Raw genomic sequence first — 144,179 nt, 5'->3', positions numbered from 1 at the left:
AATTTGATTTCGATAGCTCAATATACTCGTTGTTTTACCCTTTTCTAACGGATGGTGCAAAGTGTAATGATACCTTGTGAACTACCATAGATAGTGCTACACACGTGTGCGGCACGAAACAAATCTACTTTGAATTTTTCGCGGGGGTGGAATTTTCCAGATGGGCAAGTTGAAGGCAGACAAACAAACACGATTGTCTAGACAGTATATAATAAATCATTTTTCATCGACTCGTTCGCCCGCCTGTTTCGCTCTCTTTCATTATCACTATTGAAAAGGCTAGAAATCGCGTCAAGTAACCGGGGCTGCGAGCCCAAACGAACTGCGCTGTTATCAAATCCTCCGTCGCTAACATACAAAAACCGTGGCGTGTGCTGCTGGCGTACTGTTTCTTTGTCTAGTTGCAGACGACGCGGTGTGGTGTGGGAAAAGTCAGAGGGCTCGGATAGGCCAGGAAACAACAGGGTGCTTTTCGCTGAACAGGACTGACTGGACCTATTGGGAAAAGGGAAGTATGATTGTTGCGCAATCAATTTACTTTCGAAGAGATCTTTGAAGAGACGAGAGATATCTACCAGAAGGGGACACCATAGTATGCAGGGTTTTCCAAGTAATTAATTAAGCCGATAATATGAAACGAAGTTCAAATTAGTTAGGACGTCGTTAAAAACAAGGTGCGGGCTATAGGAGTTGTCGACGTCTGGGTCATGGTTTTGTGCAGATGTGTCGGACCTTCGTGAGCATTTGTTCGTACGATCGTTAACGCAGTTTGTATTTCACGTGGACGTAAAGGGTATCACAGGAACAGATGGTGTACGCCATCGAGTCAGTAACGATGGCGCTACCCTGAACATCAATAGGTATTTGCAAATTCCGTTAAAAGTACGTTTCATTAAAATGCATATATATATATTCTTCCAGGTAGGTCTTCTTGAACAGATGGATAGCGCCATATTGCTGCGCTAGGGTGCTTTGTGTAATTGTATACTTCATATTTCGGTATGAGCATACAAAAAAAAAAAAACTCCAATATGCTGTTACTGTACAAAGCTGCTTTAGCTGATAATGGAAACAGAAATAGCCAAGTACTGTTATTTACATAGCGCATGAAGATAATTACGATGAGATGGTAGAGCTTTCGTAGATCAGCGTCTATTCAGCCACAATTTCTGAAGTCGAACAGCCAAACGAAGCTAGAGTGATCGCAATCTAGCTAACGTTTAATATATTAATCAATTTCACTTCGGTTTTGCGATCCACCCTTTGCCATTTTATCTCCGTATTACATAATAGCTATTCGTTGCAGAAATTCATAGCGTATGACTTTGCCATACATAAGTACGTCGTCTTTTCAAATGTCATTATCTGGGTAGCGATGATTTAGCGAGCGGCACAGCCTTCGAGGCTTAAGTTCACTTTGATTGTTTTAACCATCCGACAATAGCAAATCTGAATCGCTCGTACAATGCCCGGCAACTAAGCAAGACCCGTAACAAATAAGCTGCATGATCAGACGACGCGGGCCGTAGCCTCTTACTATATATATTTGGGGATAGACGTACGAACAAAGCTGTCTTTTTAATTTCCGTCGAATACAACGAATCAATCCTAAATCTTGACGGTCGTCAATAAAAAAAAAGACCCAGCTTTATATAATCGTTATCGTATTCAGTCTCTTCATATACCCGTCATCATTTTCAATATTGCCTACATTACCTTCAACGTTGCTTTGTTTTCGAAAGTAAAGACTGCTTTACTTGAGAATATTTCAGATTTACTCTACCGGCTTTATAAATATAGCATGTTGAGTACTGGGTTTATATTGTACTCTTGTTAACAGGAGGAAGTTATAGTCGTCAAGGCTTACAGTGAACTAACTTATAAAGTGTAGTAAACATACAAAAGATATTAGTTTTTAAAGTAAAAACTGATATTCATTAAGCTGATGAAAACGATGACTCAGCGGGAAGGATTATCTATCGATGTATAGAAGAAGTAACGATTCACAAAAGGACTATTAGGTTTAACTTAATTTTTTATAGGAATCAATTGAAAAAAATATGTATAACGTAATAAGATAAGAACCCAAAAACGCTTCCAAATCTGAAAACTCTCATGCTTGCTTTGTTACCCAAGCAACCATTGCTTAATTTCTTTTTACACATTTTGAACGAATGTCCAAGTTTCTACGTCGAACACTGCCAGTGGGCTTTACTTGCGACTGCTGACTCCCAATACGAAACGTATTTACGCACGGTCTCGAACCCAGATTACCTCAGTGTCTTCAAGTTTAAGGCGTAAAGACAGGCTACAAATGTTCAGGTAGTCCTGATATCTTAAAGCAATTTATTGTGCTCATGAGCTACTTTTTGAAGAACATGACTTTTTACTTGAAAAACATGACCACAATGGTCACTCACTATATTTTTAGAATCAAAGTACAAACAACTCGTGTGATGGGTGGATTATTGCTCAGATTCTCAAGAATACATGTTCGTTAGCACATGCCGTATTTGCTGCAAGACGAGAAACAACGCCAGGCATTAGGTCAGAAACTGAACTTTAAGTAGTTTGCACTGAAGTTTCTTTTGTTTGATGAAGTGTTTGAGCGTGTGAAATTGATACGCGATACTTGAATGCAAAAAGACCGGTATTGGATAGATCAGTTGAGGTGGGACAATCAAAATATACATTATAAGGGACAAGAAGCTGCGGCCGGAGCTTTGAGATACAAAGTTACTCTTTTTAATATGTACACCCCGTTTAGGATCGTTATTTAAGGTAATTTCAAGTAATTCCACTCAACTGCGTTCTAATTTAGTATTAGGTAGGACCTTATTTAGTACCATCCTTAAAACAACAATTAGGCCCTTTCTGGCACCTATTTCGTAGTGTAGCTGTAGCTTTCTATGAGATTTTTATACCCTTGGAAACCTATATGGACCTTTAACAGAGTGCCATCACCTTTTGCTTTTTTTTTTTGACTAAGGAGCATCTCTTTAACTAAAATCTCAATTAACGATCAAACTCGAGCCTGTATATTTATAGATTTACAGAACGCACTCCCATCGGCAGTGTTAATAGCAGTCCTTCAAAGCAGCACTCAACAAAATTTCGGAAAGTGGAAACGTGTAAGTTTATGCCAACCATGCTTTTTACAGAACAGAAGTTTACGTAGAACAATCATATTTTTCGCAATAAGTTAATTCTGGGCTCAGTTACTCCTGCCCTAGTTCATATTCGTGAGTTTTTTTCTGCTTCTTTTTCCGCACATTTTCTCTGCAATGATCTTTTTCTCTAATTGCCAATTATAATTTGTCGAAATAGATTGCAAATTGGTTCTACTCTCTCCTACATACGCGATGCAAATATTGATTGATAATGAAAGTATTGAAAGTGTAGAAAATTTCTCTAAGCTGAGCATATATTTAAATCTACTACGCTCGAAGGCCGACGAATTTACGGATGCCGGACTAGAACAGAAGCAGCGTCCGTGACAGAAGTTGCTGCTTTCTCCTATTAAGCCAAAAAACACAGTTGTATGTAATCGGCAGTAGCCAGATTCTTTTTTTTCTGTTAGCGGGCTGCAGTTCCTCATGCCGCCTGTCCGAGCATGAATTAGGTTGAGATGGGCGCTCAAAACCTACGCTTTACTTTTCGACCAACTGCCACCAACTGGACGAACCTTCGCTTTTTCTCTGCAATGGAGAGGGGTAAAAGGTCAGGATCGGAAAGGGGTTGGAGTATAACTACTTCGTCGTCTGGACGCGTCACGCCAACCAATTTGCTGCAGGCAGTTCTACCGTCCGTCGGTTGCTCGTTCGGCTCACGTCGGGTAGTAACACCAATAATTTCCAGCCGCAAAAGCAACAGCGACGGTAGCAGCAGCAGAAGCGAAGGCAATCCTTGATGCGTATATCGTTGTATACGTAAGCATATAGTTGTGTCCATGTTGGGCTCACTAAACATCGACCCTGCCACTGAGCTTCTCTTACAAAATGAGATTTGGCATTCACCAGTTTATCAGCGATGTAGGATGACCGTAGACGCTGAGAGTGCTGCTGATGCAGCTGCCTAGAGTTGTTGCAATGTTTCGATCGCCTACGACAACCAGCTACAGGAAGCAGCGACCAGCAGACCAGGGCAAGACGGAACAGAATAGACGCCTGCAAGAAGCAGACCTCACCAGAACAGGGAAGCTGAGGCGTAAGCGGCCACCCTAAGCGACTGGCAGTCGCGGAAACGGTATCCTAAAATCGAGACAACCTAAAGCCTGCCTCGACGACGGGTCTTGGGTGGAAAGGAGAACGGAGGAAACGATGCTCAGGCCGCACTAGAAGGAAGACTGAGCACAACAGACCCCTGCGAAACGTCGCTGCTGCCACCACTGTTCCTGGTTCTGCTCTTCGCTTCTGCTGCCTAATTGTTACAAATTACAAACAAGTGCAGCTACTTTCCCATATCCTCCACCCCAAAATGGGGAACTGCGGGTCGGGAGTCTCGTCTTCTTCATCCTTCGGTAAGCTTCAACTTTTCTTTGTCCTTCCCAGAAATAGGGCGTCTCCCCACGCGTATCTAGCTGGTCCAGCTGGTTTGCCTGAGGGCCGAAGTAAGCTTGGATGCTTCTTTCTTTTCTTATACGCTCCACGCACATCCAATTGTCCAAAGACACAATGTCCTTGGCTTCCGACTTACGAAATTACAGGATGAGAGAGAGGAAAGGGTGAATAAGGGCAAGCGGCAAAGCTCGGTGGGGTTCTATAAGGACGGTGAAAAAAGGCAATGGAAAGTCTCGGTAGAAGTTCCCGTGTCTCGTGCAACGGTGGATCTCGTAGCCAGTCCTGGGATACCCTTCCGCAAAACAGTTTCCTGGGAATACAGTCGTCCATGAAGAACGACAACAACGACCAGAACAACAGTGGCGAAGGCGTCGACGGCCTACTGTTTTGATCATTTCCCAGATCCACCCAAAGCTCTTGCCTCCTCATTTGTACCAGCTTACATCAGCTCCGAGTAGTCTGTCGGCTACTACTGCGAACGACCCTGTGGCCCCTGGCAACAGCTCCTACAGTGTATACAGTCGCTATCGCTGTCACTACTGCTGGTCATAGAAAAGCAGGCTCGGCGTGATACTACTTCGGTGCCGCCGTCCATCGCTTGAGCTTCAATTCTGTTATGACCATGGCTTTCCTGGCCTTCTCCAACCTCGCGCAAGCTACGGTATTTAGCCCCGTCACTTTTTAGTTCCTTTTTGTTCGAATCGCTTTTGCTTTTACACGAGTATCAAAAATCGAACAAGTAGACGCATTTCGTCTGCGCTATCGATGCAGAGGCTATGACGGAGCCTGCATATTTGCATTGCTACAACTACATAAAACCGACATAATTTCATTCTTGGTCTGCTTCTGCCCGCCTTCATTGCATTTATCATATGTATAGAACACTTACCAGACTGCGAACTCTGATCCCAAGCCCTACTTCGTTTCTCGTCCTTTTTTTATTCTATGCTTACTTCCTCTCTTGCATTTCCTCTTTCTTTCAGGCCTTCCTCTTTTTCCCTTCAAGCATGTTCATCCTAACTGTTAGCCTCTACACTGTAGCTGAGCAAATGTGTGTGTGATTACGTGGTTGTTTATGTAAGCGTATATGCATTCGCGCAGCTTCTGTGTGCATCTACGGCCTCGAACGGGAAAACCGAACTGCTAGAGGTAAGGCTAAGAACAACATTCGGATACGGATAGAAAAAAAAGTCACACTAGAAGTTTCACGATTTGTACGAGGCGTACTTATGATATAAGGCTTCCGAAAAGGTCACAACATTATCTGCTGTTACTGACTGGCTGCGCGCAGTAAGGGGATCCGAAAAGATACTTAGAAGGAAAGGGAAAAAGGGAGACAGAAAAAAGTCGGTCAGTGTATACAAAGTGCAGGTACAACGTAACTTTGAACTATAGTACCAGTATAGGCTCACCTGGTTTTCATCACTCTGAGACTTCTGATGGACTCTACCGATATGCTGACCAAAACCCCCCCCTAATTATCCCCAGGCATTCAAATGTGAGCAAATAAAAGGTAAAAGCCAATACTAATCGAGTTCAACCGAATGGAGCTGTCAAATGTTTGATTTTAAATATAATAGCTGTAAAACGTAATGAATGTAAGTTGAATGTAAGCTACACCTAATATATATAAGTAGATTTATCAATAAACTAGACAAGCACAATATCAAGTGCTCGCACGGATTCGCAGATTCTTTTCTGTCTCTCTCTCTCTATATATATGTATAAATGCTCATGGATGCACATTTGTACCTAGAGCCTGCGGATACGGATAGATTTAATTAAAGAGGGGAGTCAAATCATTTTGAGGGGTGCCTAAAGAGATAGGTACTGGCACCCATTACACCCATTTGCTTCAAGGTAAGCTTTGAAAGCAACTTGTGTGGGTTAAATATGAATTATATTATTGAAATCCCGCCGCTTAACAATGTTTTGCTAAATTGATAGCGTTGAGAAACCTTAGATCTGATTTCATGTGCATGAAAAAGTTTAGCAATCTAAAAATATAAGACTACCCCTTTGGATAAACAGATATTGTTCATTCACGGTAACATTCTAAATGTTACCTCTTATTCTAATACGAGCAAAATTATTGACGAAAGGATTTCAGTACAACGTGATATATTTCAACAAGGTTTAACAGTGCTGAAACCGACGCGAGGTTTTGTGAAGCAACGAAAGAGGAGCCGCCGGTGCAGATAGGATCTGTAACGAGCATCTCAAATACGCTGTCATCTTGGCACTTTGCTAGACGACACTATCTAATAAATGTTTACATACTGGTCCACTCCCAGTCAAATAGAGTAATTCACTGTGTTAGTTATCCCTGCAACCGTCGACGATCTATCGAAATGTCGGGACCTCCGCTTTTCCTCCAGCCAATTGACCTGGCTCAGGGAAACAACCTAAGCCCACTTTTATTTTCCATCTTGCTGAGGTCCTCTACGATTAAATGAGGGGGCTAAGAAATCATCTTATTTGCATACGACTTGGTAATATACGGGTCGAGCAGATTTCAAATTCAGCAAACTCTAGATGGGCTCCACGTAGCAGTCACAGATTTAGGACTAACCGCAAACCTGATTAAGAGGGAAGCGATAAAGTCTAAACGAAGAAAGAGAACTGCGGCTGATATTTTGTACCTCGTTAGGTCGCCTCTTGCCTATATAAACCAGCTTCCATACTCCGTGTTGCGATTGTTAGCGAAAGGTAAAAGTTTCACGACGCGTCTGCACCGAAAGATGCAGGAAGACACTGTTGGCCATACGAGTGATTTAATCGCCGAATCGTTCCCCCCGCAAGCGCTCTCAGTTTGTTTGATCCCAACGATCCGACCGCAGCGTATAGGATATGCACCATTTGAGAAGATTTACACCGGAGAATTTTAAACAATTAAATCGCATCACAAGCCTCTTTTATCAAAAATATTGGTGCTATGCATAGTGACCTGAAATGGCCTCGCCTATCGCCTAGCTAACTTGCCACTTCTATCTGAGTACCTAAATAGACACTTTGAGCTTTCAAGATGAACTTTGGCAATTAGAAGTAGAAATTCTTGAATTTTAATGGTGATTTCTCTGTCGTGGGTACGATAAGACACAGTGGGTGGTAAGGAACGAATCATCTAAACAGACATGTCATCATTCGCTTTGTCATGCATGGATTCTGCCATAAACACTGCACGAAGTCACGTTTACACGAATATGACGACTTTAGACGTAGGGCAAACTGTGATAGATATCACGTTGCTTGTTGTCTTTTGGTACCGTCTTCAGAAAACCTGGCAAAGTTCTTAAATTAGTTTTATAAACTTCGTAAAATTCGTGCAACATATATAACGCAAAGTGTTTTAAATAATATATACAATCTTTCTGATATTGGAATACATATATATATATATATATATATATATATATATATATATAACGTGTGTTTTTAAATATTATCAGCAAGCTAAGATTAAATATTGGTTGACCTATTCAAGACAAAAAAACAAACTTCATTTAACTAAATTCATTTGAGTTGTCACTGCCTACAGGTTACAGGAACAATTCAACAATCAAACGCTTCATGTCTCAGTGGACCTTCAGCATTATTTGAAACAATAAGAAGTGCCATATCGATCATGTCATACAAATTAAAAGAATACTGGAGTTCTATAACTTGCTTTCATCATACGATCGCTCACGGAAGATGACAAATCAGCAAATCGATTATTAACGCAATGAATTGTTCATTGAGCTACGTCATAAATCAGCTCTGCTGTTTGCTATAGCTCACCCAACAACCCTCCGCAATAATTATTGAGCCTTAGTGTCAAGGTCATTGCGTGGCCCTTTTCGTATGCTTGAACAAGGAAAATTTAGCACTTCCGTTAGCTACCACCATATCTATGTTGCTTGATTTGTAGAAGCTGCGTGAGCTTCACTTCAGTGACAATCTACGCTCTTTATCACTTCGCGCTTTTCTATTGCAATCCAGCCCTGTAGCTATCTGAAAGCAATGGGTGGTCCAAAGCTTATCTTCTCAGCTAATCAGCCTTCAGCTAGCATGCCAAAAAGCGTCGGAAATTCTTTGTCGTCCAGAACGCCTGTTGTGCGCCACCGAGCAAGGATCCTGGGGTAGTAAAATGGCACATTGAGTTAATGTGTTTCGCAAATGGAGGCACATATACAGGCGCGTTGAGAGAAAGAGCCAAGTGGCTTTTTTCCGTTGTCCCCAGGGGCGGGGGTATGGAGGGAAAGAAAGTTGAGGAAAAGATCTTCAAACGAAGCTGTGGAGTCCATCTCAATAGGAAAGAAACAGATGAAAACGATTTGAGAAACTTACGAGGCCGCATGTTTGTACTGGGCTTCTGGAACTTATGGATTATTGAGATGATAGCAATCTCGTCAATGTAATAATTGATTTTAATAATAACAGTCTGATGTCTCAGGCTGTTTTTTTCTGTTCGTTACTGGTACAATATGGAGGCCGAAAGCTAGGTTGATAGTTGAAACAGTGTTTACTTATTGAAATGGACATAGCTTAATACAACATTTTTCTTTTAATCAGCCATTTAGATACGAAAACTCTTGTTTCGAAGCATAAAAATATCTAGTTTTTTTTTTTTTCGAAACATTCTAAAATTAGATGTGCAGTTTATTTATTGGCGTTCAGTATAATCCTCTTTGCATATATCTTGCGCGTGCTCATGTCGTATTTTTAAAATAAAAGTACCATACCTATAATAATAATAATATATAATTAATGTAATATAGAAACTTTAATATAAATCACTGTACATTGTGACATGAAACTCAATTTCAAAAAGCGATAGAAAATATGGCAAAAATATTAAATATTATTTATTGTCTTTCTCGTTCATTGATAAGGCTTTTTTCTTAAGGTTAGATTTTAACAATGCCATTAATTCGCCTTATTAGGACTTAGTAAGTGCATCAGACCAAAAAGGATTTCTGTTTATTTTTTATAAAGTTTGGCGGCCTTAAAATATCACAAAAATATCATCAAGATATTATATAGTATTTTGTGTTTAATCGTACTGTAAGTATATAAGAAAAAGGCTCAGTACAATATCAATATATTATTAGCTTTTTTACTCTGATAATACTGAGATACTATCCACGCAAATGGCAGCAATACGAAAAGGGTTTGAAAATACTTTTTGATTTATTGCAAGTGCTAGATATGTGAGGATTTATATGTGTGAGCTATTGAAATTGAAAGGAATAACATATTTTTGGAGATGACTACAATAGAGTCATTGATTAACTTCTTTCTGAGAAACGTCTTTTTTGCCCAAAACATGCAGAATACGTTGTTTGCATTTGTAAAGTAAGATAAATTCTGCAAGCTGGCGCTGAACTCTTCTTCAACCAAAAAATGTCGTCAAAATCGACTTTTTGCCACCTTTAATCTAAAAACCTGTCATGAAAGGTCTAATCATTGATTGGTTGCTCATTGACTAAATTGTCTGTGTTGCAGCTTTAATGTATATTTATTTTGGCTACCCTCTTTACGTAAGCTTAGTAATGATCTTGAGACTGTTCAAGAAATTAATCTACGTGTGATGTCCGTAGATCCGGCGGGTCCAATGAAAGCAATCAACACGAACATTTCCTTTGATTCGTTTATTATACATAACTATTTGATTGCATTTACAGTTAGGTAACAGCGGACCAGGCATTCGATATTAACTGGTGCTTGATGTGCCGTACGAATCGAAGCCCACACGCCCAGGAGCTGCAGTGACCCGAAGAACAATCTTGGGTTGGTAAAGGCAGACAATACTGCCTGCTGGCGGGCCGAATTAGCCTCGCAGTAAACGAATGACAATGTTCCTGCTCAGCACACCGACCGAAAGCACTTAGTGTAGTGAACCTGGCGGGCGCAAATAAGTCTCAGTGTCCTTTCTTCCCTACGGGATGAGAGGAATCGGGGAATCCCCTAGAGTTTAGTTGTCAGGAAAGAACGAGCGCAAACGCGTGTGAAAAGAAGGAAGCGAACGTCGGCGGCGATGACGTCGACGACGACAGGGAAGAAGAGAAAAAGGAGGAGGCCGAGCAGAAACCTTCAAGTGAACAGCAACGCTAAACGCGCCCACTGGAGGCGTGCTCTTCGCTGAGGAACAAGGCAGGCAGAATCGAAGAAGAAGCTGCAGTCGACGTTGGGAAAGACTAAAGTAGAGGCGCTCCGTGTGTCGGAGACCAGGGTTACTGAGGCAGACTGGCTTCGTCCTATTTGCTTCTCTTCGTTGCGCCTTCACGTGCCTTTCTTTCTTGCTCCCTTTGTCTATCACTGCCTCCCTCGTCCGATCGACAAGGAACAGGATTCGAACACATCCGTCTGCAAGAGAGCCAGCGCGACCAACGTCCGCACGGCAGAAAGCGTCTGAGCAGTGGCGCCGAGGTACCAGCTAAAAAGGTAATGGGATACGGACCCCCTGAAGAAGCAGATATATTTCCCGTCATTGGGGTGCCGGTGGGATAGTTTTGCCGCTGCTAGTGAGAGCGAATGAGTAAGCAGCGGCAGAAGAAGTGGCCTAAAGGCGAAAGGACATGACGCAGCGGGAAGCAAGTTGTAATTTTGAATTATCGCCCAAGGACGATGCGTCATGTTCTTGTCCTCTTGCTCTCTAAGGCTCAACTTCATAGCGGTGGCTACCCACGTTGGCACTGCCACTCCCGGTATCGCCTTCATCGGGAAGAAGGCATACCGCTTCCGACCAAACCGCTGCGCCAACTAGGTTTGTGCCTCTGCTACTCTCGAGCCAGCTTTGCTTTCCGCGAGAGATAGCTTTAGCAGCCTATTCCTCGTCAGTCGGTTTCCCCTCCTTTATTCTTGAAAGAAAAACAGTTCATCTGTGACGACGTTTTAGGGTTGAATGGAGCGGAAAATATATATGATCTATCGAGGTAGAGTCAGGACGTCTGTGTGGTCTTTGGCCAAGCAGGACAGGCCTGTGGGCCCAAAGGAGCTGTAGAATGGGCCTGACTTGCTAGGTGCCGTCGGGCTTCTAGATGGCGACGTTCACCAGCAACCAAACTGTCGCCCAGCCAACGTGTCGGGCGCACGAGCAAAAAGTTTGACACGCCTGTACGTATCAAGGGAACCAGTGTCTTCCTTTAGAAATAAATTGTTTCTTGGTCTTAGATAATGTCGGGCTGCGCAGGCGACCAACATCGGTTAGCACAACGCCGAGCTTTCTTATACGAAATTTCTACAGTCAAAGAAATGTCTAGAAATTGTTTTACATACTTCCTCGACGTAATTGGCTAGAATTGATTTATTCACTCACACAGTCTAGATACATTGCAGTGGTAAACCGCTGGGGAATGATTATTAATATATCAATTATACTACACGATAGAGGGCCGTTGTGATTCCTTATGCGAAAAATAAATTTTTTTTTTATGACAAAAGCTGTATCAGATTATCAGTTACCTAAGAATGATGCGTGTGAAAGAAAAAAATATATGGATATGCAAGTACATATAAATTAGAAGGAGATAGTAACATTACTTAGTATAATATGTGACAAGAAAATAAGCGCGTTTCGTGAGGGTTTATTTAAAAAAGAAAGCTGACTTACACAGTACTCGAGTACATTACCCTATTGTGACTATATTTGGTCATCAGCGTGCTGCCAGACACTTATATCGGATCTGATTTGGGAAATATATTAGACCAGATCACAGTTCCTGATAGTCTACAATCCCTATGCGAAATTCACACAAAGTTGGCACAGTAGGAGCTCTCATGGTTATACCAAAAATTTTTTTCCAGTAATAGTTGCCTTCATGAGATGTTAAAATAGAATCGTCAGGAGCACTTATTCACAACATGCCTTGCAACAGGGCTAAACAAGCGTCAGGCGCATACTCAATATTACGGATACATTTACAAAAAATGGTACACGTTTAATGCAGTAGTTTACACCTCACATTAAGTAATTTACCTACTCACCTTTTGGATACCTTTACTCCGCAGTGCCTTTGAAATCAAAAGACAAGTGGAGTCTTGCAAAAGGATACAATGAATCTACCGGAGATCCTTGTAAGGAGGTGAGTTTAGTGATTAGAACTTCTATTGTCCTTGTACATCATATTTCCCAAATAACTGCACTGGTTACGAATGCAGCTGGAGATGCGTAACTTTTATTTACACTTCTAACCTTCGAATACGCTAAACGTGCATCAAGTCACTTCTGTTTGCGAGTTAGTCTTCATAATCGTCCATAGTCACCGGGGTGTTATTTCCTGTTTTTTACCTGTGGCCTTTAGGCGTTTCCTTCCAGAAGAAGAAAACCTTTCGTTGCGACTTTTTCTCATTGACGTAGTAACTAACGATCATTGCTTAATAAAGCCCTCTTATGTTTTACCTTATACCGCCTCTGCCCCACAGCTTCTAATCCTATCATATGCGGCTACTACGGCTTTTACGGCGATAGATCTGCGATAGATTTGTAGCAATGCGCGTTGGGATTGCTTGGATGTTTAGGCTCACTTGTAGGTTCCCGTTCGAGCGTGAAATCAGAAGTAATAAAAATTGGACAAGAAGCGCCACCAACAAGCACTTACGCTGCTGGAAAACGGTTAGAATAAGAACGGTGGCACGGAAGCAGGTGGATGACTCCCCAGCAGACGCACGACAGGAAGTAAGGAGCAGAACTCCTAAAGAGAAACCTTCTCATATTTCTCTTCCTACAGCAGTTAACGACAGAGAGTAGCCGCAGCCAGAGACGGCGAGTCAATCAGAAATAGAAGATGATCTCCGAAGTCAAGAAAAAATAGACTCAGGAAGCAAACGGCGGCACGGGTGCCTCCAAGGATAAGGAATCTGACGAGACTGGCTCCTCGAGATTCTAGAGGGCCGACGGGGAGGGGTTCGAGATGGGGGCAATGAGGATTGCTTCGTTCTCCTCTCAGTAGCTTGCTAGCCCAGTTTCGTCATCTAAATTGGGGATATATTGAAGCAGGAGCTTCGTTGGGAAGAATAGCATGAAAATTTTCTTGTTTCCTGCCGAGAATTTACTCCGCCGCCTGAACCACGGCAACAAAGGATACCGTAGTAACATCACCAAGATCTGAAAGAGAAAAAAGAAACGGGAAAGCAAATCTGATGCACAAAAGTCTCTGTCTCGATGAGTCTCTCCTTTTCTTTTTTGTCGATTTTTTTCTGCGCTACTTGACCTTCTGATAGGGTTGGTGGAACATATGGAAAGAGGACACAACGAAAGCAAGCGGCCAGATCATGCAAGCGTCAGGACACAAATCGAATACACACGAGAAGTTTGCAGCCGCATTGGTAAAATACAATCGTTCAGAAACAAGCGGATCACAGAGAATACCTAACATACCTAGGATACCTCAAGTTGCCCTATCGCCCTTACTTTCCGGAGGCAAAATTGTAGAAAATATCGTAGTCATGCTAAGTGGAATAATTAGATAAAGATATAAAGAAGTTGAGATCGAGATCTATCGCATACGGATATCGGCAATTAAACAAAAACGATTCCATTTATTAGTTAACCAGATACCTCACAGATGAGATGATCTAATTACACAGTCCAAGGATTATGGCATGTACAATACGATCACGTAAAATTCAATATGTAATGTTTTCATGTATGAAGTATCTTTACAGATTTGTAAAGGGCTAAATACGCCGGGTAGTGACTGAAATAAGGTTCTTTGGTACGGAAAACCTCAGAAAAAGGTTAAACTGTAATTACATAAGCTTGGTTCGGTAAGCGAGGTACTGGCCGTTCTCTGTCAGCTAATGTCAGCGCATACAACTTATAGTTATTACTCGTTCCTAACTATCCCATCCAACCATCAAGGCGCTTAGTTCCTCCATTTCTGTTGATGACCCCGCATAATTCTGTACCACAAATTGAAACAACAATATATGCAAATTACTGCTGAGTAAAAGTCAAGAAACAGCCAGCACGCCTTCTATACTGTTCATCTTTTTCTATATGTGCCATTAACGCGACTAGAGTTTGATAGAGTTTTGCTGCCTCGGATGGGGCTGCGGTAATAGCAATTCAGGTCAGATCCTAAATGGATTTCATGTACGACGTACACCCCAATGAACCTAACGAATAATGTAGGTTGACGTGAAACGACATAAATAAAGAGGTAATCAAACGCAACTAAACAGCATATGTATGACAAATTATATTATACCCATTAATCGTGCATGAATTGTATTTTAGAAGCGTACTGTTTAGCCAAGAAGTGTTGCTATATGTGGCTAAATACGTATGTAAAAAATTCCCAGAGACATACCTGCGTCATCGAACAGCAAGGCCGTTAGCCTGTCGAAGCACTTACATCTCGGATCCTGCAGCGCTAGTACGCACATTCGTCGTCAACTGGCCCGTGCACTCTTTGCACATCAGGGATGAGGGTCTTCATTGACGGAACAGTGAAAAAATCGCGAACAACAATGACACCACCATCAGTAGAATCATATAAATATAGAGAGTGCCATCCATTGTCCGTTGTATACAAACTGTAGCCATATTTGATCGGTCTCAGCAGCTTGGCCAGCTTCAGGCACGCAAAGCGAGCAAGTAGTCGTACCTGCAATTGCTTGTCGGTCCCTTCTTCGCTACGGGTCTGGTTGTCACCGTTACACCTTGGAAGCCCCTTTTTACTGCCAATTCTAGAGACATTAACATCGTTTTCTGATACCATAAATTAGCAGTAACCCGTTTAGTGGAACATTTCTTTGCAAGTACATATACGTGTGCCCGCGTGTTGCCAAATGTAGAAGCGGGCTTGTGTTCACGGCCGGCCGTTCCCCGACCTTCGCGCCAACGTAAGCATCGCATATTCTCTTTGTGGCTGCAGGACGGTGCTGTGTGTGTGGAATGGAGGCAAATATGAAACAACTACCGCCGCTTCCTTTTCCCCTGAAAGATAAACCCCTTCGAAACGCGTCTCAGCGGAATGGTTCGGATCTGCCTCGTGGCCCAGACGAGGTTCTCCCCACGTGGGGGATTCCAGCGGCTTCGGCGGCTCCTCCGGCAGCAATCCAAGCATGAGTCGCTGTTAGTATTCACTTGTGCTCTAGCAGTCGCTGTAGCTGGTGGGAGCTACAGCTACTGGCTGCTGCCATCGTGGCTGCAGCTGTCCATGGCGTAAACACGCCGACGCTGGTCCGGCCGGTAGGCAGACAGGCAGGAACGAGCGTGTTTCACAAAGGGCGTGTTATGCAAATATGCCGGTTAGGGGAGTCCTGAGAGCTGCGGTACCCCGCACTGATCCAGACTCATGAGGAGGTTGCTGTTATAGCAGCGGTGACGATGTACTGCCGGTTCCCGGATGAGTAGAAGCAGGACCAACAGAAAAGCCAGCACGACAGACGAGCAGGACCCCAATAACGAGGAGACAAAATGACTCATTGCCTCGGCGGCCGTTGTTGCATGTTCGCTTTATGGAATGAGGTCCGCCGCGGGGTCAGGGAAAATGGAAAGGCGTGGAGAATTTAGGGCATTGGATGTGTTAGGCTTTGCCAATCCAGTGGTCGTCGGCGGACTCGACGACCCTCGGTCGTTTAGTAGCGTCAGTAGGAGAACGAGGATGCTGGATATTATCCCTATGCCATATGCCGTATACTGCCGTGTAGCTACTGGCTGCCGTTTGCTGAATACATATAGTACGCGAGTGTGCAGCATCACTGTGGGTACAGAATTATGTACGTGTGCGTATAAAAGGAATACTGCTACGGTGTGCAGCTCTCTCGAATATTCGATCCAAATCTAGCTGATCAAGCTAGTATGCCTCTTGCTATTACCATTCTAAATGGGGATGCGGTCTTTTAAACGAACACACATAGGTACAGTACGATGTACATTGATACACGATGGTGTTTTTTAGTAGATAAATACGCACATATGTACACCTCTGATCAACGATTGATAGGGAAAATCAGATTGCGTTTCTTTCGTCAATTTTTTTAATTCGATATAGCCTTTGTCCACATTGATAGAGAGCTTACGCTTGCCAAGTGACTCCACAAAAGATGGAGCAAATGCGAATGTCGGTAAGCTATTACAGTTTACGCTAGTATTTATCAAAAGAAAAGTGATACCGAGAATACCGTTTGTTTGGACGGGCGCTGCAATCGGGTATGATAACGACTGTGTTCGTTTGCGATGCATTGCAATACTCTAATATGTATACAAATAAAGTATGCTATGGTTGATTGCCTATAAGTTAGGCTCGTACTTATTCTTCTATTGCTTAATGCTTGCATTTAGATTATACATGTCTGGTAATAGTCACTTTTGTGGAAAAGCGAAGTAGACGGGTACCTATCTGCTTCGTATCCTCTATATCAGTCAATAAATAGATTGGGTGCTCAGTCAAATTCGGTCGTCTCTGTACCGGTCTGAAATATATATGCATCTCCCTCGTTTTATGACTTTAATTGCATTGCAATGACCTACTCGTCGACTTCAATGATATTCTTCCAGCCGCACAAAAATGAATCTCCAAGGACGCTGCTCCATTTGTACGTTTTTCTGCCAAAGTATGATGTGGTGGCTCATGGGGCCACAGAACCTGCTCGTCAAGTTTCCATGGCCGAACTCTACATGAATATAAATATTTCGAAACAGCCGAAATATATATTTTGTATCTTTTAACGAACAAAATTGCATTTAACAACTTGAAGCGTACTTCTTTGTATCACCCATTACTGACTTGTATACCTAGGATGGATATACCACTAAAATGATACAGGTAATTTGGGCGATAACGGAACTCATCGATTGCAAGTTTCACCTATCCTAGAGTGCTCGTCTGCGTAATATCTTGTAAATTTTCTGTAATTTTTTTATAGCGCTATCCGCAATGATTGCGATCACCAGTGAGCTTTGAACTCGATCGGTACCTGTGCGCTATTACAGACCATGTACCACAACGCTAAAAGGTTCATACCAAATGTAACAATTATCTTTACCACTATCACGCTGTCCGATTCGCTGGCATTATGTAGGTCTAAACCGTCGACAACGCTCCACAGAAACTACCTTTCAAACAAAAAACGCTCTTGATCTTGTCGGATTCTTGCGGCCTTTTTCATTGCTGCCGCCTAGTAAGATACTGCTATTAACTCGGACGACCGTTGCGAAGTCTGTTGAAATCGTCTTCGAGACGTTAGACGAAGCCGCCAACGGGACGGCATGAAATGGGAGCAGGGTGGGCGGGCGGTAGTCTGTTCTCCATAACAGCACTGTTGCTTTTCTTTGTACTATAGCGTGTCGAGGCGGCTGCAGTCATCCTCGGTGAAGTGTTCTCGCTGAACGGACGACGTCGAGTGACTTCACCAGGGACAAAGGCGTACGGTTCGATCTAGCTTATTCTCTTGCTCCTATGCCGCCACAGGCTAGTATGCTATATCGAGGGAGGCTTTGATCTTCTCACTACGGAACCTAAAATAACGTCGAAGCTTAACATGGCCTACGAAGTCGTTGGCATCCTCCACTTTACAAGAAGAGGTCCTGATTGGGTGGGCCTGGTGAGTATGAGCGTCAAGGGTAGCGATGACAGAAAAGGAAACCAGCAAAGGAGACGAGAAGTCTCATAACTGCGCTATACGTTCTTCAAACACATTGTACGTCTCTGTCGTTTCATCGGCTTTCGACACTACGAAGATTCAGTGCCGTCTCAGGCGGCTCAAACTCAACTCTCGATGCACTGGCATGAGGCTCTTTTAAGTGGGAGTGGTAAAGAGTCCTATTATTTGCTACTGTGCCATCTTTTTTCGTTCATGCAGAGAAGCGCACATAAGCGGATATTCGCAATTTTTATGCAAACTATCCCCGTCTACAACTCCCACCCCATGGTCCAACTGGTCTGAAGCTATTTTCCTATGCAGCGTAAGTTGCATCACGGCTAATCATAGCGTGTGAAGTTATCTTTTTTGTGACAACGCCAGTGCGTACGTGCACTACATAACCGAGTGTCCGCGAATTGCATATATAACATATGCCGTTTCTGGAGAGCTTGTGTGTATACCTAAAGCGAAAACATGAGGAACAATAAAACAGATGTCGCTGAGATTTTCCAAGAACTATCCAAAAAATTTACTTCGATTGAATATTTAACTTTAAATCATTAAGCATAGTCGAGGACGACGAATGGAAGGTTCTTGAGGGTTTTTATTCGTTTGAGCAAAATGGCCATGTACCTTTGGGGTTTACAAACATAGTTCCGCAATGTCTCTTCATCGACGAGCCTTCTTGCTACTGCACATAGGCTAACGCATTCATTTCGTAACTGCAAGCAGTATATGTTAATTGAATTGAAAAAAAAAAAAGTAGTATTAACTATAGATTGCATCTGAACGTATGGTTTCGTGTTTGCATTACTAATATTATTATTAATATTTGTAATATAAACGCGGCCATTTTATGTAAGACGAACTCTCTTCGACATAGCGTGTCATGTTTATTTCCGGCCTTTCTTTTCGACCGATTTTTCTCAGCATGGTAGGATTAGGACAGAAGACTTCACTCAAAAAGCGAACAGCATCCAGTCGAGGCAATACGATCTACTTGTACATATGCTTTGAACCGCTGTGTCTGTCCTCTGCAGTACTACAATAGCCCCGGAGGCTATGCTGCTTTTCTGGCGTATTCAGTCTTAAAGAGGTACACAGTTTTGGCAGCGATTACCCTAGGATCCCACTCTGCTTCTATCGCAGCTGATGATTGTGCTCGCTGTTTCGATAGGGACACCAACTGGAATATATTGAAGCACCATTCTTCGATACAACAACAGCACCTAGCCTGCATCCTCACTCACAACCATTTTTAGCTCGATGTCGGCAATTTTGGGTGAACGAAAACACTGTAAATTCAATGTACCGATTGTATGAAAAGTTCCCCTATTGCACAGGTAAATAAAATTTAGATTTCCACTTCTGGGGTTGCCACCGAAAACATTTTCCGTCGACTATAGCGCCATAGTTGAAATTTTACGGATTAGAGAGGCACGCTTGTGGGAAACTGAGCTAGGAGGTACTACCCGTTCCAATATAGCCCAATCGAGGCCAATTCAACCTTGGGCTAAACCCATCGTACGGAACCGCCGACCGCATCCCGGACTGAATCCAGTTCTCAATTTATACTTGATTTGTGATTAAGGCACCAATCGGCTCAGTTACCGACTTCCTTAGACGGCATCACCCAGAAAATCAATGCGATATCGCCAACTGTATGAAGGAGCCTTATGATTTACCAGTGTTACATTCTCTCTAAGGCCATTTATGTTTACTTCTGGCAGTTTCTATCGTCATTTTTAAGACTGTTTCGCTTCGTTAGGTCAAAAGAGGTATTTGATCGGGGAACTAGGCCACTTTTCCTGTTCTAAAAAACTGACTACTCTATAAGATACTCCATTTGCTGCTTAAACAGCTCCCTTTTCAGCTGGCGTCTTTTAATCTTGGGCTCCGTTGGACATCGACTCACTCGTTTATCGTACATTCGATTTGATGCTCTAATGGGAGCCTTAATTGAATACTGCAACATTTTGATGTCAGATACAATTGTTGATCCGACTTCAGAAGTTGTTATTTTTTTTTCACATCTATTAATTACACTTTCATCCGCTCTCCTTCTCTGCCGTGAACGTTGGAGACAACATTCATTCAGATGTACAAAAGAAAAAGTGTTCAACGCTGATCGAGGAAGAACTCCCATCCTCATATATACGTGCGTGTACGTACTCAAGCAATACATACAAGCAGTACATACAGACAAGCGAATGACAATTTGCCAGGCGCATATAGAAGGCGCAATGGCCGTCCTTGGTAGCTCGGACCGCATAGTTTCGCATGCGTGTCGACCGAATAGAATTCACGACTGACTAGCAGTGGGAGGGTATCGACTATTTAGAAAGATTCTGAGGAGTGTCAACGCTAGCAACGATAACCTTTACAATGAAGCGACCTAGCTTCCCCGGCACATGTTGACAGAATATTTCATTTGGTTCTATTGCCGCCAGCCATCTTTTCTGCATGTAGCTTTGACTTTGTCGACAGGAAGCCCGATAACTAAATCCCGTGCTCAGCAACGAACGGTCAGGAAGCAGTTCCTGTCGCTGTTGTCGTCACTGACCCGCTGTTGTGCGGCTTCAATCCGGCTGTAACGGAATATCATGAACGGTGAACGAGCAAACGTGTAAAGTTTCCTATGTAAAAAGGATTAGGGTAGCCTTGTTGACGAGTAATGAGATAGGAACGTCTTGGGGGATATTTTTTCCTACTACAAATTTTAACTAAAATAGGGGAAAATATCTCGGCGTCATTTATCCAGACGTTTAGGACGAGCTTCCCAAATAACATAGGGCAAGAAATATAAGAGAAACCAACTCATATGTTTATACACGTGATTACGCAGCCTACGCGGTGCTGATACGGAAAAATGTCCATAACAGCATTTTCGTAATTTGTGTACATATCGCATATAATTTATACAAGTATTTGTTGTTGCTCAGTATATATATATATATATATATATATATATATATATATATATACAATATTTGATCTTAATATTATATAACCGCAGCATCCGAAAGAAAGTTATCTTGGTTCTCAGATAAGTTGGAATGGCGAGTTCTTGATTCAACAGGACTTGTGGGACTTAACCAAGCTTTGATGTTTCGATTAGCTTTATATGGCTTTTTATTATGTAGATATAAGATATACCTTACGGAACAAGCATGTTTTGAAAATACGAATGCGAATCCTTATAACTGGTTGCTCTTCCAAAAAGAAAAATAATGCTGTTTTCGTATACCGTCATAACACCATTTAAAGCTATCTAATAATGGCGTTCTAGCATGGTTTTCCCATATTCTGCGATGTATCAATAGTTTGCTCTTTTTTTTTTAGGCTTCGACATAAAGTTATACAAAATATACTATGATTCAAAGTTCGCCTATAAATCTAATTATAGACATTCTCAGACCGTGCCCACAGCAGTCTGTATTACTAGTTGTTTATGCCCGACCCAAAAATACATCAATAGATTACCCCAGATTGCATGTGACATCAAATATACGAACCTAATTAAAAAAGAATAGTCATATGTCAGACCTGCAATCAATCGTTTTCGAAGTTTCTAAACGGAAAATTTTAGTAAGGTGACTATTGCTTATATTTAGTAGATATTTCATAGGGAATCGACCTCACTTAGTGAAATGAGTAAGTTTCAAATAGACATGCATTGAATCATGTACTTCAGATCGTCAGAGTCTACAACTACTGCTAAAAAACAGACAGAATTTTCTAAATAGACTTTGCTGTAGAGTTTTCTTGAAGTTCTTCTAATGAAGCTACGCGACCGAAAGCTTGAAAGGGGAAGAAACTATCGGAGCTTCGAGTACCGGCGACTCCTTCAAAATCGAAAGCGCTTACAGCTTTCAAGATTTGTTTAATTCATTTACAAACATTGTCGCCCAAAAGAAAATAATTTCAATCGAAATTTTAGTAGCCCTCGGCGTAATGATATCCGCTTCTTACTAATCACAACAGAAGCACATGTGATTCTAATGAATAGAAGCTTCCCATAAGGTTCAACTTTATTCGGTTGCAATTCAACGTTTACGTTACGTACGTCGCAGAAATTATATCTGAACCTTTTTACTTTATCTATATCTTTACTGTTGCACATAAACTTTATGGAATAGATAGGAAATCTAAGGTTAGACCTATTCATAAAGAAGGGATTTTGTCCAAGGTAGAGTACTACAGGACAGTGACTCGATCGTATACTATACTCAATCATGTTCATTTGTGACGAGGTACTTGTTCGCTACAAATGGCTTTCCTATGTCCTCTTAGAGCACCATGTTGATTTTCACTCAACGCTCTCTCAAAGATATTGCTGAATGATGATCAACGTGTTTTAAGTAAAAGAGTATCCACAAGCCACATGGTTAGCCCAGATTCGGCCATTCATAACTAATCGAAAATCTTTCCAGTGAAACCCAGCAATAAGTTTACAGTTCCGCAATGTCTCACAGCACTGAGGCTCATTATATCTTGTATATCTATGTTTCAGACAAAGCAGATGACCCCTAATTCGATTATTTACGCGCAAGAAGAAGGACAACGAAGGGCTGGAAAGAGCAATAAACTTGGCCTAGAAATAGCGCGATCGAAAGGAGCCATGCTCGTAGCCTCATACTTCATGTGAATTTATGAAACGTATATCTATTAAGCGCAGGGTCGAACATAGAACTGTTCTAAGTCTAGCTCATTTTTTTTTTCAAAGCCCTACAATGCAGCCCAAGCGGGATGTTCGAAGTATATGATCTTATAAACCTCGGAGTAAATAATCAATTTCTGATTTAACCATGGCGGACAAAATCAAACGCATATGAGAACCAAACAATACGTTTCATTGCGATGTCGTGAGTGAATTTGTTAATAGGTGTAGTTTTTTTCGTGCCGTGGAAGAGGCGATCGTAGCGGCGCAACAGAAAATATCATAATAGGGGACGTTTTCGCGGTGTGAGGTACACCTTTCAAGGTAATAGCAATAGAACAAGTAATGTAAACTAACTGGTGATATCTTTACTCCTGAAAGAAGGTACATCGGAATTAAATGGAGTTCATCAAAAACACGTAAACTGAATGCTAGTTGTTATTGTTGTTTATCCCTAAAATAGATTTTTTTTTCAAAGTGTAAACATAAAAGTACGAACATGTAGTTTGTTTTATAGAATAAGAATAACGGTGTGCGTTTTTGCTGTTACTTCTCTATTACGAACGTCTAGGATAACCCAATATTTGATTTGCCCCGGTGAAGAAATGTAGAAGGTACCTTTTTGCCCGCACCACCTGCATATATTCTCAAGGACCCGATACACGCTAGTGACAGAGAGAAGGACAGCATCTTAGCGTACAAGGTGGGAAGCATCTGACATCTCAGATGTAATTATGCTATGAGTCGGCTAGGAGTCCGAGTTGTCTACCCATAAATATTAATCGGTAAGTAATACAGTTCAAATTCTCACTGCATCGGGAACATTCGTATTAATGGGGACAGTGACTACTCATTGTGTTGCTTATGCAATCTACTCAAATACTCCGAGTTTGCCCGTCTCTTAACCTGTTTCTTCATCCAGAAGATAGAGGGCGCTGAGCATCGACTATCATAACTACCCTCCGTTTGTTTCAGACGTTTTAGGCGCCCCTCGAATCCGCCCTGATGTTTGGAACTGTAATGATCAAAGTTTCGAATAGGGGCGCTTTTTGTGTTAGAGTTAAGCCAATAATTAATTAAACGAATTTAATTATACATCTATATTCAATTGTTAACACACGTAATAATAACTTCATTTTGAACGTAGTATTTAGGTACATACATCGTCTTCTTTCACCTCAAATGTTGACCCTATGGATACAACGGACAACATTGACTGTGGTATCCATTCCATTTTATGCCGGTTTACAAATGGCATGATTTTATTAACCAATACTATTTTCTAATTTCTAGAAAGGTGAGCTATGGAGGCAAGCTCCCTTAACTCAATGCTCGAACATGTCGTGGCATTATTTATTTAGTTCTGTGACATAACAGGCAAAATCGCATTATACATGTAGTTGATGCCGGATTTAAGATCGGTACTATCTTGAAAAACTTCTTATCACACTATAGGGCATTGACAACCAGGTTCATAGTCTCGCGATACAACTAAGCTAACTTTTTGACTTTAACTTCACAAACAACAGCTATGTTTTTAAGTAACAACTTACTTGTTAAGGTATCTAAAATGTATTAACATATAGTAATTTTTCGTCAATAAAGCTCTGTAAAACGAATTAAAAAGTATTATTAACAATACATTGAAGGAAATATATCGTTTGTTTAAGTTCATATGATCACAGTAATCCGTGAACGCCCCGAGCAGTCCAAAATCCTTTGTTGAATTTCCCGAGCAAGAAGTTTTGAATTACGTTAGGGTATATGCAGTCCCGTCATCCACAGAGGTTGTTTGTGGCTTTATGAAATAAAGCCTGATGCGAGTTTATCTGAGCTTGGGACTGGTTTAAGTGCGATGCTGGTAGTAACTTTTGTCTATGGTAGCTATATGCTTAGCCAGTGCGTCGGTTTCTACCAATTCATAACTCTACCACTAAATGCTCGCCCACGCACGTACTTGTATGTGTGGATAGCTGCCTTACGAGAGGCTGAGTGGGAAACGGGGCAACGGAAGGAACGCTTTGCGTCTTCGTAAATAATTTTCAACTCCAGTCGAAGAAAACACGCAGCATACGAAGCGCTCCAGCAGAGGCAAAGGACAATGGCTTTCAGACTGGCACCTTCCTTGTTGCAAAGACAGCACGAATCGAACCAGGCGTCCCTTAGGGATGGAAAAAGGAAAAGCTCTTTTCGAACGACCTTGCAAGCAGTAGCAGTGCCTAGGGCAGCAACGGCGGCTGCCGAAGCGAGGGAGCATTGCTTGCTTGCCGAGCTCCACTGTCATTGCCTCCCTGTTCCCTTGCGGGGGCATTTCAATGCCGTTACGCGGCCTGGAAGACGCAGCAGGGAGAAGATGAAAAAGCAGTGCAAGAAAAACGATGTGAGGGAATCGAACGACGGATGGCGTCCGTCACTTTTTAAAGCGCAAAGAAGAACCAGCCGGACCGTCTAACAAAAAGAACCTATGCACTGTCGAGCCACGCCAGCGAAGTCTCAGCAGATCTCTAACATAGGAAGAATTTAACCTTTGTTAGGTGAAGCCAAAAAGCAAAGGTTCTCAACACTGATCACTAAATAAAACTAGTCTCTACAGCTGTGTCTAATAGAGGTTACACAACGCACCATATATATGTATATGATCGGAAAGAACCTAAAATAGTATGCGGTGAAATAACGAAGATAGCAGTATACAAAGTTTTCCTACATAAAAAGTATCTATGGTGGTTATTAACGAATACATTTGTTTGTATTGGACTGGTGCAGTGCACCAATACATATAGCCTTGAAAGTATGCTTAATAGGAATGGTAAGTGAAATAATCATTTGTTTATTCATTGGGGGGGGGGGGGGTACACGCAGACGCAAATCCAATTAGGTCAGTTAAAAATACTTTTTTTTTTACAAATGGACTTTCGCAACGCCCTTGCAATAGCTATTGAAAATTTGACGAAACCTCTGCTCTATTTGACAGCGTCCTAGCGTACTAAAAGAGAAATGTAAATATTCTCTAATATTTGTTCCGTTGATATTACTTTCACATTTTACATTTTTGTTAAATGTACTACTTTCATACAAACCGCAATGTGCTTAATATCCTGCTTCAGGGTCTAATCAATGGAAGTTTTCACTGCTAACGCATTAATGATTGACTGATTTTGTCCTAATGTGTTACATTCTAGAACCACTGCAAAGATATCACTGATGTTGCAGACACCGCAAACGGTCACCATAAGCACGTAAAAAAACAACAGGTAAACTGTTCTTTAGTACTCATAAACGATTACAATACTGTTATATAATGAAAAAATCCACAGTGAAAAACATGCTTGACTAACAACGGAAGCATACGTTTGATCCATTCAAATACACCAATTAGCGGAAATTGAATTGCCTACCTTGTAAAATAAATTAACAGTACCAAAAGCTACAGTAAGCGGGATCTATACTACACTAATGACAATGTACGATCGTGTACCCTTACAGGACGATATTTTCTAATCCTCATCCGGTACGATGGCATGTGGCATCAACAAAATTGGGCCTTTTCGGCCTGCTCGCAAGCGCACTTACCTTTAACTCGCCATCCTCGAGTGCTATAGAATACCACACGAACCCATTCCTCAACCGCTTCACGCTGATGTTCTCCTTTTGACAAGTGTCGCAATTAGCGACAGCTAGTAATGGCCAATGACTTGCTCCACTGCATATATATACCATATATCCCATGGCGAGTAGAACAAGGCTATCATCTGTCTACCAGCTCCCATTCCGCTACGCAGTATTTCCTCGTACCCGTCTCTCTTTTGCAGATTCCGAGAGACTTCAGAATCGCGCCTTGATAGCCCGGCGGCGATGAGCTGTCTATGATTAGCGTTCCGTCACAAGCTTAACTCAGATCTGATTGATAGCCATTGTTTTCCAACAAGTCGTAGGTCTATTGCAGAGATAAAATAACAGGTAAAAAAAGCCACGAGCCTTATTCGGCTTATCCGACTGCGCTCGTACCGGAAGAGGGAGTTGCTCTTGGGCAAGCAAATAATATTGCTTTCTATGAGTCCATTCAACACAGGTGAAATGGCCTATTGGAAAAACATAGATGAGCATACAGGGTGACTTGCGCGAGCCGCTGATCTATGGTTAGTGAATTGAATCGGCAGAGCGCGGCTTGCAAGCAAATGGTTACGATACACAGTTGTTACAAGCTTACCAAACAGTAAGGTCTTCTTATAGTAAATGCAACTAAAAGAACTTAAAGAAACAGGCTTTTCAATAAGGTCTCATCGCACATTTTAAGTATGTACTTAACGTGTGTTTACATTAGGAACTAGCAATATGTGCCTAACATGTGCTCGCTTAAAGACACTGTTATACACGCAAAATAGCCTACATAGAACGTGACGTCCAAGCAGTTTAATTAAAGTCTGTTCACTATTATCATGATTTAACGATCCATATATCTATGCACCTTGCAAAAACACTCTTCATCGGTTTATATAGCGTTGTTTCATCAGCAGGCTTCGCCTGGTAGTCCTATTTGCAACAGGTTAAAATAAAAAGTTAAGAGATATACCTAAATAAAGACAACCCGCCCCAGCCTTGCTTAGAAGATGTTTTCATGGTCAGATTAATAACTTCGCACGTAGAAATAGTTTTTCTACCACTCGGCATAAACAACGCTTTCGCATGCCTTTTTTAGAACTAACACAGGTCGCCATAGGTTCCGCCATTGGATTCGTGCAATGTTTTGGTAACCGACTGGAACAGGGCAGGCCTAGATCATACTAAAAGCCAAAAAGAATGGAACGAATACAGAACATCGAAACGACGTGTAGAAAGCCAAGCATATTGGCCATAATTTCGTTATTACCCTATTTATCCCCTTAGGACCCTGACAGACGTGTGATTTTTCTGCATTTAAATTCACAAAACGGATTTACGTTGCACAAAAATGTGTGTTTGCAAAGAGGTTCGTATTTGAATTTTGCAGATGTTATTAGCTTCCACAAGACGAATATTCGTGTTTTTCCAAATGTTCAAATGGCAAGGGTTTGGCTATAGATGTTACATAAACGCAATGGTGAGTGTTGTTAGTGAAAGTTAATAAAAGGTCTTTAGCCAGACTCGAGCTTGTCATATCTTTGCAATCAAAATCTCTCCCCCAGTAGTGTTTCCTTGCCTATACTATATATAGTTTTTGGCACTTTCAAGGAAAAAAATGCTCAATGGTCGTATATACCACCAACTAGTATACAATGTGGCAGCTACTTTGTTCAAATTTCGAAAAAAACCGCGCATATCTACCCAGTATCTGGCATATATCTTGGTACTCCTAACCAAATTGTCATCATTCTTAGTTACAACATCTTGTTTGAGACGTATCGTCAGTAAAAACAGGTGCGCATTTGAAACCGGCATAATATGCTGAGCATATATGTTACGATCTATGTATGATTCTGTTGATAACCAGTGGTGCGATATTTGGCTTCAAAGTTCGGTCAGGGTACTGCCTTCGAGCGGCACAGGCGCGAAAGGTGCTCGGACGATAACGGTGTAGTGGGTGGATCAGGCAAAAGCTCTAGAGTCTGCTGGGTGGAGCTTTGAGATTTATTTGATTTTAAGCGCGACGCTGCCGAGAGCCTTTTCGCTTACCAGCCGGCTGTCCGTCGTCCGCCGCACTGAAGTCGGTGCAACCATGAACACAGTTCTGAGTTTTTTGCAAGTTCTCTTTTGGTAAGTTTCTCCCATACACCCAGTAATGGGGATCTGGCTAGCGGATTGCGCATTTTACCTGCCGTTGCGCACGCTGCCTGAACCCCCGGGAAGTATCGCTGGAGGGGATGCAGCGCAGAAATTCGACGTCAGTATGCTACTAGCATTACGTACCTAAGTCGAGGAAGCACATTGAACAGCTTACTCACGCTGTTACAGAGTATCATTTTCTAGCTACACAACACTCCGGGCTACCGTTATCGTAAATACAATAGTACAATGTGAAGGTGATAGCAGGAACGATGAACATAATGGTACCGCCAGAGCTAGCAGTAGTCGTGGTGAAGGGAAAGTATTTCTTCACATGTAAACAATGATCGAGCACGTGTGTGTCTGTATACGAGGTTGCTTTGTCGACGCGGATTAGGTAAACTTTTTAGAATTCCCATTTGACCGTACTGCCAGCTCTTAGCAGTCGCAGATGCTACAAGGACGTGTGGGCCCGACATTTGATACCGTTAGGATTAACGGTCAGCGCTGAGGATATGACTACAGTACAGAGCTATGTAAGGTAACTTGAACTTTGATTTGTAAAAATAGCTTACGAGCCATAACTGTGCTGGCCACAGCTGCTAGTTAAAGGACATCAAAAAGAACATATTTAATGCTACTGAATAGCTTTCTTTGGTATTTACGGACTGCATTTAGACACGGATGAGAAAGACACTTACATGGGAGAGGTGTACAGCTAAAACCGAAATGACGGATCCCCATCATATCGAGCACCCAGAACATCAGATGAGGGAAGGAAAACCGGAGTTGCGTTAACTAGAACAGTAGCAATCTGCTTCTATGGAAATGAATGAGGCACACCCGGGTCGCTTTAACGCCACTACAGAGTTGCTCTGTCGACAGGACTCCTTATAACGATTACAATTATTCAAATATTTATCCCTGTGATACCGTATGCGCTTGGCACTGGCATTGTCTGGCTGACTAGTTGGGCTTAGTGATTTACAAACGGGGTTCCTTTCGAAGCTTTTCCTAATGAATTGTAAGTGTAGTGGCCGTTGAATTATTAAAGCGCAGTTACTTCAAACGTTTCAATGCATTTAACGTTTTTCCATGTTTTGCATGAGCGAAAGAAACTTCAGTTGGGGTATTTATTGTCTAGTTGTCCTCGGTGACTCCTGGAGGAGCGCATCGCTGCATTTAAGACACTAGCATACCGCTCGAAGCGTTCGTGTGCAGATACGGTTTCTCTTGTAGTGCTAATACTATATTTCGTTACGGGGCACGAAACAATCTTTTCAAATTCCTTTTTTAGAGATTACTAAATCGTATTTCATATATATATATATATTAGAAGATATTATAGAAAATATTAGTAAAATGCATATTGATGCTTCAGAACTTTCCCATCATTCGTTTCAACGCCGGATCACCATAAAACCGTTTAAAACAATCTAAACCTCGCATCAGACGTATCACACTCCTCCTTATAGGGCTCCTTATAGGATACTATAAACAACAAAAGGATGTTTTCTGTCGTTTCAGCATTATGATATATAGCTCATCTCTCCGACGTTAGCTTTGAGTCGTTACGCAACGTAGAAAGACGAATAGTTTCGTAGAATACTCAAACGGTGTAAAACTTTTTAGATCGGCAATTGCGTGTATCTGCACAATATAGACGTGAAATTTTCCGTGCTACACAGTACCTGTATATGTCCATGTTGTCTATGGAGAAGAATGAACCAGCGATCTAACTTGGTTAAGGTATCCGCGGAGTGTACGGGCAATACAATGATCTCAGAACCATTGTTTGTATTCAATGATTCGAACGTGATTCACAGATGTTTTTTAAATTTTTCGAGAGATTTATTTGGATCTGGATAACGAAATATTGTTTGCAATGAAGCCTACTGAAATCTATTCTAAACCGTTGGCATAGCCAAAGATCCAAAAACTTGAGATTTGGCGAGCGACTCAACAGGTACTAACTGCTATGTTTTGGTACAAGATAATTTAAGTCAGGGATCAAGATTATGAGCAATGATTTTTTTACCTTTTTGCTCAAGTTTATAGTCACTTCGCAGCACTGTTCGCACCGCATACCTACTGCGTTGACGTATACAAAAACCTAAACAAACCGAGACCAATTTACATTGTATTTGATTTGTATGAACATTTCGAAAGCCTATTGCAAAAAAGTTGACAACGGACCTTCGAAAAATCGTAATTATTTGGATTTCAATACTTTTTACTCGTATGTCAAATGCATATTATTTTGCTGCCCTACATAGTAAAATTGCTCGAGTATTATCAGTGATTCATGGCCATCGTCATCGAACAAAAAGAGGCGTGATCTACATGTCAACAGCGGAAGGACTGACAAACTTGCCGTGTACTTTCAGGGTGTACATGCTGCCTACCGAAATCAAACTCCTTGCTCGCTCCGCCACAATAAAACGTGTCGTCGGCATGCACACAAAATATTCCACTTAAATATAGGCAAGGTGTATCTGTATCTGAGTACATATATATAAAACGGCCATCTTCTAGCTAAAGGCGAAGCGGCGCTCGGCGGCTATATCCGAAACCGTGTTGAGCCAGCATTTTTCTTAGTCTACTCCCACACTATAGCTACACCGACTCAGCATGTAGTTTTTTCATCAGAGTCTAAAGTCCCTCGACCGCGAGCCAGTGGTCGACGGCCTTAGTGGGGCGGTGGTTTTATATTCGTTTCTGCCGCAGTGAACCGTGCAGCGCGAATGAGTAAAGGGCGAATTTTCTGACGCTATGTGTGAACAGGATATGGAAATTCGAAAACCTAAAGTTCAAGGGGCACCGAAAAATTCAATCTGGCTTCCAGAACCTAAGGAATATGAAAATATTCGGGAAAACAAGTGAAGGAGGAGGAGGCAGAAGTAAAGGAGAAAACAAAAGGTTCAAGGAGTACAACAAAGTAAAAAAAGATGAATAGGGTGGCCACGGAAACTAGCCCTTTCTTTTTTCATGCGTACCTATCTCTTTGGCGAATGAGATGGCTAGGTTACTGTTAGCGAATGACAAGCATGCTTTGGTTGGCCATGTACGTGATTTTAGCTCCGAAAGTCCACCGTCGCTAGCGAGGCAGTCTCGTCGTCGGCAAGGAGACATAAGGAACACTCTAGGAAAATGGTATTGACCGACCAGAAATGTGGATATTTTAGCTAAAGACGATGACATCGATTACGAAGTCGAGCGACATAGTGGGCATGCATAGCCGTGTTTTCTTAACTACGTTGCGACAGTCGTGCTTAGGGTCACTAATACAGCACGAAGGTCGAGGCCGAACACAGGTCTACAGGGGCTGCAGAACCAACCTGAGTGGGTTCACCCAGTGCCCACTCAAGCCGCCTAGGGCCTCTGAGTCACGCCATCTTCTCATCCCCAAGGTCTCCTACATGTAAACGTTTCGTCCCTTCTAGACAGCCAGCCAGCAGCAATGCCAATCTCAGAAGAGAGCGGAAATCTGCGAAAAACCATTCAGACATTCAGATATTGATGGTCAAAAGATGAGGCCACGAGATATATCTTAGCTACCGTTGCGATGAAATCAGAAAGCCAGAGACCAGATTTCAAATCATCTGCGAAAGGGCTATCAGATCCCAATAATAACAACCTTGAAATTGAGCTTATGCTCTGGTTATCTTTCGTAGAACTCCTGGTTGTAGATCATAGTGCATACTTCTTATGACTACTATGAAAGGTACATGTCCATTGAGGATAAAGCTTTCCTATGTCATTAGCTCGATATTTTACATGTACGCAAAGTAGGCGACCTCCTAGAAAAATCAATATATATATATATATATATATATATACATGGTTAAAAAAAAAAAACTTTAATTGTAAGTTATTTAAACTTTAAATCCAATAATGATGTTAAAATTGTATAGAGGTAATAACTAAATGGCAAGGCGAACCTACAGAAGGTATTGAATGAGGTGACGCATGGTATAAGAGCATAAGAGATACCTCTCATGCTCATTCAATATCAGATAGAATTTTAGTCGTAGCTATGGGAGGGCGAGACATATTGAGTATAATAATGTACGCTACTTTTTTTTGGTAAATATTGGGAAAGCACATTCATAACCCTTATGATGCACCGTCATGTTAGCCCAATTTACACTATAGGCGTTTCAATATATCCGTGTCAAGTGGATGTACTGCGTGGCGTAAAATAACCACTTAAGTGAAAGAAAGCGTCCTGTTCTATTTTTTCAATCTCCAGGTTGTAGGCCATGGGTAAAACATCGCCTAAAGCAACTGATAAAAAAAAACAGCATATTAAGAAGAGTATTGGAAACTTCTCTGGCTCTTAATCAACATCTTCGCACACATTTCTAATACATTAGAATTAAAAAGCAAAAAGAAATCGCTTTAGACGAATGATTTCTAATAACAATTACTTATTCCTAGCTTCAGGTAACATTCTACAATATTTCGCAGAATACTGCTATGTAATAAATTAAAAGGAAACATGTTTTCATTAAAAATCATAAATACTGCCTCGTGTACATAAAGAATACGAAACAGAATCATTACTAGAAGCTAAATCCGATTAGTAATAAAAACAGCCGTATTACCTAGTTTGGTAACGGTTTCCTAATTGAGTTTTATAGAACTTCGTGTTCAGATGCGAAGTATAACCGTAACCATTCACACCTACTGAATTATTTAAGGCAAAAAAAGCAAAGGGGGCCAGCGTGGAAATTCGAACGCGTTCCACAAGTGTCCTGCAGTTGTTTTGCCTTACCACAATTTTCGGCATGAATGTTACGTCAACAATAGCATAATGAATTATTATCACGGTGCAGCTGCTATAGTACTGTTAGCGACAACGATTCGAAAAATCCTAAGCCCTCGTCAATACTACTGAAGGCAGCTCCAAGCAGACATTTCATAAATAAACATCGTCTGCTCAATGTCGAAGGTTCTACGATATATTTCGTCTGCTTTAAATAGCATCGTCATGAATGGCTGCGTCGAGGCAAACGAGGGTCGTTGAAGATTTTCTCCTCTCATGCAGCAGCTTCAGCGCGACGTTTGTCAGCAGCCCAGCATAAATAGTAAACACAGCAAAAAGTAATATTCAACGACGACTCTTTTTTTTCTCCCTGACAAGAGAAATTCTCTGGGCTTTATTCGACGCAACTGGGAGTACATCATGGGAAATAGAGGCGACAGAGCAGAATGTTATTTCAAGCCAACGTGGTACAGCAGACGAAAGCGTCCTTGAATAGCCTACGCACAATAAAATTATCGGACAAAATATGAAACTGCAGCCGTAGTGAACAACAAGCTTCGGCTCAGTTGTTAAAAGCATACTGCAAGCTTCCAGCTGTAAAAATCCAAATATCCTAGGTTCAAGCTAAGTCGATACATGTCGCTTACATCAAAAATAATAGGACACCACCTATGTCCTTATTTGATACGCATTGAACAACGTAAATATTATATGGTGTGGGCTTTCATAAAAAGGAAATAATAGTGTTAATAATATTATTAATATAACTATTATTCCTGTATTTTGACGATGATAATTATGGAGCTGCAGCACAACAGTAAAATTCTCCTAGCTACAGGTTCCAGAATGGCCGTGAGCTCCATGAAACCTTCAACGGAACATCGTCTAAGTTCTTCAAAACGGCAACCGCTCGTATACACAAACGTAATTTTGCAAAACTGTCGCTTGTCGCATTTTGTTCAAGCTATTACCTTCTGTGTCACGGCTGGTAGGCTCTGTTAGCAGGCACATAGTTCTAATTTGGCCGTTCATTATTTTCCGGTTAGCAGGCGCTACCAGGCGCTGGAAGGGCTTATTGCAATGCTACGAGTACGTTTGCGCCGGTTGGCGTGAGCTTGACCCCGGTGACTAGTCGTTCTGTCACTGCTTGCTACTACTGGTAGCTCTACAGCCGTTATAGCAACGATCCCCACGACCGGTACTAGCACGCAGCAATCCATACCGTTACCGTCCACATGCTCCCTCTTGTTCAACGCATCCGCTCATTCACCACGCGATAAGAGTCACATGGAAGGATCTGTTATGAAGCGGTCCTAGCGGGCACTAGGACTACAGCAGCTGCTAGCTTCTCGCCTCCTGAGCTTTTACCGATTATTTCCCAAGTAGATCCCATCTCCTCTCAACCTTATGTTACAGTGCTGCACAACCAAGGGAATAAGTGTTCTCCCAAACGTACGCTCAGACACATATGTAAGTACCATGTATGCTATATATATATGTTCACAGAAACGTTCAATACGGTGCCGCCATTACTGAGTAATAGTTCTGGTCGACAACAGCTAACGAAGGCAGCGGGCAAGGGTGACAGAAAGTGGTGCGGCTAGGGGCACGTCCGATGGAGCCTGTAGTTGGCCAACAGCAGGCTAAGACCGCTAAGGCTGTTCCACTAAGTGGCATTTGACAACTTCGTCGATATATTGCTGCGACGTAGATCATTTGCCATTTTAAGCCTTTCTCGCAGTAGGCGGGAGCAATTGTCCTTGCTATTGATGCGGTAGAAGCATCGTTTAGCAACGACGAATCTTACGTTTTTATGAGATGGCATGATGCGTGTTACATCAACTATACAACACAGAGTGTTTACGAATGTAGGTAACAGCCTGCCAGCTATCTTTTCGTCGTAATTGATTTATACATAGCGGCTATATCAGTATTTTTCAATTTGAAATCATTTATTCATAGATATGCCTATAGATATGCCACCAAAATGACTGTAAAATACCCTTAAGGATTCATATGGTCTTCGTATTTGTGCAGATTTGCTCAAACTATTACCACACAATGTTTGTATCGCGAACTAGGTCACAGGGTATACCATAGGCAACGGAAAATTTTTAAACGGAAAAATACGTGCATATGTTTTTCATTTAAATTTTCTAACCAGCTAAGCCTTATCAGGAAGCCTAGCAATAGCAAGCCTAACTTACTCTGCAATTGACGAAATCAATCTATTTCTTTTTGGTGCGATCGGTGCTTTGAAAACAAGACAGTAACGTGGTATCAGTATAGTTTTGTAGAATTACCCATATGCAACGATACGTGTTCGAGTGCACCATACCGTTCGTAAACCTATCTTCCAAAACTTGTAGGTTAATTCTAGGAGTCATTCCTAAAAGGCTGTTGACGAAGCCAAACGCAGACAACATATTCGATGTGCGTTACTGTCAATTTTAAATGAGAGCCTCCATTTTATGTATCTGAAAATAACTAGGTATTATTTACGTTTAAAATATGCGAGATACCACAAGATCTAGATACGCAAATTTTACATTTGATATCTACAGTTCATTACTCTATGACGCTGCCCAGTGTTCTCAGCAAGAGTCCTTGAGTCTCTGTGCTGTTTTGCTTTTTCCACGTCAGGTTTATCTGAAATTCCCTTAGGGATTAACAATTTAATATCTTGCCATATTAAAATCAAAGCAGATATGATCCTATTCCCTCCAAATGCTAAGAGCGTACCGTTAGATCATCGTAACCAGATGTGTTTACTCGGTCTTTGTAAAACGATGGTGTTTATCTAGAAGATCGTCAGTTTTCAGATGATGGAAATGTATAATCGATTCAATTTTTAAAGAACTAACTTAACAAACATTGTTTAAGTATGCTATCGGACAAACCCAAATCTTACGTGTGCGAGAGCCCTGTTTCAAACATACGTATGGCTATTGAAAATCTCTAATATTCTTCGTCGTACAGTGACCTCGATCAGATCATTTTCTATAAACTTCTATCCTAAAATGCCTAGCTTCTATATGAAATTGCACTTGTTTCAGAGCGTTAACTTACGAATTGAAAGTTGCTATATGCGGAGGTGTAGCTGGTAATGTAAGGTTTCCCATTAGTCTTTCGTATGATTACATTAAATATTGTAATAAGTTGATTATCAGCTTATCTTATCCTGACCGTTAAAAATTTGTTCACAAATACGTCCTAACAAGATAATTTCAAGTTTGCTTTAAACTTCGGTGCCTCGTTATGGTTTGGCTCAATATATTGTGTAAGCGTAGTTTACCGTTTCTTTTTTTTTTATTCTATACGCCACGTTTGCTACGTAATCTTTTGGACGTTTATTTGTTACATTGATAGTCGAGTGGAAGAACACTTCGGATAACTGATGAGTATAACTGAAATGGGGTACGCAGATATTGTATCATTACTATTATCATCCGTTTTTCAGACACTGTACAAGTTTCATTTGCTGACATTTTCGTTTGAGCTGCACAAAGCATTTTAATGTAGTCGCTCTGTTCTAATTTCCAGAAAAAAGCGGCCTCCACGCAGAGGTGCTTTTATGTATTCACACAAACAGCTTGGAAGCTCCCTGGCCTGTCAGGCAATCACAGTCGATAAATAGGCCAGCTTCGTGCCACAACATAGAAGCACATACATCGATGTCCTATGTTACCAGAGGCCTTAGGGATGAATCGTATTACAACTACTGCTACTACCGATCAATATCATTAGAGTAACATACGACCAGGACTTTGGCTGCTGTGTGATGCACACGCAGGGACGCGTTCAATTCAGCAAGCTTTTCGATTAGCACAGGATGCCAGTCCCTTATATTTACTCTAAGAGCAGGAAAAATTCTTTCAGCGCTGTTGTCTTACTGTTGGTAATTGGCGAATATATTCCGCCACCATCACTTCCTATGCCAGCACCATCGGTTAACTAGTGTTGACATCGTTAAACCGTTTGGGTGTAACCGTCCAAAAGCGTCCAGCTTCATAGCTCATTGTTTACCCATCTTTTACGTAGATAATGGTAGCATAGATAGATGATAAGGTCGGGCAGGATGGACGAGCATATATCTTATGTAATACATTAATATCGAAGAGCCGGAGAGTAGTCGCCATTGTGGTCTTCAAGTCTTCAATAAAATGAAGGTTTAACGGGATAATTTATGGTACTTATTTAGCTCTTCCGGCGAGTGACATGAGGGGCCAGAAAACGTCCATATGAAGGCCCTTCGGATTCAAAATGGATGTTACTATGTACACGAGTTCAACTGCATGAGGAAATGTTGTGCCGCCACATTTGGTTAACCTCATATCCTATGGCAAGAAAAACATTCCCAATTTTAGCATTTCAATAGCTATCTATAATAGCTGAGCAGAAAAAGCACTAGATATGCTCGGATCTGGCTTGTAGTTTCATCGCATCTTTTCGTAAACTGAACATAAGTTTTTCTTTCTGCTATAATTTTCATTAAATTACATCACTCTGATGAAGTCCAGGTTTTGAAAACAAGCCTCCGCTAGACACTTAGCCAATTCTAGATCTATTCAATGATCTATGAGGAAGATACATGGTATAATTATATACAGGATTGAAATATGAAATAATAAATTAGTTCAGTGATATGCGTTCGCGATTGAGGCTGTTGCGGAAATTTGACATTCAAGGTTAGGCAGTGTCCTTTCTTTCCACTGTCCGGTTTTGGCGCTTACTGCCTGACACTGTTATGCTGCGATACAAATAGAAGCCTGCTTCCCTTTCTAGGTTGAAAAAATGAAAAAATTCAGTCTTAAATGGGATTGTATGTACACAATTGCGGTGGTACGTAGGGTATAGCCCGGAACGGACGTGTTCATATATGCCGTTGCAGCTACCAGCGCTGCTCATGCTGCTTTATGAACTAATCGACTAGCCGCAGGCGATGTGAGACCCGTTCTCATGACATCACATAATAGAGGACATATATATCGTGCTACTGCCAACGTTTCCTACGCTGGACGAGCAACGAGAGTCCCACCAAGCACCACGCAACTGTAGCCTTTGAGACTCATAGCTACATAGTATCGAAAGAAACCGCGCCAGATCTATCTTACCCTGTCGCCTAACAGAAAATACCAAGGAAAAAAGGAGGAGATAGGCCTGGTGCCTTTATATGGAGTGCATTGATGCCAAAAAGTCTTGCAGCAAAGGAGCGTGGTGAATAAGCTGGGATGGCAAATGCCTACCGATGTCAGGATTTACCCAACAGCAAAGCTGACGCGGACTCACCAAACATAAGCGGGATGTTCCAGCAAAACATACCGCAGTAATACGATGGAGCGAAACGATGGACCTGCAAAGGCCAGAACAGCATCAGACGGAGCTGTAGGGATTCCTTCAAGCAAGAAGGCTCGTGTATCGGGACCCAAGGAAAGGACACCACAGCGCACTCCTTTTTGCGGGCCCAGGTTTCTGCTACGGCTCAATAAGAGAATTAGAGTGGAGGAGTAAGCTAGAGAAAGAAAAGCGAATAGTCCAAATCGCAGCCTCCATCACTGGCTGCCACTAACTGCTCTACCGCTGCAGCCCTTTTAGACGGTATGAGTCGGGCTGGGATAGGATCCGTTGTCGGCGATAGCCTGGGGGCGCATCCATCCGAAGCGCACCAGCAGCGTTCAACTTTCAGTATAAGCAGCAGGAACTAGAGCCAAAACGCGCGAGCCAAACGCAAGAACGAGATGGACTGGCCATGTAGAGCAATGCAGCGAGGTGAGAGAAACAGGGCGAGCGAGCAGTAGGTGGTGTAGGAGTGGTACAAAGTGAACTAGCCGACCGTCAGGGGCTCCGGATTTTGAGGTGAACACGAAGAACCCGAACTAGGGTAATCGCAATGGAGAAAAAGGGATAGAAGCATGAGGAGGCGAAAAATGATGCAAGGACGACGACCGACCGCTCAGTCCATCTAGAAGCGTCATCCAACGCAATTTGGATCCAGGGATTGGAGTCCCGGTCGGCCCGACCAAGTTCGTTGCTTTTTCATGCCGGTCTCACAACCCTCTCCCGACGCCACCGTTAGCTTGCGTCTCTTTTTGGCGGTCGGTAGGCCCTGCTCGAACAGCTCCAAGGTACCTTCGTACCGTTTGTTGGCTGCGCTTCACAGGCCGATGCGTCAAGCATGCGCAGTGGCTTTTGGTTGGCTTGCGTCGAATTGCCTTAGGCCTGTTCAATTCTCTCCCATTTCTTCCCATCTTTGCCCCCTCGTTTGTCCTGAAGCCTCCTGTGCAGACAAGCCCTAATTCAGTCTTTTCGTTCAGTTCTTCTTCATCATCGTGACGCCACTCTGTACCCTGAAAACCTCATGTCGAGTCCTGCTAGTGTCCTAGTAAAATGGTTCTGTGACATTATTCTAGGGACTGCCGAGTCACATATATCATAAAAGGTTGTTGGTTAGTTCACTGACTAGCAGATTTTTGGCAAATACTGATCATTCGTAGAGTATTCTACTGACCGCTACTGGCGTGCCCTACGATTGAGTTTACGACAAAAGGCCGGCAAATAAATTGCGAAAAGCAGTAGGCCTAATATGATTTATCCATACATATAGCAGCTTCCACTCACTAGTTAATGAATTTCGATGCGTATGTACACGCTAGCTGTTTGTACGAGCATATCGACAACACAGTGAAGAGGAAGAACGCTAGTTTATTTCTAGATGTGTCAGTAGCAGCGGTCTTCTGGATGGAGGCTTATTTGCCGAACATGCCATCTCCTTTGATTTGCCATCTTACTTGACTTTGAGTATCACCTCGAGCTGCAGTTCCAGCTGATTTAGTTTTTCTTTTCTTTAAAAAAAAATTCTTAAAAAAACGGTGCCTGAGGCTGGTTCGCAGACAGGCTCGCTTGATTCTCTGTCGGCCCTTATAGGGTACAATGGAGGAGATAGTAAACATTTGACCTCTGAAGAGAAGGCATCAGATGCGGGGAAACAAATACAGCCGATACGAAGTAGACGCTTATCCCCTATTTTTCTGTTTCTTTTTTTGTGAGAACGATAGTTATCCTAGGAATATAAGCTACAGGTCAAAATGTTAGAATAAGATGAAAAGAGTTTTTGCAAAATGCTGGTTAAAATGTCCAAAGAGACAAACAGGTTCTGTGGTTCGTAACAATTCCGCATTCACAAATATATTTGTTTTTGCAGCGGAAACACTTGCCAGAATATGGCTACTGCTTAGGTCGTGCGTTGCGTTCTATAGTCGAATGAATTGATCCACGCGAATGCTCCCATACCACATAATAACCCAAGAATGGGCCATGACTACTACGAACCTCTAGCAAATGTATTAAAAATGAACCATAATAAATATATAACGTTTAGTCGTATAATTTTGTCGTATTAAACTTGTACATTTTTCCAAAAAACAGATCAAGCTTAAAATGAAACTCAATTTAATAGTTAATTTTTTTCATGTTGGCCCATAACATTCAGTTCCTATGAAAGGAACGATAACGAAGGCGTTAACCCTCGTCAAATCAGATGAGTATCATAGACGTTTCGCGATAAAGTGACACTCAACGACGTCAAACCGTATTTTTCTGTTCCACTGGGCCCGTCAAAATGGGTAATGTACTTAGGGATGTGATAATTTATGCACTCTCTTTTACTCTGGTTTTTATTTTTTACTCTGGTTTCAGTTTTCGTAGGAGCGGCCATAGTTACCTGTAGGAGTCCTGAAAGCAAATTGAAACGTACAATGTCCTTGGCTGGCTGGCTGGCTGGCTGGCCTGTGGCCGGATGCAGAATCATTTGCAATCGTGGTCTGCTCATATATTCAAACGCCTCTTGTGTTCGCAGCATCCGTCGTACTACAAAGCCTTACCAGAATAGAATAACTAGGAGGAATAGCTAACTCTCTCTTTCGTGCTGATCCGTTACAAAAAGTACATGTAATGAAGTTTTGCAAAAAAAAAAAATAAGTGATCCCTTCATGAATGCAAATCTCTTATTAATTTTTTCTACGCACTAAATACTCGATGTAAGTCAAATATGTTGATTTTTCTTGCAACGCGTCACAATGAAGTGATTCATAACAGTTGACTAAAACGTTTCCCTGTTCTAAATATTCGTAAGCGACGCCGCCTTACACCTATCCGTGCGCATATTCCATTCTATATTCTGACAAAGGATGGAAACTCACGGTTTCAGAGAAATTCTAAAATTCAAAAAACTTATTTCCTGAAGGACAGATAACTTTGAATTGGTCAGACGTTCCGCATACAGAAATCACGCTGCTAATTGGCTCTTCTGTTCGCCGCACACATTCTTAAAACGAAAAGCATTTTTTTTTTTACTTATTTTTAAAATGGAGACGAAATCACTTAGCAAAATAAGTACAAGTAAACGGGAACAAAAGTAGTGTCGTTTGCTTCCAAATCCCATTTTTACGCTTCACCTCTCCACTGTTTGTTTACTTTGTAACTGCACGTTTTTTTTCTACGATAAGATGGGCATAATAAACGAAGCTTTATCTCAAGTTCTGGCATCAAAAATAGATGTTCCTGGCAAAAAATGTTCGATGTCTACTTTATTTCACCGATAGCCCAGGGTATTTCCCAGGATTCGACGCCTGGGGGGACAACTAAAAAAAGTTTACAAAGATAAAAGAATCGTACTTTGGAACTGAAGGATGCATCCCACCCCAGTTGGCCATTGGACGAATGACGATCGCCTAAAGGCAATTTAAGAGGCAGATAGCCGGTCTAAACTTAGAATTAGTCGATATGATGAAGACAGGCATTTTTGACCCACAAGGTTCACTCAGTTACCAGGAGTTTAGCTGCCTCATGCACTAAATAAAAGGCACAGGGAAAGACGGCTTCTCATTGTCTCTCAACGGTGCCATACTGTCACAACAGCAGGTTTCTAAATAGAAGTTACGAGATGTGGCGTCTTCACATTGATATTAAGCAGATAAAAGTATGGATGGTTCTAGAAAATACGCCTAAGCCCAAAGTTACGCCAAATCCCCCGTTTTATAATAAAAATAACATTATTTGTGTCTAGTGAGACTGGAAGGTTCTTAGACACTAAAAAATGTAAGAAATACGAGAAAGATAACGATGTATATGCATATATGTAATAGAAGTAAGTGAACAACGCTAGCCAGTAGAAAAGGTTTGACGGGCAAAGTAAAGCTTTCCCATCGGCTATATCGTGCCGGCAGGCTACTATTATCCGTTTCGACCACTGGAGAGCGAAATTTGAAATAATATATCTGACAACGAAGAAAATTTCAAAAACTGGTTGAAACGACGAATTTTAAAGTTCCATGCTAAAAAAAAAAATATTAAATAAATTAGGACGTAGGTGAGAATCAGAGAAAGTAATAGGAAATACATATAATAACCTAATTTATTGTTAAAACTATCTTGCGTAAATGAAAACATCGTTGTTACTCATATTTCTTGTAAATAAAGTTGTTCTAGTAATTAGTAGTTACTTATGTTTCTAGTAAAAAAAAAAAATTAAAAATCAATTAACATTTAATTGATGTTGATGAAAACATGTTCGAAGCTGACTAATTCGTTATTGGTCGACATATAAAAGCAATTTAGAATATAGCTATGCATTGATCAAGTGAAGCGAAAAAAGCTTCGATTTATGGAGAATGAGACAAAGAACGTATGTTTCCTTGTAGTCAACAGCTGAAGTTCTGTTCTGGCCCACAACTAAGACGTCAGCGGCATTAGAAATGCCGGAATGGGTCAGACTATATCATTTCTTTATAGGGCAGTAACTGCGTCTTTGTTCGATTACTGTTTACGCGCCTACAGAGGAACACCTACCACTATGGAGGAAGTGCATGTAAATGCAGCTGATTGAAGGTAGTTTCTTTTGGTTCAGCTAGACACGTCTTACCCGGTTACTTGCTTCTGCTAGCGGACGGACCTTTATCGTTGCGCCAGACCATCTGTTCTTCCATAAGTGGGACAAACAGTTAACGTGCAAAGAACATTAATTACTAGACTGGACACCGCTTTGCTTCTCCGATTGCCCCGTTCAGTAGCTTCCTGACTCTCCGATTTGCTTCCGTTTGCTCCCATCTGATATTGTTTCAGCTGCCGTTACTGCCTGTTCAGTCTGACCGACTGACTGATAGAGACAAATTGTATTGAATGCCAGTTGCTCTTCGGCCTGCCGTCCTGCTCAGGCCAAAAGCAATGCATGGGACGAAACGCAGCAGCGCACTAGAAAGCTTCGAAATGTAATTCGGTTACGTGACGCATGGCGTTTCGAGGATTGATAGCAGTGCTACTATGGCTGCTGCCAATGCTCGTGATATTTTGTAAGCCAGTGCAGGCCGCCGCGAGAATACTACAGCTTGGATCTGGGCGGACGGACCAAAAAAAGAAAGGAAAGATTTTATTATTATTGCAAAAGCTGCAATGTCAAGCTCAACTAAGCCGTAATACAATCTCGGCTAGCATACACAATCTTGAGTGACTCCTGAATATATAATCAGGTCGATGAAGGCCTGGATATAACGGTCTCGTCTAGCTCATAACCACATACACACATGTTTACATCTTTTATATTGTAACAGTGCGTTTAGGATGCAATGAAAGGATATTTTAGAGAAGAAATTGTGCAATATATATTACTAGTGGATACTTAGATTCATTACTAGTGATGTAAATTTTGGAGATGCTGAACTGACCTAGGTACTACCTTAGAGGAACAGTTAATATCAATGTGGCGTCACGCCGGCGCGTGGTTGCGAACCATTTTAGCACAAACACATTTTTTTGATGTATACTTAAGTTCCTCGTTAGCCCCGAAGGATCTGCGAATTGCGATAACCAAATTGGTTACGGTAAAACATCTAATACGTAAGGATTAAATCATATGCTTAATCATTTTACATCGGCAATTTCAATGAAACAAGGATAATATATGTACAGTAAATTGTAATAAGTAAACTGTAGTAAATTGCTATAAAACACATGAAATAATACCAACGAAAAATACCCATTTTCTTATCCGAAAAACTACTTTCCGAAAGAACGAAATGTACAAGCTAGAAAGGCTAAACCTATTTATCACGTCTAGCTTATCAAGAACGAGGCCAAAGCGGAAAAGGACCTTATAAACGCTAACGATAAACTCAAATATATTATGGCTACAAAGGCCTTATAGGTTATTCATTCCCCCCCCCCCCCCCCGGCTTGTGGTCCGCTTAATCAGCATAAAATATTAGTTGAAATAATAATTCATGGAAGTTCATTCTTGTTTCCACTGTTCGGCTTCTCTTTTCGTCACCACTGCTGTTTCTTTCTCTATGACGGTTCCTGGTGTTCGTAAACCCTCGCTTTAACTCGATGATTCGCACGTTGTCGTTTGTATCTCCTCTACCTCTTTGTCCCCGGTTCCAGGTCAAGTCGTCCTTTCTATTCATCAACGGCCTCTTCGAATTTGTTTCAGTTTCCCCTAACGTTGCACCCATCAATGAGTTTGTGTCTATTTCAGAGTGATCCTTTATATTGCATGCCATACTGATCACACGCCCTAGCACAGTCGTGGTCTGCGCCAATTCACCGTAACTTACGTGCACATGTACTTATGTGTGTGGATTGACGTATTGCCTTCGTCCTCCTGCTGATTTCGTGACACACGACGTCGTATAGCTGCTTGTCGCTAAGCCACGCAAAGCGTTTTGCACTTTAACTTTCGGGTCGCGCATGTTTCAATTAGCTGCTTTCACAACACCCAGAACACTGACTGGGACTGGGTAACAACTATAAGCTCTCGTGCACCTTTCTGTCTTTCGCTTTCTAACTCCCTTCGATCTTCAAGCTCACTACGATCTTTATTGCACTTTCTTCTACCTCGGAAGCTTCTATTTCATGCGTCCTTTTTTCACGTCAAATATTTTTCTTTCCATTTGGTTCCTGTCTTTGCACTCTTTCTCTTAAGAACGCGTCGAAAGCTTCTGTCACGAGCTCCTCTTTCCTCTGTTTTCCATTCTGTACCACTCTCGCAATGGTAGTGTTGTCCCTAACTTTATGTATTTGTTTCAGTTCTGTGCTACCGTAGACACTCTTCCCATATTATTTTAATTTTCTCAGTCGTCTGCTAGTTTCGTCGACAATAGGGCTTGGTTGGTGGCGGACAACAGGCCTCGCTTGGTCAGCGCGCAGTCTCGGAGGCGCGCCAAAAGTCGGCGAAAAACGCGAACTTCACACAGAACCAGTCCCTTTCCACATTTAATAGGGCTTTAAACGTTACATTTAGCTATGCGAAGGATATGTAAAGGTTCTTTACTTACTTATCCGACCGAGCGGTCGACCTAGGGACGGAGTCGACCCTTCGTGGCGCTCCGGATCTTCTTTTAAGCGTGTGCTTCTTCAAACTCAAGGTGAAACATCGGCTTCTGCGCTACATAACAGATTACATCTATGAAGCAATTAGTTTGTCATTGTTATTGCGTGATATACGAAATACTGAATATATTAAATGGCCATGATTTGTGTATTGTGTATTCAAGTGTTATGCTTAAGTAAGGCACAGTTCTGGCGGCTAAATTCGATTAACGCCTTATAACAATGTTCCGTTACAACAAAGCAACAAATATCAACACCTCCCATCTAATCACCTTTGAAGTATTAATAAAGCAATGTGTATATAACACTGTCCAGTGCTGACGATCGCCTGTGTATATTGCCCTCGGTTTTTAGAATACAAATATACATACATATATATATATATATGTATATGGATGTCTACACGGAAATGTAATGTGTACTTGATTATGATAAGCTTTCCAACATGATTATCTAGGCACAGTATCTATGTATAGACTAATAAATATCTGTGTGTAAAACCTATGAAAGAACATATAGTATATGTAGTATCTAGTGCTGGATGTACTCATACGACCGACTAAAATTAAGTCCCCAAAATGTCCATATTGTCAGCAGATGAACACCAGGCGGTGTTCAGTTTCATTGTTAAGCGAGCATGTCTTGTTGTTGACTGCAGACAACAAAGTATACCTATTAAGGATAGAGTCAACCGTTTAGTTAGGTAAACGGACCCAGTCAGACAACCCGTTTGACAGTGTTCTCTCTCAGTAGCTCAAAGCCTTTCGAGCTACAAACGTTGTCCAACCCTTCTACTACCAGCTTTAAGCTTTTCTTGGTCAGCCTAAAGCACCATGGACATTGCTGACGTTTCTAACGACCACGTTAATAAGCAACCTTCCGGTTTTTTTCTGCTGAAGTGAACGTTCGAACCAGCACGCACGTCAGCTAATTTTAGACTTTGGACTTGAAAGAGTGCTCCAGGGGTTTGCTTAAGTCTTTTAGTCCCCTCTTCTCCCGAGCTTCCTCCACTGGATTCGCTTCACGCCCTCCCTCACTCGACTTTCAACACAGCCATACTCCCATACTCTTCCGGATAAGTCCATGCTACTTTCTCTCTATTCAAGTCATTAGCTTTCATTCATTCAGACCTAGGATTGTACGGTCTTGCCCTAGCTAAGAGTGCGAGGGTTTAGAATTGGCCCTATATAGCTTCGCCTCGTTCACTCAGAATGGCGCTGGTCAAACTGGAGCAGGCAGCGGATTTTCCCAACTAAGCTCCTCGTTGGGTACTACTGGCAACTCTACCCAAAAAGGACACTCTCGCTTACCATATCTTCATTCGTTCTCATTTTATCTTCACTTTATTTGCTGTTGCTGTTATGCTGCTTTGTGTATCGTTTGGCTGACTGGCCCTCCGGACGAAATCCGTCTTGGAGAAAAATGGTACGGGGACAAATTACACAAATTTGCCAAAGAGGCAAATGAACGTCATCGTAATTTGCCCTATTTACTTGTTGGGCAAAGATAGCACCAGAGCCATTTCAGCTAATATTATGGACACAGTTGACTATTAGATAACAACAAATTATTCATCGTGGGCACTTTTGCCTTATTCGGCTAGCATAGCTTACAAGAGTTGTCGACAACATCTAGGTTTGACCGTACCATTCGCTTCCAGCTCCACTTATTTGAACCAAACTGTGATATCATGATTAGCATAACTTTTCAACGTAACTTCAGCGTGGTAGGCGAGGAGAGAAAAGAAACGGGGATATACAGAAATTAGGGACGGTAATAGGGAAGCGCTCAGGGTTGAAACAGGTAAACGCAGTGGTGGTTAGGAATGGCAGAAAGAACGGGGTTCATGCGCCTGTTCAGGAATGTCAGTTTGAAGTTTAAGTACTGCGACGCAGCGCTCAGAGAAAGAGCTCTTATATGTAGGCCTAAAACGAGTAGCTGGCAAACGAACTCTATTTTCAGTTCTCCGCATCCCTCTACGAGCCTTTTAGGATTTCGGTTCGACCGTTGGACCCGCTTCGCTGTTGCTACTGTTGTTATAATGTTCAACAGCATTGTCAAATTAAACGGCAGCTGAGAAAGGGGTCGAAGCTTGCTTTTCCAAACAGGGTTAGAATGTAAATTGGTACGCGGGCAACCAACCATCTGTTGAGAGACTTGAATAAACCCCTATAGGTTTTCCCTTTGTCTTCTCAAAGGTTTAGCTCTCTCCTTCGTTTTCTCTCAGACTCTCATAGATAACTAGCCCAGCCAACAACCTACAGCAACCTACCAACGTTTCCTCCTCATTATACAGCTCTGCGTTTTCGTGTAGCTTATCCCCCCAGTATCGCATGTGTCTACTTTTACTCTCTGCGCACTTTTCAAAAGGTTGCATTGTTTCCCTTTCAGTCAATACAAATTTCTACTGCGCACTATAAAACGCTCAACTAGCGAAGTCATTCTTGGAACAGCGAGGAGTCCAAGTTACAATTGCGTGTAAGTTCCGTGAATCGTTCACGACAAATTACGTCGAAACGGTATAAAAATAATGTCGCGCCAGTAAATACAACACCTGAATCTCTGCCGTGAATGGCTCCTGTATCTGACTCAGGTTAACTTGAATTGACTGATTCGGGGGCGGCAATATCGCCGTAGAATAAACAAAATTGCCAGAGAAAAAAAGTCGCTGGAAATAGTATGAGTTTAATAGGCATACCGCAGACCCTCGCTGGCATCAAACGATAAAGTTGAGTTCGAGAGATATTTGTGTCTGAAACTTTGCATTTCCTATGTGTTGACATGTGGCCAATCCCGGACTGGAAGGGTGGCTCGTATCCGGAACAGCAGGCAACCATGAACGCGGATCAAATGATACGCTGAGACATAGCCAGCGGTGAGGAGGCTGATTTGGGAATTGTTCACTTAACGATAGTGCTTTGTGTTGCCTTTGGGGGATCTTCTTGGCGTCATGTAAGTTGAGCAAAGGTTGATGGCTGTTAATATATGTTTTATGTCACTCAAATCGATAACGATTGGTTTCCAAGCAACAGTGTGAGATCTAGTTTCGTTCTATCTAAACAAAACAGTAAGGCAACGTATATATTCCTGATGGCGTTGTGTTGAATTTGGATTGTGAATCTCTACTGTTTAACCCTACTTATATCAGGATTTGTTCCGCGGGCGTTGATCACACTCGTATCTATCTGCACCGTACCACACGATGAATTGGATGATACTAGCGGTAATTTATACTAACGTCGAAAATAAACTTTATTCAAATCCACAAACATGTATGTACATCCTTTGCACACTGGTTTGCAAAACACTATCATCGTAACTTAGTCTATATTACTGGCACATGATTGATAGCCACACGAATCAACCCCTAGAGGATACTGTTAATTGATTGTAGGAAAATGATAATGACAACCGAAGTATCTCCTAGCTAAATGGAGAACAAACTTTGAATGTCAATATATAATAAAATGATTCTCATGATTTTAATCGCTAAGGTCTATGTTCTTATAGTATTTATATTAGATATAATTTTTATTATATATAGGTGTTTATATTAGCAGATAGCTATTTAACTACAATATTTTTTTCAAATTATTGCTATGTACGCTATGTATCAAACGAACAAAAATTGAGAACTCAATCATATAGTTCCAGTAATTTATATCATTATTGTTAAATCCTACATGTTCTTTTTCTTAAAAGGGTCGTAGAGCTAGGATTCATGAGGTAACGCATTTGCATACAAATCATAGGAACGTGTGTGGGGTACAGGTTCGAATCCGGGCATAGACAGATACACTTCGTTTCTTGCCGGGAGCCGTCCGTTTGGCGGAATGCCTAACAGCGATACCAAACGTAAAATTCGAAACACGTAGATTTTCCCTGCGAGATCTCTTATGGTATTATATGGGCAATATTGTGTCAAGCGCCAGACAGGACCAGTTCAAAGGGCTTCCGTATGGGATATCTGTAAATTTGTTGTATTGCTATGTACTTGCAAAATTCCCGGCTCCATTCAATCCACTAGCCCGGTCAGTTCCCCACAGTGGCTGTTATTCTGCTGGTCTCTACTTGGAAATCCAGCAGAATATTGCCCTGCACTTCTCTCTAGGACACCAGGCTCGACGTAGACATGAAAAATGCTTCTGTCCGAAACATCGGCCAACATATCATGCAGGCCCTACATCAAGCATGGCTTATCTTAGCTGATGACGTTTTCTCTCTTTTATTATACTGATATTTGTTAATACTTTTATTTCTACCAAAGTCCAACACTAACGTCATGCTAAAGGTTATCATGCAGCATTGTGCGATGTGATGATTATATATTTTTTTACTAATATAAGTTTTATCAATAACTTTTTTTCATTCGTATGAAAAAATCGAACTCAAGACTACTCGTCCCTCCATTGAGACCGTCCAATCTCCTTCGAGGCACCATTATATTGACGAGCTTTGCTTGAGAATAAACCTAGTCCTAGTTAACGCGCAGACAAGCTCGTCGCCAAACGAGTCCCACCGAGGTCAGGGAAGGAAGGACCTCTGGTCATAATCGGGCACACATAGGTGAAATGGTGTTTAGCCCAAGGACTCGCACAGTCTTTAGAACGACATAACTATTTACACCCTATTAACTATTTGTATTACGTTTAACACGTCTGATGTTTGCCGAAATAGCTTCGTGACAACCTTTGTAGAGCTGAGATAGTTGCTCTTATCTATCAGGTACGCTTAAGAATTACCGCTTGTGGAGAAAGCAGAGACCGTGCTTGCAGCTGCTTCGTATTATAATTAGACTATTTGACAGTAACGCTTTTGTAGCTAAAGGTAAGCTGTAAACATGTTTTGGATAGCAATTTAAACGCAACCCAGCCGTTTAGCTCTGGGTATGAACTGTTTTGCAAATAACGCTTTTTTCTCCAAATGTAGCACTACTCAGATATATGCGACAACATTTTGCCGTTCTAGTTCTGCTCGAGTACATTTTGTATATACTTTGCCTAAAGCTATATACTTTGCTTAATTACAAACAAAAAATGCTTCACTAGCTAAAATCGGTTCCTAAAAATTATTTAAACTAATAATAATTATTACTATCTTTTTAACAATACTAATACAAAGTTGGCTGCAATGTGGGTCTTCCGTCAGACTTATTGACTTTCAAGAGATCATTTGAAGATTGACGTAAACTTCTCTAAAGGGGACCAACCATCCTCGAGCTTCAGTTGCTCATACCTTTTCTTTGTATCGAAAACGTAGCTCTAGGGCCATTCTATACTGCATGACTGAGACTAATCCAGATTGATAATACCACGTAATTAAGAGAGTGTGCGATATTGACGCTAAAAAGCAATTGAAATGCTGTTAAGTTGGTGGTAATGTCAAAAAGTGCGTCAATATCGTTTCCTTTGTCAACCATAGTGTTTGTGAAAATAGACAGTATGGTACGAGCATAGCGGTCAATGCATTTGGAAGCACACACTACCACTGAAGCATTAAAGCTTCAGAAAACATCGGCTCAGAGGGGGCAGTAGCATTTCTTTATCTCCTCCTGTCTTCCAGTATTTCTGAACAACAGCCGCAGTGGAGGCAGCTGTTGTGACAACCAGCGGAAACGACAAACGACCATACACCAAGGGGTACGCCTGCATGTGGGGAGTGTCTTGGGGTCAAGATTGATGAAGGCCTCCACCGGTGTTATCCACTACCACTGCCTGCAACACCGTCATCGCCGAATGCAGCACCGAAGTCAAGATCGCCTCAACGCCCCTCTTCCTTCTTTCTTTCACACGCACGCTGTTGTCAAACACTTTGTAAATAATTAGCGTCCTCTTGAACATGGCAAAGACGCGGCTGGCAATATTGCGCAGTGACTCCGCTAGTGCTGCTGCTCCTCCTGCTACAACAGTGGCGAAACTGCTTCCCATTAACGCACCGCAAGCAGTCTGGCTTAACTGGGGGAAACCTGTAGGCAGCGGGCGACGTATACAGCGCAAGCGGGAAAGACCGCGTCCGGAGCCTGGCCTCTTGATGTGGGCTGACGTCTACCGTGACTTGCGGGTATCAGCAGCTAAGACCACGTTGGCTTCGCGAGCGATGACAAATATGCTAAAGTTTTTATTTAGTACTCATTAACAGGCACCAACTCCGCTACCGACCCATATACTACGCAAAGGCTCTTTTATCTTTCTCATACCCACGTTACGTTCGACCCCACAAGTGCAACAGCAACGAAATAGAGCTCAGTAGCGAAGTGTCTTTTTCATTGGTAACCAGCTAGCGTACCATCACTACTACTTGTATCGCTGGTAAGCGTTACGAGTTTTTTTTTTCTACTACTCATAACTGGCTGATAGCGATGATGACCACGGTCCCTGCGTTCGCTGCATACGGAGACATCGACGTTGCAACTTTGTGCGGTCATGCCTATCGCATATTTCAGTATTTATAGGGAACAATAAACGAGACCAAAGGAAAAGCATAAACGATATCTTGCAGTTAATATAGTATTTGGTAAAGGTAATCACTGACGGAAAACGCCTTCCACAGATAGTTTATGCGAGCTCAACAACAGCTTCTTCAGCAGTGTTATTTTGATAACGTAGTTAGCGTAAAGTATATACTGCTATACCGTTCACCGTAGTTAACCAGTTAGGCTATATATATTTACTCCTTACAAAAAAGCTTCGACGAGATGATAACCAGACAATTAGAAGGAAAGATAGATGTAGCGGCAAATAGTACTTAGTACATTTGCTATTCTAGCTCAAACATACAAAACAACGTATTTAAAACCATGCCGATGGGCTATATGTTAAGCAAGCAGTTTCAAGTAATTCCTAAGCAGCCTCCCCTAAGGAGCTCTTCAAACTGTCGTATTTATTAGGAACGAGTTTTATTTAAGAACCATACTATTACCATAACATAGAAAAAGAATTATAGAAGAAGAAACAGAAGCATTTAATAGGGGATTTAATAAAGAAAAAAGTAAGCAAATATATAAAGCCGAAAGCAAGCTATTACTATTCTTTACCTAAAATACACATTTCGAATTTTTATACGGGCATCTCACTACTTCATAAAATGTCAGTACACATTGATCGTTTCAAACGTATACTTCTACTTTACGCAGTGCCCACTGTCGTCCACGTCCGGCGCCTGGATCTAATTTTGAACGACTTAGATTGAAAAGTAGATAACACTCAGATAGTTAGGTACTAGTCGAAAACAACGTATTTCCCATTGCTAAATGAATGATTTTCCTATTGTATATACCTTTTCCACAATTCTTATTCAATGTTTGATTTTCATCACTTTTCCTTTGAGGTTTGTTTTAGTAAGGAATAATTTAACTTTCAGCCATGCTCTCTTCAATTATCCGACGACGATCGGCAGTCTTCGATATCTTGGACCCAAGGTCGGTTTAGGTAGGCCACTTAAGTCTCCGCTCATAGCCCGAATCTTACATCCCAACAGCCCCCTTGGTCTGCTTGTTCGCTTTGCCCCCGACTTCTGGGGTGGCTCTGCCTTCACTCCCGCAACATTTACAGTAGTAACAGCAATAGCAGACATTCGACATACTACGAGAAAAACTGGCAGCGTCCATAACCAAGCAACAGTCCCTAACGAAGAAACCCTTGTCCAATTTTACGCATCTTCTTTTTCCGGCCATATCAACAGGAGGGAATGGCTAGCAGCTGCCAGCCGTTTTCCACTGCTTTCGTTTTTTGTGATTCCCTCGAACACAAACTCAGCTGAAGGGCACTCGGCAGAAGTAGTAACAGCAGCAGCAGCTTTGAAGCAGCGCCACTATCGCCATCAACCGCGGCAGACGCTGCTTGCAAACTCCTTGCCATTGCCGCACTTTTCGCTGTTTGCCTATCCACTCGAGGTGGCAAATGACGCTAGTAGCGACCGACCACGGGTGCCTACCGAACCCACTCAATGTCGTAACGTCTCACTCTTGTAGCCGGCAACGACGTCAGTGGTCGCAGCGTTGAACGCGTCAGTGTTATCAACAATAATAATCAGTGTATCAGCTTTTTCCTTGGCTAGTTGTTGCTGGCTAGTATCGTTCGCTCGCGTCTGATCGCTTATCCTTTCTTTTCGTAAAATGTTGGCTGGCATTCGGTCGTCTGACGCTATGCGTGTGTCTAAGTGACGTGTGCCGCCATTACGTAGAATCGACAAAAGAAGCTTTGAGGCAGTTAGAGGGAAAGAATGAGAGAGACAGAAGGGTAGAGCTTCAAAGAAAGCTGGCGGCTTCATGAATTGGTGGTGGTGGCGTGGGGGTTTCGGTAGCGATGCCGGCGAAGCCAGTGGACCGTTTGTATCAGCGGTACTAATCACACCGATGGGTCAGCTTTTTTCAATCCTGGGTGGATGTAGCAGTTACATAACAGAGGAGTGCAAGAAAAAAAAAGAGAAACAAGGAGTAGGAAAGGCTAATCTAGCAAGGAAAGCTAATCTAAACCTCCTTATCCACTGAGGGCCGGACCCTCGAATTTCAATCGCTGGTCGCCATCGACTACTGTTGTTAGGATCCGCCGCGAAAGCAGAAACTAGCAGTAGCCTTGGAACCATTGATGCTTTATCTGCCGCTGGTCTGTTCTCACTGACAGTTTACTGCTGACTCGACTTGCTACTGGTACGAGCGCCTACAGTGAAACCCACGCTACCGCTTTTCCCACTAGTCACAGGCAGTGCGCGGTCCGCTTGCGCTTTCGCTGGTGTCCACACTCGTTCTGCACCTTTTCCGTATCATCCTTTCCTCAACTGATTTAGTCCACGAAAAAAAGCCTGAATAAGAGGCGAATTGCTGTGTCTTCTGCAGACATTAATAGCGGTCATAAGAGTAATGACGGTAGTTTGCTGCGCGCCATCGTAATAGAGTAGCACGAAGTAAACCAGCACTTGAAGCCCAACGTAGCTGATTCAGTATTTTGCCATCGTTGTTGCTGTTGTTATTATTGTTGATGTTAATGATGGTGCAGTGTTACAGTAAATATTCGAGGTCGTCTTTTCCCCTTTTTGCTTCTGTTCTTCTTTCGACGACCAACGGTGCACCAGTGCGGCCTCTCAGCCTTTCTTCGCCTCTCCCCGTAACTATACAACGCTAGTGATGCTAGAATGCGAACGCCACGGTCGTTCGCTTATGCTTCTATGTCGACCGTCTCTCGAGAGTGCCTGCCTGCCTGCACAGGTAGTTGGAGAGGATTGCTAGTTCTCGCCGAGGCTGCCCAGACTGCCTCTGTAGGGACGCGCCAGGCGATTTGGTTACTAGCTACGGATAACGGAGGGGCGAAGGGCGAAGACCCCTTACGGCGACCTCAGGACTTCCAAATGGACCGGCAGATGGGGAAAGTAAGCGAGCGACAAGGCTGACAACAACAGCAGTGAGCCGACAATGTCCACGACAACGGGGCGCGACAGGCTTCTCTTTTGCCCAGCCTTATGACCCGGCAGACCAACCTCATAGCTGCGGTGGCCATGGCGGCGGATGCGGCGGGTTAATTAAAGTGGGATGGCCTTGCTTCGTATAGCTCGTTCGTTCCCCTTTGATGGGTGGCAGGGCGCCCTACCCTTGTACCTTACCACTCCGGGAATGGCGGTGGTGGTATGCGAAACAGCGGCAAGCTAGGAGAACAGCGAGAGCAACTAGCTGTGCTACTGGCTCACAACAGATCAGACCAAAAAGCAGAGAAGGGGTACATGCGGGAGCGGCAGCGATGGATAACGGACAGAAGTGTAAGCTGTCGGGTAAGGCTGAGACGGCGACGCCGCCGTCATTGCTAGCTATCTGCCGCAAAAGCAGCACCGTCACCACCATCACTCGTATTATCGCTTTGATTCGAAGACTGCGCACCCGCAAGGCCAGAATAGCCTTCCCCCTACGCCACTTTTTGCAGATAGACGATCCCGGAGGGCACGCTCTAACAGGCCTTCCCTTTTTCAGTTGTCGTCCTTCTCTTTTCTCTGACGTAGTGTCCCTATATTGAGGCGCCTCTAGCCGTTAACCTACCCCTCCCCGTGCTAATCCCATCCAGTCTAGCCCTATCCGTCCAACAATCTATTCCTCGCTAGCGCGCGTTTTCCTTCCGCGTAGTGTGGCACCGATGCGGGCCCCTCTCTGTACTGGCCTGCGTGCACCAACTCCGCTACTCTTTCGGCAGCTTTGCAGGCGGTCGGCTGAGTGGCGCGTTTTTAGCATTACTGTCACAAGACGGCTGCTGGTGTGGGGTGACTAAAGGACAACATTGGAGAGCCGGCCGCATGAGCACGAGGGAGACGGAAATAGAGGGTGAATAGAAACTGGAATAGAGGGCTTAGTTCGAGCGCCAGTTTGTTGGGCTTCGAAACTGATGGTGCTTCTATTGCTATAAGTTGGGGTAAAATAAAGGACGGGACAGGAACAGAAACAGGCTTTTGTTGGAGTGGGCCAAAGCGGTTAATAGAAAGAGGAATAAAACGGAGCCGCCGACAACGGCAGAATCATCAGCAACAGCGGCTGAACCAACGACACTGGGAGTGCATGCGACGCGCCGTCGCTGCCCTCTTTCGTGATGTGATCTCTTGACAGAATAGCAGAAATAGTCTATAAGCTGACGCCGGTCCTAGAGGGAGAAGCTGGTATCGCGACTCCATCCACCCCTCACGCCCTCCTCTAATACATTGAAGAGATACCATGACCCAAAAACTCTGCCAGCTCCAATGTAAGACACCCTCGCCTGGCCCTTGCCCGCATGATCCTTCCAAGTACCGGACGTTCCTGGTTGCGGTTCACTGGAATACTACACAGGGTATTAGTAGTAATAATAGTAGGTGGTAGTGATCACTATACGCATTAGCCACTTACTGAAAACAGCAGGCTGGTGAACAAGAAGTCTCGCTGCCAGAACGCCCGTCCTTGAACTTGTCCTCCTGCAGCTACCACTGCCGCCAACCGCTATTGGCGTTACTGGTTTTTCCAAAAGTCCGTGACGCCACAAAACTAACTGCAGGCTACAGTGGTAGCGGTAGCGGAAGTTCACTTACTGGTCAATGTAATTAAACAGCAGCTGCACTACGACTACCTTCGGCCTCATTACAACTAGTACGCGCCTCCACTTGGTGGCCTTCAGCAACTGCTCGTTTTCCGGAAAGTTTTCCTGTCGTATTTAAGCATTTTAGGCTTGAGTGGAATATTGTGATCATCCGTATGAAGCATTATATAGAATCGTATTTATCCTTGTGCGAAATCCTCATGCCTACAATTTGGGAAATTTACATAAAAAGTGAAACAGGGCTATTGAATATCTAAAAATCTTTTTTTTTTTTTTTAAATCGGGTTCTATTGCTGCACATTGGCCCCATGGTAAACGACAAGCTAACAAGGGGTTCTGTTGTTCATAACGTTATCCATAACGTAGTGGCGAACAATAGGTTGCAAATACTTCTAAAAAGTTTTTCAAACTTCGTAAAGGGATGTGTTACCTTTTTAGACATTCTTTATAGTCATATATTCATTACATTCCTAAACTTGAGTTCCAAACCTACGCCAAACTACGCTTGACCAAACCTAAAATCTCCTAGTTTGGCATTTACGCCTAGTTTGACGAGAAAGTTGAATTTCGCGCCCCCTCCACCTTCGTCTATTTCCTCCTGTCGTTCATTATTTTAATGCAGCACTATCGTCGACGTCGCTCTATATAAAAAGATAGATGATTGGCTTGTACACCTCGACGGAACTCTATCCTATATTGCAACATGGCGATTGCCCAAAGTCTAATGTATGCATGCAAAGGACACTATGGACGTGGGTGAGCATGTCCGCATCTGCCTCGAGAAGCGAGTGCGGCTACGTGGACTGCACGATATAACTCAAGTGAGAGTCAAGCACATTTTTAATTAAAATACCGTTGCAGTCTTTTTTCTGACGTGCACTCTCGAATGATTCCCACATTGTCCATGCATGTACGACATGGCGTGGAAATATCTCCGGTGGGAGCCGTGCGGGGGCCACCCGCAACCCGCATCGGCCCACAGGGGATACCGATGCCTCGGCTCCCCGTGCGCGCGGTCGCTCTATCTCCCGTCACTATAACAGGCGTCTCTTGGTAATTTATTTTGAAACAGGAAAAAAGCCAAGAGAAAAGGCCCGGATACGAACGAGTCTGACAGTGTATTAAGTCATTTGTATCTACGGACACACAATGGGATAGCTGTCGTAGCTGAAGGTGCCTTCGCGCACAGAAAAGGTCAGGGAGAAAGAGGGGGAAAGCGAAGCGCATGCTTGCTTATAAACTTCTAGGTATCAAAGGCCATTATTACCAAGCTCGATGCTGAGCGCAAACGGGGCAGCTCAAGATACTGGCATTGCCCACCACCGAGCTTAGTCTTAGAATGCGCCTAAACTACGTCTAGGGTACTCGCTCAGTATTACGCATGAACCTAGACTCACTAAATACTAAATTCAGTGCCTTAGGAAAAAGAGAGCAAGCTTAAACAATAAGCAGAAATCACTCGCCGTACGAATATGTGCCACGAGAAAATAACAAGTACAGGCTCGGATTGTTACACAACCTTATGGAAGCGTATTACAAGTTTAACGCTATTTCAGGTAATACGCCGTGCAAGTTATTTTTCCTCGGGCCTCTAAAGACATATTACGATACAGATGTTTATTTATATATATCTCGGACAACGTCAAACTGTTGCCCGCGGCAATTAAACTAGGAGCTGACATCTACCTAGATCATTTTTGCGGTATTGTTTTCTCCTTGTTTGTATTTTTTCCATAACGATCCTATCTGAATCTTCCTCGCGGAACAAAGGAAGGATGTAGATTACGGGTTACTTTTACAGTTGTCGAACTTTGATGAATCTCTTATCGCATTGCGCAATTTTCTGAATAATATGCCTACACTGACGCGCTGCCTGGCCTGAATTGCCTTATATTATCTAGACTGTAACGCGTTAATGTATTTGCAATGGAAACTAATGCGTCCTGCCGAAAATGGTTATCGAAATATTTATAGGTTGACGTATGCCGCGTTGCAGTTTCTGAATTGGCCACTGCCCGTATTTTAACTATCGGAATTATCCTTTTTTGTATTTTTTTGTACGAATTGTACTCTCAGGAAGATTCTGGATAGGAATATTTGCCACAAAAAGAAGTATCTTTATGTCAGCTTGCTTTTCTGTGTTGCTTGACTTGTTACTGGCTAATTTTCCTGGCTCATTGATTATGTTCGGCACTCCTTGATGCTCGAAATGGTATCACCGTTGTATTTTACCATTATGTTCTTCTAGCTAGATAAACTGTATCGAGGCAACACCTGTTAGGAAAAAATACTTTTACTATATTTTGAAAGCTTACTTCGATCATTACTCTCAGTTTATTCACGAATTTCGATTCTTGTCCGCATTAGCTTATTACTACATCGTTTAAATATATCTTTTTCAATAAGCTTCACTTAAGAAACAAGTTGGTTTTTAATAGGTGAAACGAGCACTTACTTCACTGGCGCCGCTAACTGTTTCATACACAAGTTTAAGCACCCACAAGCTACACTCTTTGCTATTGAACGCTAAAGAAGCAATCTCGATGCAGGCGCCCGCCAGAAATAGATACAAAAAAGGTGCTGTGTACCGTGCTGCTACGAAATAAGCATAGGCCTTTTGCTGCCTGCTACAAGCAGTTACGTACGCTGAATGTAGGTATTACGCGAATGACGAGACCTATCTTCTAGGTCGCACACTTCTAACATGCCAATTGAACAACGAAATCAGTAGGCTTCCTTTCTCTGTAGGCAAAAGGGGTGTGAAAGGCGAACTTAATTTTGTCTCTTTGCCGTCTCGAAAACGTCGAGAAGGCAAGAGACTCGACTTATGCGAGACGAAGCGTAAAGTGTTCGGTAACGAGCACAAGCTGGCTTTTGTCTGACTTTGCCACTGTCGTATTTTGTAGATAACGTATATCAAACTATCCTTACGTCATTGTATTATTGGCCTGCATATATAGGATATTATGGGACGTGGAAAAGTTGTTTTTTTTCTTAGCATACGTTCTTAAGGAACAATTATTCTTTCGTTCGTAGTGTCCCTCAGGGAAAGTGAAGTTTCGTGAAGTGTAAAGAGGAAAGTAGCTATAAGTACGTTAATGAAACGACCTTTGGGAGTCGAAGTACAACGGTCGAGATAGGGGCCTATTCCTCCTGAATCGATGCGGAAATTCTGTTGTTAATTCTACCTTCAGCAACGTACTTGTCCTAAAATTCTAGAATAATAGAAGCCGAAAACCCTCATCGCTATAGAAGAGCAAAAAATAATTTAGTCATACACTGAGCCAGCGAGTACCAGCGGTTTACTGCTCTGACGAAATGTACTATTACAGTTTTTACGGAATTTACTAGAAAGTACTTTACTATTTATTTTATTTTTTTTTTATTTAGATATATTCATATCGTAACTATTGTAATCCACATTAGGTTTAAGCTTAAAATCTAGTGCCATTAGATTTTGTTTAATGACAATAATAATTTATATGTTTATGTGTAATAATAATTTAAAGTTATTAAAATTTCTGAATATATATGTATATATATATATATATATATATATTTCAAATATTCTTATTAAGGTGAGACACTTTAGTTCATTAATCTAACAAAGCAAATTATTGTTTCATATGTTATACGTATGCCTCCAGAAGGCTACCAATCGGCGTTGAGCCTAGAGTTTGAGTTAGTTTTCGAGAAATGGAGCGAATCGTGTCTTCATGATGTAATAATAGACTATAGCCGTTTGCTTAAAAAGCACTCAGCTGTTCCGCCTATTGACCGATATGAAATACTCTAAAAAAACCACGTGCTTTTTCTATTCCCTGTTCATGCCCCAGCTAACAGCGTTCGTTACTGTTAGAAGCGCTACCCTCACAAAACCGACTCATAGACAAACTATATGGCAACTTATGGCCGAGGAAACCGAGACGGATGGAAGCCACGTTGCGAAAGAGTACAGCACGAGGCTTCAGTGAAAAATTAGAAACGTGACTAAAATGGAGACATTATTTAGACTCTTTTTTACTCTTACTGTTGGTAAAGGACATGGAAAAAGGAAAAAAAGGGCGGATTTCGAAAAAAGCACCGGGGGCGCCAGTGTCGTAGCAAGGCAGATTCAGTAGAGACGGCAAATAGCAGGGCAAGGAAAGACTCTCTAAGTAATGGTTGATAGCTTAGCAGGGGTGCGGACTCTAGGAACTTGGGCAAGAGAGCAAGTTAGAACGGCGCGAACACTGCTTCACTGGGCAAAGGAGAAAAAGTAGTATATTCCCAAAAGTCGATACGGGGCAAAAGACAGGTCCGTCCCGTTTGGCGACGACCAGCTGCAATGGCGCGGGAAGGGCGGCAGTAACGGCGACGGACTCCTCAAATTGCGTAGGTTTCTTTCGTATGTGTTCGCAGCCCTCATGCTTGTGTGCGTTTTGCTGAATTTATACATAGGCTCGTGTAGGTTAGCGATCCAAAGATCTTCCAATGGTATGAGAACGGAAAACGCAACGAGCTGTACAACCATGCTGTAGATGATGGGTTAGATAGGGAAGACAGTAGTAAGCTTGCAGGAGAGGAAACAACACGGCGGAGAACCAGTCGAAGAGAAGGACCAGTCGATAATGAGTGGTCAGGTTAGATTTTCAGACGTGGTAGTGGCGGCGGCGGCTCGGTACAATTTTGCCCGTCGGCCTTCGACGGTACTAGGTCACCGCCAATAGCAGTAGGACTAGTAAGAACAGCGGTGTCACTGTGAGAGTTTTTAATAACCCTCTACAGGCGAGCACATGCAGTCGACACACAACTGAGCTGAAATATACCTTGCACTTCTGTCGACGACGCCTCTGGCTTACAGAGCGAGGACAAACGGTTGCTGCTAGAAGGAAAACTAAAAGAAAATAAAGCGAAGTCCGTCAAAATCCGTTCTAAGTATTTTTAGTCCTGATTGTACAGCGCTCACTGTTGGTCACTTTAACCGCCAGTTCTTCGCTATACGAGTGTTAAATAATAGAATTGATTTTTAGCAATAGCACTGTATTTCGGTGTTATTAGCGCAAGGCGCAACTGCGGTGGCGCCCACAACTACCGCCGCCACCTTCACCAGCGCCGAGCCTCACCGTAATAATAATAATAATGGCTCCTGCGAACTGGTAGAAATTCGCATGATATTTGGATTCTAGTTCTCGAAGGACATATTAGCATGGTCTAACAAACCAGATCATACATATACATTTGCCAATCGTACGAATTAATCTAGTTTTGCAAACCTGAAGCAGCAAACGAGACCAGACACCGCAATCATCTATGGTGCAAGACATGGCAGCAGTGCACTGCAAAATGCTCAGAGAAAAAGCTAAGGTCCTGATTAGACCATATATAATTATCCATTATTATTGCAGACATGGTAAACCGGCTATAGCAACTATAGCAGGAGGTGAACAACTTCGGTCCGCAATGGTTAGAACCCGCTGGCCTGCATTTGTCCTCGTTGATTCTACTAATTCCATATGGCATCGTCTCATGTTAATTGCCTAAGCATGGAATTGCAAATATTGATAAAGGCTTTTTGGATGTGGATAACCTCGACACAATGCCAACGGCTTTATTAGACCTCTTCGTAACTAATTCTATCGGTATCAAGACATGCAAATACTGATAAAGGAATCCTAGATTTCGTCACCTACCCAACATCTAATGAATCCTGATCACCAGAATAATGAAACACCACAATATGGTGACGGAAAGAAGATGGCGAATCATCATGTCAAACCGGATGTTTCATTGTCCACGGGTACTAATTGGAAATTTCTCGACTAATTGTTCCTGGAGACCCACTTCGATCTTGCGAATTTTCCGATTACCATACGTGAAAAGCATATAGTGCGATCCGTAAGAATCTACCGCACACAAAGAATTTCCATCTGCATTCCAAGCCCAGTGGCTTCATGGACCGGTATCATTTACCCAGACCTAGTAGCCGAGCTATGGTCGCCTAAAATATCCATCTTGAAACACTAACGTCACTGACGATGTTTTCGAGAGAAATCGCAGGAGACAAAGGGCTACGCTTTTTAGCTGGAAAACGCTCAATGCTCTAATATCAGAGAACCTCGGACCCTAGACTGAATGCGAACGTCTGAAATTTCTACAATGTACTGAACACGGATTGCAAATTCGGTATGTTCCATCCAGCAGCTTCAACGGATGGTCAGTCTTTCTGTTACGCCAATAATTACGGTGTTGGATCATTTGCATTGCAAAACATAGGTATTTTGTATCGACTAACTATCTACCTTACCTTTGAGCATTATGTTAGCACCACAAACATTTTAAATTTCATCTTCGGCTATTGCCGATCGGCGTCAGTATTGATTTGGATCATTTTTCTGCACAACTCCGAAGCCTCCTAGCTCATACCCTGCGAAAAGCCTTCCCTGTAAAGTAGAGATGACTATTTCAAGCACATAAAAGGTAGGAATCGGACTGATACATACGCAAATGAAACGGGCATGAATAAACGTAACCTGTAAATGGTAGATCAAGCAATATTTGAAAACCATTACCAAGACGTCGCTGACGTACAAGCTTAAGGCTTCGCAATTGTACGTCCAGCGTCCTACTCACCTTGATAACTGAGGAGACAAATGCAACGTGAGAGTTAATTCTTCTCTAGAAAAAATTTCGTAACGACAGATTCAATTTCTGTGGATAACACGCACCTTTCTGAGCTTCTTGTAATTGTGGCCCCGTGCACGATTAGCATACTGGTCATCGTTAGCTAGAATTTGGGAAAAGAGATGTAATATAAGCGGCGTAAAGCCTAGGTCTCAAAAAACAATTAAAACCCAGCTGTCATTACATCTAGCTCTCTAATATATTGAAAACATATGGCGGGGCACTGTCCGCCGTGCGACACAACGTTTCAAGCGAATTTTTCAGAATCTTTTTGAAAAGAGATCCTCATCTCCACGTCAAAGTGTTCCGTGCATATGTCGAACCGTACATGATTTACGCAGCGTCACTGTGGGAACTAAAGATAGCATGCAAGCACCAAGCTAACAAAGATATAATTAAGATTAGCTTTTAAATTGTTTAAACATTATTATATATTATTAAAATCATTTTATGGGGATGAAGGAAACGCAACTTTATAGTTTATAGTCTATTTTTTTTTAATAAAATTGAGACGAGAGCTAGAGCTAAAAGCAGTGTTTTGTCAAAATTCATAGCGACAAGATGATCCGTGAAGGATCTCTTTCCACCAAGGCTACTCCGAGATAGAGCACTGCACCATACATGCTTTTTACTGATGGCCTTGTCTTATATATGAACACATTGTGTTGGTCTATAGTGCATATACAGAATTTTCCCTGTCATGTATGTATGGCATTCACCATTAGTAAATCACGCCGATACTTAAAATAGATATGGTTATTACCACCATTAAACATTATACAACAATTTAAAGAATACATCGCATATCTTTGGGTCTCGGAGTGCTGCCTTCGGGGACGCTTACGATTTCGAAGCTGACGTTTCGCGCATTCGAGCCGCACTAAGCGTCTGTAGAGTAACAAAGGAATGGCATGACAGTTGCGTTAGGCTACAGCAGTCGCAGTCGTGGCTGTCGGCATCGAAGCCTCCCCTACGAATGGACTTGGCGTTTGCAATTCTATGGAAGTAGGTGTTCCTAATTTCTTTCAGGAACTCTTCCCTCGTTCTCCTCCTTATACGTACGTTCGTGATGATTCCCACCCGACGAGAGTTCGATCTTTTTCTTGATGTATTCCTGCATTGGCCTGCCGTCCAGAATCTCTGATCTCTCTCGATCCAGAATAACCCAACCAAAAAGGGCTAGCCCTCGCACGATTGCTCCGACTGCTTTGCTCCATGAACCCTTCCTATAGACTGCTCGCTTGGCTGGTTGTCGATGCGACTTTTTGTGGAAATGGTAGCTGTGCGGCAAAGCAACCACACATATAGTAGTATTAAGCTGGTTACTGTATGGAACCGATTTTTCATGCATTGTGCACCAGTGGGTGCGGGTGGCCAGCGGCGTCGCCATCAAGCCGAGTTCGGTGAACAGCCCAATCGGCGTATACGTTGACGTTTTGTTATGTAGGGGCGCCCGGGGCGGGAAGAAGGGACCTTGGAGTATTCGGCTGTATGCCTGTATGCGCCCCGTCTGCTTGCAGAACCGAGAGAATGGCGGGGAGTAGCACTTATGGAGACCGACCTTGTATGTCGGTTCTTCTTATTCATGGCTTTTGCCCCTTAGATCCCTTCCCGCAGTCCCTTTATTCCTGGGATAGGGCATAGTGCTGCCTTTGCTTTTTCTGCCGTCGATTGCTTGCGGCGGGCGGGCGGGCGGGCCTCCTGGATCCGTACGGGGTACAAAGGATGGCTCTGCCGAACTACGTACACAAGGGACGAGTGCGTGGCGACCTTATACCAGCCTGGATTAAAGATGGCTTTAGGCCAAAGGCACTAAAGGCAGCGCAGTCGTCGACATCTAACCGCAATAGCTACCATGGCGGGCTACGCTGTGGGCGCAGCGGTCGTTACTTTCTATGTATTTCTATTTAATAACAACATGGCTAGCAATATTTCTCGTATTCACACGGATGTCTTCTCTATGTTTTTTTGCTTTTTTTTCTTGGCGTTTGCTGCTGATTTTGCATCACTATCTTTTTTCAATTCGTTGCAAAGATCATGTAAAGCGGAGCGAAGCTTTGGTGAAAGAAATATTTGGGTGTTAAAGACCCAAATATTTCTTTTCTTTGCCTTTCAGGCTCAGATAGCCGTAGCTGTTCCCTACCTCGTACATATCTTCATTCAGCTTTCCCATACTCAATAGCTGACAGCCCCTGGTCCCAGCCCCTCTTCTCAGCCGCAGTTTCCTATCTCCGCATTATGTAGATATTTCTTAATTTTATCCGCGTCGCTTCGGCTGGTTATACGTTTTAACACAAAACCGAACCAGGTGCCGCCATTGACTTGGCTACGGGCAACATAATTCAAGGTCAATCAGAATCTCCTTCACCATACCCACCATCTCCACGAGTGGCTGCTATCTTCAGTAGATTAATTCAATCACCTAATGGGTGTTGGGTCTAAATCCTTAATATCTAACTATAGCTGTCGTATAGCGAAGTAACCGTGGAGTTGTCGTCGTCATTTAGCATGAAGCCAAAGTAGAGCTGTGCAACGAACGACGGGGTGCAGGACCTTGCAACAGAGCCTCCTTACCTCTACTGCTCTCCATTGCTTCTTCCATGTCGATTCTCTATATCTAAAGGAAGCAAAGGAAGCCAGGCGTCGGCATTCGCGGAACTTTTTTGACGGTAAAGCTGAACGGGCTCTAACCAGCCGAACCCGGCCGTGTAGAGGTATTACCGTCGCCGACAGAGAGCCACATTGACAGTTTCTTTGAGCGGCGCTCAGGGAGCGGATCCCGAATATTCAACGGGGGTATGTTCTTCCGATCCGACAGAATTACCCCTCCATGCCCTTGCGGATTCGTTGGCGGCTACGACGTCGTACACTTCATCGTTGTTGAGAACTAAGCGCCGCAGCGCGTTAAATGAAAAATTGTTCTAATTTGCATGAAAACGTCGATTATACCAGGCAGCCAGTGAGGTTCAAAAACGGACGCGCGAATGGTGCCAGCCTGCCTAAGTAGCGGACACATACGACCATGCAAAGTTTTCCGCTTATATAGAAGAAGCTATTCCTCGGGACGCCGTGCGGATTTATCACTCCTTAAAAGTCATCATGACCCGTTGACAGTATCTAGAATCTTAATGCCAGTCTATTATCTTTAAAATGCGGAAAAGGCTTTTCAACAAGCGTCTAGAGAACGACGTTCAACAGCATTTCTCGTTCCAACACTGGCGCCATCTACAAAATATCCACTCCCAATTTTGCGTCTGTCTGTTAAATTTCCAGAGAGCACCTACATCAACTAAATATACAGAACCGAACACCATCGTTCACGTAAGTGTGCCCAGTTGTGTAATCTTTTTTCGTTCATATTTTGCTGTATATCTTGCAAGCAAAATTCTGTATACTCGTCAATTTCTTTTTGATTAATTAATGAACTTATCACATATCTATTTGCACTTAAGTGCTTGTGGGCGGTGTTTAATCGACTAGATCCCGTTCCTAATTTTTGATAACTTAGAGTATTCTTGGAGCAGCTTACAAGAGTAACAGCTAAAGTAAATTAGTTTTAGATTACTTGTTGTTCATTTCACGGGTCGTAGACCGCGATATTACAGTTATAGTTAGCGAGTGCATACGATCGATGTAGAGAAGTGAGTTCTTCTAAAAGGCGGAATCGCGAACCATTTAGGCCAACAGCGTTAAAGCTAGGCAAAGCTGGAAGAGCACGCTCACTTTCAACAGTCTATCGAAACTTCTTATATTTAATTCGTAATCTAACCTGTATTATCTAGTTTTTTAATACTTGACACAATGTGAGACTGATCATAGCCATTTAATCTTTAAAGTGTTAGTACAATTCTCATCATATCACGGCCTGTTGTCTTTCAAGCAACGAACTTTTTTTTTTTTGAATCACCTGTGACACACAATTCCGGCACGCTACTGTACATAGACGCCCAATAACGTTAGCAGATATATGACCTTTAAGTACATTTAGATGTCTTTCCTTTAAATCTATTTAGACGCAGGTATCACTTGAATCGTTACGTGATCCAATCACAGCGATCCTTCACGCTCTTCCTTTCCAGCTTCCAATATAGCCCATGTTAGCCAACCGTCAAAAATATTAGACTCCTATACACAATGTGTCTCCCTAAGGTTTGTGACCCTATCTTGACGGAGTGAGCCAATGACCTTCCACTGCCTTCAGCAGCTGCCCATTCAGAGGGAGTGAATGGAGGTCCCATTCGCCACAACAACTCATAGAGCGCACACGTTGTCCCCTACCGTGGAGTGGTAGCGATTCTTGCTTTTCTTGGAACACCAACTCAATACCACAGCTAAGGCGAAGTTGACTTGACTACAAGACCCAATAGTACATTGGGCTACAGCTTTTCAGGATTGCGGCCATCAAGTCGTCTGTCGATGTCATACGTAGATTATGGGGCTGTGGAAAAGAAAAAAGCTAACAGGGGTATGGGGTAGGAAAAAAAGACCGAATGATCATTGTGGCTTGCACCCAGTAACGCAGTACCGTGTGCTCGCCTTTTCAAAAAACAATATGTCCACCAGCTTTCCTCATATAAGCTGCGTATACGCTCAAGAAATATACACATCTATCTATAAAAAAGATATATGTATATGCGTGTCTATATGGGCGTACGGCTGCGTCTCTCTCTTCTGTAAGTAGACGATGTGTCTTGTTTTTTGCTATCCATATTCGCATGTATGAACAAGTATAGAAATGTTATACAGACTGATGTTGCCGGAAACCTACGAATGTCTTGAGCCTTGGATGGTCCTCCGAAAAAGGAGGAGTAGTAATGGCGAAGTGAAGGTGATCCGCCTATAGAAGAAAAAAACGTACTTACTTTTTGTTTCCCTTTAGCAAAGAAAACGAAAAAAACGAACAAAGCCATACCAGGGAATGGCCGAGACGGACTAGACGCGGATGTCAGAACACTGGTTGAAGAAACATTTTTTGCTCTTCGAAGCAGAGAAAGATCGGCATCGAAAATGGAGAAAAATATAGGCACTTGGCAAGGCTGCTAGACGTTAGCCACCATGAAATAATGCGAAAGTTACACCATTTGCTGCAGCTTGCAGGCAGCGAGGGGCCCGAAAGAGCGTTTCTTCGGACAGAACAAGCAAACGCGCATCTCAACAAATACGGCAGTCTAAACGCGCGCTTTTTTGAAAAACGTGCTAACTTCTTTCATACTACCAAACATCTACTCCGCGACGCGAAGTTTCTTACTATTTATTTTAAAGCTGGTCTCTTGTGGGTGGGGGGGGGGGGGGAATAGTGATGCAGCCTGCCAAACTTCATAACTCCTGGTGCCTTTTTATTTTTACCCAAAAACAAAGCAGAGCACATTGCAGAAGGCAAGCGGAAATCTCACTTTCCATTCCGCTGACGCCATCAACAAAGAAAGATCGAGAGAAAGAGAGGAAAAAGAGAAAGGGGAACTTAAGAAACGATGCCCCGCTCACACTCGCTACTAAATAGAATTAGGGGAAGATCGACTCACAATATATCAATCTTGATGATAGCATTAACTACACATAATAGCGCAAGAAACGAAAGACTATATGTGCATATAGAGCATGCAAGTCGTGAATTATTATAGACGAGATGATCAGCATTTAGACCATTTCGTGAAAGTTAATTTTTATCACCGTGAGACAGGGATATTTGGCGGGTATAATCTCGAAAGCCCAGAGTAGATGTTAATAGCCTTTTATTTTGCTTTCATGTTAGCATAGTTTAAGGCGAGAATTCTGTTAGGCTAAAAAGAGTAATATCAGTATAATCCACACGTATTATAGATGAGAAAAGTATCTCCTAACCTAAAAGCGAATTTTGTTAGCCCAAAAGCCAAACTTACCTCAAATTGTCCTTTAAAAGGCCAACTCCGATAAAAAATGGATCTGATGCAAACATCTCTTCATCGTAGCAGTTGCGAATATAAATAGATTCGGTGTAAGGCAACGGTGTAGCCGCTCTGCAACCGATTTTAGACGCAAATAATTTCGATACGAAAAGTATTTGAGCTATTTTCCCTATTACCAGAGTGACTTATTGTCGTTCTCTCCACGCGTACATTCAGTAGACATGTGATCTGTCTAGTTTAATCATCGCTATGGTGGATCGCCGAGAGGGGGGGTCGAGAGGTAGTAGATGCAGATAGTAATAATGTCATTTATAAATCGTCTCTTGCATAATACACGAAACACCACCACAACAGGAGATGGCTAGACAAAAAAGAAGTATATATCGAGTTAGAGAAAATGTAGTGACATGAGCCTCGACGGATAACGACGTATCACAGAGTAGGGGAGGGGAACGTGAATATTAAGAGTGGATGCCCACTATGAGCTCCCACATTGGTTACAAACAAAGTCAAAGAAAAATATGAGCTGATTGTGTCGCCTCAGCCACTCTCCGTGCTCTTGCTGCCCATAAGCGAGGAGCCGATAGAAGAATCTCTTAATCTTTGGACCGGTGGATCGATGGTGTGTCACTTCGCGGTCCACCGTCACCTACTGCCGCCACCTCCACGACCATCGGCTACCCCTGAACCAGGGGGCTCGACACGCTAGATGCGTTCTTTTTCCTTCTCAGGAACACACATTCACAGGCTCTCTCCTATCTCATCTCTTAAAACCCCAAACACTATAGCATATCCTTACCCTAAAAGACATTGGCGACAGGTCCCGTCCGACTCGCGCCTAACGCTGCATAAGAAGACAGACCGAGTCATCAATGCGTCGTCTCTGCTACCAGGTGTATTATTAGGTGGTAAAGAACGAAGGGTTGCGAGAACGATGGGTTACCGCCTGCCTACATGGGATAAACCTGTAACACACTCTAAAAAGAGCTACCTGCACTCTATATCCACAGGGTGGAGATGGTCCTGACATTGGATCCGATAACGAGCTCATTAATTTATATCAAGAAAGGGGGTATTTGAGATGAGGTAAGACGGTTGTAGGATATATTGCTAATCTTAGACTTCTTTTGTATATATTTATATATCCAGACAGCCTTACCAGTATGTGTAACCATTTGCACAAAAAAGACGTTATCGCCGAAGGACGTACATCTCGTTTTTCTACTATCCGAATGCATGTCTATATTATACATATAAATAAAACGAAAGTACTTTAGCGATCTGGTTTATTGAAATACTAATGGAACTGAATTTGTCTACTAGGAAATGTCTCATTACCACTGCTGTTTTAGATTCTCTAGCTCACTTTCACTGTGAATAAGCAAAAATAACAGCCACCCTCTATAAGGCGTACCACGATGATGTCTGCCAAATAACTTAGCATGTCTAGCCAAAGTTGTGGGACAGGCTCGAACAAACGATACCAGCATTGGCAGAGCACTAACTAGGAGCCCTTCTACAAGCCCTTCAAGTTAACGAATGCAATGCAGTAGCCAGTCATTGTATATATTGCAGTCGCTTTACATAGACCCATTCCTGCAGTTGACCTTACCTATTCTACACTCTTCAAGCATGCAAGTAAGGCAAGAGACGTGCAGATTTGGTAATTTCGTCGCCAGTTGTTACCACGTAATCTTATCAGGTAATTAATTACACTTTGAAGTGTAGATGGGTGGGTATAAGTATCGCCAGCTCAGTCCGGTCATCTTTGAGAACGTCAACTTCAACACATAAACAACTTATCTTCCAAACATAATCTTAGACTACTTATATTACGAAATTACGAGCGGAACAATTGTTCTCAATGTCAATTCAACCACAGGAACAATATGATATGCCAATTTACAATATACAGCACGATCGTTATTCAGAAGCTGACCAGAATTCGATACTTATTAAAAAGCAAGGAACTTCAAAAAATATAATCTGGTGTAACTGCTCATTGCCCTGAGCCAGACGGCCAATATAGATAATCCAAACCCAAAAAAATTGTATCATCACCACGGGTTCAACGCACATGTCTGCTGGAATCACTTAGCGTGCATGAGAGCCTTTCAGCCTCCACCATTATGGTCCCTTTCTAGCGCTCGCAAACGAAACGTTCCTCATCGCAGCTGCTTCTTACGCCCACTTATGTCGGATAGAGATCTCTGGGTGTTGCTTTGTCGGTTTCTGTCGTTCCGTCGAAGCCGTCATTTAATTTACTTCGCCCACTTATCCCTTACCTTCCACTCCACTCCACTCTCGAGGTATCCCACTCCACGGCATTGCTGCATTTCTTGCCTGTTGTAGCCTTTATTGCTATGGTGGCAGCGGAAAATCCAGCTCTTAAATTAGTCGTCGGCTAATAATTAGGTGTTTTTGTCTGATCCTTTTTCATGCTTGGTCTTCTGTACTTAGCTTGTGCCCGTTGTAATGGTCCGGTTCGCTTGCCGGCCTCGCCACGTCACTTTCTTCACTGCGATGATAGTTGCAAAAAGAATACCAAATAGTCGTTTTCGTAGCGCTTGAAGCTGCGACTTTGCATTCAATCTCTATCCAAAGCGAGGGCGGGTACCAAACTTGCTAGTTCCGTCCCGGTTAATTGCGCCTTCATCTTCTCCATAGGCCCCGTCTGTAGGTAGCCTGCTTACTGCGCCTTGCTCGGAATGCATTTTAAAAAGGAGAAAAGGTTTTGTTGCTGCTATCGCTTCGCTCTTGTTTCGATGACAGTGCTTCAGGGAAAACATGAGAGGACATCTGATTACAGACCTCTGGTGAACAGGGGCAGTGGGGTACAGAGTGAACGAGGTACGTAAACGAAGCGGAAATATTTGTGAGCACAGTAGGCAGCCAGAGAACGAATAAAAACGACAGACAAATCTTTCACATTCTAATGTAGGCTTGCTGGCAAGGCGCAATTTGATAAGTGAATTCTTAACTAACTGATCTGAAACATTGTCCACGACACTGAGGGACTAGCACAGACAGCAAGAAATACAAGGCTTCGAACGCGGTAAGAAAGAAACGAACGTGCGAACCTTGATGAATGGTTGTATGATCGAGAACTTCACTAGTGCTTCATCAATGTCGGCAAATCAACTATAAATATAATTAGTTGGTAACTTTAATTTATTATTTATATTTGTAAACAATGCAGAAGCTATTATTGTTCCCTGTCCGCCATCTTCTTCAAGCAAAATTGACAAACGCTGTCAATTTTCGTTCAAAGTGGAAACGCTTATAGGTAAAAAGAAAAAATTGATTCTGTGATGTTAACGTATCTGTAGGTTTGACTCAATTTACTTCACAGATTGCGCCCACGTGAATAAGACCAGGTCGTGACTACTTTGATACTGAAAGCTTTTCTACGTCTGGTATCAGTGACATCATGAATGTGGATGCACAAAAGGCAAAATGATCTTACCGTAGAATGAAGCGTAAGTCTACAGTCACGAAGGGCTAGATTTACGCTTTTGAAAAACCACGATACATTTCTAATTGGGAACAAATTCTCACCTGTACACTTAATCTCATTTAATAGCTTTACTTTTTTGCTTTCCCTCCAAATAAACAGAGCCAGGTTTTTTATATTTTAGATCCGGTGTTTAAGCTGTTAGGCGCTACCTCAGACAGCGTATAGATGTAGATGTTACAACATGTGACTTTTCTATTGATCACTTTTCAATAAAGCTATCTGATGTTGTTTCTTATACTATTTTCGCATACATCACTGTTGCTGTTAGTCATGGCAAAGGTCCAGAAGATTTAATTTGAAAGGCCACTTTATTTTTAAACCCCTAGAATCATCATTGAAATTTGCCAAATTTTCTAGCTATAACATATGTTCTTCACTCGTCTCAACTATATCACTCTTCAAGCCTCCACTTATCGCGGGTAGCTTTTGCAACCTTTTCCTTAGGCACTGCATCTTGGCCTGTTTACGCTCGTGTTGGCTCCGTTTTTGTTCAAGGACCACTTATCGCCTCCATTGAAGTCATATATTTTTCTTCGTTAGTTCGCCGTCCGAATTCTACGATCATCAACGACAAGCGGTTTGTTTCTTCAAAGAAACTCAGCTAGCGTAGGTGTCAAGATCTGGGCCAAATCCCTACCTGAGCCGTATTTGACTGAATATCGACGTTTTGAAATCCTGCTTCCTTGTTCCCTGAATATCGTTCTTTCTGATCCCCTTTTGACAGCCACCCTAGCTGCTTCACGACCTGATTTCCTTAGTGTTTCTTCAGATTGACGCATCTACTGCTTTCCACATTCGGTTTAAACGGACCTTTTTTGCCGTTTGAGTTGCTCTTTGTGAATACCCTCAAACAAGCAGTGGCATTTTGCTGCAAGTCGTGAAGATTCACCCGCTTGAAGCATTACCTGCTCTATCCTCAACTTCTCTGTTAAACACTACAAAGAGAACCTTCGTCTTGCAGGATCATGCAAAAAATATTACACAGAAAAAAAAAGGGAAATTTCCGCCATTACGTCTGCTTCTTTTATTGCTATTGAGGCCGGTCTAACTCCGTCCGTTCTAGGCTCCTTCAAGCGATTCGCGTTTTTTGGGATATTCTTCTATACAACTGATTCTCACAAAACTGGGTTATCCAGACCACCTGTAGCTCTAAGGACATAAGCAACTTAATAGTAATTTTGGCCGCATCTCAAACTTTCGAAGTTTCCCTTTTATTATTCTCGCCTTCTGTCCTACGGCACAGCTATCTCTCACGACATTACTGAAACTTAACAACGAAAGCAATACAAACTACCGAAAAATCAGACCAGAGAAAAGCGGGATATCCCAAGGAGCAATGATAAAGTTTAGATTAGTATCATAATACTACAAATTTAAAGAGCGAAAGATATACCGGTCTCAATACAAGAAACTAGAAAAGTTATATATTTTTTTCACAGAACTTCGAAGCAAAGTTCTTTCTGACTATGTCCATCAAATAACAAGACAAAAAAAAACTTAGTAACTACAGTTGATATCTGATAACGATGTGTGGCTGCAGATTGAAAAATAGGCTAGATAGTTACGCCAATTAAAATCGAAACTAAATTTGAAATAAGCTATAAGGAAAGTCACATGATGTTGCCCCGCGGAGTGTCTCTATCACAAGTACCCTTTCGGTTTCTTTACCAACTTAATTTAGATCGTAGAAGATATTGCAGCTCACGACTCTGAGGACACAGATACATCTATAACCGACCGAGTTGATTTATATGGTCTACGAATCCAAGTGGGATGTGTCTTCTCTGTGTCGCATCGATTTTGCGCAATCGTTCGTTGTGCTAAGTTAAAGCTGGATAACAGTTTGGTCCATATTCCATCTGCCCAATATCCGTCCGGAACAGAGCTTTCGAATATCCGATATGTGATTCACTGCGTACCGGAAGGCTTCATGTTAATTGCCGCCTGCCGCCATTACCAGCTCTGCCTTCCGCATACGTTTCTTTCATGCTAAGTTGACCCGTCCTGGCCTTATGTTCGACAGATCTCGGCTACTATCGCCATTGCGTATTCTCTACTCATGGTAAGACTGTGCAATGTCCGCATCACAACCGGCTCCCGAACTCATAGTTCATGGCAGTTCCATCTGATGGCCAAATTCGACCGGGGACTCTGATTCCTGGTCCGTTTCGCTGATCCTTTTTCTCTGACACAGCAGCACTCTCCCATTCTTTCTCGCTAAGAACAAACAATCGGAAGTGCTGTGGAAGGGACAGTTTGATTTTAGCAAGCTTGGAACTTTCATACGACCTACTATAACGCCGGAAGGGCAGCCTTAGCTGCAACTGTTGCCTTAGGAGAGCGATGAGGCACGGACACACATGCGCAAGTTGGACTCTACGGAGTCGTAGACTAGCGTCTCAGTCATCATGAAACACGCACACACATGTAGTCTGCAATTGGTAACCGAGTCGCTGCGACTGCGGAAAACACTCGGCACGTTCCCTATCACAGGCTACCTATGTAAGCTACGGGCAGTGACGATGTTAAAAAAAGGGATTACTGGATTGGCTAGTCGATGACGCGAGCCAGGAAACCCGTCAGCCGCTTAGTGAAGGTCACCCACAACAGAGTACGTTCACTGTGTGAAGGTCAGCGGTAGTGGACACCAAGTGTAGTAGGTAAGTACACCATTGTACGGAAGGGGCAGACTTTGAACGGAAGCTACATTAGCTTAGCTAGCCTGGAGACCTGAACGGACTCTTGTACGAAATCCTCTGCGTGGTAGGCAAGCTGACTATCTGGCACCTGCTAACATGCTGACCTCAACGACCTGCAACTTCCGTCGGCGGCGCTGGCACTGCCGATCACGCCGATGGAAGCATTGTAGATAGTACGTAACAAAACCTAATTCGCTAAACTACGCAGATAACCCTGCTTGTCGGAAGGTTTTGCCAACCGATTATGCCATATAAAGGTAGGCCTATCAACCAACACGTTTTTCGGCGTATCTACGATTTTGAAGATCTGTCCAGCTGGACAAGTCTTTAAAAGTTTGTAGCTTCTCTTGGTTGTTATTGTTTTCCATTACATATTACAGGCTGCTTGGAAGGACAAAACGTTCCTAGAATGTTGGCTTCTTTTCAACGATAAATAGCTTGGCCCCATGTAGTATTGCGTAAGCTAACTTATTAAAAAACATATTAATCGAGTCGTGAAGCTCTAAAAAGTATTGCTTACAACTACGACTTCGGGTAGTTAGAGCTCTTACAATGCTTGCCGGTTCGATTCGTGCGACAAAGAGGGTGAAAACATTTTGAAGCAATTACATTTAACGAAAGTCACAGGATCGTGTACATCCGTCATACATAGCTGTTTCAGTCATTGTTTCTTGACCGTGTAATGCACTTACATCTTCTTAAATTAATATTTTCTCTGGGTTTTCTTTTTTTACCAAATATTCTTCGCCTCTCTATCTTTGTTAGAACATATTTCTATCGTTTGAATCTAGAGAATTAATGCAAATACAAGATGGAGTCGAAAACAATTTTCGCAGTACTGTTTTTTTCGGATATTCATTGTCGCCGTGATACAACACTGCGCAACCGTTGCCGACGGTTTAAATATAACGCACAGTTTACTCCTCGACAAGTCTCTTCAAATTTCCGTGCCCTATTCTCACCTTCGTTGTACAGCCAAGTGGAAGACTCTGTTTTGAATGGTGTTCTCAGCCGGGTCACTAAACTTGGATTGGGCCTCTGAACTTATATTTGTTGCATCGTCGTCAACAGTTAAGGGTATTACAAAAGAAATATGGCCATAAAGGGTGTTTCGCCTGTTAACTAGGTCGAGCAACGAATGGCGAAGCTTGGTCTTCCCCTATACACGACGTTAGACGAAAAGGATCTAGCCGGCTGACTTGAGGCGTTGCGTCGAGCGAGGTTGTCAAGCTTGAAACTCATGTATTCCTTGCCTGCTATCAATTGAAACAGCAAGTTTCAGTGAAGGTAGTTCGTAAACTATTATACACAGCAGCCCATAAGCAACTACGAACGCAGCACAGAAGATGTAGTAGGCAGGACAATAAGGGAATGACGAAGCCCTCTACCGATCTCGAACTGCGGGAAGCCAGAACAGTCCACACGTCGTCTCTTGATTGGCCCATAAAAAGATCCCAAAAAAGAAGTCCAACCAGGACGTTTCGTCCTGTCCTGCATCTAAAAACTATTGGCAAGCAAAGTTTTCCGTTCGCCATACGAGGTATGAGGGTGAGTGAGCCTCTTGCTACTGGTTAGAGTTCGGCCGTCCTAAAAAATGGCTGTCACTTCGTCTGCTATCGGCGGTCCAGTGGTTGGCGTTTTGTGCCGCGTATTAGAAGTGGTAGTATCAACCGAATATCAACTCGTGGGTGCTATTTTGAAGCAACTATTGTTGCCTTCCAAATAACATGGAAGTGAAGGCTTTGAGCAAAGCAAAGTGATAAAAAGTCTACGACCAGATGGTATGCTACCACTATACTGCTGATGATACTACTAAGGCCATTGCGACTACCACCGCACGACTGGCGCCACCATCACCGCTAGCGTAACTGCCACGGCTTCTGTTAGATCTCTCTTGCTGTTCGTCGTGCTGCCGTGACGCTGTAGAACCTGGTTGCTCGTTTGGTCGGTGAAGGGCACCACTAGAAATGTGGTGCGGAGTTACGAAAGAGGACCCGAAAAAGAAAGCCAAAGCAATAGGGAGCTTAAAATTGGCAACGTTGATTCGAGGGTTTCTCGATTGCATTTTAAATCACACACACTTTCACGCAGACCTGAATATATGGACACACAAGTGGGCACTCGCCCTGTTTCATCGGCGCCCTTTCTTTCTCCTCTTTTCCCACTTCCTTCGACGCTCAGACACGCTCAATGGCAATTTCTAACTCAAATAGCGGGGTTCTTTACCCCCTGGGAGTTCGTGGCCGATTCAAGGGCAAAAAAGAGAAAAGCTCTTTTCGATCCGAAAATGAGCAAGCGTCCCCTTCTGCTCCACCGTTCAGTAGTGAACGAAAACAAGCCCTTGAAACGAATGACTAAGAAAAAACTTTATTAGCGTTTCTATATTATTTCAGCCTGGCACGAAAGTAAGAAGTTGGCCATGATGAAGCGATCTCGCTTCAAATCTCGCTTAAATATGTAGAAAACCATCGAAATAGGTGATAATGAATGATCTGCTTAGTACGCATGTAGCATGTACAAGAAGCAGGTTAATCGGTATGAATAAAGGAAGAAAAAAAAAAGGATTTCGAAAAAAAAAACGTTGTGGCCTATTGACAGTTCAAGCAACGGCTTAAACTTATCTTCTTAATACTTCAACAATAAACACTTAATGACTCGGATACAGAAATAAATTAGCTCTACGCTATTATTCAATCATGAGCCTGTTTCACGTCAGGCAAAGTCAAATCAAGTATTCTGTTTACAAAAGATCCACAATGACATGTGAGATATTAATTTTCATTGGAAGATTAATTTTCTAGACGCTGAAGTAATAAGCTTCTAGACCCAGTCGATGCGATGGGTTTGTCTCAGCCTAAAACCGAATTTTTTCATATTCAGTGAAATACAATTGTAAGTTATCTTTGAAGGTGATTCAGATTAGTAACTATAACGTGCAGGTACTTAGTCAGCGTGCTTTTAGAGATGCATCATTTTTTTTTAGCGACAGAACTATTCAGTGACAAACACGTTTCCACTAAGAGAAACTAGTTCGTTGTTTTATCTCTTTCCCAGTATCCCCAAGTCATCTTGAATATTTCCAACGGTTAAACGAAGTTGATAAATTAAATAATTTCGTAATGCTATTTCCAATTAAAAGCGGACTGCTATCATACTAGCTTGGAACTTTTTCCAGGCCAACACGCGACTAGATACAACAAAGGAACAATCATATATCGTTTTGCATAACAGGAATAACTGCGCGCGTGTCACGCTAACCAGATAGCTCGTACGACGCACGCGCACCCGAAGTCGTCTTAGGCTCAAGCCCTAAGAAAATTATTGGAACATAAATTCAAGAATGTCCTTCCATTCACTATATTTACGGTATCGTGTTATACATTAAAAGAAGAAACAACTCCCTTCGAGTCTAAAAACATTTTACTGTTTTTGTTGTCACACATACGCTATCTCATATATATATATATATATATATTAGTTGATCAATTACATGCAGATGGTTGAACTGGGACATCGTCTTCTGAGATCATACCTTTTTGCCATCGTCCGCCCGTTCCAACCTGCAAGAACTTTTGCAGTAATAAAAAACAACGGAGAACAATGCTATCGACAATGGACGTTACAAGCAAACTACCAGCAATGCTCACTAGCTCTCTCGCGATTGTTCCTTCTACACGCTTTGCTCTTTCGGCCATAGTAGATAGATCACAGCTGTCGTGCTGCCATAGTATGCAGCCACCTTATTGCTGCCGCTGATATTGCTGAAGTCAAAAAGGTATACGTAGCAACTAATGTTTTGCTAATAGTTTCTTATAGCTGGCCGATCGCAGCCATCGTTGTCTGAAATGGGTCTCTGCATCTGTCTTCACATTTATCCATCCAGGTACGGTGCACAACAGCACAGCGGTTTAATATAGCCAGACCCAGTCATCCATATCGGCTCTCAACGAACCAGTCAGCAACGCAGTCTTTCCCAAGCCGGCCCGTTCTTCTTCAAGTCCATTCTTTCTGCCACGGCGGACCTACCCTGGTCCGAGCGTATTGGATAGAACACGCCACGCGGGCCAAGTTACGTGCAGCGGCGTCGTCTAAGTCAAATTCGATTATTGCTAATTGGGTCTTTGCATTCTCAAAACGGCGGCGGCGGCAGCAGCATCAACGGCACCAACAACGGCGCCAGTCGCCGGAGGCATGCCATCCACACGTAAAGGACTGTATATAAGACTGAACTGGGCAAGTACCATTGCCTATGGCAGGAGTGCTAGAAAATCGGAGACGGGGATGGGCCCCGGGCAGTAGAGGAAAGAGGGAAACCGCCAGTCACTGGTACGCTTAGGATGAAAGGAAAAGACTGATCGAGGTGGAGCAGGCTTTAGAGCCTTTCACAGCTTAGTTTAGCCTCCTTCTAGCCTCTGCCACTCCGAAATTCGATCCAATGCAGAATGCCCAAACACGTTGAAGCTTCTATTTAGGCCACGGCTGCCTTAGGCCACTTGACTGCCTTGCCGCTGTTCGTTTCGATGCCAACTGAGGACTAATCAACTCGAGACCAATGCCGATGGCGAAGACGACAATACCTAATAGATAGAATTAGAAACAGTGTAACGATAATGCCAGCAGGAAAAAAAATAAAAACAACGGCAAGATATTTAAACAGCTGTAATCCCAAAATATAACACGTGCAACAATCCAGCTTTGTCTCAGAGATACGTAATATTATATTTTTATCTAGATGCTACTACGCGTGACGAGTGAATATGGTAACTATCACAAACAACACGCTACTTAAATATAAGAAACTGAAAGACAGTTGAGATTACGCAGCAGGACATATAATAACATATACTGTGTGTGTATGAAAACACGATGCATCCCAGCGTTAATATGCATTGCTTGATGCCAAACCGCTTCGGGAACACCCTGAGAGGCAATTTTGCTCTCAAAATAATTTTAGCCACTTTTACCCGGCTCTATTCTCGCTTTTCCTGAGATCTCCCTGACCGTTTCGAGGTTTTGTTTTGGCTTCTGCCGAATTTAACAAACAAATGCGTGAAGTTTTTTTCGATTGCAAGCTACTAGGACAAAGGCCACTCACTTTTAATTTCAGCGTAATATGTGATGCGGATTTTCTCGCTAGCGAATTATCTTCTAAAGCAATGCGACCGTATTCGTGCAAATGTCTAGCTTTTTGCAAGCTGTCTGCGCAACCGTCCAGCACGAATTATCCGATGTGACAGGTAGTCTGGAATAAGGACTGTCTCTAGGACTCTCTCGCCCATAGCGGAATCGTCAGCACGAACTATGCGTCAGCGTTGAGTCCTAACTGTCTCTGTTTTGTTTTTCAAAGAACTCTGCCATATGCATGTTTTTGGGTCCATAAGTGCCTGCTAAAAAACAACGTGAGGTGGTTCAAAGTAATTTAATTCCAAGGGATGCAAAAGACAAATATTGCCTCATTCATTTAGCCTGTAGAATTAGACAAGCAGGGCTTAAGCTCGATCGCGAAACGGCCTTTAACCACTAAAAACTGTAAGTTATGTACCCAAAACTGTTGAGCCTTATCGTAGTTCACCTCTGATGCAGATCCGAGATCTAAGCATCAAGTATGGCACTATAGGAACTTCGACGCATGGTATACTACATTTTTAACAACTACACATGTGGCGCTTCTAACTCTATTAACGCAATCGATGAGCCTAACAGCACGTTGCTCGTCATCATTATGGTTTCATTCTTTCGTGTAATAGCGCTAAATGATCGACAATAGAGGTGGACAAACAGATCGGCAGCAAGTGGGTGCAGTCCATATTGTTGAAGAGGGAGGCTGTCTGCAATCAATGTACAAAGTGCACATGTTTTTGACGCCCTTTTCATATTCTGACCTCCATCTTCTTAGCCTCTCTAAGACGGTAGCTGCTGGGGAATGCCTGTTGAGGCGAAGTTAGCGGCGTACGAAAGTCAGTCGGTGGGGACTTGTCGCAGGTTTCGCGCCCTGGACCGTGACCATGAAAGCATCAGCAATATCGGGAACGACAATATCGACTGAGTAAAGCATTCATCGTTGTAGCGGCTACCACTAGCGGTACGACTAACAAAAGCGGCACTATGCAGCGCTCATCGACATAACGACTTATCTTTCTACAAGGTCACTTATGGTTTAGTCAAATAAAACGCACATACTCAGACATTTCAGCATAGCGCTTATACTATTTTTCATTGACACCTTGCGAGAAGCTTGATGCTCGTGAAACGGGAAGGAGCACTTTAAATTGGTTAGTAGTAGAAAAAAAAAAGATGTCGGTTTGCTCTTAGAAGTTCTCTTCCCTACCTTCACTATATTTGGTGTTCGTGGAGACCATATATAGTCACGACGCTGATGTAAGCGAACAGCCCTTTCTTACACGGTCACGTAGATGCCTTCGTAAAAAGAATTGGTTATTGTCACAACTTTAAAAGGTAACCTCTAGATTGACTAACATTAGTTAAAAGTCATCCTCCGGTTACAATGAATGTGCTCGAGTTTATTCAAGAAAGATTATTAAACTCTGCTAGCAAGAAGGTGTCCGGCAAGCCGCCCTTCAGGCGCTGTTTTGTTGTTTAACATTCCAAAATAATCCACATGCTCATGATTTTTTTTTTAATAAGCGTGGATAGAATTTCCACGTAATCGCATCTTTGGGTTTGTTCGCTGCTCGGAGGTAGCACCGCCCCGCGCTGTCATAACCATTCGGGCTGGCGGGTAGGCAGGTAGGCGGGCAGGCAGACAGGCTGTCTGTAGAGCCGTTCGTTGCCCCTCTACACTACGAGAGCCACTATAATGAGAGTTTAGCCTCAGACAGCGCTGGGCTCTTCCTGTCTGCGCTTGTTTCTCGCCATAATCCTTACCACCGTACATGTATACCGTACACGAGACTAAACGAGGTCTGGCGGCATCTGTACTAAAATGATGACTTGGTTGGATCACTCCGTCATGATCGCGCGCAAGTGCGATTCTCCGCTTCGCAGCATCCTCGCCAGAAGGGGCAAGAAGCCTCCAACAATAGACCATGGCTATAGCGGCGGTGGCAGTAGTGGCTGCGTATGAATGGGACAGGGCAAACGGGACGAGTCCGAGGGACGAGGAGGTTTCAACGCTAGAGAGTTGAAGCACTGAGAAGGAACAAAAAGAGAGAAAGTAAGAGATCTGACAGACAAGAATGGCAGGCACGTGTCGCCGATGCTATAGTACGCCTTACTGTTGCTACAGCAGTAGGGTATACTGTAACATCGTCGACGCTTCTGCTTTTATCGTGAAAAAGGTTTGCCCTCCCCAAGGTCTAACACCTGCCACTGTCCTCGTCAATCCTTTGCTCCTGTCTCCCGCCGTTATCTACTTTCTTGCTCATTCCATTGATTACTATAGTCACACTTCAGAATAGAATGGCCTTTACCCTTCTGCTCCCTAACACCCAGATGCGGTGTATACTCGATCTGATTAGCTAACGGGACAAGGTAAGGACCATTACTTTCATTCCGGTTGGCGTCATCGTACCGAGATGTGTTCGTTCTCACAAATCATCGTACCGGCACAAGTATCTCTATACGCGTAATACAAAACCTCGTAAATTTAGACACCAACGTGCGTCGCAAGGGCTGCGAAACCCGGGAGACAAAGAGGTAAAAAGTGTTTTAAGGCAGAGCAGTTTCACGAAGGAGTACAGCATAGTAGATGGGTCACCATGAATGGATTCTCTCCTTTTTCTTGTATGCGTTTGTCACGGGAAGATGGTGCGAGCAAATCGCTATAGGCTGCTATATTTAGACAGCTTCTTCCATTTACGAGTATGAACGATCACAGGGTTAACTAGCGATCTGCTCGTAGTAGGCCTACAACAAAATAGCATTGACGGTAATGAAGATCGGGCGTGACCAACGCAAATCCTTTCATTGCCTACTGTAGAAAATAAATAGACTATTCTCCAGCAATAGCAGCGTACAAATCATAATCAAGAAATGTACGCTGATGTTGTGTAACTTGCCGCGAGGAAAGTCGGCTGTAGGCGAGAATGAAGATAGGGGCTGCTCTCAACCTTAGAATGATTGAGGTTCGTTATTCCGCTGTAGGAGCTGAGCCATAGTCATATCGTTGGCTTGCAAAAAAAAACTCGGTTCTCCTCTATCAATTGTTCGTCGTCTCATTGCAATCAGCTCGTCGCTTTACTATCACTAATGCCAGTAAAATCACCTGATTTCTCTGACAGAATTTCCATTATTTTGAGATGGGACTATTGTTAACCTTTAAAATTCAATATGTATGACAAATCAATCAACGAATCACGGTGAAAATGTTTATGAGAAATTATCAAATTATTATAGATAAGAAAAAGTCATGCAGTAAAAACGTAACAAATGCAAATTAGGATAATTAAAGATCAATGAGAAAAATTACGATACTCGCCATACGTAATATTTAGATAGCTAGGCTGCATATTGGAGGGGGCGAAGGGGCAATGTGACAGCGCGACAATGATTTCTCTTATAAAAGCAGAGCAAAGCTCAACATAACTCAACGTAGATGATTCAAGATGACATCGAACGGTTTTATAAGCGATACAACAGCGATGGTGTAAAAAAGAAGGTCTAATCTTGGAAATTTCCACAAAGAAGATAACAAGCAAGGTGATCCCCTCAGGGCTATCTGTCTATCACAACCATATAGTGAATAAGGGAAAAGAACAGGCGACCAAGTGCCCAAAAAAAAGCCACCTAAGAGAGTTTGAAGGAACAAAAGCCTGAAGATACATTAGAGTGCCTTCTATATAGGGCCGTAGTAAAGGTATAAACGATACATTGCACTGTGTGAAACTTGACGAATCGGCCTGATGACAGCAAAGTATCTCAAGAAGGCCGATGGAAGATAACCAATGAGCAGAAAATCAGTCGGCATTCTGCTAACCAGATCTAAATCAGATATGCTAGACTCCTCCTGTTTCAAAAGTAATCCGACTAAAATGGGAAGCGAGTAATTCTATTTATCGAAAGGAGCTCATTAAAAGACTTACTTAATGGACTACATAAATAAACATTTCTGTTATTAGACCAAAACGAAGTTATTCACCTTTGCTGGGAGTAGCCGAACACTTCATATCAACAGGTCAATAACGAAATAACCCAAAAACAGAATGAGTATGTAGAACCACTAAAACTCTTTGTGCCAAATGTTGTAGGGGAAACAATACAAATATCGTTGAGCTTAGGAAACTAGTTGTCCTAACGATAGTATCACAAGGCAACGAATGATGGCGTGACACGTATCACAATTTTCCCCACGTCTGAAACACTTACACGTATCATGAGGCTTTTAGAAACCCAGTTTTGTGTAGAATTTAAAGTGGAACACATACTAGACGGCGTGTTTGTCTATTTAGACAGTTCACACGTTTTCACTAGTGGCTCTCCATCGCACCTGAATCGGAGAAATCCGTATCGATCTCCGTGAATTTGTGCTCCCAGCTTCTAAGGCTGACCTGAAAGGCTTCCGTTGCTAGTTTAAAGTGACGACATAGGTCCTCAGACAAAAATAGTGAGTATGAGCAAAACAAGCAAATTATCGAGTTGCGGTGATGCATCAATCACTCGTACGGTTGATGTTTGCATCAGTTATGAGATAGTTGTTCGAGATATCTATGTTTTTATAACGCACACAATGTTCGATAAATCATTTTAAAAAGGGAAGTTAAATTGTAGAATTTGGAATGTACCTTGGCTTTAAGCCTAAAGACCATCTGAGCTCTCCAGGAAAGACTGTGCCTCCAAAGGAAGCTATACTGTAGAGTGGAGGATTTCATCTAGATGCTACGCGGAAATTTCAATAAGCACCACGCTAGGTACAAGGAACTTCGTGTTCCAGCTTGTCTATGTCAAAGCGTCGCGACGAAGCCTGTCTTTTGAAATTCCGTGGCAATGGGGTTTATCGCCATCAACGTGTAAGTACGAAAGCTTCACTCCAATAATAGTGAATGGTTTTCACCTTGAAACGTTATCCTATCATTAGTTAAGTTGTCGAAAATCGAAAGGTATCGATAAATGAACTTCTTGCATATTCTAGAAAGGTTGGTGTCGACGTGGGATCGATTATTTCGCAATCCAAATCCGTGAATGTGTCTAGGAAGGCCGAAGCAAGGCTCGAATTTGGTTGGTAGAAAGGGGCGCTGAAGTGGCCGGCATCAACCACAAGACCAAAGGCAGAATAAGAAGGCAGCGCTTCCAGGCCACTAATGAGTTTCTCCTGCGGTATGCATGTAAGATAATGACGTTACTGCCTACTATGCACGGAATCTACCTATTTTATGATTGCAAAAAACAGAGATGCCTCCCCTAGGATGACCAGAACTGCAGTCCATCCACAGTTTCACTGTGTAATTTTTAGCGTCTTCTTAAGATACGGCCTTGCTGTAAGCTTAGGGTTCGTCCTTACGGGCGACTGCAACACTTCGAGCTGTCATATATTTAGGCCAACTTTTTTGTCTTTGATGCTCCGAAAACCTGTTTCATAAAGTCCTCGACCGTTGGGATTTATTGGCCATAGTCTATCGTAGGGTGTGGTCTCGGCTTTTTTGTCGGTGGTTTTTTAATGATGGCTTGCCTGGACAGTGTTTCGTCCTTTGAAGCCGATACCCCTGCCGAAACGTTCGGTTCAGGAAGCCTGGTTGAGTTGGCTGGGTTTGCAGAACATCTGCTATTCCTTTTGATTGCTAGAATCATCACGCCTAAAAAGGCTTTATGGCTCTCTGGCAGTGTTGCAGATAATCTTCTCTGCTACCCCGCCTTTATAGCTGTACCGTCTACGCTCGACGACCAAACGCTACGATATGAGAGCGCGGAAGAACCAAGAACTTCGCATTTTGTTGACCTTTTTTTATCACAATAATTTTACTAGCCTCCCTGCAGTCCTGGCCGAAAGGAGAAACGGAAAGTACATATAATTTTGACCCGGGTTGTGAGGCAGTTAACATCTTAGAAAACTCTCTACTTTTCAATTTCCATGCATTTATGATAACGAACCTGTGAAAGCACGACAACAAAAACAAGCATATCAGTTCTGTTGTTATATTTCTTTGCCTCACACGGGACACTGTCAACATTTATTTTCGGCATTGCACGAATAATCATTGGAAGTTTTCCTAGAAAGAATTTACCTCAGCGCGGAGCCGGAAAGCTGGGTAATGCTGTGGTTTAGTGGCAGCGTAGTTTTTTTTTTGGGGGGGGGGGGGGGTCGGGCCGTCTCAAAGTCTCTTGAAAATGTCTTCTATTTCGCGGTCAGCCAGGTAAGCGATTATATGCTCCTGTTTTGCTTGTAAGTTTAACACCTGCCCTTCTAGTTCAATTACTCGATAAAACAGGAACGCCACAGCACTCGTTAATTTATTATACAGTACACACATGGCCAAACATGTCATACACTGCTCTGTTGACCAGTTTAATGTTGGCATTATGTAGAACCCAGAACGCCATTTTCCCGCTGGGTTGATTGTCGCGTCAGCCTCATTGTTAGTCTTGCATGGTACATGTATTATTTTGTTACACTCTAAACAACACGCATAAACGTTGCGTCGCGTACACTCGTTGCGTCTTGTACAAACATTCACACTGCGATTTTTCCGGGCGCTTATGAATGTAGCTAGTTTCAAGCTCGTTAGAAGATATCCCGACGAATGTGGACCGTGCATCGTTTGTTGCCAATGTTGTTTTCGAATTGAGTAGAACGCCTGCACAGTCGGCTTGCGTTCATTATTGATATAACTGCGTATGTTGTGCCTGGACTGATGTAATCCCCGCTATTCCGTCGAGTAAGGCATACCCGTAATGGCCCGCATACGTGTTTCTGGATAAGCTTCACTTAACCAATGGGACACAACATTACAGTTCGAGGGAGAATTACGTAAGCACGCTAGCAACGTCGCTCCGCACATTTTTGAGAAGGAAAAGCGTTTGCTCATAACCCTTGGCAAATATCATGTATTTTCAGCACCTCAAGGGTGCACGAGATCAGAATAGCCTGATTGGTATCTAGCACGTTTAAAGGGGCTCAGTAAGACTTTCTAAGATATGCGTAAACCGAACAGCACATGCACACCCCGGTCACAGCGGTTGACACTTATCTGAACACGATTTTTTTTGGTGTTTCTTTAAAGTGGCTACTTGATAAATACTTGATAACTGCTTGTCTGTATTCATTGATTCAATAAATAAATCTATCATTTATTAAGCTAATACATTTTAAAAACTAAACCTCCGCTATTTCGAATAGATATACTATATTATACATGTATGTGTGAGATAACAAATGTTTTTTTGTTACCAGCGATACGTCTGTCGTCTTTGAGTCTTTGATTTTCACCGAATGCTACAAGGGAGCTGTCTCCTGAAGCTTACTAATATAAGCCGTCCTAGAATGTTAGACGTAGCTATAGTTTTCCACTTTAAAAGGGCACCCAATTTATGCGATGCAGTTACCGAGAAGCCTTTTCATGAAGTGTTTCCGTAGATGTTGGGTGTTCGGGACTCTCGAAGAAGTACGTATCAGTCATTAAAGCAGTGACTGTAAGCGCGTTCTCGCTCGCGCCTGCAGTGCGATTTCCCGCGAAAAGCTACAAAATGAGTCGCAGTAACAACAATAAAGATCATAAATGAAGATGCGATGCTCACGAGCTCTTTTCTATCGGTGAACAGGGGAGGTAGAGGGGGGAGTAACGGCTGACGCCGCGACCAAAGGTCGTGACAGGGACGGTGATGGCGTTGCTGCTAGCGGGAGTGGTAGCAAAGCTGGCGGAGAAAAGCCTTGCGCACCTCGACTGTTCGAGTGGCAGAAGCGTACGGGAACGGAAAGAGCGGGAGATAGTGAGAGCGCTGGATGGAAGCAAAAATTTGCATGGAAATCCCATTCGACAATTGAACACAACTCGAGTACGAAACATGGGCGAGAGAGTGCGAGGCATGAGGAAAACGTGTAGAGCAGCTAAGAGTATGAGACGAGACAAAAGGACAAGGGTTACTTCGATCCGGCAGCCTCTGACGATAGTGAAGCCCTTCTGATGTGTGTGTAGAATACGGGCTAAATGGGGTTGAGAAGACGCGCTGTATCCAAGTATCAGTCGACCGCTAGCAGCAGCTTCAATCTCAAGGCTGGTGGGCGTATAACAAGGAAAGCTAGGAAAAGCACGGTAGTGCTGTAGTGTCAATGGAGCAAGGAATATGCTTGTGTGGGAATCCAGCCAGAGGGCGGTCGAAGGAAGACAGTTTGTGGGTTACAAAGCTTGTGGGGATCTTAATGGGAAGAGCTCATGAATATCGAAAGGTCTGAGGGCAACAGGATAATACACTCGAAGAAAACCGGAACCAAGTCATGGACGTATGATGGGGGAAAGAAGGGGAAACGATGCGGTTTTGGGTGGCGGATACGCTACGGACCATTCTGCTGGTTAGAGAAATCCGCGAAAAAAGTAAAGATAGACACCAAGATGAGAGCCAGCTCGAACATCGATAAAAAGACGCCGGCAAGGGAGGTTGAGAGGGAGGCAGAACAAGCTCCGAAGACAGGCGAATAAGGACACCAAGCAAACAAGTAGAAAAACAACCGCTGTCATTGTTGTCCTGAGGCGCGGATCTGAGGCGAAGAAAGCTAATGGCTCAAGGGAGGAGGAGCAGGAACGACCTGTCCTCGTAGTGCCAGTGGGAATCTGCCCGACCCGGGTTGAAAATGGTTCTCCTGTGTAAACGCATGTAACAGGACGGTGCCAGATAGGAAAGGAGGCGGGAGCAGTTGGACAGGAAAACAGGCAGCAGGGAACAGATTAAGAAACGCCAACGAAGAGACATAACGAAATGCTAGGGCTACAACAGAAAAAAGATGTCAAAATATACCAACACAACCTTGCCTGGCGACGCTGACAGGTTGACGGTGCGAGAGCTTCGAAAAAGTGGGGGGAGGGGTCGTCACAAGGACTGTCATTCTATGCAATACGTTATTGAAATGAAGGGACGACATTGCTTGCTTGCCGCCTTCGACTTTTCTCTGCGTACACCTCTACGCACAACTTCTCAGCAGATAACAGGACATATATCTAATTTGAAGTGAATGCCAAATGGGCTCATAATGCAATGGGAGTGCTGTCTTTTTAATGCACAATATAAGCGCAAGATTGATAATGACTGTTATAATGTGGTGGCAAACGTTTAAAGTCAGTTCTAGGAACGTATAATGAGGAGAAGGTAACTTGTAATAATAAGGGGTAGTAGTCATATTTATTAGAGGCAATATGTGAAATAACAAAATAGGCATTTTTTTAAATTGATTAGATATGACGTCCAAGCAGCTTGTCACTTCTGGCGTCTTTGACTTCTGAAGACGTGCTTCTAAAGTACAGAAATGACTACCTGAGATGAACGTGATTACGACGGAGATTTATTTTTAAATATATACAGTCAACGCCAGCAGCGACTGGAGCCGTGTTCAGCATGTTACGATTTTTTTTTATACCTTATCTTAAATAGATAGATACGTTTCGTCTTAAGAACTCTATATTTTTAGTAATATAGTTATTTGTCATTCCACCAGAATGAAATCACGTGTTCGAAAGCAATCAGGAACCAGGATCCTAAAGGCAGAAAACCTTGACCCAGAAAATCAGATTAGTTGGCAATGAAATTTTTGTCTTTCTATAACTGCATTTTTAATTGAGCGGTTGTATAGTAACTGAAACAAAAAATTTGCTAGTGATCCAAAATGTTTCGTAACCGTGTAGAGCGTCACAGAAACATTTTACAAGGAGACAGCATTAGATCTAGCTGCTCCCATACCTTTACAAATGTATCGTTATTATTCGATTTTACGTTATCTCTGACAATTACATTTGCGCCGCTGGACTTCCAGGTTCCCTGCTGGTATATACGTGGTATAAACTTGATATCTACGGTCCACCACAATGATTCGCCGGCAATAGAGGAACGACTTTCTTCCGAAAACGTGGCATTTAGAAAAAAAGGTGTATAGCACCGTTATGTAGAACACGGTGGTGCAGCCAATTGTGACGATACATTCGATGTGCAACCTGTTTATCCCTCAATTAGTTAGGTAGATACAAAAATAGATAGACCCCAGTTACATTTTCTCTGGCTTTTTGCTCTAGTTGATTGCTTCTTAGTGTGGAAAGCATCGCATATATTATACCTGTACACGTTCGGTACCATCACACTTTGTACGAAAGCGAAGAGTGACGAATAAGAGTAGATGATTGGATGAATATATTTCGATATACACCTGTCGTACACAGGGGTCTAGATAAATAACAAATGTAGTAGACGAAGAGAATCAACGATCAGATCCACTGCGGGTGACAAGGAGGACTCTAGTGACTGACTCCTCGGCGTCGACGTTAGCGTAGATAAACGATGCGCGTTAAGCGGCAAATGACAGGCAGCGGACGGTCAGTTACTTTGGTTCGTTGCGGTACAGTAAGATATATCTTCGTAGACTCCTCTCTCTATTCAGCCCTTTGCCTCTTCGATTTCCATAGTGTAAATGTATACAGTGTTATAATTTAGCAGATGTCGCAAGGGTTGAGGGAAGCAGCCTTGCGCTGAGGTTGGAACCTTGCAACTTGACTCATTGGCTTTGGCAGTAGGGTTTACGGTAGCATAGGCCTTGGCTCCGCGTGTACGAACCGCGAGCCTCAAGCTTTGCACAGCCAGTAGTTACTGGTCGCGGAAGTGCAAGCGACGGGGGCTACCATTCCGTCCATTCAGTTTCGTTACTCGTTTCAGCGCTCGTTCCTACGATGGCGTCTACTGTCGACTCATTTACTTAATACAGTCCGCGGCACGATTAGTCGCAGCGGACAGTTAGGCAGACTATGAAAGTGCGGGGAAGAGTCAGAAAATAGGCAGCCACTACTGGCAGGCTGCTGACTTTCAGCTCTGCTAAACGGAGGTGCCAATGACTTGGCAGTTGCGTGCTAGCCAAGTCAAGCAAGCGGCGGGACAGAGAAAGCGGGAGCTGGAAGGCAATGTCTGCTTCACCAGCAAACCCAAGTTCGCCGTACTTCATATAGGTACAGCGTAGCGAAGAGCGTGGTTGGATAATAGTGCGGCCGAAAGGTCGACGGAGCGACTGGGCAACCGATTGCTCGAGGCTGCTCCCGAGCCACGCAGCGGGCAAATTAGGGAAACTGCCTAGAGTCGGGCTTGCTAAGTCCAGACATTAGCTGACTTGCTACCCATAGCAAAACCATGATTAAGCTAATATTCTGTGTCCCGTCGAATTCTGCGTCACCGTGGCCATAGGAGTGGAAAATGCTGGTATAACTTTAATGTGATACTGCTGTCAAACAGCTAGAGAGAAAAATTAATGACTTCTATGTATATACATATATGACAGGATACAGATATGCTATAATGGATATGGATTAATTTCGATCGAAGCGAAACAAGAGGATTCTTTCAGTCGGTCGTACTAAGAGCTATTTGATAATACCGTCTATGGTATGTGTGAACAAATTATCATTAGTATAATAGATGCCACTTTCATCGTCCTGGCCAGCGGAAACTAGCGAGTACACCATACATAGTGCGAATGCAGCAATTGAATGTCTTAAGTTATTTTATTACTTTTCTTCTATCATTAATTTAACTTCATTTCATATAACTAGTCGGAAATAAAGATATTCTTATTAAGTAACTATATAAATAGCAAATAAGTAGCACAGTTATAAATATATACAAGAATACAACACATCTGAGCAGTTGTCTTGTAAAACGCAAGAGCGCTATCTAAAAAATATATATAAGAAGTAGAAAATTCAGATTTATTTCTAGCCAGGTATTTAATAAGCGATTTTTTTTATGAATTAAGCGATAGTTATTGCTTTAGTAACTAGTTGAGCAATGATTGAACAGATCTATGCCAACAATAAATAAAAAATTTACAAATTATCGCCAATCGCTTATTTTCGATCACACAGTTGTTAGATCATTACCAAGCATTCCGACTATAGATCTGTATTTATGCAGATATTGCACGCGTATTCTGCTATGCCCTTTAATAGAAATATTTCTCGTAGAGGATGGCTACAAGTCCCACGAATCCAAGAAAATCACTTGATAATGGTGTAAGTTTTTATCAACCTGCCAAGACCAACATTATTCATGTATATTTTTTTGCCTGAAGTCAACGCCAGGTCCAGCGTCTCTGGTGTCGGCTTAGCAATGTAACCGGCCTGTCCCAATTCGCCAACCAACACCTAACGGTCGTTGCCCCAGTTGTATGCTCTTGTATGAGCTCCTCCATCTCTGATGCCCCACTTGTATTGCCGTCTACACGATCATGCCTAGCAGTTAATAAATTCCCTCTATTGAATAAAAGCTATGCGACTGTTATCGCCGTAACGAACGGTATTCACTCCCCATTTGATTCTGTTCAGCCGAAACCTTCGCTTATTTCGGCGTGCATTTCCTTCTACCTATCGAGGCACGCCTCATTTTGCGTATCTCGCTTACTTGCAACCGTTCTCTAGGGGGCGTTTAAGAACTGACTTCGTGGACGTCGTCGCCCATTCTCTTCCATCCAAGGTGCTGCTACTGCCGCATGAAAAACACGACGGTCTCTGGGCGGCCTTTAAGGTGAAACTACTCCGAGACAGGCGGGGTCTTAACCTAATAGGATCGATCGAAGAGACGAAGAAGAATCCACGAAGTGCGATCTAATGAAGAGAAGCATGATGATGCGAGGGAATAGCAACAAAAGGGGTCAGTTGGGAGTCCGAGTCTTGTTCCCGAATCTAGTGATCGTTCTTGTTGCTGCTAAAGTCAACCACTTTAATCAGAACGTTAGGGTGATACCGCGAATTCCCAATACCCTGATCCTTCGCTCCCTAGACGCCTAATACATGACCTGCCTTTACTAGTTGGGCCATTATTCTGTCTGCGAATCCTGCGCAGGAGAACACCTCCTTCTCCTCCTCAGTGATGCCAATGCTGCTGTCTCTACAAGCCGCCAGAGCTCGCACACTGAGCTCCGTTTGCGCTTCCTTTAGTCCACCTTGCGGAAAAAACGTGTGCTAGAAAGATGCCCAGAACTAGCAGGTAACCAACCTTCTCCGTTGTTCTTTTCCGGGTAGGCCGAGCGGTAAAATACACGGGTCAACGAGGAGTCTGCAAGACCCATTAGATACAACGCCAGTAATTTTCCAGTGGACATAGACTTCCTTCAATTCGTATAGAAACGCTGCCATTTCAAGAATTTTATTGTGGTGAACAATCGTGTTTTTGCCCTGCTTGATAGAGATCCGGATTCTAATGTTAGACGGTACAAAAGGTAAGGGCCATTTACTGATTAACAAAAATTTCATCCTAAATATCATTAGAAACTAACCGAATGTGACTGAGGATTTTTTTATGTTTATGTTTGTTTGGCTTTCTATATTTGCCGTTAAAAATTAGCGAAATGTGCCAAATTCGTTGGATAATAAGAGGTCCTAATCATTGCTCTGTTCTAAATGTTTTGTGATTCTTTGGTGTTTTTTTGGTGATATATAAAATCAGTCAAATGCCTGCATCTCTATTAGTTTGAGCAACATTAATCTTATCTGAAAGGAGCAGATGACTTGTAGTACGAAAGAGATTTTCGTAATAACTACTCGTACTGTGCTTCACTCATGACCTCGTAGATAATTCCAGAAATTGGAGTAGACCAAAGGAAAGCGACACAACAGTTTGCTTATAGGCCACACTCTCAACGCCAGAAATGGCCCCGACTAGACCGGGACTTGCCAATAAGGAGATCGGTCAACGTTGTATAGGCGCGGAATCAAGCTGCTTGATGTAACAGAGTGCTTCCGGATCCCTAGCTAGTGATCCCCGACCACTTACTGGCCGCTGTATGGTGCAGCTACGTTACTTATGTTACTCGTCACGACCAACAAGCCCGCTCATGAGTCCATGAGGTCCGAGCGTAGATGTTCCAGAACTATGACTGGGAGTCAGCAGAGATAAAGAATGAATAGGAAGAAACCTAACGGGAGAGGTCTTTCTAGAGTTGATGGAGATGGATGCAGGCGTCTCCAATGTCGGCTGAATGCAAGCAACGACTGGGTTGGTAGTACTAAAGCTAAAAGCCTTCTGTCTCGAACCGCACTACCCACCGCTAGCGCCGCCGAAGTCTATCGCCGTCTGGCTCTTTTTCTCTACAACGGGAGAACTCGAACGCGAGCCACGGCCTCCACCCGGCAGATCTAATGCGAATCGAGGCTAGTAGCGGCTGGACACCAACCTAGCAAGCCTTCATCCGGCAGCCGGAGGTCATTAAGATACATTGACGGAGTTACTCTTGCTCGCATGCGTTCGCTCAACGTACGCCTACGAAGCTGGGCATCGCAAAGTACAATACTATAGCCAAGCTTGATTGCAGCGATGCATCGACCACTCGCTTGCTTCGCCAGTCTTTCGGGCCACTTCAGGACAGCCCATTTTCGACTGCAGAGTGTCATCTTTTTCCCCCTCTCTCCCTGGCTTATTTCTCTTTCCGCCATTGGCTTCTATCGGTAGCACTGAGACGCGTGCAGTTGGAGATCAGTGCCACAGGGCGCTTCCGGGTACATTTATTTGAGTTAGCAAATTGACTATGTTTGTTAAACGGTCAACTGGGACCAGAATCAAACCGGGAAAGCTAAGTGCCCTTTACCAACACGATGTAAATGGAAAAAATGCGACCTACTTACGCTTCATGCATACTTGCGTTTCGTAAGGTGCTGCTGCTGCTCGCTGTCGTTGCGATTCATAATACGATGATGCGAAAGGAAGAATGTTTGAAAATGGGATGGATTTTGCCTTCGTCGCACCCATTCGTTGGCTGTCGACCCGACGGTGTTCCACGGATGATTCGTGGACCGCATCGGCTCAAAAAGAAGGCTGGACTACACGGGAGCACACTTTGAGTTCTCTCCCGCAGTCTTCTTGCTTGTTTCATCGTTTCCATCGGCTTGTCAGCTATTCGTGTTTGCAAAACCTCCCAACTCGAGCCTAAGAATTTTTCGTGGTTTTACTCATCAACGTATCGAGGGAGTACGTACGCGTACGCTTGACCTCCCTCATCTTGTCACTTAGAAACTTGGAAACCTGCTTTCGTTGCCCAGACGACTCAACGCACTTTTCGCTTTGGAAATCTCCTATCATTGCTACCGTATTCTCTAAACATCTGGGAGAAGAGTAATTCAACCTATCCAAGCTATTGACCCCGATCACTGACTGGCGACAAAATCGGCGGCCATATCGCATGAAAACTTTCCGTTCGCGGCTGCTACAGCCGTAACTCACACAAGTTAGCACGACATGGAAGATATATTTCCGGCACACGTCGTTGTCTCGATATCGTTAAAGCAGACTCAACTCATACAAAATGATGTTGACTGGCGTTTAGCCTAATCGGTATGAGTTTGGCCATATTCTGTTGATTCCATCTGTGCCCCTATAAAGAAATAACCGAAGCGTTGCCTGTACTTAGGCTTGCAGAAATTAGGCTCGAAGTAAATGGTATATACTGGACAGAGATCGGACCTTTATTGCACCTAGTGGCAGTATATTTGGGCGTTCGTACATGTACTCTATGTTCGTATTTTCGCGCTTCATTGTGTTGGTCGTAATAAATTCTCAATCTGCCTTCCTTTGAAAACGACTGGGTAGCCACTCCGTACAGTGTGGCACTGCAAAACGTTATAATGGCTTTCGATATTTTATACTTTTTAGGATAAAACAGATCTTATTTAGCGATGCTGTTTACGTCGTAATGCTTCCTTGCAAAATTGGGTCTAAACACAAGCCGTTTTGTACGATCCACGATAGAATAAAGAATATATATTTGTACAGAGTACACAAATAATCTACTTCGCTGGAATAGTAAGCGGCCGATAAAACTTTTTCAAGTGCTTTTACGAATAATTGAAGTAAGAGTTGGTAATGATAATTTTCATGAGGTCACTAGTCCAATAATGGAGTAAGGCTTCGTGGTTCTAACCACGAGGTCCTAGGTTCGATTCTCAGTTGTGAATCAGGTAGTTTTCAAATCATTGAGGTTCTTAACTTCATCGAACAGTTACGTCTGATTAGCACAAACATGGATACAATTCGTACTCGTGGTAAGTTATATGCGAAATAAGCTGAACCGCTAATCATTGTGATGCAAGGCCAAATTGATTCCTACCTTAACAGAATAAGAAGCCTTGCAGAGAGAGAAAGGGCAGTAACTTTTTGGTTCGATACACTCTCTTAGAAAAAGTTACAGAATCCTTCTTTAGGATCAAGATGTATTCAGATTGAAGATAACTTAGCTTAAGAAAGCACATCCCGAGTCTGCTATATGATGTGCATTGTATGAAAAATGATAATAATTTACTTTATTGACAGGTTTGCAATTACAAGCTCGTATAAATTTGCATGTAACCACAAGAACAACAAGTATTGCTGACCCGTTATGAAGTTAGAGAACTTTGTGATCCTAAAACTGCGTAAACAAGCTAAAATCATATATTCATTGAGATATAATACTAAAACTATACAGCGAATTTACCTGTTTTAGTATTCATAGCACGGGCTTCATACATATTTCACCTTTGCTTAAAGACAGTACTTTTGTTTAAAGCCTACGCAAAAACTTATCTTTTTTTTCTTAACTGTTTTTACAAGAGCTGGATTCTTGTAATGCTGGATTCCAGTCCCAGCATCTATCTATGGCAAATAGAAGTTGATAAGTAGCGTAGATTACGGCAGAAACAACCAAACTGTACGTACCTGACAGAGAAAATTCGAAATAATGCACGGTTTTCAATTTCGAAACAAAGAGAAAGCAACATGAAAGTAAAATCAAAATTCAAGCCAAGACATCATTCTGACTCTACTAAAATAGGCTGTCTCAATTAGATCCACCACTTCATATTCATAAATTTGCTTCGAAAAGATGTCTATGCTATGTCCATAGTAAAATGCTGGTAAATTTTTTTAGTATCGACCTCGGATAGGCATCAAATGGGGCTTATATTGTTTTTTTGATGCCAATTGGTTTGGCCGTCCTGCTGATGCATTTTGCCCGCCATAACGAATATCTGTGTTTACGCACAAAAGAAATCTTTTACGTAACCAGATTCATAAACGTGCACTCCCCTCAAAATCACATTGGTTAGCCTGAATCCCACCAATAATCTAGCACGCTTCTTTAATCACATTATTTCTGCATGCTGTAAGTTTTTTTCAGCCTCAGTTAGTTCAAGGCAAGCACCACTCCCCACGCCACTCCCCAGGAGCGTGAAGTTTTAACTTGCCGCCAACAAACTTTTCACAGTCATTGTTCGCTGCAAATGGAAGATATACCCATATCGGCGTCCTATTCGATGTTTCAACCGGTAGACAAGCTCCAACCCGGTGCCAACAGGAAGTTGCCGCTCGACAGAATCCTTGTTCTCCAGTCGTACGAAACATCGAACAGATATACGAAGTCATCATAAGTGACGATAGAAGGCGTAACAGACTCGCCTTCTTTTCCAGCTCCCTTTTCTAGTTCTAACTTATGCTGATAATAACAACGGGGACTAACAGCAACAATGACAGTCCTGAACGACTTCGTGGCGACATCTACCCGGAACGAGGCGGGAGCGACGCGCAGACTTTTGTCACAGGCGGCAACGGCAAAGTCGACTAATTCATGTGGGGAAATCGTACTTCTTTCCGCTACAGAGGTGCGGGTTCCCGGCAGAACCACTGAGTTGGCATTGAACTGAGGTGGGAAATTATTTGCCAGTTTTACTATATTACATCTCTTTTAAGAGCTTCTGCCAGCAAACGGTGGTGGAAAGACCTGCGGTAGCGGGAAAGGTCTCGTGCCGCTTTTCCCCTGTCAGGCGTTGTCAGTGATAATCGGTACTCAGTTCTCGTCCCTCTTTTCCTTCTTATTCTATGGGGCGATCCTTTTCTAATGCTTGTCCGTCTCTCAGAGCTATGTGAGCTGTAGATCCGATGCATAGTTGTATTCAGACGTCCGGATCGGTGAACGAAAAAAAATTATACGCTCAAACCCTGTCGTTTGGACTCTTTGTTGAACAATTTTCTCTTCTATAAATATTTATTAATGTTAGACTTGGCGATGACTGAATTAATAAACAACGTCTATCGTTATACACATATAGATCCATTAGTGGAGTTATGTTGGACAATTTTGCTAGAGAACTGCTCAATTCGTTCAACATCGGCGAAAACCGTTCTCACGACGTATCCGGTTAATTGTTTTCAACAGTAAAACATGAGCCAGTCAGAGTACCAATACACTTTCAACATCCTCTGTTAAGATACAGCATTTTGGGCAATATTAACCACGTGTTCGATCGCTACCCCCGGTATTACCGTACGCGTTGCTTCAGACGATCATCAGCATAAAATGAAATATGTTTATAGCGGGTTTCGAATCTCAATCACCCCATATACGCCGAAGTTTATGAGTAGGAAACGTTGTCGGTGCACCATCATGAGGCTGCATTTTGCGTCGCGTTCAACGGACTGTTCAGACAGACCGCTATAGACGTAGCTGGAAACAGTTATTGAAGGTACTAGATAGCGTAGTTGACAAGTGCTAATGAAGTTTCAGTTACGGTAATCATAATCGTTTTGTTCTATTAGAGGGCAAGGAAAAGAAGCTTCTTTACCTGCAATAATATTATACATATGCCTATTTCATGTGGAAACTTGTTTTACCGCATGGTTTCAATAGCTATGCTCTCAATTTGCGCACGATACTTGATCATGCGCTTGTGCAAATTTTAGCTTAGACACATATACTAGAGTACCAAGGTACTATGTTACACGCCGAAGAAAGCAGTTAAGTAATGTAAGCCCTGTGTGATAGGACGAGCATAACTTATTTCGGCCACTGATTATGTGTTACTATGGTCGCTTACGATTCGTACACCCTTGGGGACGCTTATGCTTATAAGACAAGTTGTGCCGAGTGATCTATGAGATTCGATTTACAGATCATTTGTTTCATAAAGAACAACGCTTTTAAAACCTCTAACAGGATACGTCTGTCTATGGTGATCTCTACATGCAGTTAGAAGCGAGACGGTCTCGACGTGTAATATAGCCATCGCACCAAGCGGGCATACAGCTGCGTTGTTCCTTATCGTGCATTCTCCTGGTATTTTGATAGTGGTCACAATATTCTCGCGTCTATCGAATGTTCCTGAGTTCAATGTCTGGTACGAGCGGCTAAGCAGTGCCTTAGACGGTTAACTTCGGTTCAAAGCAGAATGAAATGTGCCTCTACTCGTGCTCGTATGTGCTACCTCAGTGAGTCATCACGTTACGATCGCACTGCGTCCCTGATAGCAGTGTATAAATGAGGTAAGACATGATTCGTAGAATGCGGCTCACCCTGACGCCGCCTATACGTGAGTATGAGTCACTCAAATTAGAAGGCTTGGGCAGATGGCTGGGAAACGCCGTCAAATGTTCGTTTATTTCAGATACTTGTGTATCGGCCAGTGCAAGCAAGCACGGCCGAATAAAAACAGAAGCAATGAGTGAGTGTTAAGAGGATGGCGACTGTCGTACATTGGGTGCCAATCTTAAGCATGGCTTTGTAAAGCTATGTACTCGTAGATACATATCGATTGAAGTTGAAAAACAAGCAGATTGGCTTGATACTGCAAGTACACTGCAACATATACGGGTATACTGTTTGAAGTATAGTTTATTCAATAGCGCCACCAATGATCTAAACTCAGATGGACGAAAGCCGTCTCTAGGGAGGCAGGAAGTAAATATTCTTCGACACTCTTGGGGATATGTGAATGTGAATGAAGCAAACATACAAGAGAAGTAGAGTGAAGAAGAATGCACTTCGAAGACGGGGAAATACATGTTCCCTGTCGGAAACGTGTTACGGCTAATTTCGTATTTGTGAAAAAACGTAGGGCAGAGGTTCCCCTCGAACAAAAGGGATAGTCAGAAAGTCGATTCGGTCTTTTCGTGTAGCATATAGAGACCAAAAAATTATTTGAAAATAGCTTTGAATCCATTGGACAAGTAGTATGGTGCAGATGTTTTGACTTGTATCTCTGAGCAAAGAAAAGTTTTATTCTTCTCATAGCACCCGCTGAAATCATGGTTCTACAAAGCTTAGTAGAAATCAATAATCTAATAAATAGAAGAGGCAAAAATGAATCATTAATTGTTTGAGAGGCACATGCTCGTTTCGCCCCTTACTTGATCAAAAGCTGCTTACTCACGTTCACAGAGTTGCAGTTTTCATGCAACGTTGCGTTAAGCTTAGCAGATTAGACTTTAGCCAGACTGAGCGGAGAAGCATGAAGGCGATTGGAAGAGTCCGAGTGTCCGAAGATTATAAGCAAAACCTACCCTCAGCTTCCTCCTGACTCGTCTCCACTATTCTTTCGTTGGTTTCGTTTCCCGCTTTGTCCCTCTCACTGACTTTTCTTCTTGCCCTGTGCTTACTCCCTCCGGCAGAACACCCCTCGCGTACAACTGTTTAGTATTGCAACCGGCTCGAGATATTACTAACTCAATGACGCTTTTTGCCGCGTCGGCGTATTTTCTCTAAAGCGCACATAGAGCAGCGGGCAAAGCTTTGGGGGATACAAGACGAACATACTTCTAACTTCTCCTTCTAGCGTCGTCATCCTTTCCATCTCAACTTCTGTATTACCAGACCGCTCACTATTCCTCCCTAACTCAATACACTTCGATCAGCAGTCCTAAACCTGCAACAACGGACAAGCTGGGACGGGGCGAGGGCGCATGGTTGTACGGACGAAAAAACTGGACCTCTTTCTAAAGGCTGCTATGCTGGTTACGGGGATTGCTGCTGCGGAGGCGCCAGTGATATGGAATAGCTCAAAGAAGGAAGCTGATCCAAACCAATTTCCTTTGGCCCAGCCAACACTCCGTCCGCCTCTCAGCCAGCTGCTCTTTGCAGACGTTGTATGCTCTACATCCGCTGCGACGGTGGCGATGGCCCGTTCATCGCTGACAGATTCTTGAGGCGCAGGCAGTGAAGAGAATCTTCGAATTTCTTTTTTTTGCTCGCTCTCGTTCAGTCTCAATTTTTCGTTCAACTCTCATTCCCCTCACACGTTGGGTGCTGTTTGGAACTTGCCTGGGATCGGTTAGCCGCGTCGGCACCGTGTAACTAGTGAACCAGGAAAAGAACATGGCTACAACTGCCGCTAGACTAAACCGTCGTTATTTTCCGCCCCGACATATTACTGCGAGGGCAGCCCAGAGGCGGTCATCCAGGCGGCCAGCCAGCCAGCCAGCTAGCTAGCCCGCCTGATTGCCTGCTTGCTACGATGGGGGTAATAGTCCGCCTCTGCTTACTACAACCTACTAGTATAGAAGTGCGAGTAGGTCTGCTTGTACGTCCCACTGCCATGTCGGTGTACCAATTTTCCACTCGCCTGCCCGCTTAAGAAGGAAAAGTAACGGAGACTTTCTTATATGCTTTTCACACCCTTTTCCGTTGTCGAACACATTTTTTTTGTACCGCCCCTTTTCTATTCCTAAGTCTGCCCTAACATCCCTTTCTTCTGAATCAAGTATATGTCTGAGCCTCAACTACGTGTCCGACATATACTTGATTCCTAAGGGGGCTACCAATGGTTCCGGTAGACCGTAAGCAAATATGTGAATTAGTGGTAGCTTCAATGATTTAGATCTCTGTGGCAGGTCCCATGGCGTCCAATTGCTTGGTCTTAGCTATATACAGCTCGGAGGTGGAGACTGCGGAGGCGACTAGCTTACCCCCACTATCAAGGAAAACATGTTAGCGAAGAGCCCAAGAGGCTGCCATTGGTGTTGTTCTAGCGGTAAAATAGGCTACATAAGCCTCGTGCGCAACGAGAGACGGTAAGGTACACGAAAAAAAAAACTGGGGCCTAGGAAGCGTTATCCGAGTGTGCTGAACGCCCTCGGGCAGCAAATTTCAAGAAGTGCGAGAACAGGGAAGAGGGGAATGTAAACACATCGAAATCCAAGAAAGGCGCGACTCCTCTAAGCAGTGGAATAGAGTAAGACGGACGTTTCTTAAAAACGAGTGAGGGAGAGAAACTAAAAAAACGAGTACACGATATCGCAAATTGTAATAATCGATATTGAGTTCTTGTCAAGGCTCATCTTGAATAGTCTTTATCGGTTAGAAGTTAAACATATTCTCGGTGTGGTTTTTACTAGCGCAACTGGCGGCAATCAGGTGCGCGAATCCAATCTTGAAAAAAACATATATCTAACGTATCAGGAAATGGAAGTCAGGAATTAATGAATCAAACCAGAATATCGAATAGCTAATATTAATGAAATATGGAATCATCGAAGTAGTTTATGTGATAATATCTAAGTGGCGGGAGGTAAATGCGAAATGAATATGTGGTAACAACGTAATTCTCAGACCCATACTTAAGTTTCTGAGCCGGTCGGGCTCCTTGGTGGTTCTTTGGTAAGTGGTGCTTTGCTGCATCAAGTTCCATATGCCCTTCAAAATAAACAAGTGCCTCCTATAGCCGGCAGCAGCCGACCGGATGGACAAATCATGTATGTATGAATTTGTGGTAGGAAATGTGCATGTGAGTGATACGCGTGGAGATTAACTAAACTCGTTTACTACGTCCCTAAAGTACAAGTAGGTTGGATGAGACGCAAGGGCATTGCGTATCAGCTCAGCCGATTAAGCCTGCCGTCTCCTTCACGACGCAATGTGCGAAGACGATGCACGTGTATTATATATATAGTGCATGCGTGCGCATGGGTCGTACACATAGACACTGTTATGCCACTTAGAAACAGTGGAGATGGCGCTATATTATAGAAAAATGTATGTGTATTGTATAGACATTCGTTGAAGAACGGGACCTGTCTCTGAGGGTATGCTAGCACCCTAGAAGGCTGGTCCAACAGGAAAGCTTGTAATAGGCATAAACACAACGTCGTATGCACGAGAGCACAAGCTTGTTAGCAAGATAATGAAAGTATTATTATGAAGTAGAAGAGAAGATGCGTAGCAGCGGTTTCATACGACGATCAGAAGCCGTTGCTTTCATCTTAAGACCATCACCAACAACAGAAGCAGCAACGACAACAACAGTCGCAGGCAACTTAAGCCGCAGAAGGAAAACTCCATCGGGGTGAGCCGGCTCGAGAAACTCTAAACTTTATGATGAAGCTGTCATCCGTCGACGACGGCAGTAGTCGCAGAAGACTGGTGTGCTGCAAGCGTCTCAGGGGGCTTTACGTCTCTCTCTCTCTCTCTCTCTCTCTCACAACATGTGATGGAAAAGAACAGCATGCATCCTACTATGGCCTATGGTGGATTCGCATAGGATCAAACCACAAAACTCTTCTATAGTATGACCTCTCCTCTTTCTTTCGCGTAAATCCACAAATCGGACAGAGCGATGCTTCATAGAGTGTTAGTGTCGCGGCCATCGAGAGTCGCCACTTCGTGGCCATCAGCACCTCACTTGCTGGTTTGCAAATAAGGCCACTATGCAAGAACAAGTCGCGGCCGCGCTGGTCTTTCGCTACTGGAACTGAAAACCTTTGCCTCTGAGCCAATGGACTTCATGCCTTTCCACACACATAAACAAGCGTCTGCGCACAGCGGCTCATATGGTCGGTCCTTCGCGTCTTCGTATACCTAACTCAACTTTGCTCTATTACTTATAGTAATAGCATCAGCGGAAATAAGCCAGTCAGCAAGCATCTCATGGATTTAAGAAAACAAAAGCCGTCGAAGGTACTGTAATGGGTAGGTCAACTGAGCTGAGCTTAACTCTTGTCAGTTGGAGACACAGCGTGTCTATACTACTTACAATTTAATATAATGATAACTCTCTTCCATATTTACTCTTAAATTTGATTTAGTTGGTACGCTCTGATTAAAAATTCAAATCTAATGCTAAACTAAAACGTAATACCTTGACAGAATCAATATTCTTTATATAGAATTTTATATACAAGGGGTTTCCAAAAATTAGGGGTATACTCAAAGTTGTCAGATTATAACAAATCACGCAAACATTACCAACGCCCTGGGTTGGTTCGATATGTTTGCAGGTAATTGGGCTTTCTTACCATTTTAGACAATGAGTTATACTCTTCTCTGCTTCGGTGGGTACATTGCGTGCCTCACGTTGCTGAAATTGAAGGGAGCCTCAAATTTTACACGCGAAACGCTCAAAAGGTACTTCCTTTTAGATGAGACTAACTTCTTCATAACTGCATAAATGACACGTCATAAGCAGGAATTCCTGCCGCATGTACGTGGATTGAATGTAAACGATACAGCTAAGCAGAAAAATAGAGAAAAAAGGAGCGGTGTCTGTAAAATGTCGCCGTCTTTAGAAGGCTGCTGATATGTCGATGGGGAGAACGATGATCCTCTAGATTCGTGCCTGTGCATCGTGTGACCTGGTATCTTAGTTACTCCAAGTTTTTTCCTATTTACCCTCCTGTTATCACAAGAAGGAATCGCATTTATATGGTGGCAAGCTACACCAGTAGAAGGTACATGACCACAATCAGATCCGAAGTGTAGTCAATATGAGTCGTTTCCTTCTTTCTGCTTTTTCCTGCATGGTCTGCCTGATTCTCCAGCTGAAATTCGCTAGCCTACGACATAGCGCTACAGGTCGATGAGCATCCAAGTTGTCGAGACGACCTGAGGCAAATGTAGATCTATCCAGCACTAGCAGGAGCGGTAGAGTAACGGTTTCAGCCCTCTATGTGTGTTCGAACCCACGCTTCTCCTACATCTATAGATCCGCACTTTGCAAAGGAATTCGAACGACGTCGAGAAATTTCAAACGCAGATATCGACAAGAACGACCACGAAGCCATAGGCGTCTCTTGCCTGCTTTCCAAGCAGATACTTGGGAATCCAGTCGTATACGACATACGACGCTGCCGCGTATATCGTCTCCTCTAAGCTGTCAGATAGCCGAAGGCAGTGGCGGCGCTGATGTCCGAAGCGGACGCATCCAACAGGATAGGAATGGATAAAAGCCGAATGTATAGCTAGCATATACTTGCAGCATATACAGCAGGTCTGACTTTTGCCGATAGCATTGATCCTCTGGCCGCGCTTGCACCTTTGCCAAGGAAACAGGGAAAAAAAGTCATGTTCTCATCTAGACACTGAAACAATGTCATGTCGTTGACAAACATTGGTTGGAAATATCACGGTTTAAAGCAAATGACTTGATAGTCAGCTTGAGGCTACCTGAATCATCTAGACCGCCCTACTCGTACGAACTTACAGCTTCGAAGCGTGCGAGAGTCTTAGCCAACCCAACAATGCCAGTGTGATGGTAAAGAATTTTATTACGTTAAACTGACAATTTCAGCGAAGGTGCAAAAACTTCTTTTCTAAAATAGTGGTTCAAATCGAGCCAATCAAAGTAACTTACACTTTGTACAGAAACTAGCCATAGTTTACAGCGATGATTTAATATATCGATAGATAAAATAACAGTTTTACGAAAAATATACCGTTTCATACAAATAATCTTATTTAACTCCGAAGACCAAATGGCTACATTGATGACTAAAATTGTTCTTCCTATAAACCACTCGCTACATTGATTACCAACAAAAATAGTACCATTACGATCAGAAGGACCAGTCTTGATCTATCTAAGTTTTCCTGTATTGTGAAGCTAGTTCATTTTCTATTAATGTTGCTTAAAATAGCTTTATTGAAATTAAGACCAGCAATGGCATACCAATTTTCGCTAGCCACGAAGAAGGCAAGCTTTGGATAGTATGAAAAATAGTAGGTTCGTATAAAGCAGCTGAGTTTTTTTCTCACAAAACAACTCAACAGTCGCCTACAGAAACATATGCCTCTTTCCATAAACTCACCCAACCTTCCACCTGTGTACAGTTATCAAATGTTATCTCTAAAACGCCGTATTAAAATTGTTTCGTATTATTTAATCTACTTTTAACCTTAATCTGGTTAGCTTAAAGCCCATTGAGTTAAATACAATGCGTCCTGTAGAGCGACCCAGACCGAGTCATCAGGATGGCGTCGCATCCCGTAAAACATTTTATTTGGCCTGCTGGCTGATATGGCCTTCCTGTTAATCTCTATAAACTCTCTTTCTCCAGAAACCTTTTTGTTCCTTTAGTGCCTTGTCGCATCCGTGCCCACTTCCTTTTTGTCGCTCTCTCCCTTTCGTTCCGACTCCCCTCTAACAGCGGGCCTATCATTTACCGTCACACCTGTCCTGAAACCTTCGAAAGTCTCTGCAAAATCTATTCTTTTTCACCGGTCCTTGGGGCATCTCGAAGAGGAAATGGTCGCAACTCTTGTCGTAAAAACCCGACAGTAGCAGCAGTACTCAAAAAAAATAGGGCCAAGGTTCCTAAGAGAAAAACTGACGCCTAGCCGTCAGGACCAGTGCGTGAGCAGGAGGGACAGCGGCTATGGGCGCCAATGGCGCCATGTACGACGGCAAGCAGGAGGGGCAGCCCTCTGTGCCGTTCTGGAGTGATAGCAGTGGAGTAGCGTATTGGAGTCGACGGTTTCGAGATCCAGTTCGAAGTGATCAAACCTGCCTGATCCTTGGTCACTTCGGTCCCTTGGTCTTGCGCCCTGTCTGGTCCAGTTTTGTTACACGCCTCACTGCTACTACGTCAGATAGAAAAAGCGTCACCGTAGTATTCCTCCGTTTCGCTTTTTCTTGACACTTCTACGCCATTTGCCCGCTCGCGCTCACTTGTACCCCTAGAAACGGGCTTGGTCTTCCGGCCTCAAATGAGATTAACGGGGCGGTGGTCTGTGAGACAGTCTGCCGGCTGGCCCAACGACTGGTATTGAAACGTCTTGCTTTTTGCCGCGCCACACAACGGCACCAAAATCAACCACCAGTTACTGGCGCGTTTACAACTATTTCCCCTATCACAATTGTCGGTCTTCTACTGTTAGCATCGCTACAAGAGACCGCGTCACACGTCTGGGCTTGGATGCACTTCAACGTAATGTGAACTCGACTCGAACAGGTTCAAGTGGAGCCAGCAAACCGACGCAACGCGACCAGTAGATCCTATCGGGTCCTAAACACGATCTAGTGCATAGTGAAAAAGTTGATGGTCATAAAGAAAAATTATATATTCACCATCTGCTACAAACGGATACAAAGTACTTAGGTTCCGTACGTTGAATCAGGGCCGTTAGTCAACGTGGTCAACTGTTTTTTTTTCCCGGTTTTACCCGGCCTGCTTCAGCCTGGAAACCGCCACGAGCCAGCAGGTAACTGTAGAAGTAATGAATCTCATCTAGGTATTATAGCAACTAACGAATCGGCAGCAAGTACAGCGACTGCTTTACTAGATCATGTTGGCAATGCTACGTGTCTAAAAAGCCCATTATTTTTATTTAATTTTATTAAAAAGAGCTAAAATGTAACAGCGTTTATTATTCTTTAATAAATAAATGGTTAAATATAAATAAATATAACAGATAAATTATGTTTCGTTATCTCGCGTTACCATGTACGACAAACGTTATTGTAAGACAGAGGACAGCAGTCACATAGATTCCGAAGATTTATAATGCTTTGTAGCAACGGCAAGGAGGAATGGCTAAAGGCCGCTTGTTCATTTCAGCTGGGACTTTTTGCTCTCTCCTTGAATAATAAAAATTATATAGATAAAAAGTGCGTAAGACGTGTAACAATGATGGTCACCCTTGGCCGTTCTGTATCCGTTCAGTACGGAGTGCTTTTTTATGTGTATCAAGGCTATATTTTAGTGATTTTTTTCATATATAGTTGATTTCTAAATGTACATATGCTAGCTCACTGACTGCAGATAATTTACGTAGTTTATAGCGTAGTTACGCGGGTTGACGTATTGCCCTATACCCATTCTACTTAGGGGTTTTCGACGTGTTCAGCAGAACCGTGCGCAGACATGCAATGTAATTAAATTTTGTAGCTAACCATCTAAAATGTCTGAATGATTGACGATGACTGTCCCTGTAAATTATCAAATGGGCAAGTACCCGTTTTTTGGTCTAGCAGATATCGACCTTGTAGAAGTCTTTCATGTTTTTGATGGAGGCGTTAACAATGAAATACTGAATTGCAAATCAGAAAATACGTCAGAAGATTGACTTCTGTAAGGTCACAGTTTACGACGTTCTAAATAATTTCCGCCTAAAGGCAGACCTTTTATTCAAGAGACGAAGCAAAATGTAGTGTCTTTATTTAACGATTTGTGTGTGTATAAATAAATATTTAATGCAAGCAATAGACGTCTTTTCAGTTAAGATAAAAACTACCTAATAATAAACGTAGGACGCTCTTGATACATTCTACAATTAACTAAAATGACCCTTACTGCACAATTGGATAATCTAAAGGATTTTAAAAAGCAGGATATTTTAACAAGTTAATATTTTCCAGGCCATTCTGTTCAAGTGATTTAGTAAATCCTTGCGTTTTACATTCAAGCGTATTCAATGATGAGTTCCCCTCAGATGATTTGTCAGCACGCCAACATGTGAAAACTGTATTTTGAGGCCTGCAATAGAGATATGGTTAGGCCCACTTCTACTCGCAGATTGACGAAGGTAAAAGGAAAAATATTGCCCAGTCAAAGTCGCGGTCTTCCCTGCAAGATTGAGAAAAGCAACGAAGATCTTGACGCCTTCCCGAATAAAGATTTTGTCCTGTACATTTTCGATTAACAAAAAAATTCTCGAATAAAGTGACCCAAGATTCTTCTTGTGGTAGCTAGTTACCAACGGCTGTGAAACTTACCATACCATAACAAAACAATTGAGATCCTTTTCCATCGATGCGCTGAATTCAATGACTAACCAAAACAAGAGGTATGAATGATTTTCAACAGTTGACTAGTTTGACAAACTGAAGAACATTCGATTCAAAATCATCCGGTCGAGATGATTTAGTAAAGTCGCGAATATTAGATCGCATCCGGTGACGCGTCCTTGTCAAGATGCTAACTTGTCCCATTTCTCAAAAATATATTGCGAATATCTTAGCGCTTGCAGTGGAGGTTCGGCTGAGCCACTTTACAGTCGTATACCGGTACAGGCAGGGAAGAAGATGCTGCTTGATCAGGCGTACAAACTAGTCTGACGCTGCTAGAACCCATTCATGAAACACAGCCGCGCATCATTTCATACCCAGTCTCCACGTAAACTGTACATGTCGTAGACACAGCAAAACCAGATCAGATAACCGTAAACGCGATCAATCGAAAATGTGTGTGCGTATGTAAAGAACGCAAAGTTATGCAACGTAGCGGGGGCTTAAGTGGTAAATAGGGCTTTACGAGACTGCGTTTTGCAGTTTATTATTTGTATAAAGTATCTTTGCTCTAGAAATATACTGAAAAAAAACGGCCAGTTGGCCTGACATCTTGCCATTCTGATATTAATCTCGCAAAGAGCAGTGTAATTTTTTCAACGGCTCTATACTCATAGAATATTCTATTTTATATTCAAACATCCAATCGCATTTTCGCCTTATTTCTATAGTGTTACGTACGGTCCCAATTCTTCCGAGAAGGGTTCGTCCACGGTAGAAGTATCCTAGTGGTGCAGATATTCAAGGTCGGTACCAACATCGGCACTACTTGGGCTGACGTAGATAATGTGAACCCCGTTCTTCCACGTCTGGTCTTTTTTACAATTCGTTTTTTGACTAATTACGTAGTAGGCTCATTCTACCGTCACGCCTACTGACCGCCTGTTGGCCCGCTTGGACCGGTCAGTTTCCTCTTTCTCCCTCTAAAACTGCTATGTGTCGAAGCTGTTTGCTAGCGCATGCCAGCGAGCAGATAAGTGAAATGGTTAGAGTTTTTTACATTTATGAAAAACAGGCTAACATTACACGTTAGCATATTCGACCGTACTTACTTTACAGCCCGTCAAATTGAGCCACACATAGGACACCAGGACGTATCTCTACAGATATCTATAGGGCTGATTTGATCCAAAGATCGTAGTTGCAATGATTTAGTTCTATGATTTTACCAGTGAGCTTTGCCCCGCTTTCGCTGCCGTATGATTGACGCTTTGTTCGCATTATAGTACAACAGAAATATTTAGTAAGTTAATTTGTCCTTTGAGGGGTGAGATCGTAGAAGCTTGCGGAGGAGAATGGCAGTATTATGCTGAGTATAAAATCGTGTATGTCCGTTACCGCGGCTGACTCCCAGTGAACGTCGTCAAGCATCTTTTTAGTAATTTACTCGCATGTTTTTTTACAGCCTAACTGGCGTATAACAAGAGTGGGTCATAAACACCGTAGGGCCTACTTTTCCGTCTTAATTAATTATTTAGTTAATTCTGTTCTGCTGCTGCGTACAACTCATGGTCCGGTTGCCGTTACTCGTTTATTATTGTTGATAGTTACTATTATAGTTATCATTAGAGGTTAATATATACAATTAGTTAGAAAGTTTCTGCATTTAAAAAGTACGCGAGCATCTGAAAGGTGCTTTTGTGATATACTCAAAATATTACACTTATGTAAAACAGCAATAATGTAGTTGAACTTATTTCTATCTAGCGCGTAACTAAAACTGCATAAATTTGGGGAAGCAATACGTATTTATTATGGCATTAAGTTAGGGTAAGTTTGTCAGGGCTGCCCTGTCTAGACACTGCCCAAGCAACTGGACAGTATATTTGGGAAATAAATATACGCTATGAACGCACATATTTGGACAGAATATGAATGCTTTATAAAATGCCCGGTATGACATCCTAGACACCTAAAAAAATGTTTCCTTAGCTGCCTATTTATAGAAAGCGGAAACAGATTTGAGGCTTAGTCATCGTTTTTCGGAGTGAAGGTTAGTTGTTGGGGTATCTCGGTCGCTTGACCTCGGTGACATTTGGACGCTTGTAGATGAGTGTACCAGTGTTTCTAGAAAAAAAAATCTATCGCATCACAAGAATGACGCCTTATATAGGCGGCTGTTGAGTATGCGTTGCATGAATGTAGTGTGCAGATCACAAAGCTCCAGGACTGACAGGGCCGCTTTCGTCCATCATATTGCCCACCTCAGTGGGCAATATGATGAAACCAAGATATTAGACTGGTCTTCGGGGCCTGCAGAACTCTAGCTGTATAAATGGCAAAGGACATTCGCTGTTACAGAAGAAAAGAGTAGCAAAGGGCAAAACGAGGGCGGGAATTATATAATAAATTAACATTTGTTCAATCGCTCTAATCCATGAGTTAAGGAAATGTTTGCTTTGCAATAACGTGCGTATGCAGAATGTGCGTGACGCTCAAACAACAATACAGTATTTCGAACATTCATAGTAGAATATTTTATTCCAACCAAAGCCCGCGCCGTTAGAAGAATCAGGTATAGGCTGCAATTTTCGAACTCCTTGCTCTACCCGTACACTAAGTTTTTTTTTGTTTTTTTGTACACATTTGAGAATACAATTATACCATGTAATCTAACTGAATTATGTACTAATGAACAATATTTACGAGTGGATTTGGATATTAAAGTAGCATATATAAGCAACTATTTTCTGAGGACTTTTGAGAAATTAAACAATGTGAGCGTCTAGCTAAAATGTGTTTTTTTTTTGCTATATTTAGTCTTGAATTCGTCTTCTGATTGTGCGCTGTAAAATGTTCCATTGCAGTTTTATTATTAGATTAATTTTCATTCAATAAAATAAACCAGACAAGTAAGAGTGACCTTAAGTCGAACACTTTTTGTGCTAGTCTCCATTACGGTTAGCCAGTGTACGTTAAATATTACGGCCTTGTGTTCTCTAATACTAGGTCTTAATACCTTGTATTCAGCAGTGACGGCTTTAACCAATACAATAATTGGAGACCCTTCGTTCGAACCAGCTGAACGCAGAGCTCGGCTCTTTGGAAGAAAAGTCCGTACAGTTGACTTTATGACAACGGCATTCTTCAAAGAAAACGTTATATCTTCCGGATTCTTCCTGAAACGTTCCTGTTATCCTGGTATAAAATACCATTTATAGGCTGCTGGGTTGTCTACGTGGCCTTTGTGCATGGACAAAGATAGCAGACAAGACCTTAAAGTGAATTATAATCGCGTTGATTGATGCCTTTCCACTAAGCGTTGATAATGTCTCAAGAATAACTGTGGCGCGCAAAGAAGATGATCATTTTAGCTCAAAGATGCTTGCATGGGACCTACTAGTAGCTCTCAGCAATGACTGTGGAAAACGGTTGGCATTAGGTTGCATATCTTCGAAAACAGTCTTCACATTTCTAAAGGTTTGAGCTGAATGGCAGAAAACGCTCACAGATATTTTTGCCTACTTCACTGATAACAACACTTCCGACACTTTTCTTTCGTGATCGAAATTCTGAACACAATGCCCGGATTGAAGTTCTAACGTGTTCCGTAACGCTGATGTAGGATAAAGATCTACAGTCACTGCTCACCGCTAATGACTTCGATCTGAGTTGCATTTTGGTTCTATTCTGTCGCATTGTTTACCATAAAGATCTGCTTATGAAGAACGTCACACCATACGGCGAGTTCAGGTTCCGGATTAAAAAGGCAATTCGCATTATTCAATTAAAAAAATTTAGTTGCATCACCACATATTGAAAAACACCTGATTATTGCTCTAAATAGAAGTAGTTACGAACGCCTACTCTATAATTTTATCGTTGAAGTTGAAAAAAGTTGAAGAACATTTTCTTATCTTCTTCTTCAACGGTTCAACTCCTGAGGTTCGATGCCAGATGCGGTAAAAACTGATGTGTATACACAAATGCTGATCCACTGATAGATGCAACTTACGCATATCCAATGCCAAAGTGATCAATAAGACTGTCTACCCTTTGTTACCTAGAAGCTTTCCGAAATACTCTAAGCAGATTCTTCTATATTCCATTACGCTGTTTTCCTGGAAATTTGTTCAACTATCATTGTTAAAGAATGCTCCTTTCAACGTAAAAATGGTATGCCCTGAACGGAGCATACATCTTTTCATTCGTGCGGTAACCTGTATGGATAAACTATAGTGCAAAATGTGACATCTGAAATGCCCTTAAGAAAGCGCCCATCCTAAATTCCCAAATCCTTTTAGCTTGGCTGTCGGATGACTTCTTGTCATTGTAATGTAAATTGCAAATAATTTGTTTAATATTTTAGCAGTTTTAATGAAGCACCTTAATCTAGTTCGTATGCAAAACGCCATTTTTTGAACCGTTTTTTGTTAATATTTATCTTCTTATACAGATAGCACGCAGAGCTATTCGATAATTCGCTGGGGTCACTCGCATTAGTGGCGGTCATGGCAATGATGACGAAATTAACGATAAAATTTAAAAGTACTTCCAACAATGACAGGCCTCTGTGCCCCATCTACAGGGTTATTCACCGGTGTGTCCTTCAATCTTGGATTTTTCCCGAAGCATCTTCTTGAGTGTCTCTCTGATCCGCCCTGCCAACTTCAGTTTTGCTCTTTTGTCCTCCATCTGTCTCATTCACTGCGTCGCTGTTAAGACCGCCGTTATCTTATGCCTCTCGTACAGCCGGGAGACAAACTCGTTCTGATTGACAGGTTGCAAGACAACAGAACAGCGCCGCAGAGTGAAAGGGAGACAACGGACAAAGCAGAAGACGAAAAAAAGGCCTCGACGCCGCCTCTCCCGCCAGCACCGCGCCTCTGCCGCGGCCTCAGTTATGGATTTATTGATAAAATAAATACGGGCACCACCCGTCGCCGTGATTCTCTGTCTACCATCTCCTTTCCACTAACTCCGTCTGCCTCGCAGCGCCCGCGTTTCCGAAATATCATCGCACCTCCGAATTGTAGCCCTATCTCTTCGGTCCCTTTTCCACTGCCGCTTTCCCCATCTTACAGGTAAGGTACCCGCTCCAGGGGCCACGTAGTTCTGGCTCCTGCCTCAGGGAAAAACGGATCGCAATATGGTGGTTGCTCACAAACGCCCGTACTACACATACACACTCTACGCATACAGCTATCTGCAGAAAACTGGTATAACGCCATAAGGATCAACATAGCTAGTCGGTGCGTCTGGTCGGCAGCTCTTCCTTCAACAATTTTTATAATTTTACTCATAGTGTTCTTTCTTCGTAAATCACTCAGTGGCTAGTCAAGAACAACAAGGTCTTCTCGTTCTTCGCCTTTAGCGGGACTACCCGCAGTCGTTACACAGAGATGAACAGCATCGTTGCCGTGTCACTTGGAAACCGTTGCCTGCTTTTTACAGTCTTAGACGAACCTTTCAGACACTTCAGTTCCGACCCAATCGCACAGTCTCCGTGCTCTTGAATAAGAGGCTTGTACTATATAGCACACAGAGCACCCTTTATTCTACATGGCAAAAAGCTGCTAATGCCAAAATCTAGGATTCGAAAGAACTATGCTCCTTGGGCATAATAATGAATTGTCATTGTTAACGTGGTCGTGCGTCGGCGGGCATCGCAAGCGAAAGCGTTGACTCGCCGCAGGGGATGAGGTACCGCGCCTGGCCAAGCTGTTAGCTCCATGCTTGCAACGGATTGTCAAGTCAATCAAAAGTTAGCACCGCCCTCAGCTAGTGCTTTAGTAGGCGGCAGGTGTGTCCATAGCTGTGTGCTTGCGTGAACGCGTTAAGTGTCTAAATGACTGAACGCACGAATTGAAAATTTGGCAGATATAAAAAGCGGAACAACCAGCGATCTGAGTGGTGATTATTGCCGTCACGGTATTTTTTTTTTGGGAGACGTTGCGTTGTTTAGGACATATCCGAATTCTGCATCTTAAGGTAAGCTTTAGGCGTTAAGCGTATAGTACCGTCAATAAATGCATGTTTTTACCCATGCGTTCCGTGACATTGAGCCCTACCTGAGCTCTGATAGAGGAAAATTTTCCGGTATAATTTAGGTAAATATATAGCTTGGATAGAGTGAGATACGTTGCTAATTGAATTTACACAGATTGGCAACGTAACGTAATATCTGTACGTAAAACGAGCATGCATACAAATGAACAGACACACAGAGTACATATTACCACCATTACAGCCAATATGGGACGACTATTAGGCAGGCTCCCTAGTGTTTCGATTCACTTCAACCCTCGCTGTGCCAAAAAAATACTGCTCGACTGCGTTGATGTCAACCTCATCTGGGTTAGGAGGTGGAGATCTGTGTGAAGTCGGTTCAATGATAACGCTCACTACGTCACAGTACACGTGAAACGGTGTAGGTTCGAAAGCTGGCGCAGACACACTTCGCTTCGCACGTTGTCTGAAGCGATGCTTTACTAACGGACTTTCCGAAGTGTAAATTTTTGTATGCACATATATTGTCCTAAATCACTACATAAAACAACCTTTACTGAACATTAACGCTCAGTCGGCAATACTGACGCTCCATCAACTAATTTCTGTAATATTCCTTTCATCTGTAAAATATGAATACTGCTGTAAAAAGAAAAAGAAATGCTTCAAGCGAGTAAAGTGCGAACATTACCACGACAGTTTTCATAATTAGTTCTCGCTCAATTTTTAGGACACGTTAAGGCTTCGTGCCCTTTCACTCACAACGAGTTCGAAAATAGCGCTTGGAGACGAGTTAAAAACCTTGTAGATTCCCGAAGTGGCAATGACACGTATTGTCCAGGAAGCGTGAGTCGACTCTCCTCAAGGATCTTTCAACATTGCAGATCAGCTGACGTCCTTTGTTAGTGTCCTGTTCCAATTAATTACGAGTTGTCCCTAAACCATTCCTATTCACTCGACCTTACTGCAAGCTGTTCGTCTGGCTTTTGCGGAAATAAAAAATCGAATTATCCAATGGTAACATCGAATTAATTGCTTGAGGCTAACAATAATTAAGAGAAGTTTGCCGTCTTCTTATCGCTGCTATGATATGGTCTATACAAGTAAGTCTTCTGCAACAGATGACCTTGACTCTAGTGAATAGTCGTGCCATTGTGTGCGCAACATCATATAGGCACTCTTTGTAATAGTAACCACGAAATGTACAGACAGTCGCCTGTAGTATTTATTTGTGCAATTACGCCGCATAGCTACAACATAGATGATCTTATCGCTTCTAGTGAATTGGGGCATATTTGACTTTTGCTGACCAGTCGCATACTCAACACAGCGGCAGCAGAACGTGGTCCTGCGAGAGGAGATCAAACTATAAATCAAAGTTATGGAGTCGAATAAGTTGTAGAGTGTGTTCCTCTGGAAGCCAAGACGCTGTGTTTGAAAAAAAAATGTCAAGAATTCATATCCTTCTACTGCCTCTTCTAGCTTCTTTCGATCATGTTGAAAATCAAAATATACGTGCGTTAGTCAGATGGCGTGAACAAACCGTCGTATTTTTGCTCACACCATTACGTGATCAGTCTATAAGGCCACAGTACGCCTTGAGGTGCTACGTATTTTTCGCCTCGTTTGGCAGCTGAGCTTTATAGTTTTCAGAAAGGATTCTAAAGGATCCGGACACGAACCAACTCGACTTTGCTATCTCTCGAAAGAACAACTCCTAGGATACACGGCTTATTATATATTCGACTGTAGTCCTTCAGTTTCGGCCGTTTTCTCAGTGTGACATAAATGCGCACGAGAACTATATTATTCATTATATTGGCCTAGTTGTTTCTAGACCCCCAAGCATAGTTGTGAAGCACAGAAAGCATACGACGACATGCTCCTGTGTGTCTTACGGCAACGATTAATAGAAAACATCACCGTTTCTTTGAACTGCTTGCCGGAGAGTTATGTTGTTCTATATATGTATTAGACAAGCGGGTACTAGCCCGTGTTGGTCTTAAAGTGTGAAGAGAAGAAATGGGTTTTGGGTTTTTAGCAGGTTTGAGAGTCAAAGGCGCCGCCACAGCGTGCACTTTATGGCTAAGTTCTGGCACTGCTCATTCTCCAACTAATCAGGAAGGGATCCTTGCTTTCGTGTCCGACAGCACGTACTCATGATGTCGTACAGGCCTATTAACACTTATATACGCATGCATCCAGAGCTGAGTTACATAGCAAAAATCAAACAGATCGAGGAATACGGACGGAAAGCCTTGGGTGACCTTACTTGGACAGAGCTTGAGGCAAGACTCAGCTTTGTTTATGCTGCTGTTGCGAGAGCGAAACTGGCAAAGTAGCCTGATCGAGCATGGCAAGTAAATCAATGTAAAGGATCTTGGTAGGACAACAAGCAAACCACATTGTCCATACCAAAAGCAACGGCACTACCTGTGAGAATGAAGCATATTTTTAGATTTACCTGTGCTTAGACCGGCCGTGACGTCACATCTACCAATACTACTACCAGAGGTTGCAACCAGCAACGCTTCGAGGCAGACCCTGCCAGACTAGCCATTAGGATCGTTATATTGACCAAAGTATAGCCCGAAGACCGCGTATCTGTACTCGTGTGTCTAAACCGCTATGCGAGGCCAGAGACTTCAAGCCGTTCTGTCTGTCTGTGTATCTGTTAACGGCAGAATTAACGCGTAATGGCCCGGTGCCTAGACGATTTGTACAGGGAGCTTTGTAACGAACGCCAGTTCTGTCAGGCTTTGCTGCAGTACCAACGTGTATTTCGCCGCCATGATTAAGGCAAACCATGGCGCCAGACGGACTACGTAGCAAAGTTATCTATAAATATGAGCCTATATTACTGTAGAAAAATGCCCCTTTTGCTCTAAGGTAGGGTGACGCACGTCAATTCCGTAATGTGAGGACGTCGTTGGCCGAGGTGGCGACCATGCCGAAAAGTCGTTAAGTAGCTTCAAAGACGAAGGTGTTGACTGCTCCCAGTCGTCATGGCGCCGTCGTTTCAAACTCACGTTGAATCCTTTCGCGCGTATCGTAGCAGTAATAAAACCATGTGCCCTGCTGTAATAAAATCTTTACTCTACGTCTAGTGCTCTAAAGGCAAAGGTAGCGCGTAGGCCGTTCAATCACTGTTTAATTGTTTTCTATGTTTGTGTTACCGTTTAACACATCAAGTGAGCTGAGGTAGTTCTTTTTTTGAAATAGGTCTTATGCATTTATCAATCACTTTTGAGTACCATTTAATGTATTTCCACGTTATTACTTCTATATAACATTCCCAATCTCCATCCACTGGACTAAAAATGCTTTTTTTAATAACTTTGTCCTATTGGCTTTTTGGTAGGTAATTTTTTCGGGGTAAATGCAATTATATTGTTCAATGCTGTATGGATGCTACCAAGTGGTACGGCGATTAGACTACCTTTGATACATTCATTCAATTAATGCTCTTCTTTGCTCTCTACTGAATATCAATACCATTCTCAATCAATACCTTAGACTGTGACTTCGAGATGTCAATATCGTAACGTTTCGTATCACGTACGATTACGATCCGCGTGAGCACGCTTAGAAATGCAAGAAGGATTTAATTAAGCTTATTAAACTCGAAGACGTAACTGAGATAAAGGCTTGACTTTAAGGGCTCATTCTTTGCATTGTAGGGAGCAACCATCGTCGCTATACGTATTTAAGTGTACGCTTCCTTGAGTCAACGAATACTTTGATCAGCGTCAGCTATACTGCCTGAATTTTTAAGGGTACCGCCAGAAACTCTATAATTGATAGCGGCGTATTATAACTCTTACTAATCAATTGGCTGTAATACTCTGTCAACCGTATTTCAAAAAAACAATTGTGAGCGCTGCTCGCTCCGTTTCTTTCGAGATGGGGTTACAGTGCCGACCGCGTAAGATAACTGTGGGGTTAGGTAACAGAACTGGTGTCTCTGGATCTCCAAAGAGAATCTGGGTCGTATCGACCTGCTCAGCAGGTCTCGATCGTTCGGTTTTCGGTTTGCTTTTATTGCTAGAGGCTTGACCCTGTTGAGATGACTGATGAGTCTGAATAAGAGCTGTATATCGGCCACGCTTGTATTGTAGAACTGAACAAGTCTGAGTATCTTGATTGGGCTTCCTTACAACCGACGGACGCTTTCTGAATGTAAAACAGTTCAGCCACAAGACTAGGATGCAGCATTTCCCTCCGTCTCACGCATATACTGCAGAAAAGATGTACCAACGCCAGCCTCTACTACTCGTCCGCAGCCCGGCACGTTAACTCATATACAAACCACACTCACTGTTCACGTGGAGCCAGCAGGCTACGACAGGATCATCTACCACGCTAAACACCCGCAAAACCCACAGGGACCACGGAGAGTAGGCAGGTAAAGGAGAACGACGGGAGGCATCGCACCTCGAGTCGAGATCTGCCTCTTTCCGACGGGCGCTGCTCCTCAACTCAAGCTGAATCCTCTTTCCCTGCAAAGTGGAGCCGCTCTGTCAGCTCATTGGCAACAATGCGACGTCAATGCCACCGGCACTGACTGTACGAAAAAGTCTGCTCCAACAGGCCGAAGCATTCGTATCCGCACCCCAGTATAGAATTCTTCTCCGCCCATTTGATATGCTGTAAGTTGAATAACTATGAGGAGTAACTGACGTCATAGGAAAGAAGGGAGAAACTAAAGGAAAATGGCTTTGATGGCTCGCTAGCAAAGAAGGAGGGCTGCCTTGCCCAGCCACGAACAACTACACATCAGAAGGCGCTAGTGGAACAATTAGGGCATAAGAGGTTTTGCGCACAAGCAGACGGAACAGGGCATGGATAGAAGTCGCTTTAGAGGGGCGGGAAAACTAAGAAAGGAAAAGGAACTAGCTTGCCCCGTGTCTGCTTTCTTCCTGTCGGTTTCCCACTTTTTCACGCCTTGGTCATTGTTTGCCGTATACTCCGAGACAGTGAGCCATTTTATGCATGAATCGGTGAAAATTCGGCATGAAGAGCACATGGGACCAACTCCCCTAGGCCCGATCAATAGCAGGCCAGAAAATATGCGCCACAACATATTGCCAAAGTGAAGGTTTCGGCTTGGGAGACAAGGGTAACGGAGGCTCTAAATACTGGGGTTGAACGAGATGGCCCGAACAGGTTAATATAAAAAACGAACCAGTGAATATGGGCTCATCCACTAGTGAATGTACTACAATCGGCTATACAGGCAATACGGAACAATGAAGTGCACCGGGCGTCGAGTTGACGCGTGTACCAATGCAACAATTCACCGACAAAGGATGCGAATTGGGAATAGGATTCGCGACGTGTTGTAAGAGAGCAGATGTGCGAAACAAGAGGAGTTGAAGGAAGAGGAAAGCGGAACTGGGCTAGGCATGGGCGTATGTCGTTAGCAGTTGCACGAGCAGGCAAGGAACGCGACTCGAATATGCCAGAAATACAATCGACCGTTTGCATGCTGCGTGGCTTCTCGCATCTAGTACCTATGCCATCATTCGTAAAGCGAACGTGGACACGTCAGAGACCGCACACATCGAACCATATACCGCATCATCTCCCACAAAAGAGAGAAGTAGGGTCCATTGCAGAACCTACCGGCTATTGCAATTGCACCAGCCGGTTCTACAAATTTACCTCCTCGTTGAGTGACTAAGGCCACTTGCGTCTAACTCGGAAGAGAGGAAACTGAACGTCTGGAAGAAGGGCCTGGGTAAAGCAGGAGAACAAGTCCATGTGCTCCGGACCGCAGAAAAGGAGGCTTACCAGTTGGTTGACTGGCAAGCGAAGCCACTTGTGGACACAGTTATTTCGTTTGAAGGCGGACGTTTTTGAATTCCCTGTGAATTGTACGATGCGAGTTTGAGTGAAACGGGAATAGGTGGAACAAAGTTCTAACGAAAATTATCTATTCCATATTACAGCGCCCCTTGAACTATTGTGTGACAAGCAGATGTGATACGTACGTCGACCTGTACATTCATACTGACGATTCCTGTTTGGTTCAATATACCACGAAGACAGATAACGTGTACAGTGATAATGAACACCGATAGCTGAGAGATTAAGCTATAGATGCGCACATTGTATGCAGCACGAGAACTGCGATCGAGTTTTTGTTGAGTATCAGTATGATTAAGTGCGGGCACCGTATATAAAAACGGAATTGAGTATGAACTGATTTAGGAAAATGTCCCTATACTTCTTCGATGACAATTCCCATTCTGGAAAATATTTAACAAAATCGACTTCTTTGTGCTGCATTAACAAAAACGTAGTCAATACATCACTAAAAACTACACTGACTGCTGAAGCAGAATCTACTTCAGTTCTAATGTTAGCTTTTCCCAACCCAAAAATTCTTTTTATAAATGGAATTCAGCCCTTGGCGTACACTCAGTATCCATTGCTACATAATAAATAAACAGTTTTTAGGCCGTTAAGCTTTGCCTCAGATGGTCTGCTCTTATCGTAAGACGAAGTTCTAACCTAAGCCCGGATTCTAACCTAGACCACCATGTTTCCCTTACGATAGTAGACGAACACGTTACCAATGTACCACTACTCACCTGTTACTCTATGTTAGAGCAAAGCGATTCAAAGCATCTTTCAAAGCCACTTTTCATCCCTCACCTTTCATCGTACTACCTTGTTGGTGGTATTTGAGCTTCTCCAGCAACCCTGACCAGTTTTTCTGAATTGCACACCTGCGTCTTAGGTACGCTATTCAGACCGTGCTTCTATCTTTAGTACACTCTCTACTATTGCGCCTAGCGTGCGTATAGAACAACATTGAATACGTGCATTTTATCTGAGATGATCAATATTAAGTATAGAAATAGTACTATATTCCGTTCTACAAGAAATAACCAGGCATATACTGAAAAAAATGCTCCGTTAGCAATCCTCTACCGCTAGGATGACCAAAGGCAGAGAAGTTTCGGACGCATTACGGACAAGTGCAAGCTCGTTCAGGCACTGAACCTTCGGCGACTCTCAACGTTAGCACCTAGCATACAAAATCCAATTTCTATTAATGCACGATGCTCTGAAGTATAACCTGAGCTATGCTGTGTATCATAATAGCTAACAACTTGATCATTTTCTTAGGTCTCAATTTCTCAGGTCAATTTCAAAGTTCTAACAGCATATTATCAAGTAAGGCTAAATTCGAATTATCATATATAGGTAGTCAACGGTCCACAGTGTTAGTAGCTGACGACAACGCATGACCTCACCTCCTCATACACCTGTCGCCACGGCCAGGACCGAGGAAGATGGAATCGAATGATGGCTTTAGCCCTCAGGTTTTTTAGGTTCAGCATTTTTAATCATTTCGATTGCGGTCGTGCTTTAAAGAAAAGTGGCATACATTGAAAAGACGAAATCAAATTGAGCGAAGTGAGTAAAGTTTGTTGTTTATTTACCAGGATGCATAAACGCCGTCAACGGATGCTTGTTCGGAAAGTGGAAATCAGTTTGTTTTACATTATTTAAAGCTGAAAACCCAATAAAGCGTTACCCTTTCGATGCCGTGAGGGTTGCAGCTCTGTCCAAACTCCCACCTTGACGTATATAAGACTTGTTTCCGAAGTGGGTGGAGAACCCAGTACTACGCTATTTCCATAAGACCTTCCATCAATGGCTTGTGAAATATCCGGTTCTGGAAATATTTTGGATAAACTAGTAGATTCGCTAATAGATGTGTAAACGTATTTCCACCTCACATTTCTAAATTAACAATCGATTGTTAACTATACGTTCTATTACTACACTGCGCATCTCGAAGTACCGATACGGTGGCTTTGATGAAACTAAGATTACGCAATACCTACACAAAAGCCATTCACCAGCTTTCAGATACAGTCGCCCATTCATAAACGGCACTGTTAATATAAAAAAAAAAGATTACTACATTTTTCAAGCGAATTTTTGCAACGTAGAAAGATAGGCCGAAAAAACTGTCCTTCGACCTTAAACGTACAAGAAAATTTAACATCTAGCCTTAATTCCATCGCTTCTAAGCTTTTATGTAACACATTCAGAAACATGAAGCAATCGTAGGAGGGCCTACAGGCATGCCTGGTGTGGTTCACTACGCTAGACCTTCGAAAATATCTTCGTGTCACAATGGTTTGTCTCAAGTAGCCGTCGAACAACGCTAGCGAAGGGCTACTCCGGCTGAGCCTTGGAAACGTCCCGGTACTCACCTGAGTTTCATAGTCTTGCGACCATCTGATTGCAAAACTGCACAAGGCTCTTCACCTTGAACCCTTTTCTTGCTGTCCCTAAGTAACAGTGACTATATGTAGTCTGGCAGTGACCTTCTTCAAATTACTCCCATATATCGCACATCTATTTCCCCGACGAAACGCATTTCGTTCTTCTACGGCATTCGCTTGACCTGTTATCGGTCGTATTTCGTACACTTTTCCGAGATAAAAAGGATTTGGAAAAGCAATTCAACGAGAGGAAGGCCTCTCGGTATCAAGACCAATATATAGCACTGAATTGTACGCTTGAACGTTTTTGCTGTTTTATTACACAGTGAAAAGCAAGTTTTATTATTAACTTGGCCTTATTGAAGATCGAGAATCTGTCTTTAACTGCTAGTAGATACAGGCGCAAACATGGTCGTTTTCGTTTTATAAATGTACTACGTAATGCAGTTGTGAGTAATAGAAGCACCAAACCACTTCGTTCTTCATGAGCTACGAAACTGTATGACAATATTTATTACTGAAATCTTGAGTACTCAAGTAGAGAGCACATGCTGACTATTTCAAGAAATTTCATTGCTAAATTGATGAACAGGAAATATTTTTTAATTGATGATTTTTTAACGTTAGAACAACCAACCACTCAATAATTAATTCAGCAATTAACGTCACTCACTAAAAATGGGGTGTTCTAAATTTGAAACCTAGCGTAAATATACTGATGGGTGAGTTTATAAAATCTACCGTGGCAGCCAAATTTACCATGCCCGGGAGTCGAAACCCGTTGAAAGATGATCTGATGAAGAATGCCTGTTTCATTCTATCGCTTGCAAGTTGACGTGGTGTATACTTCCAAGTACAATCCTTAAATAACGTACAATCGTATGGAAGAATTTATATAGACAGCAGGTATATGTGAGATTCAGTGTGTCTTAAAACGCATTTTGAAAGACTGTCGGATCGAGATGGCCTCCTGCCCGCACTTGGGACATGTGGACCGTACGCATTACCATTAAATTTCGTTCTTTCTTGTTGAAAGTTCCATGATGTTTGTTCGATGATCGATCTTCTTTTCCGTCTTATAGCAGACGGCTGGTACTTTACAAGATAACGCTCGCTTCCAGAGTCTCGCAGTTTCTTTAAGGTCGAAGTAACTTTAGTCACTACAAGTACCAGTCTTAATGTCTTGAAACATCTTACATTTAAAAAATTATAATAATAGTTAAGCTATGAAAAATGAGCTCGACGAATACCGAGGACAAGGATCCTAAGTGTCGTTTCAAGCTATGTGTGTCCATGAAACTAAGGTGATCTCGTCGAATTCAACCTGACCCTCAACAACAACAAAACCGTTAGTAGTCCATTAATAGCGTTCCCCATTATAACAGTGCTCTATAGTAATTCTTCACTCACGTCAAACGTGTATGTGGCGGCGAAGCTTCAATAAACAATTTCTAATCTTTTCAGCCAGAAACCTGGCTGTCTAATCAACTTCTCTTAGATAAGTACCGAAAGCGAATAAAGATCTGAGCTCTTGTTTGGATCGATAGGTATAGCAAAGTTCTGCGCATTTGTTTTTGCTTGCAACTTTCTTCGCGCTTAAAAAGGACGCACATCTTTAACGTTAAACATCTTAAACGATTCAGCGTTGCTTAAATTAAGGCTCTGCGGGATTTTGAAATATATGCTGACACTGTTCTACTCGATTCAGATAAGAGACTCGATGAAACATTCTGCTGTAAACATTTTCCTGTTTCACAGTCTTAAAAGATGCCAACGATCTAAACGCTGTGCTTGCATAGGAACGATAGGATAGCATGATTCCTAACAAATATAGGATTACTTTTTACTGAACTCCTTTTTTTTTTGTATTTTGCCGCCGCGTTTGTTCGTCGTAGCCGTATTGCCGTTTGACGGTCGCTAATCCATTGCTGGACCAGGTACCACATACACGCCTTATGACACTACTATTCTATCTGCTTGTAGACAATGGAAAGACAATTCTTGACTCATTCGTATGTGCGCTAACGCACCTACGGTCATATCTTGTTACCGTTGTGTTCGTTCGGCCAAAAAGTTGTGATGTTCGCTTTCATTGCCCTAACCGCTTTTGATGGACCGACGACACCGCTGCCCCTAACTGCTTTATTCTTTTCGCTATAATACAGACCCTGAACATCTACATTTAAGCCTCACGTCTGTTGGGTTCGAGCTAGAAACTTCGTGCCCTCCTCAAGCGAAAGAGGACACCTTCCTGTATTTGTACGTGGTGTTTTCAAGCCAGGGACAAAGCCTTTATACCCCTCCTCTGTATTTCCCCCACAAGTCCCTTCCTGCTCTTCAACCAAGCGGAGCCCAATATCCCCCTGATATTTCCCTGAATATCCCGTGTCGTTTCTTTGGATTCTGTATAGCATAAGGGGTATAGTGTATTGTTATTGAAGTACCTCGTTTAAATGCGATGTGGCAATTGCGAGGACAGTATTCCGAGGCCGAAGACCAAGGACGTTCATTCCACCGGTTTACCAGCAGCTACTATCGGCAGTCGTAGCGGTCGTAGCCAGCAGTCACCAGCCGCTTAGTCAAGCGCACAAGAGTGGCGCGGTAAGACACAAGAAAAGAAAAATTGCTGAGAGTGAGATAGTGACAGGGAACGTGCGAAGGAGGGAGTGAGAGAAGCAAAATAGGGAGACGTCGTGAGAAGAGGAAGCAAAAGGACAGCCCTGTGATCGTCTCGCCCCTGCCTCGGTGCTGCCGCCCATTTTCATGGGCTGATCAGGGCGTGGGTAGGGCCGGGTCATACTGGTAGGCAGGCAGGCAAACGGAGCAGGGAGTGCAGCAACGGAAGCAGATGGCAGCAGGACGCAATGCATGAAGCTTCTCGTAGTTTTTCGCTTATGGCGCAGACTGGCTCTCTGTATTTCTTGCTTGTCTTCTCTCGTTTTGCTACTCGAGAGCGTTTCAGCGGTACCGGCTGCCTTTGCCCGGCAAAGCAGCTGGACGAGTCGCTTTCCTTCTCCGTTATCGTCCTGTTCAATGCGGCGCCGCCGCCGCCGCCGGCCGGTACTGTGCCTCGACACTATTCCTGTTTGCGCTGGCGAGACTGGCGGCGCTTTACGTTTGATAGCTTATCGTTAACATTTTATTGCTCGAAGAGGAATTCCCAATATAAAACATCGTAGTGCTTCTGTGCTCGCTCAGGAACATCCATACACACAGAGAGATCACAGAGCGTGGCGTGTCCTGCCTTAGTCGCCGCCCTTGTAGCGTGTCCCCAACCCAAAATCCTGCTGCTGCGCACTCGATTCCCGCTACTCGATGCGTCCGCCTGGCCATCCAATAGCAAGAGGGATCCACTGCGGAACGCTACGAAGCGGTGTCGGACGTCCGTTCCAAGCTGCTTTGTTGATGCTGCTAATTCCCCCAACGACGACAACGGCGCTGACGACGACGAGAAGGTCCTGCGACATCGTCGGCATCGGCCGTTGAGCGAATCTTCCGCGGGAGCGACGGCCTAGCCACTTCAGGCAGACAAGAGGGGCAGACGGGTGTTCACCCACCAAAACAAGAGGGTAAGTACAACGGCGATACAAGCGTGTAAGCAGTGAACATGACTGCTACACGAACAAGAAACACGTGTTAAAAACGGGCAAATTAAGCTACCGATACCACTGAGATATCGCACAGCCCTATCTTCCCATTGGCCTTCTTTCTAACCTTTTCGAAGTTATACATGGTGCGTCGTAGCAGCTCATAAAGGCTCGTTATTTCACAACTTTTTGAAACGCGTATGAATATCGTGCTTATGTAATGGATTATATTCGTTCTTTTATACGGCTTTGTACTTTGAGACGAGTCATGAGATGCCGTCTGATAAATGACGCTTCTGTTTATCGTACAGCAAAAGTTCCCGATTCATTTGAGGTGACGTGCGATTTTAGATAATTTTTATATATCTTACTAGAGCACTATTTTTCTTAGTTTCTTGCTCGTTGTTTTCGTTATCCATACAGCCTGACAGTCAGGTCTAATTTTGGCCGTATTTTTATCAAACGCAATTATAAGGCTTGTTTATAACACAAAAACAAACATTCTTATTGAAAATATCTTACTTTAATTCCAGTGATATTTTTTCATATTGGACATAGATAGTTTTTTTTTTTTTCTGGTACACCAGTAGTTTGCGCATATTAGAAGCAACATTTATTAGTGTCATCACTTCGTTATGATCTGTAGGTACTTTCATCGTTGTTATTGCGCTGCTATTGAATCCCATATTTTAAGTGTCGAAGAAAGCTATGGTAATGAATGTGCCACCTTATGACATTTTTGCTACGGCCGACTTTGGTTAGATTATCCTATTCATTTGTTGAACATCATTGGCGGAAACAGCCAGTCAAAAAAAAACCAGAAAACGAAGTGAAGAGGTGTATCACCTTGTCAATGTTTAAGTCACCTTCCGATCAACCTACGCCTTGACTTTCTGGAAGAAGGACTAAGAGGAGCCTCTCTTTCTTTCCCGAGAGGCAAACCGACCCCGGTGCCCAACCACGAGGACTTAGCTGGCTCGAACGCTTCCTGATCGTGTGCCCCGATTCTTTGCAGTCGGCACTTCAGTTGGGCGCACGCTGCCGAATCTTTGGAGTGACTAGACGTGACCTCCATGCCGAAAATCCTAAACGCGCTCTACTGTTCCTCAGACGATCCCGACTCGTCGACCAGTGCGCCTTTGTATAAAGCACCATACGTCTCTCCTCCGGGTTCTCGAACTGGAAAGACTCAATCGATTTACGGGAAAAGAAACGAACGCAGACATTCACTTTGGTTTTGGCTTGTTCAGATAGATCGCCTGCTTTGATTGCTGCTGCTGCTGCTAGCGCTGGGCTCAGCCCTTCCTCTGGTGCTTTGAGGCGAGACGGCGAATGCGCTACCGTCGTCAAAGGTGCCGAGTCTTCAACTTTATATTGAATCAAGTCGATATTGAATCGCAAGACCAGGCCAACCTCCTTCCGAGTTAATATTGTCACTTGGGTACGGTCGCGTCTCCGGGTGACGGTCACCATCGGAAGCGAGTAGAGCAAGGGTGCAATCTGCTGCGAACTCGACAGAAGCAATTCCATGCTTCAAAAATATACAAATTTCCAAATACCTTGTCCATAGTGCATTTGTCTCTGCATAGATCTCTCTCGCACCCTCGATTCAGTGGAGGAATGGGCATTCCGTCACCAGCAGTTCCACGCTCGTTGAACGAACGAAATCGCCTAGTTCGTCCTCAGCTGTAAGCGCTCACTATGCGTTAAATTGACGCTGAGCTAACGAAAAAAAGAGGGAAAGATGTTATTTCATTTATGTCAGAGAGCAACTTTTTGCATTTTGCGGTTGTGTCTTGTAAGATACGTTATTTGTTTTCTAAAGACTGCTCTGGTTCCTTTCTTGAGTAAACTGGTATCGACAGGTAAATGAATTTTTTTAGTAGCGAAATCTGATGTGATTATAAATCTATAAGGGTTCAATCCTTAAGTAAATAATCATTACATAATCCTGACAAGTAATTTAATAAAAGTTCCTTAAATAAAACAAACAACAAATATAATATACATAGTTGGATACATATTTTAGTGTACAATTGACTGTGACCAACGAATTAAATGTTTGATCAAGCCTATCGTATTCGGAACGATTTGCGAAATCCTTAGGGCAATAACTTCACAGATCAGTGGTCAGAGGATCAAATTGGAATTCTTCAGAGTAATCATTTTGGGCATAACATTGCAGATAATTGTATAGTTTATCCGCTAGATGATCAATGGAACTGGGACTCTATGATCAAGGGAACCTCTGATGTTATAACGAAAAAGTGCTGCAGAAAGCTCGTACAACCGAATTTGGTGCTGTGGCCTTTGGTTCACAGTAAGCTAATAAACAACCCTCATAGGGGTTCATTACATTTTCTTAATGGGAGTGGATGGCTTGTTCAGAGTTTATAACGATGTGAGCTCGCCAAGATAAAGCCGGTGCCAATGTGCGCCCGGCCGCAACAAACGAGCGGCTTATAGGAGCCGGACACCAACGCTAAGGAGTTTTCAGTGTTCTGCTTCTTACTGGCATAAATTGTTCTAGCACTGTGCGAGATAAAGGAATAATCTAAACTATTTGTATTTGTGACGTTTGATTTTATTAAATTTTATAATTCGAACCCGTACGACAGAACTCGGATTCATCAAAATGCCTTAGGCTTGCCTCAAGCGGGAATCTGTGTGGGCTTCCCTCCAACCTGCAAATTAGATATTGGAAAACAACGTTAACTAACCGGATACTATTAGAGATTCTGTTTCCCTTAAATAAGCAGCGCAGCGACCCGTTTCATGCCTAGAACGGTGAGAAGAAACAATCGAAGCTTCTTCTTTTCGCAAATAGGTTTTCATGAACGATCATTTTTTGTCACTGTTTGGATAACAAAAAACTTGATTGGTCCAGATAGATATGGTCGTTTTTCAATTAAAACAACCTTACTCTACAATATTTTTTACTTTACAGACACAGACTTAACTAAAGCGTTATAGAAATTAACTGCGTGGCAGATTTTTCTCAAACCACAACAACGAAATGGGACGAAATAACATATAAATAGCCAAAAAGTACTTGATTACTACAGTGCATCACCATGTCACCAAATGAGCGCTTGCCAGCAGAAACTTATATTTTTTTAATATATTCCCAAATCGTTCGACAGATCGCGCCAAATTCATGTGATAACTAAGGGTAAGCGCTGTACTTATTGCATAAAGGCCTATACTAACATAGCGGTATATTGCGAGGACCGAGTGTCATTAAGCATTGAGTTTAAGCAATAGAAATTTTCGCTACATGAGCGTGCATTGGCTTAGTTTAACACACTTTCGAACTGCTGGTCAGCCTGCACATAAGCCGAAAACCCGTATCACGAACTCAAGCTAGATTTCAAGTGGTCCTAAAAAGAAAAATGAATTTTTCACCGGGAAGCTTCCTCATGAAACTTAGCCTACTTATCGAAAATAACAAAAATTTACCTTGACCTTTACCAAGACTATTCTAACCCATGTGGTTCGTAGGAATGATCCAAAATGGTCTTTCGCGACGCGTTCGTTTCTTTCGTTAACGGCGTCAAAATGAAATATAAGTTAGCTTTGGCTAACTAATATGATAATGATCATTGTCGCCGCCTGGTTGGAATCGTACATGCATTTTAAGGACATGTCCTTCCTGTAATCCTATAATCGTCTTAAGACCATCCCAGAACGGCTTATAGTGAAATAAGGCTTCACCCTAGACACTATGGACGTTTGCCCACGCTTTTCTTATGCACACTTGTTACGTATTGCTTGCTGGTAACGTGTTTTAACGCTCGCAGTATAGTTCGCTAGCCTAGTGGGGAGAAAAAGCGGTCATTGGGCCGAGGCAATGTTATCAAAATAAGCACCTTCACATGGCCTGCCCGTTTAGTTAGGCCACTTTAACTAGCTTTGCCTATTTAGCGGGACCCAATCGCAAAATCTATTAGTTCACCGTCCGTGACGAAACCCTAGCAGCAGATCTGCTTCTGTAGTATCGAATCGAGCTGCACAGTAATACCCTGTATCATCACAGTATATAGCTTACATGTTGTTTTTATTTTGAAAAATCGGCTAAAGCGTTTCTGCAATCCTCATATCGAATTGATGACTGATGTGGTACTAAACCTCGACATCCTAAAGATGACACCTATGGCTCCAGTTCGACTGCCTTATAGTGAAAAGTACTTACCTAATCAGTCTTAACATTCTACCCCGTGACAGACACGATTATTTCAATTACTATTGCAATATATATATTTTTTTTTATAAACTTTAATGGAATAGCAAGCCCGCATATTATATCACATTCTGGCACCAAAGCCACCCAACAAAACCCTTAACTTACTTATGCAAACAATCCAACTGACAAAGTTGCTGACCAACAATGCTACTTTTTTAATACTACTTGTGCGGCTATATTATACATTGAATAGTAGCGAAAATATTTTTATGTATCGCCATATTTGTGGCATACATTCATTGCTTATGAAAATGATTAAATATACAGAAGTGTGATACACTGCATTTTCGTACGGTTAAACCAGAATTTTTTTTAGCCAATTATAAGGACATTTAGTAGGGACAAAAGTGCACATTTCCTATAACATGATCGATACGATAACTGCACACCCATGCACTAGGTAGTTGATATTTTTTAGTGGAAAAGATCGAGATAAGAAATAGGGAAAAAAAAAAGGAATTATCTGTGTTAAAGTGTCTATAGAAGGATCCTCATATTTGAGTTATTGCTGTAATGAAGAACGTCCTGTAAATTCTTCTAAATGTCATGAAGGGTCCTTTGAAAACTGCCATTGCTGTTGTACCATTTTATAAACAGAATTCTGTTTTTCTCCTACATATTACTTTTACGCGACCGCGATCGGCTCAAATGTTAGAATATAAGGATGCACACTTCACTCATGAATGCTTATCAGAGTTTTCCTTCTCCAAAAAGCGAACTCCAACTAGATCAAATATGCTCTGAGCGTATCTTACTAATCTCGGTTGTATCGGTAGATTTCAGCTGGTTAGGTACCGTCTGTAATCGTAACTTCAAACCTAGCCATAGACGGACGTCCTTCAAATCTGCCGCCTTTCAAATGAGTGCGCACCAATACACATTATCTCTGAACTACATTTAAAATGATTGAAAACTTTTTCCATGGCTTTTTACCTGTAACGTCCTAGAAATGTGCAGAGAATACGCAGCGGAAGCAAAGATTTTCTCTGGATATTGCAGATTCATGGTAGAAGTAACACAAGCAGCGTTAGTAGAAGGCAGTATGCCGTTTGTGGCCGACCTCCGTTCGTCAGCTTCAATGGGGTTGTCGGCTGCTTTTCTTTGCTCTATGGTCGTCCCAACACGGACCCATCCGAGGACAGCTGGCCTGGTCCGTTTGCTTGCTTGGGTGTTTGGACCCGGCCGATTACTGTAGTAGGCCAGTGGGCGGCCTTTACTAGGTAGGTTTCTTGGCCGCTGGTTGGTTCTGGCTTGTTCCACTTCAATATTTCATTTCTGTTCCGTTCCCGTCTGCCCAGCCTTCCCTTCATTGGTGCCCCCAGGTCACCGCCGTGTATTTTGTTGCTGCTCCCACAGCAGGTTTAGGGTTCTACTTTCTGCTGTTACTGCCGCTGCTGCCTGCTTCCAGCGCTAGTTTCGTTCTCTGTACTCATTTCTTCTGCTCCACATATCCATTCTATTTTTCCTTCATATAAGAAGGTTCGAAGCCTGGAGTTGCTTGAGCTGTACGTGGGCTCGGTCCAGTTCCTGCTACTACCCTTTCCCCCCCCTCTTTTTCTTTTCCTCGTCGTCCTTTTCTACTCAGTGGAAAAGTAGCCGCCAAGAAAAAAGGGAATGAGTGAACACCGCACCAAATGGTCGAAATGACCCCAATGTTTTCAGGAGGTTTCGTCGCTCGTCTCTTCTACCGTTTGTCTTGTTGTAGTCGTTCTTCCTGGCCGTACATTTCTCTCGTATCCAAAGGAACCAAAAAATCGATATACTACGCAAGCTACTTTTCGTGTCCTACTTGGCTCGTGCCTCAGCCATTATTTCCTATTTAAAACCTTTGCATTCATCAAGGCCATTGGAAGCTTGGTCGCCTTTAAGGTCATTAGAATTAAATAGTTTTTTTTTTTTTACGAGAATAGAATTTTATACAAACGTCACTACATTGTTTGATATTTTTGCACCTATTCAGTAGCCGAGCGATTTACACAATTGGAGCATTATGATATACTCAATATAAATTTTTTTTTCACTAACGAGGTTGGTTTCTTATGTTATTGATAGATCAGCATGTCACTCATTGCATAAGTAACTGACGGCTTCCTCAAAAGAACAGTAACTCAAATCACGTTTGGATTCTTTCCAATATCTTGTGTTTACCTCTGTATAGAAGTTTTACTATTTTTAGTTCTACTATAGCTATTTTATCGAAATTTTCGCCCTCTTCTACCTTGTACATGCGGCTTGTTGTTCGCTATTTAGTTGCGAAGTCACTCGTCCTATGGCATGTGCCGTAGCCAGCTAGCTCCGTCGATACTTTAATACGTCTTCTTTAATATGTTGACCAACTTCAACGCAACGAGCCCTAGTTTTTTTTGATGCGGATTACCGTCGAATCCTTATTGTCGGAAAGATCTGATCGGTCGCCCGTTCAATCCGAGCGTATCTTCCCTGGCCCTTTCGATCTACCTTTTCTTTACTTGCCAGCTTCCGTAGGAAAGTGGACTCAAGAAACATCGTAACTCCCCTCTTCTCCGCAGCTTTCTCACTCACTCAGCCACTTTTAAATCTATCCAGATTTTGCTGACCCTCTGCCTCACACCGTTATGCCCTTCTTTGCCCCTTCGTTTGTCGGACATTGGAATCACTTTGGGATGCAATGATGGGTGAATGGTAAATGGTTAAAGAGCAGTCGTGGCACCAAAGCGACATAGGATGGCAGTAGTAGTAGTAGAAGTAGTAGCAGCAGCAGCAAGGGCAGTGATCCTCGATCTTCGGCACGCCGCTGCTGCCATCGGCGAGGGCCAGACCTTTAGTCGGTTGAGGCCTGAAACCTAGTAACGAAGTAACGAAGCAGCGGGAACCCGAATGCGAGGGAAGCGGAACCTGAACTACCAGACTCCCTGCTCGTCGGCAGAATAGGCTGAATTCGGTTTTCATTGGATCCCGCGCAGCAGTGAGTCTTTCTTCGTAGTCAACCGACGGCAGCTTTTCTTATAGAAGCCCTTCGGTCGGCCTGTCTCGGTTTCTTTTCTCCCTCGACTAGCGTCACGTTCAGTCTAGTCCGCAATAACAGCTCTTACCCCGACCGGTCGGCTTCGTGAGCAGAAAGAGCAAGACGACGTCCCTCTTTTCTTCTCGGACATCTCCGTCATGGTACTGCTGCTAGTTGATACTCTGCTCTGATGCTTGGTTGGTTTCTTCTCCGCGTTGTCGGATAATGTCGGCCATTTCTCTTGGCTCAGCTTGCTGCCGCTGTAGGCGAACCACGAATCAGGGACTATGCCCGCCGGAACCGCCTTGACAAAGATCCCCTACGACACCCCCGTTTTCCTCTCGCCTCCGTCACCGTTAACCGATGTCTGAACAAGCGGCATCAGCAAAGGCTAATGTTGATTCTGCTGAACCTAGAGCTTGTAGAAGAAACTCGGCTAAAATCGGTAGGATAAGGAAGTGACAAGATCATGGGGGACGCTGAATTTGGGCGATTCCGTCGGATTGCCTGAATTAGGAGCCGCCTGCCTCCTACCTAAAGATAACGCGTTCTTGCAGAATGGCCTTCCGGAGGTTTACCAGGATACATGGCTGCTGCGTGTCGCCTAGCAGAGACGATGATAGACGATGAAGAACCGCCAAAAACCAATTAATTAGGTAAATGTTCACCGTATGGTATCCGAATCACCCAACGTCGAGAAAGCTCTGTCCCGCTTAGATTCTCATGGAATGCGTTCAGTTTAATAGGGTAAGTAAAAAAAATACGTGAGAATCATTTGGACCCCAGGTGAGATGCTGTATTAAAGCGCACGTTTCTACAAACAAGCTTTTAATATGACTTTACGTCATGCTTAGATTGTGTCGGAGTTTTAAAACCCTTCAAAAAGCTATCTGGCATAGTGTCACCTTTAGCCAGTCGGATCCCCATGCCTCGCATTTTGCGTCTGGTATCGCCGTTAGGCGTTCTATTAGACAGTTAGTTTCTAGCACGAAACGAAGTCTGTCTATGCCCGGGTTCAAACCTAGACTACAACGTATCCCTAGTATTAGCGGGCAAATACGTTGCCCTGGATACCTGCGGTGTACCAAATTGATTCAAATGGAATATTGCTTCTTCGAACAGTGAACAGTAAATGCAGTCACCATAAATGGTAAATAGCGCAAGGTGCTTTAGCAGAAAAAGACTACGTACAACCCCCCATAGTGTATATAAACCAATTTGCACTGGCATTTAATTAAGCTCATTTTGTCGCTTGTACAAAGTTGTTTATGGATTCACTTTTGCTAAAATAAAAGTTGTAGAAAAGTACGCACCGCCTCAAGAACTGAAAAACGCACAGGAGTTATTATTACAGCTACAATTGTTTGCACACTGGTAGAGGGAACCTACCACATAACGTATATCTAAAAAGCTCAGGCAGTGTTGCGCTTCCTTTGCGACTCCTAAGCCAATGAATAAACTTGTGCGGTTGCATCACATTATGTTGTTGGAAAAACACCTTAGCATCACTGATATTTAGCTGTCTTTGTCGGATGCAACTGCTACAGGCTTGAATGCATATCCTGGCAGCTATTGCCCTTTACGTTGTCCTGGGAAGCGGCGGGGGGTTGAGCCTTGACGTGATTAGAGCATGGTTGTCTGTTGTTACACGTGCCTAAGCTTGCGTAGCCCAATTTTCGCTGCTCCTTTCCGGTGTCAAGTCCTATTCTCGACTGAATCCACCCTGAAACACTAACGGGCAAACGAAGCTAAGCGCACTTCCACTCTGTCTGTGAGCTTCTTTTTTCCATTCTCCCATTCCCTTTCTGCACACACAAACTTCTCCAGTAACAAACTGTACTGCCTTAAACCTTACCGTGTATCCTGTTTGTCCCTTTGCGTTCTTTCTCTATCCAGGCCTCAACCTCATCCCTTTCAGCTGCAATAGTAGAAATGTTTGGACTGAGTTCACGTTTTCGTTCGTTCCGTAAGTCATCGAGACAAATTTAAAAGTTAAACCAGGTAGAGCCAACGGCAGCAAACTTTTGCGTGTGGCGTGGCACTTGCGTGAACGCGCTTATTCTTCCTTGCCTTTCTAGAACCGTAAAGCTTCGCTTTCGTCCCGCTCTGTTTCCATTCCCACTGAACTGTCTAGTCCTGCTTCTCGTTGCATGGTCGCAGGAAGCTTTCAACGAACAGAAATGGAGATCACTGAAGAGAAGATACCTTTAGCCAAAAAGCTCAGAAAGCCACCACAAAAGGGTGGCTACCAGCTATTATATATTCGGCGTATGATGTGACACGTATATCTGCGAGCATTTCTAAGCACTTTTTTGCTACTTTGCCCACCCTCTTCCTTACCAGTTCGTCACTCGCTGGTGGCGTACGGCGCGAGCTTTATTCTTGCCACACGCTGCGTGTCCTCGACTGTGCAGCCATATATTTGTGGTTTGTGTATGTTCATGCTTCACGTGTATAAATATTTTATGTTCGTACATAATTCGCGCAGAAACTGCTACGATTTCGACCACTGGCATCAAGATCGTAAAGCCTCCACAGCGACCGAGCACTCGTTTGACAGAAGCGCAGAAGGAACGTACCTATTTTGTAGGCAGATGTCTTAGGATCAACACGCTGACTGGCAGCGAGCTGAAACGAGCGACCGTCAATCAATTGCGGTTTTGTTCATTCATACTCATACGTTCATCCATTGCTATACTCATCAATTTTCGGCTCCGTCTGGGCGATCCGAATGGAACAGACAAGCTTAGAAAAATCTCAGGATGGATGCATACAGAAGAAAGCGTGCATTGTTTTCGCTGACCGGCAATAAATTAATCGTGCTGACTCGGAAGGAACTGACAGAAGTTGTGCAGAAATTTATTTCAGTTTGAAATGCCTACAGTAACGATTGTATATTCGACTAAAAATTAGCTTAAATCTCCTATATAAGCCACCAAACAATCTTCATTTGTGCAGTTGTCCGCTTCAGGAATCAGTCTAAATTACGTTGGCGCGGGTCCGTACAGGGTCCTGGATCCCAAGCTAAAGCCTTTACTCTCACAATGCGTTGGCTTCATACTTAAAATGGCACCAATTGGCCCTACTATCCGTTTGCCGATAACCACAATCATATAACTGGTTGAACTGGGGCTCGTAGGTCTTCGAGCACTGTCGTCAGACTACTTATGGGCCAGCCCAGTATACTGGAAAACATCTATTTCAACTGCCATAAGAGCGCTCCTCCATTGTCGGACCTAAATCGACAGTTCACATGGTTAGGTGACAGCAGGATATCCAGTATAATATTGAACAGCGCCTAAACAAGACTATAATGGTTTAGACTTTCCATGGTGAAGATATTAGGCGAATATATAGATACTGTAAGTGGCCAAGACAAACTCCGATCTATTTGTTGCCACCTGGTCAACTGGATGCGTGCCGAAGTCGTATTCGGAAGGGCTTTAGGTCACCTAAAACTGGGTGGCCAGGTGGTCAGTTGTGACTCTTGCAAAGCTGTACATATTTGTGAAAAGCTGCCTTTAGCTATGCTGTGGGTGCTATTTCACAAAACTAGCTCCGTTCTACATTTATTAATAGTCAATTTATTTCTTTAATTAGTAACCAATCAAATCACAACTAAATGTATCGCAAGCGACTTGCTGCTCGTCCTGGCATGATAAATTAAACCATATTTGTAATGCTATTGTTTGTATGAAATAATCGCAAAATAATCCAATGTCGTGTTAAAATTAATTAAAAAATCTACCTTCTCTTTTGGCTTTTATAGAATCCATAACAAAATTAGCCGAATTAAACACGAATTTGACTCTGATTTAGCTACGTCTAAAATTGTGTCTCTTACTTAAGAGAACTTAAGGAACTTAAGAAAATATTTAAGCATTGGCTGAATCAAAGCCTGATTTTAAAGGTACCGCTCAATTTCCTATTATAGTAATAATCATTTAGGAAATGGCATCTTCTGTTTTACTTTAAAATCTTACAGTCGAACTGCCCCTTCCCGCACGATTAGAGTAAACCTACCTTCTGAACATTTCTCTCTTCTATACAGGCCACATCGTCATCCTTTTAAGATTTTTTCTACACATAGAGACGAACCTGCAGACCCCTGAAATGTTTATCGCTGTTTTGTCTGGTATCACGATGTCTAACCTGTAATGCCCTCTAGGCTCGAAATACTGAAGACAAAGGTACTGCCGCTTTTTTGAAGAGGTTTTCGCATTGTTAACCTTAATCTCTCATATATAAACTCGAAATATCCTACTTAGCCACTACTGCGCCATATTATAACTCCGGTCGACTTTATTAAAAGGATTATATACAAAATTACAGGTTCGTATCGCATCATAGCCTATACAGCGCTTGAAAAAATGCCTTTTTTCTAAAAAAAAAAAAAAGAAAAAAGAATAAACTCCACCCAGCGGACGCGGTTTTGTTATACAATATTGGTCAACATTTGTCAGAATTAAGCATTGAACATAAATTCGACTGTACCCTTCTTCTGCACACATGCATATATTGATCAGACAAGGGTTTTTGATAAAGTGGGTCATATCCTGTTGCCGGGAACGAGATTTGAATACTGATAACATCATGCTGAAATTATTGTATTCTTACCTAGCAGATCGTTCTTATTGGATTAAAGCAGACGACCGGATATTCCAGCTTCACCCAGGAATCTCTAACGTACTTGTCAGTCTTAGATGTCATGATGTGCTTCTAAGCAAACATTTGTTATAAAAAATCGAGTCCTCAACTATAACTATAAAAAAATATATAAGGTGACGCCTTCTTTTACAGCTGTCACGAGCAGCCAAGGTATACTAACAGCAAATAGTTTGGGTTTTTAATGACCATATTATAATGCACCTAATTAAACATAATTTTTAAGTGTTTCATCATATAAAATCCTAATGATTATGGCTGTTTTGTTTAAGACGAGAACTCAAACCGATTAGATTATTGTCTATGCGCAAGGGACAGATGTATGAAAATGGTGCTCAAACATAAACAAAGCTTCAGATATGGGACATAAATCTGGCTTCACTATATGTATTGCGCCTCCCTTGTTTTCCCTGCTCACATTATAGAGATTTTGTTCGCACTCAAAATTAGCTGGTGCAAGTTGCATCTGTTATAGTTATATTACGAAATTATGGATGTTCAACCCCCAACATTGAGTGCAATCCTATTTCAAATTTCAGGAATAACGACGGCAGCGACAACTATATCATCAATAGCAATACCACGCTCTGTTTTGACCTTGAACATTTCCCGCTTTCTATTGAATTGTCTGTTTTAGCCGATCTTCATATGCAGCGTTCAGAGTAGCCGGGTGATGTCAAAAAAGCAAGGAGGTAAAGACAAAGCAAAATAGCAACGAATGCTTTTCAGGCACTCCTTAACAGAAGGAAATATTCCGCATCTCATTCTATAGACGTCGAAAAGCAGTTTCTTTGGTTACTCTTACCCGATACCTGCAGATGAATCAGCCTAGTTAGGCGTCTTTTTTTTCATCGTGCTGCTGGTGCAAGGTTGTTTCCTACTGCTTGCTGTCGTTTCACAAGCTACGTTCTGTCCGTTGCTTCTAAAGAGCTAGTTGGCCGGAACGGTAAGGCCATGTATGAGCCGCTTGTACCCGGACAAAGTAGTGGTGCGTTAGCGGTCGACGAAAAACAGATGACGACGGCGTGCCTTTCTTCGGCCACAGCAGTAATTTGACAAAGCAGCTTCGTTCGCTTGCTTTTATTGCTCTTTTTTCTCGCGCGCCATAGCTGCGTTTTGAGTTTCGTCCGCTTGAGGCTCTTACTCGCACTGTTTTGCTGTGCAGTATCTTTTCTTCTTGGCCCCATGCTGCGTGACCCCTTGTGTTTGTGTATCCAGCCGTGGGCAACAGTAGTGGCGACCTGGCTACCTGTGAGCCAGCATAACCGGTGACCGGCCGGCCGTAGAGTGAGGCCCTCGACGGCAATGAAGCTAAAGAAAGCTGGGCAGTGCAGGCCATACTTAACGGATTCTCCGCCGTTCAGCTGACATGGAGCATCCTTAAGCGGGACACGTCCTCGCCTTTCTCAAATGGCTACACGTTTCACCGCCTAAAGGATGGCAAAAGGGCAGTAGCCATAAAGGCAAGGCGAAATCCAGAAGGAAAAGGAGGACTCAGTGGCACCTGCTTTCGCTGGCTCGTACGTTGCTTTCGCTGCTAGTTGGCTGGTTGTTCGACTGTTCGGCCAGCTGCTAACTCTCGGTTTGTTGTTTTCGCTCGAAACGCGCGTCGAGGGTAAACAGGCAGGCCACCGAAGCAGTGGCCGAACTAACGGTCGTAGGGCGTACGTTACTACTCTTGTCACTGCTACTGTCAGCCGACCGTCTTTTCGTCCTGCCGCAGCTCGTTCCTGTAAGTGCTCCTCCCATTTTCTACCATCTTCTGAATGCCCGTCGCCATCGTCATCATCACCACTCCAAGACCCAACATTGTTCCCCTTCCAAAGCGTTCCGTACTTGCTACGCGCTAGCGCCAAGAGACTGTACAGGCGACGAGGTCCTTATGTCATTTGCGGTGCGACGTGACCCTACTTTTCTCAGCAGCAGGCTTCGCTAGTGATGGTAGCTGCAGAAGCGGTGGCGGCGGCGATGGTGGTTGTGGCAATAGTGTTGACAGCATCGACAGCGCTATGTCTCGCAATAGCAAAAGCGTGCAGCCGGACCGGGGGTGCGCTTTTCCGGATCTTCCTCTCTCTCGCTGTCTTGTTCTCCCGTTTCCCTGTTCCGCACTCGCTTTTCACCCTTTCCAGCCTCAGCCGGTTGAACGGAGCACAATTTGCACGGCAAAGCACTTTTCCCTGCGGGCTGGCGAGCTACTCGTTAAAGTTTTCCAAGTCGATTGCTTCCATTCGAGTCGTACCCGAACTACTACGCCTGGCGCCAGCGCTGCCACAGTTTCCGCAACGTTGGAAGCACCGACAAGAACAGACTAAAGCCTGCTGCAAGCGCAGCTTAGCCGCACTCACATGTCTAGCTTCTAACGTATACGCTCTTCGGCCGCTCGCTGTTGGTGCTTTTGTTGGTTGGAGGGCTGTCACTTGTGGATTCGTATCCACAGCCCGGATGGGTTAGATTGAACTGAAGCTAGCGTGCAACCACTACCGTTTCAGACCTCTTTCTCTGCCCGATGTGGACGGGGTAACTCGAGGAAATGCCGCTTTTGCAGCCTTCGTACGAATCCTAGGTACGAGACGAGTGGTTCGACTCGAACGGGTTCTGTTGCAGCCGTTGACAACCGACTCCGACCGTGCTGACTCGATGGTAGATCTTCGAATCCTTTCGGTACACCTGCCGCTGTGCAAACAAGCACCTACTGAGCTTCGTGAAGAGCGTATGGCCGGGGTAAAAATGGGGAGAACTAAAATGACGGCGAAGTGGAGCGTCATTCAACATTAGCGACTGTTAAGGTGTACTTTAGAACGAGAAGCGATAACCGCGAAAAACGCATTTTAAAAACTCTCGCTATTGCCGTCCGCTGCCTTAGCAGCCGTCCGATTAAAGAACTGTCTAATAACGAAAAAAATTATATAAATGCTGAGCCTGACCTAGACAGCCTATGTTGTCCGTATGGAAGCACCGTGAAGGTTTTTGTGTGAAAATCTTGAACTTGGAAATTCGTCCCTTAGTGCAAATGACTTTTCAGAAGCGAGCTTTTGATTGAAAAACAGATCCATAATAAATATAGCAGGTTCAACAGGCGATCTGGGTCGACGCTTTCAGGGAAACCCGAGTCACGCGGATCAACCAAACCAAAAAAAGAATTGCACCGCTAACTAAAGGACTCGGCGTGATAAGACGATGTCTTATTTTAGCAACGTAATACGAACAGTCAAAATTCATAATATAGTTTATACTTCAAATGCTTGCCTATAAAAAATCCCAAAATTCAAACCTAATAGTACTTTTTAGAATGAAATTGATTGAAAATGAACTTTTTGAAATGAAGAATGTTGATTTTCCATCTCCATTTTTCTGCTAGAGTTCTATTTAACGATAATACCGAACGTAAAAACCGTAGAAGGTGCATAGTTGCCAGCTCGAGCCCTTTCATTAAATACGCCCTTCGCAGTTTCCAGTCATCGTATATTTCTATGGCTTGTCTTACATCCAATTGGTTGTCTGATACGTCGTATCTACGCACTCTTTCTATAAGTGAGAAAAAAACTGTAGTGTTTACAATCACCGAATGTTTGTTGAGCGACGTTTATCAGAATTCGGAATAGACGACAAAGCACAGAGTCAACTGAGGGGACCGGTGCACCCAAAAATAATAGGAGAAGGAAATACGCCAGAACTGGCCAACTTTGAAGCTGCGAATTGGATTGCTGGCTATAAGAAAACCAAACAATTGGGCAACATGCCGTGAAGGAGTCAGCAGAGGGCGAGCATGGATAAGGGTTCTTCCCCTTCCCGCCGTTTATAGTGCGATGGACGCATATATGGTGGCTCTGTGGGTGTAAGCAGAACAAACAAAGAACATGTGAATGACAGTAGCTTTGTTTGCCCTTATGTCTGTCCCCACCGTGGTAACCTACAATGAAGCATAAAGAACCAATGGTCAAAGCAAGATGTGTTACCAGTCTTTACCAAGAGACGCCAGACCCCTCTCGCGTACACTTTCTCCTCATTCAGCAATGACGGTGACAACGACAGCTTGTAGACACAGCCGACTAAGCTTCTTTGCATTCCTCAGACATGCGCCTTCCGTGTTGTATTTACTGGTCCTTGTACATACTACTAAATAGCCATTTTCTAGGCACCGTAGTCCAACTCGTACTTTTAGCTCGGTCCTCACACGACTATAGACGGCAGCACCGAATGCTAAGACAGCTCTCATCCAATGGTTTCGTTTGACCATGCAAATACCACTGAACATGGGGCACCTAGCAGGTGCTTCGCGAAGTTGTTCCCATAGGATCTGTCGCGCCACCCATTGCTCTCTATCTTTTTTCTGCATACTTCGCCGCCACGTTTATCGCTGCATTATCCTTCTTTCTTCACAACTGTTACAGCCAACGAGTGATAAGCTTCGCACCGGTGTAAGCAGCAGACAAAGAAAGCCCCATAGACTTTGGAGGATAACATCTCACTATAGGAAGTGAGTTTCTCTTTTTATAGAAAGAGCAAAACAAGCTCGAAAAAAGCGTGTTGCAGAGATAGAAAGAACGTAAAGGGGTAAAGAGGAATGAAGCCTTTTTATGGAATCCAGACCTCGCCGCAAGAGACGGTAAACATTATCGGAGGCCTGTATCTGCAGCTGTCACTGTCCAGGGCAGAAGTATCGTAGGGGCTGCACTTCAGAGGAAACTGATTATAGTAAACCTACTTATTCGCATTCGAGTCATGCTTGGTATATACTATAGTACTCGTTCATTCATTTTTTTTGCTTGCTATTGTCTTTATCTGCCGCAAGAAGCGTCAGTCGACCTACACGGCCAATAGATATAATCCGACTGGGCGGTGTCAGCAAACGTAATTCGTTACTGTTATATAGGTCACTTCTTGTGTACATAGGAACATACTGACAGCTGACATTAAAAATACACATATATGCAAAAAGGACAAAATACGTGCTAGATTATTAAACTGTGACCAAATATACGTATACATACGTACCACCAAGGTTCATTTTTTATGGCCTATAATAAAATATACACCTCGCTAGTGCCTACAATTTTGAAGATGAGATTGTCTCAGTTGTCCTTGAACGTAT

Source organism: Varroa destructor, unplaced genomic scaffold (assembly GCF_002443255.2).
Source record: "Varroa destructor unplaced genomic scaffold, Vdes_3.0 BEIS01000004.1, whole genome shotgun sequence".
NCBI lineage: Eukaryota > Metazoa > Arthropoda > Arachnida > Mesostigmata > Varroidae > Varroa > Varroa destructor.
The sequence above is the reverse complement of the archived record's forward strand: the minus strand, read 5'-3'. Positions refer to the sequence as shown.